This window comes from Falco biarmicus, chromosome 13 (genome assembly GCF_023638135.1).
Source record: "Falco biarmicus isolate bFalBia1 chromosome 13, bFalBia1.pri, whole genome shotgun sequence".
Lineage (NCBI taxonomy): Eukaryota > Metazoa > Chordata > Aves > Falconiformes > Falconidae > Falco > Falco biarmicus.
The window spans coordinates 17,823,205-17,967,383 of NC_079300.1; the positions used below are offsets into that span (position 1 = coordinate 17,823,205).

Genomic DNA, 144,179 nt, shown 5'->3' on the forward strand with positions numbered 1-144,179 from the left:
TTCTTTCCAACAAACAACGCTGATATTAAAAGTATATAAAACCATGCATCACTTTATAGCTACATCGCACAATTACAGGCCATCTGGTCTAACTAGAGATCTCACTTTAGTTCCATTTTGCTTTCTGTATTGACATTTGTTTATAGTTGAAGAAATGACTGTCTCGAGTATTCTGTTTGCTAAGAGGCTCTTAACTTCACGTAAAGTTGCCTTCCCTAATACAGATGCTACTTGGATAGCCTGGAAGTTGCACACAGGTTCCAATTACTAAATCTATTACATTCTGGAATAGAGATAACTACTTGCTGCCACACAAGGTGCTTGTTGACTAAATGAACCTTTGCCATGATGCAGCTGGAGGTACACAGCTAGAGTTTTATTGCCACTGATAAATAATCTCTGTGAACAATGATTTCATTCGATTAAAACTAAACCTTTTGTCTCTTTGTGCTCAGTGAAATTGGTGGGGTAAGGGTAAAAGGGACGGTGTCAAAGAAAATTTGGTCTTGAGATACAACTGAAAGCTTTTCCTTTTATACCCTCCTCAGTGCCAGCAGCCTTTCTTCAGTGTTGTCCAGGATACTTTAAATGATGCTCTTATAAGAACAGATTTCAAGCCATTACAAATACTCAGATTTCAGCCTTCTTCCATTAAAATTATCAAGTAGTTCTAACAGCAGTACTAAGTCAAAGAGGACAGGAAAGACAGGGCTGTAAGTACAATCACTGCAGAGTGGCCAGGGCACTCAGTACCCTTTCACAGATGGCATTTAATGCAACAGAGTTCACAATTTACTTTTATAGATTAGATTAAAACTTGCATGCACCTTATCTGCCTGAAAAAGAGGCAGGCAAGTGAGACGCCACAAAGCTGGCAAAGGAGGAAAAAGAGAGACAGCTAGAAGAAAAAAACAGCAGTCTCATATTACGTAATTTTCTTTTGCCACAAGAACTTAAGTGTCCCACAACCACAAGGTTATTTTCCTCCTACAACTTCACCCCTCATTTTCTATCCTAAACACACAATGACTTGGTCAATACACTTGCCCTGGGACCTGATCTTGCACACTTGCATATACATTCAAGTTTACTCACATAAGAAGCACCACTGTCTGCAGTAAAATAATCCATCAAACACGTAAATCTTTTAGGATCACTGGCTCTGTTTTGTTAAGGTGAAGCAGGATGTTAAAATAACTTTGTTCCTGAAAGTGTAACAAGGAACTTTACAGTGACAGGAAGAAAAGAATGAAGCATTTCCCGGAATCCTTAAAAGAAAATGAAATTTTTAAAATACACACTGAAAATGCTAACAGAAATAATCTTTGCTCTGCTTTACCATAGTGCAAACAGTTGTCCACATTCTGAAATAGAGAATTTTAGAAAATTAGAAAGAATCATTTCAAACACATTCTTCTCTGTCATACACTGTGCCAAACTGTGCATTATCAGACTTCGTGATGTGCTTCTTTGAATGATTCATGGACCACTTAACATTACAGTATCTCGCTGATACACATCCTGCTGGGATTTATTGACATTGTAACATTTCTAAAACTATATAACCTGATGTTATGCATGCGTCAAGTCATGAATTCACAGATCTCAGTATTGTAATACATGTTGAAAGACCCAGATTTGTAACACCTGGTATCACAGGGGATATACAATTCTAACACGACATTAAATCCTGGTCCTTCCTATACATAACCTCTTTCCATATGGGAACATGGATATCCTGAAAAATGAGTTATGCACAAGAAAACCTACAATCATTTCAGAGTACTGCTTTATGCCTTGGAGGAGGATTTGTGAAATGGCATTTCTATGAATTTGAGGTGTACCAATTCAGGATAAAAGTTTGACGCCACTAGCACCAACAGGTTTCTCACAGCTGTAGTAAGAGAGGTGGGGGACGGTGGTTTTCTGTGTTTGTTGTTGTTTTAGCACATACATAGTAAAGTTTTCTGTCTGAGTTTCTTAAATCTATTAGCCTAATATATTCTAAATATATTACAAATATATTAGACCACTCTGTGAGAGCTTTATACAGATGGGAGCAATGAGAAATACAATCACTGGATGTCAGCAGTAGAAGCATTCTCCTAAATCTGTGCCAGAACCACACGACTCTCCTCTCAACCTCCTCTGCTTTTCCCAGTCTTTCAGGATCATCCTTCTCAATAAAAGCCCAAGTCAGAATTCAGCTTATAATGTTTTGAACCAGAGACAGAAAGTCTCGCCTCAAAAGGCAGCCAATTATATGCTCATAATTCATGAACAGAATTATCCACTAATCCTAACTAACGCTGTTCTTCAAAATTTTCACTTGAAAATTAAGTATATAAAGCACTGGAAAAGCAAATTTAAAAGGAAAAAAAGGAACAATTATTTTTCTATGTAGAACAACACAATGTACTACCAATGTATTACTTAGCTGTGACTAAATCACTTAAGAGTATTTCAAACTACAGATTTTTAATTTTGGGACAAGCTATTAAGATTATAAATAAATACTAAAGCTATGTGTTGCATGACAGACCTGACTATAGAAGACATCGTATCTATTCGTTTTCCTCTTTTAAAACAGATGTGCAAATTCAATCCCAGTGTCTAGATAAAAGAAGTCTTTCAGTTCAGTAGAAGGTTTGCTCTACGAAAAATAGGAAATGAAGTATTAGCAGCCTCCAGGACTCCAAGGAATAGAGTAGTTTCAATTTCCACTTGAGTCAATGGAAATTATGGACAGACAGATGACAGTAAACAGCAGGCAGAATCAGTTTTGAAAGTTGTAGCCAACAACTACCACCTATTTTCTTACATAGAAAATCAGCACAGTGCATCTCATCAGTAACATATTTAAGCAGTAGCAAGTACTTGCAGAAATGTTTCCAAATAATTCAATTTAGGTTTTCATAAAATTGAAAAATAAAACACAAAAATTTACATGATAACCAATGAACGTTTGAAGACAGTGCCAACTTGCACATATTACCTTTCCATCATTGCAGCACTTAGTAGTATAATGCATTTTTGCAACTACTGAATTAAAATCTATGTTGCACTGAAATAAATGTCTTGTAAAAAGTCAGTTACAAATTGGTCTATTTGCAGCTTAATTTATCACCAAAATACAGAAAAATTATCAGGAAACCCGATAAAAATTTATAATTGATTGTAATAAAGAACCTGTATTTAATTATAAACACATTTTCTTTGCATATGGTAATACCACTTAAAAGTATACACTTAATAAATAAATGCTTTATTCAGTTAAATTGGTGCAATTCTTCACTCAGTTAAAATTAACTTTAAAAACAGTTTGAACCTGTCAGTCCTATTTCCTAGCGATATGCAGAGCCTTCTTTTACATTTTATGACAATTTGAACAGATGACAATCATACCATCCAAAAACTAACAGAAATTAAGAGAACAACAGACTGGCTAACTGATAAGATTCCAAGTTTGACATGGTATATGATCTGCACTGCCTAATTGAGAATATTACTTGAAAATTAAAAATCTTTCCTGAAAACTGTAGAACAAAGAGGAAATGTTAGTAGAAACAACAAGCAAATAGGAAGAAAACCAACAAATCATTGTATTCAAAATGGTAGTCAGTCATTTTCAAAAGGTGTTGCCTCTTCACTCTATTACTGCTTTTGGTATTACAGCATTTCTATCATTCTAAGTTTGTTAGAGATATATGGTTCTTCATCTTGATATATCTCAAATAAAACAAAAAAATCGTTTCCTTTGTCAGAGCAAAGGAAAATAACATAGTCTATACAGCTGGTGGTCCTACATAGCCTGTCAACGTCATATTACACTGATTGGTTCTCCTTAAAGAGATGCACTGAGTTTCTGAAAGTGTCAGAATATGGAAAGTTCTGAGTGCTTTCTACTCCTTTTGTTAATGATGTGGTATTTACAACAACAAACAAACTCCTGACTTAGCTTCACCTCCATTTGCATAACCCCCGGACTCTACTCTGTTAGGATCATTCAGTTCTTCAAACAGTCCTGTTTCAATAATTTCTTCCTGCCAGGCTATAGGGACAGCACCCGTCGCAAACTTTTTGAAGAACTTCTTATCTTTGTCGTCAAACTCAATTCCTCGTACTTCAGAGAAGTCAGCAATGTCTGCAACATCTTTGGCATAGACAACTGACGGATCTGGCACAAATGGAGGGTCAATAAGGTTTGCCTCTAGCCTGTGGAAATTGATTGTTTTGAAGAAATTATGTTTTCTTGGGTCATCATCTGCATTTCTGCAATAAAGCAAAGGTTTGTTTGTCAGTACAATGTTTTGCTCTCAGATTGATACAGGTGTGTCTGTGTTGCGTACATGACCATATTTTAAAGTAAGGAGATGACAGATAGCTAGATCTCATGCAACATAACTCTTTTTTTTTTTTTCCCCATAATCAAAGAATGCTGCATTGCACAATAGAAGCTGAGAAACAGAAAACATCCTGATCCCATTATTCATTACGCTGCCTCTCAGGGTAAATCAATCCGGGCAAGGTGCCATGCAAGAGCTGCAGTGCCGCTTCTGGCAGCGGGCTGAGATACCATAGCCAAAGATACACCTTAACCAGAACAGAAGACACAGCAGGATGGGGACGGGGAGTATCAGACTTACTCTCCGACAATGAAAGTCCAGTGGTTGGCTCTATATTAAAGAGGGTAAGAATGTCTAAAGTTCTAAGAAAGTCTCGAGTTTATTAAACTCTAGATTGCGGTACACTGGGTTAATACACCTAGGGACTGACTGAGGAACAAGAGTCTGAACGGGAAACTGGTGACACGACATTTCTTCTTGGGTTTATCTTAATTCAAAGCAGTTATGCATTTACTTCATAAAACTCAGTTATGTCACTCTAATAAACACTCCCAGTTTTAGTGAGTCTGTTCAAATTAACTCCTCTTATAAATGAACAAAGATTTTAAGCAAGAGATGCACAGATTATGACATTAGTAAAAGTATGTGTGCCACTGTCACAAACACAATCCTTTACTAATATTAAAACCCAATAATAAAATCCAGAAAGGTCTAAAATAATTGTAACTACGTATTTTAAGTACACATTATCAAAACCAACTGCAGACCTCAGGGAGAACTTTTGCTGTAAAAGAAACAGTGAATTGTTTCATTGCAGACCCATAGAGAGCCTCCTAGGATATTCTAATGATCAGAATAGTCCAAGCCTCAAACACATGCTCGTTAAAGCACAACCAAGGACCACTGCTTTTGAACTGCACCCCTAGCATCAAGGCATGCCAAGTTTGGGTTCCGAATTCTAGTGAAAGGAGGAACAGGGAGGATTACTGTGTTTTCTACACTTTGGTGAGGGTTGTTTTGTTTTTTAGATATATTTTTGGATGCACTGGTTTTGAAAATGGTAACACAGGAAAACCAAATTTGTCTGTTTCTTGGCCTCAGAAAACAGTACTTGCTAACATGTTCTTTTTTTCTTTTCCAACTTTCTTACATCATATACTGGGCAAAGGGCAAGTCCTTACGTATTTCTAAACCATATTCTACGAACCAAATGTAATGCAAACCTTTGACGAGTCTCTTTTATCTTTGCCAATCTGTAGAAGTACCATATAGAAGCAGATTTGTGTGACTATAGAAAAATCTTCATTTTTTAAGACCTTAAACCATCTATGTGGAACAGGCTCTTCCAGCTCACCCCTACTGACAGTTCCTCCAACACTGTCCTGCCATGCTTCCAGCCTGCCATGGTGCTATCTGGCACACCCAAGATGAAACTACCAGCTGCCCTTTTCAGCTCCCTTGTTAGAAAAATCTTCATTTTGCATCTCTGCTGCCTGTTCTTCTGAGCAGGTCGCCACCAGCCACTAACCACTGTACATCACCGTGACCAGGGTGCTAAATCACATCCTGAATAATGATAGATGCTGCCATTTGGGCATGGGCAATGAAAAAAATACATTTCCAATTGAAAAAAGCCATATGAATACAATTATGAGTGCACAGATTAAGCCAACAGGGATCATGACCTCTGCATATACATAATCTTGCAAAATCATCTCCTAACTTAACTAGTTAGTGATAACCAAGTACTTGAGCAGCCCTTGAGCCTGATGTGATTCATTTACATTCACTGCTAGTTTGAAGTACATTTGAGTTGCTGTTCAAATTAACTTGTGTTCCAGGATGCCAACAGTCCTACTGCACTCACAAAAATTTCACTTCATTTTGCTTTTCCTTTTTGTAATATAAACCAAAAAACACTAGAAGCTGGTGAAGGTCCAGAATGGATTGCTGCAGTGTTTCTTCTCCTCATGTATTTTCTGACATCACCAAAACCATAAAAAGTTTAAAGACATAAAGCTACAGGAACGCCATCTACTGGAACCAACTGAGGCATCTTCCAACTAGCTGGAGATGAACTTGAGCTCCTCCTGTGTGAACTGCACATTTACATAACCTAAATAGAAAGAGCAAAAGAAGTCATCTGAACTCTGTCAATTTTGTATTTCTCCATTTAAAAAATTAAAAAAAAAAAAATATCACTTTACAGATTTGGGATTTCAGATGTCAATCCCAAAAAGCTTGAGTTGAAAACAAGGGTTACATCCTTCCTGAGTTAGCCAGTGACATTGAGTCTTCAACAAAAGAGCATTTTAAAAGGGCAGGTGTACAAAGTAAAGGTGTCCTTGAGCAGCTTTAACTTATGCAACAGGCACTTATGTAGATAACCCAAGGTCTTGTTGTCCTTTGTAGAATTACAGCGCTAATCTTTACGTAAGGATGAGCTGTCCTGAATAGTATCGCCCTGTTTAAGACGTACATGTAGGCTTTTATTTTGTATTGTGCCCAGGCAAGGTACACATCCTATCATTCTCCTCTTCTAAGTATGGCATGTAAAGAGAAAGAATATCTTAAATAGCAGAAAATGAAAAATAATCTGTGCAATTACCTTTCTGTGTACATCTCTCCCATTGCTAAGAAATAATGTAACAGTAAGCAGACAGAATGATTGTAAATTATTCCCTTGGCAAAGGGAATGTGGTTACAGTAAAGTCAAGTCTGTTGCTGGTTTTGCTTCATACTTGCTGAATGAACCTGACCACTCAGAATATTTAAATTTCATTTTCCCCTACTCTGAATTTTGTTTATTTCACAAAATGCTGGAAGACTAAACATCTGCAAAGCATGATGTCTTGTAGATTAGAATGCTCTAAATGTTTGTTATTAAATTTGTTTTTAAAATAAGCTTTTTAAATGTATTAAAAATAATACAGATTTTGTATCAAACATACTCTATGCACTGTTGAAAATACCCTTTTTTTTTTCCTGCAGCCTTGCACAGTTGTTGGGAAAACTCATCAAGCACAAAGACTAGTTGTCTTCATTTAGCACTGGAATAATAAGAATATGTATATTAATGATGTATTACCTTTCACTGAGGTTAATTCTTTCAGGCAAATGTGTGACTAATATTTTGCAAAACTGTTCCGTGTTGTTATGAAATACAATTTTAGAAGACTATCTGTGCATTTTCATTTAATCCCTGTGTCTATTCCACCTTTAGATTGGAAAAGCACCTCATATGATATATGATACATCAATATGATTGTATTCATTGGTGATTCAAATCATAGTGTATTCTAAAGACAGGTACTATGTGTTTCCTATTCATTTTTTACATTTTAATTCTGTTTCTTTTATTTTGTCTATATTACATATATATATCCCCAATCTGCCTCATTAGAAATGCACTAAATGATTTTATATATACACACATATATCAGAGATATCACAAGTTAAATATTACAATATCTAGCTTTCCATTTTTCTTCTTATTGAACAGCTACTTGAAATTGCTAAGTCAGGGACACATCCGTCAGTCTTCGTCAACCCAAAGCCACCTCGTAAGTACCACAAAATGTTTTGCTTCATAAGAATTTGTGCCCAGTATTCTTTTCTTCCCTTTTCTCCCCCTGGAAGACCAGAACCTCTACAACATTTTGTTAAAGCACTTGAGTAAAACAGAGGGGTTAAGGTCTCTTCAGGAAGAAGCCAATGACGCAGCCTTGCAAGTTAGATATCTGCAGGGAAGAGAAGCCACATTGCAGATCTGGATTTTTGCCCACATCATTCCAGTAAGTGATACAGCCTAAGATTCTGCATTCAGTCTGCATTAGCATAGACACAGGTATCTGCTTGAACATCCTTTACCTTTAGGAAAGAAAATGCATGAGAAATGGGCTGCTCCTTTCTCCCAAAACTATATGGAGTCTAACCTCACACAACGCCAAGAAGGGAACTCCTGTGAGTAGTCTGGGGTGAGGATGGACAATCACAGTACTGCAACAAAATTCCTTATTTCTACATTATCTTCAAAACTTTCCACCTCTCTCTTCCTAGAAGTGAAAGGGAAAATTCAGTACTCTGTGGAAAGTGAAGATCTAACCTCATTTTGTGTAATATCTAAAATAATGATATTGTTTGCAGCTTTAACCTGGCTTTTGCTGCATTTGAGAAATAAGACATACCTGCTTCCTAAACGATTCTCTGGTTTCTTAGCCAAAAACAGTCGGCAAATATCTTTCGTTTCCTCTGTAAAGTTGGCATGTTCAAATTTCACCTCGTCTTCCAGAGTTCTTCTTTTAACCTCATCTTTACCGACCTTTTCTTTGAAATCCTTGAATGGCGTTCGCCCAGCAATCATCTCATAAATACTACACCCCATTGCAAACCAGTCCACAGGATAGCCGTACTCTTCGTCCTTCAGGATTTCCGGAGCCATGTAACCATTTGTCCCAGCCTATTGCAAACATACAGACAGATTTACTACAGAACGTCAGAAATGAAATGCATGCAATTTAACAGGCTTGTCTATAATTCTTCCAAAATATTAGTAATACAATTGATATATTCTGTGAAACTCCATACAATTGGTATTTTATCTAGAAACTGAGGTAAAACTTGGGTTTAGCACATGGACTGTATCTGTCTTTAAACAGCATAAGGGAAAAGTGTCTTAAATATGCTTTTCAAAGTTGAAATTTCTGTGCAATTTCTACCTAAAAGTGGTTTCTTTTTCAATTAATGTTTAGCTTGCTCTCTTCTTCCATATTTTCCCATTTTTTTTCCCCTGTTGAAGATAGTGTTAGCTTTGTCCTGGAAACACAACTAGCAATCATTTTGAAAAGATTTTTTAAAAAAGACAAAAATCAGACAAACAATCACCAATTCCCTCCCTGTTCAGTGGTTATAACTGGTTCAACACAGGGGTCTGCTGTCAACGAGAAAACTCAGCAAGCTGGGAGCTGAGCCACAAGAGAAGGGTCTTGCCCACAGTCCCTGTTGGTTTCTGGAAGGAAGTACTACCATCAAGCGCCAAGAAAAACTCTTAAAACCATTTTAAGAAAGTAAACTCACAAAAATTATAATTAGTAAATTCCACACATTCAGGTGAAAGAACGAGTTCTTACTTCCTAACTGAAAAAAGCTCTCTGAATAAAGACTACTACAATAGACAGCATAGCATCGTACAGTATACGGCGCTAATGGACGCTTCTCCAAGAGAAGAAGGGACCACTCAGAGAGAGGAATCCGCCTGCTTCCTTCCCAGGCCAGGCCTGGCCCGTTCCCCTTGGGGGACCGACTGCTCAGCGTTCAGAATAGCTCCTGCTGCCTCTCGCTCTCTCAGGAGCCGGTTCACCTGGGAGGGCAGCCTCTCCCTGCGCTTTCTGCTGCACTGCCGCACGCCTGAGGATGCGAGATGTCAACTGAAGCAGCATTCCCTCAGCTGACCCAACATTGCCTGCTGCATCTCATGCTGTATCTTTTATATATTTACCAGATTCAGCTAAGTGCTAACTACGTCAGAAGTTCCTTGAACCTCTTTTATATAGTCTCAAAATGCTGGGACTGATGTATTAGTAGTATTACAATGTAAAAAGAAAAAGCATGTTTGTACAAAATCCCACTAAAGGTTATTCAAGACGGTCATTACGACTGCTACCGGAACACAAGTCGGGACAGAGATTCACTCCAAAGCAAAACGGTTAGAAAAAGGTAACTAAAGCTAAAGCTCATTTGGGCAAATTATATTTGTAAGAACCACCGCTCAACAGATGAATTTTACTTTATGGGGTTTGGATAACCCCTCAAATTTTTGCAACTTTAGGCACATCTTTTTCTGAGTCAGCTCTCCTTATAAACTCATGCCACTACATACACTACTGTAAACAACGTGTGCAAGAGGGAATATCTTAGCATCCATTACAACATAAGCCTAATAGACAGAGAAAGAAATCCCGTTTATTTTCTCTCTTTGTAGTTTTTTGTTTGGGGTTTGGTTTTTTTTTTGGTGGTTTTGTTGGTTTTTTGTTTGGTTTTTTTTTTTTTTGTTTGTTTGTTTTTTTACTTTTAGGCAAAATCCTCCACTTGGTTGAAAAACATAAATGAAGCAGCCGACATCACTCCACAGGTAATTTGTACTGTTTGCATTGAATTTCTCTAAGTAAAAGTTAATGTTGACAGATACCCTGACAGTATTACATTTTTATACACAATTACTGCTCTATTCAGAAAGAGGGACAAGTGCACAAATACAGACCATAGAACCCAGATCCATCTGGCCTCAGAAGATATAAAACCTGGAAGGGAGAGTGAGAGTTGAGAGCAGTAAAGCAAGTCTGGTACAAAAGGCAGCACACAGAGCTCACTGCGGGTTAGTGATCACAGACACTAAACAGGCTTTTGGAATATTTTTTGTCTTTTTCTTTCTTTCTTCCTTCTGGGAAGCAATAAACATTCTTATTTTTAGTGAGATAAGGCTGGGGCACTAATGCCTTGAAGAACTGATGAGTCATATCATCATCAAAATGTACCCTGACAGCAGAGTACAGTCCTTCTGATAAGAATTACTTTGCTGCAACTTAGCATCATCATACAGGAACTTAATAAATCTGACATGGAAAAGTCAGAATTCTGTGATCATAAATGTGTTCCAAAGCAGCTTCTTTCAGACTGCATGACTTTCCTTCCACCTGTGTTCTTTCTTCCATAACTGTTTTTTCAAAAGAAATAGTTGCCAAGTAACTTCAGCCTCTTCCATGTGCATCTTCCACATAACCTTCAGTAAGTCACACCTGGTACCCATGTTTCTCAAGAACAGAGAAAGCAAGACCATAATCGCAGACCAAAAAGACTGCAGGACCACAACTTAACAGAAAATAGAGGAGGACTGACAACAGCTTCCCTTCAGACTGAAGTGAAAGACTCTGGATGGAGTTAATGCAAATAAGAACTTAACTTCAAAATTCTAAATCAGCAGCACTGAAATCTTTTGAGCTGTTATCAAGCTGTTCCAGCTCAATCTGAGAGAAGTCTAGAAACATATATTGTTCTTCTGATAGGCCAAACCATTCCAATTCAGAATTTCATGACAGACACTTTTCTCATGGAATTTCATCAAAACATGAATCTGATCTTAAAAGAAATCTCTCCCAATACTGAAGATTTCCTACGGTTCATAATGAACAACAGGCTGAGAAGCAGAAATGTAAAAACACCCAAGACTCAAAACAAGACTTAAACTTGACCATTTCATATCAGAAATAAACACAATTCACAAGTAGTCAGCAGTGATGTTTAAGGGTGAAGAAACACGAATGAGCACAGGGAAGAAACACATAAATCTCTGCAACCTTTAATAAAACAGGAATTTGAAGAAAGGGAGAAAAGAGTTTAAATTCTAGTCTCTTCAGCCTATTTCTACGTATGTGCAGCTTTGGCAAACTCATTTGGAAGGAAGACGTCAAGCCATAAGTGTTTGCTGTATTAGGGAACACAAAAAAAGGAATTATTCAGCCTCTGGTACTAGAAGAACATACATCTTTCAAATGAAGATTTAATTCTGTCTTTGGGGAGTAGATGGCATTACAGCAAAGCTAAAACCCATCATCCCTGCAGTAATCATTATGGGGAACAAGACGTCAAATATCAGATCATCTTGCAAGGAAAAGAGACCCTGTGGCAACATGAAAGGCAGCCTCAATGACTCAGGAGAGGTTTATTTAAGCAGGTAAAACAGAAGGTTAGTGAAGGGATTTTTAAACTGTACAACTCTCACTAGCCGTAGTGAGATTTGAGCTGCCAAAAAAATAGCGTATTAGGTGGGAAATGTATCCAGTGAGTCCCACAGCAGAAGTGAATCAGAATAATGAGTTAAGTTACTCTCAGCAGGCCAAGGAGTGAGTAAATACACCGTAAAATATAAAAAGGAAAAATAAAAGATAGAAAGCAAAGGAATTAAGATACCACAAAAAAAGATAAATGCATTATTTTTGAGATGGGGTCTGTTTTCCATGGGCTAGTATTGAATATTTAATTGTTAGAATTATCCAACCATGCCTCAGAATGGATACCTCCAAGTATGGGTTACTAGTATGTCTATCACAAAAAAAAAATAATAATTAAGTTTGTATGATTTTGTAGCTGTTTTCATTCAACACAAGTAAATTCAGAAGTTCTGTATTAACTGAAAATCACTTCTGCTTACTAGATCTTATTTTACATTAATAAATTTCACTCTTTTAATGGAAACAGGGCAAATAGAAAACCACACACACTCACGAAGTTTAATTCCATTGTTGTCAAGTCTACACTACTAGGACATGCATTGGGTTTTGACTGAGACTAAGACCAAGCACATGATTTTCTTTTTTTCTGTAGGGTTCCTGATAGGACCAAGAACCATTTGAACATGTATTGACTGCTCAAGTGATATTATAGATACAGATAAAGACATGGAATTACTCCTTCACTGACCTGGAAGCGTCTAATGGGACATCACAAAGGAGCCAAATAATGTTACATTCCTCTTCACAGAAGGCAGAAATCATATGCCACTGCAGAGGGACACAATTTTTTGAAGTGTAGTTAAGTGCAACACTAGCAATCTTTTGCCTGCTCTCCATCTAATACTGAGTTTTGCAATGATGTGCAGGATGCCTTACTTCAATATGCTGTTTGAAATATACAAAGTCATTAAATTTCAGTCAGTTAAATTTTAATTTACTTGCTTTTGAAAAGGGGCAACAGATCTACTTGTCCCTTAATGTCTCTATTTTGAGAACAACCCAAACCACAATTTTTCAATAATGCTCTAAAATGTAATGACCAAATGTTGTCCTTGGATGCATCAGGGAAGAAGTTCCGTAAAGTGGAATTGTTGGTTTGAGTGTGGTTTGACAGGACATAGTAGAACTGACTCATCTGGAAGGATACAAGCATTTCTTTTGTGAAATGTGATCCTGCATAAATTTTTAAAAGGTCATACAATTATAATCTTTCAATAATACAAGATGTGATCCTGAGAAGCACTAAGTGCGCTCAGTTCCCAGTACAGTCAACAGGTACTTGGCACACCACAGCTGCAAGCAGAGTGAGGCCCACAGTGTTACACCCATACATCCTATTCAGATGGCTGTCCCGAGGAGGGGGAAGTCCCTTGAACACTGCCATTATCCCAGCTTCTAGCAGATGCAGGGGAGAAAGAAACAGAAAACTCTGGAGCTTTCATCAGCACAGAAACAGACAAATGAGGAGAAACAGGATTTAGATCTCTCTACCTTTTCCCACAGATCTCTGCAAAACAAACTCAATTGATATCACAAACTAAACAGTAAAGCAAATCAGAATGTCTATCTTTTGTTTGCCATGGCACAAGAACTGTTGAACAGAGGAAAAAAAACAAGCTGAGTTTAGCTCCATCAGCTGTTTCCTGGGGCTCGGTTCTTCCTTCCTCCAAGGGGTGCCACTGCTTGCTTTGTTCTCTCGTCCAGCTGTTCCTCCGATCCTTCAGCAATGGCCTTAATAGACCCTGCAGGAATGCAGGAACAGACCACAGAAAACTCTTCTCTGCACACGAGCTAACGGGCCCTAGATGTAGAGAAGAACAACTGATCTGCCTCTGTCACTCACTTTACAATCTTCATTTTTCTCCCAAGAGCCACTGTGGAGCGTAATTTAAATGAGTCTCACAGAATTGCAGTTCCTCCACACTTTCTCACCACACGTTCATACTGTAACAAGAAGCCAGTGAATCATACGAACAAGCGACTCTCTTTTCAAAGACAAAATCAAATCTAATTAGGACAAAAGGCGCTCTTGATAAGGCTCCACAGAACAAAGACTTTTGGCATACTGTTAATGCTTCGCAAAGGGAAGGACCTTATGATGGGATGGCCCGTCATGTACTGATGGGCTACTGATTCAGAAGAACACAAAAAGGACTGTTCAAAGTACCCGTAAAAGATAATCAGAAAGACTGTACAGGAGCTTAGGAGCTACTGAATCCCACATGCTTACACAAAATTCAAGACCAAAGTTTTTTTCATTTTCACATAGGGACATAATTGTAACAGGAAAAGCTTTCTGCCTGAAAGAAGCCCATAAAACCACCAACACAAATAAAAGCACAAAAGGGAAAACACAAATTTCAGCTATATTAGAAAAAAAGAAACAAAATTGCCTCTGGTTTCAAAGTCACTAACTGGAATAGTAAAAACATCCACCATCAGTTTTTACTCCTTTAAGCTTGGCCATCAGTATTCACTGAAATCAAGGAAGTTGCAAAAATTGAACAGAAAGCCATTTCTGTGACAGTAAGGGCAGGCCGCCTCTGTGCTCACACTTAGGAAGAGAAATTGACACAGTTACAGCATGTTTTTCAGTTTAGATTCACACTATACAAAAATCCAAGGGACAAATGGTTTGAGGAAGGACAGACAGTCCAGTAACCAGGTACCAATTTTAACTTTGGACTCTGAAGCATCTCCCCGCTTTCCTCCTGTGTAACCATGCATAAAATCACTATCTTTACCTCAGATCCCTACTGGAAATAGAACTTGCTAACAACCCCACCTTGGTAAAGTGTCATCAGAAGAAGTATGCGTCCATAGACAATGAAGCAATCAGACATCATAGGAATGGAGCATACAGGACGAGCAGAACTCTTGGTACAGACTCATAACCACACAACTAGAAATCAGGGATTATCGGGGTTCTCCGGTCTTCCTGTAGTATGAATTTCCCTTTAATTCCCCTTTAAATTTCTCCTGACCGTTTCCCATCTATAATGTGGGAATAATAATACTTCGGAGATGTTTATGGTTATATTATTTAATGATCACAGAACATTCTATGAACATTACACCAAGGGAGAAAATCCTCCATCTACTTAGCTGTGTATATATTTTACGAAGCTCTTTATAATGAATGCAAACACAGTGTCATAGCACCATGTGCAGGTGGCTTTCTCACAAAGGGGACTTCAACGAGAAATCCGATGTTCAGTGCCAGTGCAACCGAAGGAACAGGACTGCAAGGTGCCCTGAGAAAGGTACGGGCCCTCCGGTGTAGGTGCTGCCCTGTAGGTTAAGCAGTGTGAATAACAAGGCCTGGATGGTTACTGTCTGTCACTGAAATCCACGTGATTTCAGGATTGTGACTAAGGTTGGAGCTACAGTTTTTACATGTAAATCCAGGGAGATGGGTACTGGCTGCATCAGACCAAGGGCCCATTATGGCCAGTTTACTGTCTGTAAATTGGCCAAAAAATGGATGCATAGCAAAAACTGTAAGAAGCCGGCGCGTACATTGATACTTCTCTAATACCTTCCCAGACTCCAACTGTTTGCAGTTCAAGAGCTTCCAGAGACAGAAATGGTTTCTCTGAACAAAGTTGTCTTCCATCAACTGTCTGCTCTCCCCCAAACCTAGAGAAGTTTTTAGGCCCTACAAGATCTTTTTCAAAAGGTTCCTGCAGCTTAACTACACGTTGTATTAAGATCCAATTCCACATATTTTAACTGAAACTACTCATCACAGTAAGTAGATTGTCCCATGTGGTCTCATAAGAACAGAAGTACTGCATTCCTTACCATCCCACAGTTTACAGTTCCTGCAATACCACTTCAAAGCTGTGAAATCAACAATTCAAAGAATTACATTGTCAGCCAAATGCTGCATTTCTTACTTAATAAAATAAAAACATCTTTGACAGTGCTGAACCAACAAGTACCTTATTAGATGATTTACCAAATAGGTAATTCCAAAATGTATGTTATTTTGTATGATAAATAACAAGCCTCAAAAGACGAAGGGACTAAACAGTAGTATTTAGCACTTAGCAATTTTTTTTGTTCGAACAGCTTAAGTAAGCTTTCTACCAGCTCTAGGAGCTTGATAAGGAATCCTACCTCTTGCTTTTTTTATACAGCATGCTATAGTGTTTGTTAATCGTCAGATTAAATTGAATAAAGAACAAAGTTAAAAGTCATGCAAAGAGACCTGATGCTCAAAGAGCGCCAATGTCTTTTCCCAGACAGAAAAATGTATTTCCTGGGTGGCATGCCCTGTGTAGGAAAAGTATGTCATGGGACACATTGCATTCTCATAATTTTAGATGACTACAGTATCCTTTCTGCCATCTCCAAAACTGCAGGAGGCAAAATGATCCCACAAAAATACTTTTTGCTCCCTTCACTCTCATGATCATGGCATTCACAGTGGGTAAATTGGATTCTGTAAAGTATGTTTCAGAGATTAAAAAAATCTTAAATACCTGTCATGATAACACACTTCCTAACAACTATGATTATCAAAATTTTTAAGAACAGAGGTCTAGTAGTAAAATATAATCTGTTTTACATACCATAATGCATAAGCAGAACGGTGGTTTTGAAACTGTAAAATAGCAGCAAGTCACTCTAATCCTGAGCAAATGAAGGGCTGTCATTTTTCAAAGTGCAAAGGAAGAACACATTTTTACAGAATATTATCCAATAAGAATGCCATGTGATAATGACCAAAGGTCAACTGCAGAATAGCTTGCTGAGTTATTTTTTATTTCACAAGTCTAAACCCTCCTCCAGCTTCTCAACCGCCTTGAAATTTAACTGCAAGTTTCAGGAACATCTAAATAGGTTTCCTTCTGTTTTCCTAAGAAATAGAATCTTACAATAAACAAACATACAGGAGGGCAAAAGGACATTTTGAGTAAGATTTTAACCAAAACATGTTTTTCTTATCAAAATATTATGATGTCCTTCAAATATATAAAACATAGCACAGGAAGACTGTGAAGAAGCTTGAAACCTCTGAAGATATGAATGCATTTTTATAAATACTACAAAAATATGTTTGTCTTCATTTTCACAGTTATTATGTCAATATTTAAGCTCTCTGGCTCGCATGCATCTGCACAAAAGCAATTCACTGTTTAGTTGCTTTGCACAAAAGCCATACCCTGCAAGGGCAGAAAGTTCTTCCCAAAATAAATAGCCAATACATACTGACTTGTGGAAAAAGAGAATTAAGTTCCCTGTATGTTGATATGTAGAGGATATGAGCGTACTAAGCAGAAGAACATGCTCACTTTTCTCACAACCATTCTCAGGAAATTAAGTAGTATTACTCTTTTGGATGAGGGCAGGAACATTTGACTCACATAGAAGCTGTAAGAGAAAAAGTTGCAGAGGCATCAAGAAAAATTATGATCTCCAAGTGGAGAAACTTGGGATGGAGACTCCTCATTCCTGTCACACGTAAAAAGAACTAGCTCCAGAATCAATCAAGTGGGTACGTAACTAGACGAAACATTTTGCCTATGCAAAAGCTGTCTTTGCAGGCTCTTAGTTTCTCCTTGTTGCCTATTTAACTCTACAAGATAAAGGGACTATCAACATTTAAAAGGGCATAATTTTAAGATATGATCTAGTTTATGCGTGGTATGATCAACACATCAGAACAGATGCTACAAGCACGTTTGTACAAAAAGTCATAATGCTGTTTCCTGAAGTCCTGAGTAATTATCACTGGAAAGGACTTGATTTGTTTCCAGTGCCATCAGTAAGAACTCTGCCCGGGTAAGTGTGCCTACACACATTTCTAGGTAGATTGCACAGGTGCATGTATGTATCATAAGACGACCCCATATCACCCATGTTTGTTTCATGGAGAAAAAATACACTCTAAGGACGTTTCAATTGCCATCTACTTTTGTTTCCAAGACTGTTATTATTCAGACTTGTGCATTTAACATTTTTTGGGGTGATTTCTCTATTCTAAAGCTAGCTAGCACTTCACAAAGACAAATCAGCACACCTTAGTGAAATTACAAGTTTTCTAAACTCCATAATTATTACTGTACCAATTACTTACAACTGCCTGTATGTGTTCAAAATAACATTCACACTGAAAGCCAGGTGTTTCTACTCACTGCTTCAGCAATTGAAAAGAAAGGGAGAAAACTAAGGCTGAGTATCCAACTCTTTCTAGATCTTTATAAAGAGCACTGTTTCTGAGAGTAGGGTATTTTTATTTATAATAGTTACAAACAATTGGTATAAAGCACACAAATATTTCTCAAAAGCAGCACATGTAATGATAATACCTAAAGGATACCACAACTACTTCTTCAATTACTTTATGTATTAAGTAATCAGCTGCAGCATGCTTTTTCTGCAGCATAAACACATTATTCTATAAGAAGGCAACATTAAAGTCACCCATCTAAAATTCAAAAAATCTTTCCATCCACAATGAAAATAATCTTTGGCTGGTAAACAGTACAGAAACAGTTTCATAGAAATCTTCAGTGAAAACTTGGAAGATGTCTAAAACAGGAACTCATTAACTAGCTTATCATTTCTGCCCTGTGATAACCTCATCACCTAACAAGATTTACAAAACGGATTTATGGATCGTCCAGCTGATGTATGGGTGATGTGCATTTATTCATACATGAGAGTTTAGGATTTTTTTGGTGCTTTGAAAGCAGAACAGATTTATCTTTAATAGCTTGGACACTAGGAGGAGTTTACAAAACTTTCAGAATGCATCTCAAGACTGTATTTTTAGCAATCTTTGATGAAATAAATCCACAGATAAATCCATATATTATATGCTGTTCAACTCTGTATAAATAACAATGAAAGTCATCACACGCTGTTTCTACTTCATAATATATAGCAAAAAAAAGACACAAATACAAGGCAGAAAGCTGCAGCTTTTTTTTGACTGTCTATGATGTATTAAGAGGCATTTTCATAGCAGCACAGCTACAGTCAAACACATGGAGACAAACATTTTTTAAGCAGCTAAGATCAGATGTCTACTCCACAGTTGTTTTCTTGGCTCCTCCTGATATATAAAGGAAGAGTTTTCTGTTTTATTTTGCTTATTCACAAGGAAGATCCACTTAACACCTGAAGAACTAGATTGATCATGAAAAGATCAGCACTCAGGAAGAAAAACCGAAATCATTGAGAAAGATTTTTAGACAGTTGTTGAAAAAAATCTTTAATTATTTTACTTTACCTTTAGCATCTATTTATTTCACACCTGCAGAAAACAATTTGAAAGAAAGCACTGTATTTTAAAAAAAGCACCATTCCGCTTCTTCATTTAAGAGTATGAGACTAAACCAGTATCTCCATACTCAGGATGAACAATCTCATAATAAAAGCAGTTTTACTGACTATAAGAATAGCTTTCACTGTAGAAATCTGTTCAGTGTGAGTAAACTGTTAAAACACAACCCAGAACACCGTATTACTTTTTCCCTCTGAAACAGTATTTCAGAAAAAAAGAAATTTCAACAGTTGCTGCTACTGATATATCTAAACTGAAAAACAAGGAATAAAATGGAAGATCAAACAACTCAAGCCCACAAACTTTCATTTGACAGCAGAAAAAATCCACCTTTTTTAATATATCAACTTACAGAAAGACCATAATAGATGCAATTTAAAAAATTATTTCTCTGCCTTGCATTTAACAAATTAACTATCTTAATTCTTCATAATACATGTAAGACCAGATGAAATAGGTGACCATTAAGTGTACCAGACAGCTAAACCATGGTTTCATCTGGTACTACAGATATTGGTTAATTACTTTCAGGCAGCAGAATGACTTATGAATATGATTAAAGCAAAATTAGGCATTATTCTGATAGTGCAATAGAACAATATTTTAAGTACGATATAGAAGAGCCAGGTCATAAAAGAGGATTACGAGGTTACAAAGGCTTTAAAGTCAGAACTACTGGAGATACAAAGTTGAACATACCACAACACCCACCAAAACAGAAGGATTCTTTGCAAATGGATAAATAAATTGAAATGGAAAGCTTTTATATTCTCCCTATAATTAGTGCCTGAAGATCGTAAGCCTTAAATTGTCAGTTCAGACCATCATCCAAAATCTAGAAACAGCTTTATGATGTTAGGCACTTCACTCAGATGCATGGTACAATAGAGATTTGGCCTCAAGGAATATATTTTCTGCTTTAGCTTATGAAATTGCCCTTATAAAACTGTGTCCACAAAATGCTGCAACTGATTAAATTTTATTTAATAGATCTGTCTTGGAGCCATACATCTTTTTGGGGTGAATAAACCTCAAACCTGTAAGAATATGTTTTCTCAAGGTTGGTTTTTGTTTTTTTTATTTAAAGCGGTAGCAGTTTGCTAGTCATACTCAAAATGCATGCTGTGATATAAAAATTCTGCTAATTTGAAGTCACAATGTTACTTTAATTAGTAAACAAAAATTAATTTAACAGCACCATTTTTATTTTATTACAGGAATTCATGCTGAAACTTAATTAAACACATTTTGTAAAGGTGTTTTTAGGTCTTCCTGTGTATGACATTACTATAAGTAACAGTAATATCGAGCTCTTACATGTTTTTTAGTAGTAGCCGTCAAATGACTCAAATAGGGTTAGTTTATAAAAACGCAAAATAATACCGGGAATTACTCTTCATTTACCTCCCTCATAGTTACAATACAGAAAATTAAAAAGAAAAAATAATTTTTCTTCCTTCTCCTATTTCCATTTCCTGTATGAATAAAACTGCCTCTAACAGAAATTCCTTCTAACACTACAATCACGTTGTATATTATTCATTGCAGTTTTTGCTCTAATCAAAGCACTCATACAATGGCAAATAGTGCTTCTAAAAACAGAGAACAACAGAAGAAAAATCATTATAATAACTTGATGACTGTTACAGCGAGTGAGGAACAACCGCCTTGCCCTCTGCTGCTTTGAGTTTCTACCCTAATACCAACAGAAGTGGTTACACATTTCTAAATACACTCTTCCATTTTGGGGTGGTTTTTTTTTCCTTCTGCCAAACCCCACATATTACAAGTAGGAAAAACCGCCCTTGGACAAAATTATTTTTTCTGATCATAGTAACTGTATGCACCTATAACTCTCAAAAGCACAATAAGGTTTATAGCTTTGGATTCACTGATCAAAATGTCATCTTCACAAACAAAACAACATTCCCATTTCATATAAAGTTCTATTTAAATATCTGCCTTAGCTTTCCAAGAAACTGTATTTTCACATCTAAAACACACTGCAGTCTCATTTTAAAGTTATTTCCTATCTAAAAATACAACACTTTCCATATTTTCTTTCGCTGAGAACTAAACCCACTCACAATAGAAATGTTTTAGATGGCCAGGAAAAAACGTAACCTTCAAACTACAAATTACTGTATTAAATAACATCAAAAGACATGTACTTCAAGCATGACACAAAAGGTTACTAGCAGGTCCCCTCTACTGTACTGCATTTCTACAAAGTAATTTGAAAGACTTGGGAAGTTTAACATAAGGCAGTTAGAGCTTTTTATAACGTTGCTTCCTTTTCTCCATACTCTTAGTGTATTTCAGACAAATTCACTCTCTATATACATCTTTAAGCTCCAGACACCTTGGGAAAACCACACTTTTTCCATAGTTAAGCTACCTGAATACATCTTTCTTGTGTAAACCTCATGACGTTATTACAAATTTGCATTAGTTTGTGATGACCACAAGCACAGCTGAAGTGCTGCAGTCTATTTCACACAGTAAAAAAACAGTTGGTAATCCATCTCTTTCTTCCTACACATGCACACAGGCATGTACATTTGCAAGCTGACATCAAGTCTGCTACTTTTTTCAGGAATTAATTTGTGGGGACAGGAATGTGGGCAACCGTTTATTATGCAGTACAACAAACACCTGCAGTAAAATCAGTAACATCACTTAAAGAGTGATCTGGAAGAAATTTGTAGTCTTCCAGGAGCAAAACCAGAATACAAAACGAGTCATACAGTTGACTGCTGCTCATTAAAAAAACCAAGTAATTGTTTAAACCCCCTGACTATGCACTATTACTCCTAGGCACAAGGCATCTCTGTTAACCTCTCTAAAATAATTGTTCATGAGTTTATCTTAAAGCAAAACAACTGGTCAAGTCGATTCTACTGTTTCTGTGTAAGAGAAGTTATTTTATGACATATAGCATCTAGAGTTCATTAACCAAATCTTCTTACCACCTGTCTCTTAAAATGAAGTGACCACATAAGGTCTTTAGCAAAGAGCAAATCCCCGGGAATTAAGTCTTGGACTCATCATGCATTAGAAATAGAACAGCTTCCCTTCCCACTGCCCATGTTCAATGAATTTGTACTCACCCGCTGAGTGATGCTTTTCCCTTCTTTGACTTCCACTGCCAGTCCAAGATCAGACAGTCTGCAATTACCGTTATCATCCAGGAGGACATTTTCGGGTTTCATGTCCCGGTACACAATCTTGATGGAATGGAGGTGCAGAATCCCACAGGTGATCTGAGCTGAGTAATAGATGACCCTGTTAATTTCCAAACCTCTTTCTCCCACATTGTAGATGTGATACTTCAGATCCCCTCCATTCATGAGGCTCATGACAAGACACAGATGGCTTTTGCTCTCATAGGCATAAGCTAGTGTAACTATGAAAGGGCTGTTGACCTTCTCCAGGATCTCTTTCTCCAGTAGTGCCATCTTCTCTCCACCTTTCTTTTTCAACCTTTTCTTATCCAGTTTCTTGCAGGCATACATCTTGCCAGTATTTTTCACCTGGATGGCACAAACCTAGGGAAGCAAGATGCATGAGGAAAGGTAATGAAGGAATTTTACACATACAGACTGGAATACCAAGGGCAGTAATAGGCAGAAACTGGGGAATCACAGATGCCTGTTAGTAGCCACTGCTGCAAATTTCGTAGCAGAGAATATTAGCAGAAAAAATAAGGAAAAAACAAGCGTATGATCTGTTCTGCTCTGGACCAGAATACGGTGGGCCTTACGCAAAGTTCTTGAGGATACCATTAGTAGACATGCATTAGCAAAAAAAATTTACAAGGACCCACTTCCTGACCATGACAGTAAGCGGCATACGCAGCTTTCATCTGTATAGCTAAACTCTCTTCCATCTCAAAAAAAGGAAGCCTTACTCATCTTTTGGGAACAAATCCTTATCTGTGCTATTCCCTAAACTGCACCTAAGAATTATCTGGGAGTGTGTGAGCTAACACAGGCTAAGATGGTGCCAAGGAGCAGACTAATAATTAACTACATGGACAGTTATGCAAGCTTTTGTAAAGCAGCCTGCATTTTTAATGGCATAGATACAGAACATAAAAATTCTGAGTAGCTCTTCACCAACAGGCATCTGGAGCCTGTTTCACAGTATGGGTAAGAAACCCAGCCACATTTCTGGCAAATGTACAATCTGAAGGACCAAGTCTTGCAAAACTTTTCTAAAGCCATTGCCAGGTTCCTCTTTACAAATCCACCTGCTGGTCTTGAAAGGGAAGGAACAACCCACACCCTTAAACGTACAGCTCTTACCTCTCCAAAGCCGCCTTTGCCCAGCACTCGGAACTCATAGAAGTATTTCTCAGTTACCGGCTGCTTCTCAAAAACTTTCCATTGGAGGAATTTGTCATAGAAGGGGCTGGTCTGGAAGTCTTGGAAGGGCTTGCCTTTAAGGAAGAGTTTGGTTTCCTCCTTGGCCAGCTGCATGACATTCTCGTAGTCGTTTGCAGTAGCTGCCTGGCATTTGTTGGCCAAGTCAGAGCTCATGAAAGCCAGGTAGTTTTTGGAACCTGCCTTAAGAAAATTGGTGACCATATTCTCCATGGTACTGCTCTTGACATTGTCCTCTGCCAATTCCCAGTTTGACACCTCATCCAGGAAGTCCCTAGCTACCAAATGTTCTGGCACTGTCTCTAAGAAGTCTCTGAAGAATTTCTTGCCAATGGGCTGCTGCTCACAGATGCTATCATAATCAACAACAAGGGACTGTCTAACCTCACTGCATTGTTCAATCTTGGGCAGCGAGAGGCTTTTACGTCTCTTTTGCATCTCCTTGGTGTCTCCATCTCCACTCTTCCTTGCCTGCAGATAGGCTGTGTTGGCAATGAGGTTGTCAAGGCCCCCCATGTCACACATCTTGGCAAGCTCTTGGGGTGGCAGAGCCTGGTTGAGGAAAAGGGAGTAACTGGTCCAAGTGCTATGGTGTAGGTGCTAGTGGTGTGTGTGTAGGCTTCTGCAAAACACCAGAGAGACTAACTGCTTTTGCATTAAATACCTCTCAAGGATTTTCACTAAGTACCTTTAGGTATATGCACCATTTGTGGAAAGTGACTGGTAAGAGGTTTCTCTGTAAGGAGCTTTGAGTTTGCTATGTATAGCTGAGGGATGACATGCTAGGCAGCCCTTCTCACCGGCAGCACCAAATGCATGCAGTTCAGCTGGTGTTTCAGAATGGGCCCTGGTAAACTTTAAATGCGCCGAGGTTGCCTCCATATGCACTGTCCCCAGCTGCTGAGAACACGCAGAGATTCCTGTCTGCAATACATGCACACTCTAAACTCAGGGGCACTCTGGCCACAGTTACTACAACAGCTTTGATTCTCCCTCACTTAACACAGAGAACACCAAGGTAGTAAGAATTAATTAAGTTAGAAGCTCTTTATAAAACCAGATGCTATCACAAATCTGCCGCACCTGAAACAGAAGTTGACAGCGACAAACATGAGACATTGAGCTTTAAATTACCACACAATTCATTATGTTGAGCATCCATCCTTCTAAAACTCAAGTTATACTCAGCATCAATGTATCTGAGCTCCACAGACACCCCATGCAAACTTTGATGCCTTATGTGGCTCTGTCTGAGCAGATTACATGCAGAGGCTAAGACCTGCTGCTGGGCTAAAAATAATGATCCCTATATACGAAACAACATGTAGTTCTGACTTCATCTCCTACCCAGAGATAAAGGAAAACCACTTCAAGTGACCGGCTAAATCCTGCCAAGACACTTCCATATGTTATTGTGGCCTCAGTTTATTTTTCCTACTGAGCTTTATAACAGTAAGTGGCAGGATGAAAAGGTGGGCACAGCGTATGGCTCAGGTGTCATCAACAAAGGGACAAAGCCGATTATAATTAAGTGAAGGCAAATTCCACCTGACTTGACTCCCTGGCTGCCTACCAGGAAGCCTGTGCCCCATGTTTTCCACAAAAGAATAAAAATCATGTGTGGCACTTACTAGGCTAAGCTCCCTTCTGTTGAGGTGTCATGTGATTTGGCTGCTAAAACTTTCTTTCAATATAAGGAAGGTATTACGGGAATGGGAAAAGTGGTTCCACAATTCTTCCAGTAGCAATGGGGTCAAGCTGTACTCTAAGGTCAAGGTCAAGTTTCCTTTTGTCTTTTTTCACTCTTAAAGCAAGCTGAAGAGCTGAATCACAAACAACAGGAGTAACAACAGGTACCTCAGACTTCCTACAATTAAGCGCTAAGCCCTTCTTGGCTGCTTTTTGTCACTCTACTACTATGTTGCATTTTGTTTTTACATGCATAATCCTGTCTGCACTGAACCCATTTGACATATAACTCATGCTTATACTCTACAAAATCACACTAAGACATGAATGTTTTTCTAGCTGTGATTGAGAGGGTCATCCATTGCAAATTACTACACGTACATGAGAACGCAGTGTATGCTAAAGCGGAGTATCTCAAAGTCTTACTTGGTACGTTTGCTAATTCTGCCAGGTGAATGCAAGCGTGGGGCAGGAGAAGGTTACATAAACTGCTAAATAACGCAGTCAGCACAGCAAGCAAAACTGAAAAAAGTCTAAGGAAGAAGAGTGGAATCCTGCCGGTGGCTTTCCTGAAAACGGTGCCCACAGCAACATTTTCCTATATCATCCTGGGTATAGAAAGGCAAAAAAGCAGGTAATAAAATCTTTGATTTCACATCCTAAAATTCAGCAGGGTCTTTCTTACATTTAGCAAGAATGCCACCACAGCTCAAAACAACTGCAATATGAACAGCTGTGAGTTGGGACCTAAGCGCGAACTCAAACTTACACCAGCTATTGATCTATTAACGTCTAAGCAAATCAAGAAAACACCTGATGTTTATGGTATCTGCTTAAGAAAGACACATCCACAGCTCCAAAGAAATCATTCTGCTCTGTTAATTAGAATCCTTCCCGATTTCTACGGAACATAAACTTTCTCTAAAGGAATATAACTTCATAAAAAGCAAAGTGAAACAATATGATCTTTGGACACATACTCATTACCCCAGTCTTCTGAGGGAAGACTCTAGCTAGATTTGCTGAATTATCCACATCTACCCATCATTTATTTAACAGTGGAGAAAAGCAGATCGGCATTATTGACTATTAGTTGATAATGGCTATTTAAGTTAGTGTTACCTCCTCATAAAACAGTACGTTTGGGTGAGAAACAAAACTGATTTATTTTGCATGTACAAGAGGTGAACAAATGGAGGACTAAAAATGGGTACTTATTAAGAATTATGCTAATGGAGTATCTGGGTATGATTTGGAACAGAAGAAAATCCTCTGGTGTAGAGCTCATAGAAATACTGGGACTTAGGCTTATATCTTCTAATTCACAGAGAAAATATGCGGGACTTAAAATTCATTACCTTCTATTCTAGGCAAACCTCTAATTACTGGTCAACAAGATACTTACACAAATAGATATATGCAGATATCAGCTACTTCAATTTCAACATTAACCTTCCTAATACCTCATCTATGTTAACACCTGTTTGAGTCAACACTTTGGAAAACTTGCACAAATGTGATTCTCAGCTACACTTGTCATGCATGTGACATGAACTGAAAGCAGGGTGCAAATCACTTTAGTACATTCCATATTCACCTACAAAGCAAAAGCAAAATGAAGAGAGAAGTGCTCTGATGGGACTAGATGGAATTAGGTTAGAAAGTGGAACCTGGGACCAAATTCTGGCAGAGAAAATAGACTGTGGATAAGATATAGTTTAACTTTGACAGCTAAAAATTGTTTCCACATCCAACCACATTTTCTTTTGCAATCATTTTAGAAAGAATCCCTTTACACAAACAGAACTACTCCACAACACGCAATGGGCACTCCATTACTACCATTAAAATTGAAAACAAATATAGAACTGGTTAAGACAGACATCATCTGGGATAACAACAACTGATGTGATAAACCATAACAATGACACAGAGGATTTTTTTTTATCTCACTGTATAATGAGACAAAAGCTATATTTAAAAAGCCCAAAACATATTAAAAACAAGATTACAAGTATTAAAAAAAAACAAAAAACCAAACACACAGTAAACTCTGCATGTATGCTTGATGACACTAAGACTGCCATTGGAACTACTTTATACAGTGAAGATAAACCTTTTAAAATATACTTAAACAGGATAGAAATACATCTGCTGAGAAACACATTAGTCTTAAAAATTCAAGGTAACTTTGAAGTAAACAATGATATGCACATAACATTGCCTCAATTTCACCCAGGTTTATTAACCATTTTATTAAGCCTGAATTTGTTACAAAGCAGTAATTCAACCTATTACATATATTAAAAAAAACCCACAGCATATGTTCAGATTAACAGTAATTACTATGGATATTTAGGGAAAAGACAGTGTCAGAGACAAGCACTTAAATATTCATAAGAAAAAAATCATGATTCATATAAAAAAAATTATATATCACCGTTTTCCACAAAAATAAAACAATGCTTTCTTTCACTTCCAAAACATTCTAACCAATAAAATGATGGTAAAGAAACTTCTATTAAGTGATTTTTCATTAAATCACAATTTAACAGTTTTCCCTAGAGCTAATCAGTACCAACTTTCCTCAGGATATTTAAATTATCAGTTTTGTTTGCTTTCTATATTTGTCAGCTAACCAATGAGATTGTTTATGTCTCTAGTTAACTAATACCAAACACGTGTCTTTGTACAAAAAGTCTCTGGATTAAAAATACACGTTTTCCCGGTCTTCAAGAAAAATATAAATAAAAAAGATATTAATGTGGTTAAATTTTAATACTATGGTTGCAGAAATAATGCATAGGATATAATACAGCAACAGACAGAGATACAACAAAACAAAATTTTCTACTGTCATAAAGAAAACCTAACAGAAATGTTTAGTAGAGTGTGATGGAAAAAGCACATGGCATATGCTTTACACACTACTCATTTTAGATCAAAAAACAGAACACTTACTAAGAAACTCACCACCTGTGTTTTTGCATACAATGTTACTTAAAATGAACAATTTCTTTATCCTGACAGTAACCTATTCAGGGTATCAGACTTACAGGTAAGGCTGCCCTTTCAAATTAAATAAACTATATTTAGGGTTTAATCTGCACCATCACATTTCTATGCTCTGATACAGTTAACACTCAAATCGTAACAGATAAATTTGTTAGTGTAGTTAGTCTCTTTTTTCAGTTGTGGAAATAATCTACAGTAAGACGGACCATTGCCTTCTCCTACAGCAAAGAGCATACAACAAAACCACACTGATCTTGTAGAAGATAAGCTAAGTAAATCATGCCGTGATTGACATTCCATTCTTCTGTATGAGCAAATGTCGTAAGACACACACTATTTCAACAAGTTCAACAGAAAAAAAATTTAAAAATTATCTTCCAGTGTTTTTATTTGCCTATTCTCTGGACTACCCAGTCCTGCTGGCAGAGGGGACAGCGATTATTCTGTTTCACCCACAAGGACATGCAGCAATTGTGGAACGAATGATTGCATTCTCCCCAAACCACTGAAAGAGAAGAAAGAACATGTTCCAGTCACACTCAGCTGCCCAACCAACACCTACAGCAAGGTCCAAACTATCATTCTCAGATGTTTATAACCACTGCAAGCTTTAGAGACAAAAGTGGGTCATCGTTGATTTATCCACTGAGATTGGATTATTATGGTCATTCTGATGACAGTCATATCATTAATCCTTGTACATACTTCCCATTACAGAAACAGAAAAGCATATATTCACACCTTCTTGTATAAAGCGACACAGTTTTGTGAATGTACAAACACATTTATCATTTCTGTCCAGGAAGTAAGTGCAACTATTTAAGTTCTTCACTTCACCTTCCCCAGTCCCAAAATACAACCAATGTACTACTATCACACAAAAGGCACATCACCAAATTACCATCTGAAATACAATGTTTAAACCTAAATATATGGTATCAAGGAGGCACATTTGACACAGTATATAGCTTCAAAACATGATCTTAGACCACAAGTTATTCATAGGCTATGCTTTTTTCAACACAACAAAAAGCGCTAGCTGTTACCCATCTACTCCTGAACAGTGTTATTTACTTTGCTTTCATTCCCTTACTAGTGCACACTTTCCTTTTTGGAATACAAGGGTGATGTAAATTAATGTGGTTTTTTTTCTCTCATTATCTTAAAACAGGACACTTAACAAGCCACTTAAGACACCTGGAACAAGAAATTCCTGTTCCAATTAAAACAATCATCAAAACCAAGAGTGGATTAAGTTTGAGACAAACTTCAAAACAAAAAGAACAAGGGCATGGAAAAGCTGGTTTAAAAGTTGTTAAAGGTTTAAAGCAAACTCTTTCAGTCAATTTTTACTATTTCAAATTTAAATATATCAGAATTAAGTTAAGATTTGCTTTTACGTACATTAGTAGGCAACTGAAAATATGTTTATGTTTAAACAGCATTATTGCAAACTCAAGTGATTCCACTTTTTCAAATGAAAAGTTAATAAACGAGCAATTGCTTCCATTATGTCTGAATTAAGAGTGGGAAAAATACCACTGTCTAACCCAGATACATTTATTTCAGAACAGAGGATTTTTATCGGTATTACCATTGTGTCATCTGGCATGCATCTTGGAAGGGGGGGAAAAAAAAAAAAGGCAGCCTTTTCCTACCCACTTCAAAAGTGTACATCATGTTCTCCTCAACTATGCTCAGAGTGAGAGAAACTTAAACCTCTTAGCTGCATATGTGTTAACTGCAAATTTGAAACTGTTTTGTTCTACAGGATGTCTGAAGGGGAAACTAATTTTATTAGTACTCAAAAATAAAGCATAAATTATTACTAATGTAAAAAGATGACCCAATGTAGAATGAAACACCAGTTGACTTTCGAACATTAATAAAAATCAGTGTTCCCTTAAGCTTTAAAATGCACCCTACTGAGAGAAGTTTCAACTGAAAAACAAGCGAATGAAATCACTACATACCAACACAATCTTCTTGTTTGTTTTCAGCTTGACATCTAAGACAGGCATCTAAAAGTAAACAAGAACAAGACCCAATTTGATTCTCAGGATTCCATCTTAAGAACAGGTTTGTCAGAGGAAAATATAAACTCTAAAACCAATTTGCAAAGGTAGAAATACCAAGTTTTGATGTCTAGTTCAGCCCTTAACATGAAATAACATCATCTAAATTTTAACACCGTGCACATGATAATAAAATATATATCTGAAAGAGATCAGAAGGACTATAAACTGTCCTACAAGTGTTGTTTACTTTCCATTGCTTTGGTATTTTCATAACTTCTCCTGAAAAAAAGCCTTCTCTATTTTGTAGATATTACAACCAGCAGATTTGTGCCAAGGCACTCAGGCATATTAAGACCAGAGCCAGCACAACGCCAAACCCTAATTACAGGACTTTGTTTTTCAGATGTCAGCATCTCCTTTTAAGGAAATCATTCACAACTTTGATTTTTTTAGGCTGTACATCTCTCGCCACAACACCCAGCCCCTTCTACTTTTTTATATAGTAGTTTTCCTTACTAAGTACCTGCATGTAATTTTCATGTGTCACATACAGATGTAAACATATTGGTCAATTTGATAATGTAAATTAATAAACATATTTATCATCTGTATGCACTCCAGTCTGTGGCTATAGGACTGGATGGCAGGTTCAGGACTTCCAAAGAGAAGTGACAACTTCCTGGCTTAGTACCACGCCACACACGTACAGTGGAAAAATGCCTTTTTTTCTTTGCCCCCACATGGGCTGCCGTAGACGTATGTGCAAATAGCATGCACAACAGTGTTCAACTATTATGGAAGCAAACACATCTTTATCTCCTCTAAAGAAAAGGTAATAGTTTAAACAAAAGTGACCCATGAGTAGGACCTGGCCTACATGTCACTAGTTGGACAATTATTTTCTAGAAAACAGAAACATAGTATGCTACAGGAATTTAGATTTGATTATTTTTGCCTTCTTTGCCGGATACGGCCAGTACTTGGATTCATCTGCCCAGACATTCCTCATTTTCTCAGGTAATAAAAGCCAAAAGAGGACAGAAACTGAAACAGTATCTTCCTCACTGAGATTGAAGTAAGACACGTCAATGAAGTTTCCTGTTGTCTGTTCCTATAATTTCTATCTCCGCACCACTTAAGGGCCAAGCTGCAGGGAAGATTCAGGCAAACTCTTCAGCTTGTATCATGGTACGTCAAAGTAAACTGATCCAGGATCACTCAACAGGCAGGGCAGTAAGCTGGGGCAGACCAGCAGCCACTCTTAAGGCAGCTTTCCTACCCCAGCCCTAGATTTGCAGTTACAGAGAAACAACACAAAGTGCCAAGGATAGAAATCACTGCGGCCATACCAAGGTAAGCGATCCCCACTCCTGCATCATAACCCTAAAGATGTCAGTCCGAGATGTTAAGCAAATTAAGTCAGTATGGCTGCAGTCCTGCCCTTCCCAGGCAACGTCTGCATTTCTGCTTCTTTCCCTTGTACCTCTGTGATCCTTGAAGACCACATTGGTTCAAGGAGTTAAACCAGTAGAAAATTAAGCCAGGTAACGCTTCCCTCCCTTGCAAAAATCAAGCAAACTTTCAACAAGTGCCAGTTTAAGTCTGGCACAGCCTCCCACCAAAGGTTACTGCCGACGCAGTGGCTCTACAGGAGCCAGAGCAGGTCTTGGCAGGGTCAACAAGAAATTGCTAAACTCAAGTCAGTAATGATCAAGTTTCACATTCTAACAACGTGGTTTGCTCTCAAAAAACAGTTACCAGATTCTTCTGCTAGTTTTAGATGAAAAGTACTCCCTGGGTCTAGTTATGAAAAATGAGAAGTTAACTTCTTTCTTTTATATACTTTTGTAAAAGCTCTGGGTAAGATTTTGTTCATTTAAGACTGGTTGTTGGTTTTTTTTTTTTATAGTGCCCTGTTAACAGGCTAGCCTGTGAACAGGGAAATATATTCTTAAAATTATGGCTTACATGGTAGATAAAGCCAATTTCATACTTCTAGGGTGGTGTCCATTCACCATATAAAAGCAGACAATCCTCAAAACATGCTTATGCAAATGGTGAATCTCCCACTGCTTCCGTCTGGGCTGCACGTCTTTTTCTTCTAGTACATCCCTTTACCTTTTCTGTTCCACAGAACATTCTCAGTAAAAACACGCCAGAGACGACAGCATCGTGTCTCCTTTCTGTTAAGCCAAAACCCGACTGGATTTGCAGTATCACGGTGCCTGGACCTACACAAGCAAGGTGCTGCGGCAGGAATCTTGGGTCATTTGTGCTGCCAGACTGTACCAAGCCCAACTGAGAGGTCTAATGCCTAGGGTGACTCAGCACAATAGTAAAAATTGGGTATAGGTACACAGTAGAGTTTAAGGAATTTTCAAAGACCCAAAACAAATATCACATTTGTAAAAGATATCAGAAAACAGTAATCACAGTACACGCTGAGGCTGCTTTCAATCTCCAGAGTTAAAACCCAGGTAAACTAACCCCTTTTCCATAGATTTTTAAGTACGTTCACGTGTGTTAAACTGCAACAGTAATTAGAAGGCTTGGACAAGTGTTAAGACACTCTGGATTAACCGATTTGGAAAAAGAATTTTTATATACGTCCACAACTGCTATAAAAAAACAACACAAAAAAACAAAAACACAAATAAAAAACTAAAAAACAGAATCAAGAGAACCCCTGACCCCCACAACAGCTGCAACACATCTAGCACTCGGGCCGGTTCAGCAGCAAGGCCCTGCTTGCGGAGCCTGCCAGCCGCCGAGAAACGGGCTCCACCAAGCAGCCGCCGCCGTTACCGGGGCCGCGGGGCCCGCTGCCCGCCTCCGGGCCCTGCCACAGGCCCGGCCGCCCGACGAGCGCCGCGGCCCTGGCCCCGGCGGGGGTGGCGCAGGGGGGCTGCCCGGGGCCGGCCAGGGGAGCCGCTCCCCCGGCAGGTGCGTGCAGCCCCACGGCCCAGGCCCAGGCTCGCCCAGGGCCGCAGGGCCCCCCTCCTCCTGCTCCTGAGGAGAAGGCGCGGAGAAGGAAGAGGCGGCGCGGCGGGGGCAGCCCCCTCCCGCCGGAAACCGCGTCTCCCTCCCCGCCCGCCGTGCGAGGGGAGGGCGCGGCGGCCACCTCCGGCCCGCGAGTCGCTGCAGCGCCGGCGCCCCCTGCCCTGCGGCGCGGGCGGCGGCCATGGCGGCCGGTGGCGGCCGGGGCCTGGCGGCCGGCGCTTACCCATGACCTGCACACGGCAAATGGCGCAGGTGTCGCACTCCACATCCCAGCTCCACATGGCCACCGCGTTCCACTTCTTCAGCGAGAACATCTTGTCGGGGGCGCCCGCCTTGGAGCCCGCGGAGCCCGTGTGCGAGTGGGGGGCGCCCGGCTCGTCCCCGTCCTCCACATCGGCCATGGCGGAGGGGCGGGGAGGCGGCGCCTGGCGGGGCGGCAGCGCCACCCGGCGCCGGCAGTAGGCCTGGCCCGGCCCCGCGGCAGGCCGCAGGGGGCGCGGGGAGCCGGCGGTGGGGCCCGCCCGCCGTCGCGGTACCTCATCGCTTCGGCAGTGAGGCGGCACACACGCCCCGGGGAAGGGGCCGCAGAGGGCGGCAGCCAGCCCCTGCCCCCCAGCTGCCACTGGGGGAGCAGCGGCCCCGCGCACGGCGGCACACCAGCAGCTCTGCCCGGGGCCCCGAGACCCGGGCCACCGGGTCAGCCGGCGGCGGCAGCCGGGCCGGGCCCCGCCGCTGCGCCACCCGCTGAGCCGCTCCCCCGGCCGCCCCCCGCCCCCCGGGCCGCCAGCAGCAGCGTTATCCACCGACGTGAACTTGGGACATTCCTCAGCGTTCAATCCCTGTTATTTTTGTTTTTCATTGTTCCTGTATTTCACTGTGTACACACCAGAAAAATGCCTCTTGAATTCCTCCTTCTGAAAATACCACAAATACCTTGCAGTCAAAGTTCTCAGTCTCCAGTATCTGAAAGCCAAGTCCTGTTAAGAGAGCAGTCATCCTTCATGGAAATGGTCAGTTAAATAGGGCAGCTTTGTCTGAGTGGGACAGTCTCCATTTATTTGGCAATTTATCAGCTTGAATTTGCAAGGAGACAAAAAAAAAAGTCAGCAGAAAATAGATGAGAGTTGTGAAGCACTAGGGAACTAAAAATTTGCTAAACGGCAATTTGTGAAGTGGCTGTATTAAAATATTTACCTATACAACTACATACATCTTAAAAAAATGGAGCTTCAATGTGTGGATAAGAACAAAGCTAATTAATGTACATCATTATATTAAAAAATAATAGAAACTTGCTTTTCTTATCTTTACCCCCCAAAAAGTATGCAAAATTGACTTTTCCAAGACAGTGCCCTGTCTCTTTAAGCCTAATTTAAGGTAAATTATTTTTAATTTTATTTTTTTAAATATTTTTATTTAGAAATATATTTTATTTGTAAATGTATAAAAACTTTAAATTATGTTGATGTTCATGTACAAATTAAACTTCAAAGAGACAATGTTCTATTTAAAGTTAGGACAAACAAATTAACTGAAGTAGTAAGAACGCAAGTTAGAAAGAGTCCACCTTTCTTTTCCTTTTCTCATGACTTACCAGTATTTCAGCTACACAAAAGCTCTCCTATCACACTGCCTAATTCATCAACTACATTCAGAGCACCCGATCGGGCCCAACAAACCATTTTCCTGCCAGCTTTAGATACATAAACATCACTTTTTTTGGTACATAGCCTAGGACATTTCTACGGAGGTATACCCCAAAACACGAACATATCCCATCAAATACCTTGAACAGGAAGGATCAACAAAAAGACGTTACAGACATGCAGGGACCATACTGGCTCACCTTAGCTTATCCACAAAGCAAAAAGCTGAAGGCAAAAGTCTCCTCTAGCCCTGAATCTGACCCTTGTGCATGCATACACACAACCTTTTAGTTTTTGATTAGTTCTTTGTGATTTATCAAGTCTCTGACCACACTGCAAAAGTCTCAGTATGTCCAGATTGGGTTTTGGTGGTTGGGCTGAACTTACACCATTAGCTTGCAAAGCCAGATGACACCAATCACATTTATATTGCTGGTTGAGGCAAGATCTGAAGTGTGAGCCAGCTCCCACCTGTACTGTAGAAAAATCAGTGGATTCTCTATTTATTAACCCACTATTAGAACCAGAGTACTTATTTTCACTGTTCTATACTAGTACCGGTCCAGTTCTGGATCTACGTCAGACTGTGATGCTAAGCTTTAAAAACTAGACTGAGTCACTGCTTACTCACTTGAAAAATTGTTTCTCCCACTACCATTTTAAAAAGATAGTATCTGTGCTCAGCAGAAATGCTGCTGACTTGAGGTCTCAAAATATTAACTTGTTTTGCCAACTCTCCTGCAGTAACAGTTGCTGCTGGTTGTCACAGCTGGGTTACATATGATTATAAAGGCACAGGAACAGTGATGTGTAAGAATATCATAAATAAGAGTACAGAGTAAAAAAAAAAAAAAAGAGGTATTTTAAAGGAAATGACAGGCAGAGACAGAAATTTCATTTCTTAATCCCCTTTTGCCATTCAAAATACCATTCCATCCAGAAATGTAGTTTTTCTTATAAAAGAAAACTATAATTTATCTCTGTGTAATTTAGCTCTTAGATGCTAACAACAAGAAAGGAATATGCACAAAAATAATGTGAATTTTAAAATTAATTGGGGAAAAAGCATTTTTGGATAACTTGAATGTTGTGATCCCTGATCAATCCAAGATTTTCTTACTGGAGAACTAGAGAATCTTTATTTGTAGCACTCTAAATAAAGTTCCTTACCTTCAGTTACGCTGATTATAAACAATGTTAAAACTCACGCTGGTTTGATGCTCCAAACAAACTTATTTTCTGCTTGCCTAGTATAGCAGGCAACAGAATTCAAGTTGCTGAGAAGGAAAGCAGCTCCAAGTCATCCTGTGGACTGTGTATCATCTCTGAACCAATTATTGTTAGCATAGCAAACGAGTACACAGTGCCACCATCCAGCTTTGAAAGTGCTATGGAGTAATACAAAGTGTGAAGACAAATAAAAACTTTTCATATGTAATCGCACTTTTAAAACCAGGGAAGATTTTGTGCAAGATTAAGAGTGCATTTATGTATTTTTAAAGCATTTTTTATGTTTAAACAGGACACCTAGTTGGTGCCAAATTGACATTCCTTATTGTCCTACTTTCAGCTGGGATAGAGTTAATTTTCTTAGTAGCTGGTACAGTGCTGTGTTTTGGATTTAGTATGAGAACAATGTTGATAACACACTGATGTTTTAGTTGTTGCTAAGTAATGCTTACTCTAAAATCAAGGACTTTTCAATTTCCCATGCTCTACCAGTGAGGAGGCACACAAGAATCTGGGAGGGAGCACAGCCAGGACAGCTGACCCAAAGTAGCCAAAGGGATATTCTGTACCATAGCATGTCAGGCTCTGTACATAAAAAGGGGGGAGTTGGCTGGGGGCCACTGATTGCTGCTCAGGGACTGGCTGGGTACTGGTCAGCAGATGGCAAGCAATTGTATCATGCATCACTTGTTTTTTGTTAGGTCCCATCCCCCCTGCGTGTGCCCACCACCCCCACCCCCCCGAGTTTTAATACCCTTTCTCTTCCTTTTTCCTTAGAATTGTTATTTTTATTCTATTTTACTTTATTTCATTTATTACATTATTTTTAGCTCAACCCATGAGTTTTATCTTTTCCTGATTCTCCTCCCCATCCCACCTGGGCAGGGGGAGTAAGCAGCTGCACGGTACTTCGTTGCCATCTGTGGTTAAACTCATGAAGGATGTTCTCTAAATACAGAGTATTAACGAGCAGTTCAGTGCAAATTTCTCCAGCTGCGAATCACAGCTTCACCTGAATGGACTAGACTGCCCTCACTAAGGGGAGAGGATGACTAAATCCTCCTGGAATTCCAACTCTCCACATTTCCCAGGACTGCTGACAGAGTAAATCACACATTGTGGCAATGGCTTACATGCTGTGCACCTTGGCCACAAAAATTTGGCCTTTGATACTGAAGTAAAAATAGTTCAATCATATCAATACTAAAGATCTTCTGTTTCTACATTAATCAACTATCTGTTCAGAAGGACCTATCATTTACTTGGTAACACTATTAAACAACATGTGAATAAAACCTTCTGTGCTTACCTCAAGCTGATACACACTTCTCTCAATCCACACTGTCCAATTCCGAAACTGGCACAAGCCCACCATGGAAAGAACAACTGCTATTTTCATGTCGCTGAATCTCTGGTTTAGCCAGAAGCAAGAGATGTATAAACTCAGAAAACCTACCATATGTAGCTGGTCTGATACTCAAGCTACTGCAATCATTATGGTAATATAGCAGCGTGTGATGGTAACATGGACTACAGCACACACACTAAAACCCCCTGATTACTCTGTCTCCCAGTCAGACACATTACAATAAAACAAAACTGAAATTAAAAGATTTAGATGCAAAATTGCTTGTTTTACCTAAGTATGTATCTTACCAATGGGCCCCTCTCAACAGGTTCTCAACAGCTGTCAGAGAAAATTTGAAAAGATCAGTGATACAAAGTTGAAGTAACTACTTTCTAGGCATAAATTTGTCATTAACCTTGAAAATTCAGTTATTCGTAACTCATCATAGTCTTTTCTCTCTCTCTTTTTTTTTTTTTAAGCCGTCATGGCACATCTGAATCTAAATTACTGGGACTAGGTATAATCCACAACAGTTTAAAATTAAAACTGTTTTCATAAAACTTGAAAAGAAAATGTATGCATAATTTTCCTTTGATAATACACTGTATTCTTATACCTTTTGCATGGATGTTTAAATTTTGAATATATCTGTTCCTGAAGTAAAAAAATTCTGAAATTCAAGCACATTTAATTTATGCCTCCAGAGATTAAAAAAAAGCCTGTTGTAGTAACTAAAAAAAACATTTACACAATTTGCCTTGTTACCTCCAATTTTTCTTAGCAGGGATTAGATGGAAACGATGCAATTCTCCTTTTCAGTTCTAAGAGCTCATAAGAGCAAACTATTACTATAATTAAGTTTGGGTGATGTCAAAATTTTGTTTGGTCAAAACTTTGTCAAAAGTTTGGGTGATGTCACACATTTGCTGTACACTTTGCAAATGCAAATTATAAAACACACATTTCAATAATTTAGCAATGATAATTTTAACCTGTAACTGTTCCTTGAACTTATTTGCTTCATGATGCTGTAAAGCAGTTTTTCCTGCACAGCTGGGAGGTGGGCAGCAAAACAAGGGGCTCAAGTATATAGGAACTGCTCTGGATGCCTGTGGATTGAAATAAGTCAGTAAAATATCAAACATGGTCATTAAAAAAATTACAATCCCTTCTTTTAGCCTCCCCTCCTCCTCTCCTCATGAAAGAGGCCATCAGGCATAACCAGCTCCTTTGCAAAGCATGTCAGTTCAAATGAGATGCAGTTCTGAATTTATTCCAAAAGACTGGGGTATTCTTTGACAGAAGAGAGAATGCTTATGTCAAACACTGTTTTCAGTATTTGGATGAAAAAGGCGTTTTGAAAACTAGGTTTTTCAAAAAAGAAAGAAGGTAACTTTTGATTTGGTATACCCTTGGCTTGCTTTGTCTTTCTACTCCTAAAAATAAAACCTGCATTTTTACAGTGCAATGCCAGAACTTACATTAGCAGTGTAAGTTGTAGAGCAAAGATGATACAGGTACCTTTAACTCTGTCCATATTGCTTTATAGAAAATCAAATCACAGTTTCCAAACGAATGACTATTTTATCACCTAAAGAGCTGTATAAAAAATTTCAAGCTGTTTTCGAGAAGTATTGTCCTGGCACTCTAGAACACGTGTCCCCTACAGCCACACAATGACATTAAGGAGGTCACATGTGGGAGAGTGGCATAAAGTATTACAGCTCTTTCAGTGAGCTTTCCCTATGTACTTTGACACTTTTTAACTGTAAATAAAAACCTAATTATTTCCGAATGGGCAGGGGAAGACTGCATTTGCTTATCTCATTCAGACTTTACTGAAAATGTTCCAATTTGAGTATCTAAATATAGGAACTTGAACCAAGCTCCTTTCAGCCCATCAAGTGATTGCTCAGCTAGGATTATAGCTTCTCAGCCAACTGCGTGCTATGGAATGGGAAAAAATCAAACTTGTTTGGCAACTGCAAATAGGGATGTATATAATAGTAGGTATCCAAATTTGGAATATTTTTTTATATTACACAATTTATAATAAATTAAATTTCTGCAATAGTTTCATAGTAAGGATGTAGTGTAATTCATCAAGGACTGACTCTGGATTCTGATTGCCTTCATGTCAAATAATATGCATTCAAAGCTCCAAGTATTTGACACCCAACTTACACCATTGCCATCAGAGTTTTCTTTTCACACTCCTAATCCCATTTCAAATAAATATACAGATTCATCTTCACCTTATAAAAACATCTTCATTCTCTATGTACCTTTTCAAACTCTGAATATTGCACAGACAGTGGTTTGGAAGCATGTGCAATGCCTTTCATAGATTTCCACAAATCTTTTGAAAATGGAGGTATCTGGAAATGACCTGACTTTTGTTCTTTTTTTCCTTTCTTCCTTCCTCTTACAATTTAAGAGATTTTTGTTGTTTTTTCCACAGCTTGCTTACTCTGAAACAGAATAGAATATTATTTTTACTAATAACAGAACTGTTATGGAAACGTCAATTTTATGATAATGCAAAGAACAGTTATGTAAGTACGTGTGTATCTTGGCCAGCTAATGCACGTGCAGGATTGTATTACCACACTTAACTGTTTGTTCTGTCAATAGACTTGAGTCTTAAGTACTGTGTCAATTCATCTGCCAAAGAAAAGAATTAAAGTATAGTTCTGTGCCAAAACTATACCTTAAACTCTACGTATACCTCTCTGCTGTTTTACCAGTATGAATATGCGAAACAGGGATATTAATGGCCAGGGCTACTAATACCATCGTGGTTATAGCAGAGACCTTGGCAAGGGCAGACAGTGGAGCTGCAATAAAGGAAGACAGCCCAGGAAATTAGCACTGTATCAGCACACTAGCTATCCCCCGTGACAAAACTACTCTAGTAGTTCTTAAGGTTTTACTGAAGCTGCCTGATGCAATTGCCAAAACAGAAAATAGACTTCAGTGTTACTATATACAGTTTCTGTGAAAGAAAAGCATGAAGCAGGCATCCAGAAACCAAAAGAGAAACCAAAATATGAATTTGGGAAACAATTGCATTTGTGGAATAAATTGCATACCACTTTTACACTGAGAGGATGCCACTGGAAGGGAGACTGGAAGGGGAGGTGGGGAATCACATAAATGTATTGCTACCCAGAGTAGCAAATGCAGTTTAACTAAATGTACATCCCTACCATATTCCCTATGTTGCCACATCGATATGTGATTTGGCATGAACTTGAAACTCCAGAAGTGAGTTCAAAGTCAGAAAAGTACCAGTAATTCAGATTCTTAAATGCATCGTGCATTAAGCGAAACAAATGGACCTCATGACACCTAATATATAGAAGGGAAATCCTTAAAGAGGCTTTAGAAAAAAACCCCACTATTGATCACTTTTGCATGGAAACCTCTCTGCTTTAATGGGCAAGCCCTGTCTCACAAGAGACTAAGTAGGTCCTGACTCTGCCGAGATGCTACAAGTCTAAACCCTTGGGACTTCTTCATTCCTCATACAACACCCCAGCTTACACACCATTCCTTCTGAAGCACAGATTTAAAGCCAGTGACACAAAAACCCCAGACTACTTTATCAAATTCTATACTAGGTTCTTGCTTGCCAGTTGTTCTACTCTGGAGTAAATCACAGCTATTACCATTGTCCCTGGACAGTGTGGATTTTCAAGTCAGAAGCTTGTCTCATATTCCATTTATTAATTTTTTAAAAATTAACTGTGAAGACAAAATTACGCGTATTTTAACTGAGATTAGCTGTTTAAGAATGAAACTGCATTCTGAACTGAAAACTGAAAACCAAGTTACATTGTTTTGTTGTTATGAGGCAGCATACCCCCCCCTTTTGAAATATTGACACTTCCTATAGATCCATGAGGTAGTGCAGTTTGCCTTAATATTTTTGACATCCCACCAATAAATACCTGGATTCTGCCTAGTATCATGATAGACCCCATAAGCCACTGTTAGCAAATTCTGCCCTCCAATCCAAAAAAGACCCCCACAACAATCCCCACAAAAACCCCAAACGTCCCCACACACCCTCCCCCAAAAACACCAGCAAAAGATGCCAAACAGAAACTTGTCTTATGGAAACTCCCTTTATCACATGTCTAAATCACTGGAAGGTATTGCATGTGTGAAATTTATCCTCTCATCATTCACACTTGCAGACATTATATCCTGTGTACCATATCACTCAACACATTTTTTGACTTTGACCCACCTTCCTACTTTTAGATTTTGGCTAAGGCAGTACGAGAATATACACATATATGATTTGAATACATACACAAATAATTAAAAAAGCCAAAAACCAAAGCCACGTGAATGTCGTACCATAACAGAATGGTGTGACAGGGGAATATTCTTGACAGGAATCTGAATCAACTGCTCAGGAAGAAGCTAGGAGAATTATTTTGGCTGTTACAGAAGTCATTGTATGTTTTGTGTTTAAAAAAATTAGATCTTTTATGGAACTCTTCCAGCAGTACTGGAACTCATCCTCGATTTTTTTCATTTGTACAGCTTGATACTTTATTTAAAATCTCACATCTAGGACTAGGATTATTTCTGTTTCAATTTTAAGATACTTGTAAAATCAATCAGGTAATCTGTAACACGTTTGGTCTAATTTATACTAGGGTAAATTAGCAAGATTAGGAGAAAAGGTGAGAGATGGAAAGGTACACGACTAAATACAATTTGTGAGGTAAGTTATAAGCTATACTGCATCATTATCAGATTGAGAAAAGGCTTGCACGATCCTCTCAGCTCACACTGTCACCCTCTGGAGCATGATTCTACATGATGAAAATGACCAAATATTAGACAATGCATTTTGCCTGCATCTGGCACCACTTAAATACTTTTTAGTTACAGAAACTACAGGGGGAGTGCTCCTTTCTCTTGGACTTCTTAAAATTTGCATTGCTATACAATACATAGCACCTTGACATCCCCCAGCATGGAAAAAAAAAAGTCTGAATTGTATATACTTGCCCTTTTTTCATTAAGTACTTTAAAGGTCTATGGATGAAAGATGCAAGATAAATTTCAGGTCTAAGCATTACTGTAGATAACTTTTTTTTTTTTTTTTGGGGGGGGGGGGGGGGAGTTTCCCTCTTACTATTTCTATCTCTGTCACCTCCTTTTTGCCATCTGATGAAGGCTTGTTTCTATATCACCTAGTAACAATGTCATGATGTCCAGGAAAAGCAAAGGCTGAGCAGACTAGGCTGAGCAGGCGGTGTTAAACCCTGTGGAGCTCCCACCCCTAAGCTTCTTAGCCGGCTACCAAAGTAACCCTTCAGGAGGCACAGTTCCTGCATGCTGATTGAGGAGGAAAACACTGTGCGAACACAAGCCTGGCTGGCTTTGAAGCCTTCTGTTGTTTTATATATATATATATACACATACATACACACACACACTCATCCCTCAAGACATCATCTTCTCTTTCTGCTCCCTGACACAGTGGAGTTTGTCACTGAAACACCAACCTGGAGTACAGCCTGGGCTATCTTGCATTTTCTGAGAAACCAGAGCCGAAATCTTCTGGAATCACTATTTCAGAGGCACCAGGTAAGAGATTTTTATCTATAAGTCTTGAATGCAAGCCATACAGTAGGTTTACTTTAGCTGTTCTATGATTCTTTCAGCTTTTTTCCCTGTGTAGGAAGAATGACCAAAAATACAGGATAAAAATGGGGAACAACATCACAACCCCTTAAAGCAAACTAAGTTGTCTGATTGGATTTTTTTAAAAAAAACAATCACACAACAGATGTTTCTAAAATGAGAACAAACATTATATCATTTTTTTTTGTTAAACTGTTAACTAGACTTTATATAAAACTGCCACAGCATTGGCAAAAGCAGTTATACCAAAAAAATTATGACCTCAGTTAAAAAGGCTTGGTCATACAACTTTATGGAACATTGTATTAAATAAGATTTATATATGCATCAGTTTTGTTATTTTCCGTAAACATTTATTTATGTAAAGAATATTTTAGAAGCAACTCAGCTTCTAAAGGTTGTCTAATAACTTTTATTTAAAAAAAATTCTTACAAAGCGTATGCATTTCCCGAACACTGCAGCCACTGTATTTTTTAAAACCTTATTCTGATTGTAGAGCAACTGATTATCAAATTTTTGTCCCTGATTTAGTGACTTTTAAAACTTCAATATTTTAAGTAATTTAGCTAAATTACAGTCATATTCCTGATCTGTATAGCTCTACTCTCAAACTCTGCATTTTTTTCTTTTCCAAACAGCTGCCTATGTTGCTCCTGAGATTCAGCAAAGTATTCCAGCAGCAGTCTCGTCACAACTGAACACTGTAACACTGATATAGTATCCTTACCGCTGTTAAAAGGATTTCTAGTTTATTTAAACTGCATAAATCATACAAACCTTGGTTACACATGCTTCTGTAACTACTTGTAAGAACCAAAATTAAATTGCATGTATTTGTCTATTCTACTGAATGTTGCTGTTATTTGTTAGTGTGAGCTGTTGCTTATTGGCCTCATTTTTATTCCACGTGCACGCTCTTTTAAAAACAATACTGAAACTGTCCTTGCCACATCTGAGTAAATGTGGCAAACTTTGTACTTTGAAATACATACAAATGAACAGAAATTAAAGATAATGCCTTGTAAACACTTAGTTTCCCATATATTATTCATTATGTTTATTGTATATATAGTCTATAAGACAATATGATAATAAGTATATATGCTCACCTATATATACATGCTGGAAGTATGCATTTCCTTGCCAGTTACCTGCCTGTATGATGGGGGACAATGATGTAGGGAACTGTGTGAGAAACCAGCAGTTTCTCTACATCTCACTGATTTTCAAGGAATCCAGAGTCCTAGGAAGAACCTTCTAGCTACCGAGGCCTTATGCACCTATGATTGCTAGCCTAGTCCAGAACCTGAAAGTGTCATCAGCACAGAAGATACAGATCTTAAATGGGAATGCCCTTTTCATGGTTTAGAGAAAACTCATCTTAATGGAACAGTTAGAGAAAGTAGCATATTAGCAGTGAAAAGAATAATCACTCCGCTATAATCATCACAGAATTGTTAAAGAAAATATTTCATGTCCACAGAAAAAATTCCTCCTATACTTCGCATTTCATCTTGAACTTCCTCTGCTTTCTGCAAATGTATGTAGTGACCACTCAGACTGGGCCTTAATACAGCTTACCTCTGAATTAATCAGAATTAATTCCATAATGGATGTAAGGCTGCACTGGAACTCCTAACAGGAGCTTCCATACCAGCAATTAAGGACAACAGGACAGCTCTCTGTACAAGGAAACAAAAATCTCAAGAGATTAAAAACACATTTGTAAAAAAGTATCTTACAAAAAAGGCCCATAAGCACTGGCCCATAAGCTCTCCCACTAAATCAAGGAGAGCAAGTAGCAAAAAAAGTGACCAGGTTACATAAAAAGCAAGATTGAGAAAAGTAAAGACAATTTTTTTTTTTTTTTTTTTAAGGTAATATATTTTAAATAGATCTGACAAATCACATAGCTGATACTGGTACACAGGATAGGTAATGAAAGACAAATCACTAAGCAAGAAAAAGATTAGTCACACAACACTAACATAGTATTAGATATGCTTCAATACATCAGACTAGTCGTTGCAAACATTTAAAAAAAACGTCAAATTACTAAAGCTTCTATGCACACTGTTTTGCTAGATGATTAACTATCACTTCTCTCTCCAAACACCAATCTTAGTTAGAATGCAACAATGCTGTAGGTGGCCACACGAGATCACTTAACTTAATTTTGGGGTTTTCTCCTGTCAACTAGATTAATCTCTTTATACCCAACTCCTGTACGTCAACCCCTACATTCAGTCTTCAGATAAATGCTACCATTTAAAAAAAGCCAGGCCTCACAACACAGCAAATCTCAAGTTTGTTGTAATTTATTTGTGAGTTATTCTCAAGCAATGTTACAAAACATTTTAATGTCTTGATAAGAAAATAAAATTTAAATAAAAATACATTCAACAATACATCATCATAATACAAATCAAAACTAATGATAATTTACAATCCTAACAGAACTATTACTGAATAACATCATCTTTCTAGACTAATCAAAATGAAGGCAAATTTATTAATTATCCTACTTGTACCTAATTAAATTCTAGAACATCTACTGCATTTTAAAACATTATAAAATGAAAAATCAAATCTTAATGGTCACAGATATTCAATGGCCTTTGTTTTTTTCCTAGATATTCCAGTACCAAAGCAAAAAAGTGCATATTTTTTAAAAAAATGTTGCAAGAGTATACATTTTTTATAAATTTGACTTTGAAAACAACAGAAAAATGGCTCCAAGGAACAGACACTTCGCCACAAGGTTAATCCATATACAGCAAAACCTAACTTTGACACTCAACCACATTCAACTTGGTTTAATGGCAACTTTTTATTAATGGCTATTAATCAGACCCAGTTTACCTTGGCAAAACATATTTTTTGGCATTACCATAGTCCCTCCCCCACCCCCAACTTCAACTGTTGGCAAACAGAAGTCCCTCAGAATACATCAAATGTGTAAAAAAGGAAAAGGCAAAAATGGTTGAGGTGATTCAATGATTGTGACATCGCAGATACTAGTATGGAATCACAAATATTCTGAAATTGTTTGTCTGCTATTAAAACCAAATAATTATTCTAAGACGTTACATTCACTCCAATAGAGATTTCAGTCCTGTCTTGCCAACTTGCTTCTGTTACAAAAAGCCTCCCTACAACAGTATAGTAAGTATATAGTAATTTAAACAGCTTACAGCTTCAAGCATTATGGATTTCTATTCAATTTGTAAGTTACATTCCTAATTAGTTTGGCCAAATCATGATTGTAAAAAACCAAAACAAACAAAACCCACCAGAACCAAAAAAACCCCGCACCCACAAAAAGCATCCAACAAAACAACGAAGACCTCATAGCAAATGCTTCAAAAATAAAAGTACCACATAAAGTTATTATTAAAAATAGTATTCCAAGGAGTACCATTGTATTTAATACTGATGAAGCAAAGTTGCCACAGTAATACCTTTGCTTCTTCCTGGTTATATACATTATGTTCTTTCAGCATAAACTTAACTTCTCAGATGAAGTGAGCAAAAATTAATCTTACTGAAGTCAAGAATGCCAGTTTAAAATTGTGTTAAGTGGCAAATACGAATCCATATAACTAAACATATAAAAATATTCACTGAAGCATTGCTTAAAGACAAAACAATGTTGATCATTCAACTGATCATAACAAGCAGATACTACAAAGTATCTAAAAATAATCTGGGATAGTCCAGATATCTAAAGTGCTTTGAGTGATTATAATAGAGATTATTTATTAGATTTGTAGTCAAAAGGTGAGCTGGACCTAGGTTTCTTTTTTTTTTTATAAAAAAAGAAAAAAATCATACATGGGATGATGTATATTAATCAGTACTTAACCACAATCTGTTCACATTTAAATTTTTCTATCTGTAGGCAAACTTATTTAAAAAGAATGTTGCTACCCTGCATTTCTTTTTAGATTAAGAAAAAATATGTACCTTAAAAAATCCTAAAGAAAATAGATAGTGGTCTAATGTCACTCCATATATTACTCACCCCAAATGTAAACAAGAGGTACAACATAAGTTCCCTGATCTCTTCTTTAGTACTTAAAAACATAACTAAAACTGCTATCTCCTGTCCAAATTAATTGCAGCATACTGCATGATTTCATAAGACTTCAGCTGTAGATAAATCAAGTCCTGACAACACCTAACACAAGGAAAAAAAAAGTCAAATTAATTGAGTGTGAAGCTTCAGATCTTTTCCATGTCATAGTATCTTGGGATTGCTATTTCAAGATCTGTATCAGCAGGGCAGGCACTCATAGTAAACTCATGCAAGTTTGCAGTGTATGTACTGAGAGATGTAATCCAACCAACAAATGCTGTGTGGATTTTCTTCCATTAAAAAGCTTATTTGTTTACAAAGTTCTTTCCAATAAGACAACAATGGCAAAACAACATTTAGATTTATTCACACCTGCTACTTCAAGAACCTTGTACTTCCAAGTTCTTTAGCAAAACGAGAATAAACCTTAAGACCAGATTTCCAAGTCTGTATTTTTCTATTAAATATTAAATAGATTGTCAACACAACTAGCATTTATGTTCATTCTTAAATACTTTGTAAAAATGCATATAACTAATTTTCAAAAAAACAATAAACATCCAGAAACAACATAGAAACCCAAAACATCCAGAACATTTCCAGTTTCTTTTTTCATCCAAGTGTGCCAGTTTGTTTGGGTTAGGAAACTTTTCCAACAATTGGATTTTCTCTGGAAAAAATAAAATATTGTATGTAAATATTTAAGGTTCACATTTGCTTTCTAGTTCTCATCACACAATTTTAATTTACTATGCAAAACTATTTTTTGCATAAGGACCCAAAACTTTAAAAATTCTTTTATTTTCCATTCTGCTAGTAACCTTGCAGTATAGATAGTGTATCTTACACACCGTACTTCAAATTTTTTGGGACTACTGTCAAGAAACATACTTAAGAACGCAAATATTTAATTGCATAAGGAAATAGCAAGATACATACAAAATAGAAGATTACACATATTCAGAGTACTTCCCCCTTCAGCTAGGTGTCACTAGTCTGTAACTCGCATTAAAAATTAAATTTAGGCTAAATTGTGCAGGTCATTTTGTGATGGGCCTAAAGTAAGATGTTTAACTAAGCAAAAAAATCTAAATGTTTACTACATGTAACAAATAGATTTGTCTATATTTCAAATGCTAACTAGAAGATCACCCATTTAATTTCTCCTGCATAAATCTTGCCATTTGCCAATTTGAGTTAAACACTAAACTAGGCAAACCAAATCAGGGTTTGAGAATTTTTTTTTTTCCCTGATCTATCAAGCCTTATTTATGCTAAGAAATCAGAAAACTTGCTAGTGGTGTTCCACAGGTATCAGCCAGTATTGAAAAGAACTAAGAATCTGCTCTGGAACAACAACGTACTCCAAGGAACAGGCTTTAACTTCACCGGAAAAGTATTTATCATTGAGTACGCAAGTGAATTACAAACAGTAAATACACTGCATGAAAGATGTTTCTGCGGTGTTTTATCCCGCATGATATTTGAATTACTTCTCAACTGAAATTTGAGATTTTGAAAAAAATTAGAAGGCAGACAGGCAGGGATAAATTTTGTGTGCACATCAGAAGTTAAGTTGCAAGGAAACGACAGTCATTGCACCCACTTATGGGAATCTCAACAGGAACACAGATGAATCCCACACCAGAGGAACTTGTATCTTCTAACTACTGGTAAAAGGCTTCATTGTTACAAACGATGTACGTTGTGTTCTCCATGTCTTTCTGTTGTCTAAATCCACCTTTAGCTTAATGATCTTCACCTCAACAAGCCTGGCCTTTTTCTGTGATTTATTTTTTAAAAATACACATTTATGTATGACAAAAGTACGTAGGATACTTACTCACTACCATATTTAGCACTAGATGATCTCTTCTTTCGGTACTTTTCATGCGATTCATTCAGCTTTTCTACTATATCTATTATCTGTTTCAGTGTATGAAAAGTTGCTACAGAATCTTCAATTGTGAAGTTAGAATAATCATCTGGTTCTTTCCGTGGACCTTGATACACTGCTATACTTCCGCAAGCCTCTACAAAAATTATCACAATTATCCCAATTAGAATTTCAGTAATTAACAAACAGATCTAACTCTTAGGTAAATGATGATTCTGAAATTCTGGAATGTGAAGTTACTCTAGGTTATCATAACATGGGTTAACACAAAAGCAGGAGACACTATCAGCTACGTGTATTTACAGTTCTGTGACTTATTCTCTGGAGGCTGTGTTCAGCATCTTGAGCATCCAGCCCTCTCCAGTTCACATGAACAGAAGATCAGTGCTTTCTTGCAACTCAACCATATTAAACAGAATCCACTCCATCCATACTCAGGAAAAGGACAACGACAGAAGAGCAACTGGCTACAGTTACTGTCTTGGTGTAGACTACTAAAGATAAATCATATATGCAAATTCAATTAGAAAAATGTGCATGCCTGATGTCTGCTGTAAAAAAATAAGTGAAGAATGTTTGATACCAGAGCACCAGAATGACAAAAATATATTCTGTGTCTCTATTCTCTATTATTTTCAGATTACTTGCTAAGACACCAAACTGATGTTATGGGCCTAAAGGATTAAAGCTGAAGAGTATCAAATAATAATGCAGAAGAATTATATTGAGTACCTTCCAACTTCTGTAGTTTAGACATGTTGATAGTGAAAAGTGAGTAAATTCTTTCTGTCTCTCTGTCTCCATCTATCTCAATTTGAGTATCAGCAGGAACGTCTCTAGAAGGTGAAAAAAGAGATGGTAGTCAATGGGAGTCATTCCTGAAAGGTTTGAAAACAAGTAAAAACTGATTCTGTTGCAGTGTACTTAGCAGCTTTTTAATGTCTATCATTCACAGACAGCTTCACAATTGCTACACAAAACAGCATCCATGACAAATGTTCTAAAGAAACAGGTATATACAGCTTTGAGGGCAGCGAGCACAGCAATACTAAATAGCGCTTTTAACCTTACTTTGATATTTTTGAAATATTTCTTCTCTGGACATACTGAATAATAAATTCCATTGGGAATTTTTATTAAATGACAGTTAAATACTTATTTTAAAATCTGCTATATTTGAAAGGTAACCAGAATAGAAGGAGAAGATATATTCCTAAACCAGAACAGTTAAAAAAAATCAGAAAAACAAAACCAAAAGTTATTTAGTGATGGGAATCTTTTGAACTGTTGAGAAACCTAACATAAGAATAAACTGAGCAACATGGAAGAAGTATATGTATTTTCAGAAAGTTATCTTGTAGGACTTATAATGAACTTTAGAGGAGTGAGATCTTTAGGCTGTAATTTACACAGCCTATCTAGAACAGGTTTAATTTATTTTTAAAAATATCAGAGCACTTGTTTTCAGAAATCAGCAGCTTAAAGAAAGGCATTAATGCATTACAAGAAGTTACTAATTTTCCTGACATATGTATAAAACTCAAATGATTTGTCATAATCTACATCCAAGATTATTTAGCTAATTTTCTTAGTACACTTTTAAAAGATGTGAGGCTAAAATAAAAACAGCAACTGTATAAAACAAAGCAGTGTAATTAAGGAAAGAGACCAACTTCCAGGCTGAGCCCTCTGCAGCAAGGTATTTCAATTATTTCATATAGATGACCTAGGCATGTCATATTTCTCCATTCAGCACAGCAAATGAATAAACTTAAGCTATTAAATCTATTGTTCTGCCTGGAAAGAAATCAACCATTCAGTATTTCCAGTTTACATGCTGAATCTGTTACCTTCTGCCTGACAAACAGATTTAGTAAAATCCAGTACTTTGGGCCTTATTAATAAGTCCTGTTTTTAGTAGCTTAACTTGCTAATGTTAAAAGACAAGAAAAGCCTTGCCTTTGATTTTCAAGTTCTATAGGGAATCATACATTATTTGTCCTACAAAACATATCTATTTTCATTTGAGAAGCAACTTACGCGGTGCAACGAGCACAGCCCACAGTGTTCTCTGTTGTAGCCTTGCAGCAAAGCCAGTTTCCATTCAGAAAAGCAGAAGGATGGTAAAAACTAAGCCTCTTCTGGTTGCATCTTGTTACCCGGCAAAGAGCTTCTATCCACTCACTAGCTTCTACACAGTTATTTGCTTGGATGTAGAGCGGTTTTTCTCCATGTAGTACTTGAAACATCTGTAGAAGGAACACAACGTTATTCTGTTTAGTTAAAAATTCCAGTTATTGAGCAATTTTGAATATGTCAAAATAGATTGTTGAATCGCCTGGACTTTGAAAAGCCAAATTAGGAGAAAGGAAGACTTCTGAAGACTATTCACCTCTTTCATTTTACTAGACAGCCCTATTTAGGAGGAAAAAAATCCCAGAAAACAAAAACAACTCCCTTGTTCCACCTACACCATTTCCTCGTCCAAAATAGAATCCTTTAAGAAATAGAACATGATGCATTTTCTGTTCTCTTCATTCACATATCTTTAACTGTTGACCTCAGACTTTATCCTTCATACCCTGAAAGTAACAGAAGATTCCCAGAAGACTCCCTTTAGCCATCGTCAGCCTAAGTAACAGCTGTATTTTTATCACTGCCTCAGAATTCTGCATTAAAAAACAACAGAAACACTGATGTGCTACCAGTCCAGAATGAGGCTGTAAGCAGACAACTGTCTCAGCTGATTAAGGTATTGTAGGAAGTTCTCATCAAGAGGATTAAATCTAAGTTTGATAATATTACATTTTTAGTAGAGTATAATATAATACATACTTCCAATACCTTACATAAAAGTGCTTTGTAATAAGGTCACAGTAGTAATTTGGAAATGGGGTCGGGGCAGAAGTCATATCCTCAGTCAGAAAAGTTGGTGCAGGCATCAAAATCTCCAGGTTAAGTTCCATGTTCAGACTACTTGAAAATACTGTATACAGCTTTTTATTCCTGATCCAAAGAAGATTTTTTGCTGAAGTGTTTAGTAATAGGGTTACAGTAACTCTATAAGCTAATTATAATCCTTTATTTAAATAACACATCAAGAATTACATATAAACTATCATTTGACTCACATTTTTCTTGTTGAAGGAGCTCTCATCAAGTTTCTCAACTGCAAGGATGTTTTTGATTGGAATAGTGAAAATTGGTTCTTTATCTAAAAAAATTGTCAACAGATGCGTGAATTGATTTTTAAGAAATTGTTTTATCACCTCATTGCACTGGTACTGTAGGTTAAGTTCTCAAAATGTGCATTTTTTTAATTGAGAAAATACATGAATCAGAAGTGTTTTGTAATCAGGGCAAAGGTAACTGTAACATATATACTTCAGTATATATGCATTTTAAAAAGTGCAAATCAGATGCAAATACTTAGAAAATACTGAGAAAATAAAATTAACTGTAAAATAAATAAACTCTACCTTGCTGTTTGTGGTAGGTGAATTCTCTAGTTGTTAAACAGAACCACCGCTTCTTGAAATTCTTTTTACCAATCCGAGTCCTTCCCTGAGCTCTTTTATACATTTCTCTGTAAAGACAAAATCAAATAACAGTACAACCATTAGTTTTCTGAAGAGCTTCCAAACCCGTTTATTGAGATAGCACATTATTCATCATGCAGCAGCATAAAAACCTACTTCGTTGTAGATTACAAAAAAAATAATCTACTAGTTGTTCAAAATAGATCCTCAGGATTTCCTCCCAATATGCTGATCATGTACAGCGTTCCATAAACAGGAAAGGAGTTTGAAAAATATACAATCTAGACTCTTGTTTGTGGCAGTAAATTTGGAGTGAGTACATACGTACTCAGACCTACAACTCCAAAGTTTCCCTAAAGGGAGTAAGGTGCATCCAACTACAAGATTCTCTCCTCCCTGCTACTTTCTATATGTGAATGTACTTGGCCTCATCTGGATCATAAACTGAACATAAATGAAATCATGTTGAACATGACTCAATACAAGGGTAGATAGAAACTGTATTCAGTACACTTTTAAGTGTTGATCCACTACAGTTGCCTCCTCCATTTCTGTTCTGTTCAGTATTTTAACAAGAGGTACATTTCTTCCTTGTTTGAAATTGGATGCTTGTTTCACAGAATTATCTTTATTTGCTATGAACCTGCTCAGATAAACACAAGTATTTTTCCCCCCATACATATTGTTTGAATTAATTCATCAGGTACTCTTGATCAACATAAAACAACAGTTCATTTCTTAAAGTGATTTTCACCTCTATTTTTGTAAAAGCATTTTATTATTTACTGTTAAGTATTCCAACTCCAGGGTAATTTGCTTCTAGTTCAAAGGCAGAAGATTTAGCTGGCTGGGCTTCAACAGCATGCAAGGGAATTCTAGATTGAATTAATACATTCTTTTTTAAACACACTTTCAGAATTCTGAATAAACCATCACAGAGCACACACTGAATTGTAACAGAAATGGAGGCAGGCTTTAATAAGTTTTAAGCTGCTTTTAAGTATCTTTTCCGAAGTACTTCAACGAGTTACAAAACTTTACAGCTGCGGGTTTAAACTAATTCTGCAAACTAAGAAAGCTTTATCACAAGTTACAGATACCGTAATTTCTACAGTATGACTAACATTTTACTGAGCATTAACGAGAAAACAGTGAAGACTGTTCCGTTTTGGACAACACAGATTCAAGATGTATTTACCCTTCTTTCAGATGTACTGGCTCACTCAGACCACTGGGCTCTTTGCTTTCAGTAGATGAAACATCATCTAGGAACTTAGGGAAAAATACACAGGGAATATATACCATTCAGAAACACAGAACAACCAAAAGCTATTTTGAAAATATACATGTATAGTTTTTCCTGGAACAGAACAGTTACTTTATGCAACAGATGAAATTAAAATATATTGGAAGGACTCGGAACACTGTAGCAAGGTATATCCATAAGCCACAGAAGATTTCTTTAATTAGTTCTGAAATTGCAGATTTAATGAAGTCTGTTTCAAAAAAATTACATTTTAAAAAAATACAGATTAGCTTAGTCCACTATGTATAACTTGTGTAGATTTTTTGTGAATATTTTTTTAAAAACACCTCAAGTGGACTACCATTTTTGTTTTTCTCTCTAGTAGAAAACTGAGCAACAACACAACCTTCTAATAATTAAGACTTATCAAATACACCAACCATAAAAGAAAAAATAATCTAGTTGAAACGTACCTTTTTAACAGATTCAGTAAATTTTTCTTCTTGAAATGTTTTGAAAAACTCACACATAAACGTCTCCTTGAAACTTGACTGCAAGAAAAGGTATATTAAAATAAATAAACTTTCAAAGAATGTTATCTATGAAATGAGTAAGAATTTTAGTAGCCTTACAAGTTTGCTTTTGGTCAAACTTCCCCAACTCCCCAAAGTCTGGATGGCTTTTGATATAAGAGTTAATGTTCTAGAAGTCTGTGCATCCTAAAATAAAGAAAAAAATTCAGAGGTTACTTTCTCCACGCACACACATTTTTAAGTAAAACTTTGATTTAAAAATTAAAGTGTCACAAAAATCACAATGTAGCAATAAATCTCACATTTTCATTCCTTTTCTTCATGTGAAGAGAAGAAATGTATATGCAGTTTTGTCCTCTATCTTTACTTGTGCTTTGTAAATATATTTTATAAGCTATTGCACAGTGTTTAGTATTTTACTCACTACCACTCGAATTTCGTACTAGTACTTAGAAAAATACTTTACCTGTAAAACATCTCAAACTCCTCAAATCCTGAAATTATTACTACACATCTAATGCTTTTGCACTATTCAAAACTTAACGCTTACCACTATGTACTACTGCTGGACAAATGGTAGACATTTTCATAATACAAACTGAACTTAAAACTTGGTCTTTAAGGTTTTTTCTTGATTTGTTTGCTACGTCACTGGTTGCATTGTACACAGTTATAAATACAGCCACAGAAAGGGGCCTTGCTGTTCCCGTTGAAACGTTTAACCCTCAAGTGATAAAATCCTGCAATCTTTTCACTGGACAAACTGGATAAGGTAAAAGGAATTAATCTAAGTAAGTACATTTGTTTCTTTTGAAAGCACAACAAATATTAAGTAGATTAAATAAGCTAACAAAGATACACTTCTGGAGCAGAAGATTTCATACAAATGTTACATGAAAATATTACAGGGTTTTTTTCTTCATATCCCTGTCTTTAAAGTTTGGGTTTTGTAATGAATATCTACTTGGCAATTTGAGAACAGAACATTAGGCAACCCGCTGCAACTAGCTGAGTCCAGAAATACACAGACCAAGTACTGGATAACTCTACATCCCTCATTTAAGACACAAATCAAAATACTTTTTAAGTAGTAAAAGTGACATCTGGATATTTAACTTCCACGGTGTAAAAAACAAACGCAGTTCAGGCATACGCCTTCCCAAGAACCCCATGTCACTGTCCAAAGCAAGCAGCACATTCCAAAAAAAAAAAAAAGGCAGAGTGTCTTTAATATCAATAGCTCTTTTACATCATCTGAGAACACCTCACCCTCCTAGAGACTGAAAAATCTGATGCTTAAAGAACTGCAAATGCCTTAGTTCCTCTGGTGAGGTATAAAATTGAAAACTCGACTTAAGAGACATTTAGTAATCTTATTTCCCAGTGACAGACCCACTGAAAGTAATTTACACCTTCCCAGATAAACAGATCTGACTGTCATGAATAAACCAGAACAAAGCTTCACGAAACTTACTGGATGGTGAGGTCGTAAATGAAAAGTATGAGGTGAGACTACGGCTACAGCAAAGAAACGAAGAAACACAAAGCTGCTCACTGCAGAATACTGCACATGAGGGTCATCTGCAGAGAAAAACCATGAAATGTAACATGCACTGAACTTAACAGGAAACAATGAAGACATAAAAATCCTCTGATGTTATCTTCTTAAGGAGACATGTATTTTAAAACAGAATAGAGAAACCAATGAAGTGCATGAAATGAGCAAGGTGACCGCAGTAAGAAGTGTTCTACTTATAATGGAGGGTTTCTTCCTCTGAAAATAAGTTGTTCTTGTAAAACTGGCTCATCAGCTCCACTATTAGGAATGATGAGAATATTGCATACATTTACATACAGAGTGTTGATTAGGTACAGCTGTATATACATTGACCCAAAAGAGAAAATACTCTAGCAGTTGCCTTGAAACACTAGGGCTATTGGGTTTATTTACCCATAAAGCTAAACACCGATCAACTCAAATACATTAATGCTGCACAACAAACTTAGTCAATACATATGAACAACCAACTCCAATTCTGAGTTGCATCATAAACCCATGTTGATACATAATTGTCATGAGGACTTTCTCATTTACTATTTTGCAGATATTTACAACTTTATACTGGGAAATATAATGCGATCACATTCTTATTCTGACTGACTACTTCAATCTGACCTGTCTGGGAAGTTAGCTATTCTGAAAGGACTGTCTAAATTAGATGACTTTATGGCATCAGTTCCAGTGACAAACATGGATCAGAGAAAGGTTCCAGATTATGAGAAGGATATTCTTCATTTATAGCCTATTAACACAACATTTCAGATTTTAACTGACTGTTGTATAAGAGTATTTCCGATCTACCACATTATTCCTATATTCAAACCATTCTGAAACAATTAAATTGTTCTAATATTGGTCATATTACAAATGTACTAAATATTTTACATTATCCACCCTCCTCAAAACTATCCATAAGTAGTAAAGTTATAGTAGTAAAGCTAACTTCACATATGTTACGAATGTGCTGGTAATAGTCAACAGTTGCAGTTCCTGTAGTTAAGATAAGTACTTATTTTCAAGACTACATCTTGCTCCTTTAAAAGCAATCAACAGATAAGCTCTTCCAAATTTTACATGTATATCAACTAAATCTCTTCTGTATTACTTGTGCTTTTCTTTTGTTGTCTCATACTTTTATTAGCAACTTCTTATTTGCTGCTATCTTGCAGTGTTTCTGACCTGCTACATTTTTTTATCAGAAAACACATAGCTCCTGCTGATTGACCATAGGGCTTTACTCTGGCTTACAGACTGGCAGAAAAAACAAATACCCGATTGTCAAGGTGAGAAGGTTCAGGGCACAGCTTTGGACAAGGCAAGAATTTTAACAATCCCCATAAGTTAACTGTAGAAGGCAAGTACCACTCTGAACACCATTTTCAGAAGATTTTAGAGAACACTTACGTGGAAATCGTTTGGCAGCCAGATGCCTCAAAGAATAAAAAACATCACACATTAGGGTAGGGCAACTTATACTTGACCGCACAATTTCACGGAATACTTTGTCTACATAATAGCGTAGATTTTCCTGCAATTATGAAAAAAGGTATTTTTTCAGACCATTAACATTTGCATTTATGTTTTTTTCTGAACATAAACGTAACAGTACAATTGCTTTTATCAGAACATTGCCTGACTATTCAATTATATATTTTAGTACAGTGCATATTTGAAAAGCCTAATAATATTTGACAACAACATGTTATAAGTAAGGAGCACTTCCGATGCACACCTAGTGAATTAATTCAGTTTGTTGCCGCAACTATTGCCTTAAATGTCATCCTCTTAACAGGCAGGCAGCAAGCAAAACTTCAATCAAAAGTGTTAAAGCAGTCCTAATTACGTCCTTCATTAGATGCGAAGTACAAAACATCAGGAATCACAACACCCAACAAATTGGTAAGGAAGACTAATCCTGTTCAGCTTGTCCTCCCTGTCACACTTTCCACTGGACTTTTCCTTTGATGCGTTCATAACCAGGGATAAGAAAATGCAAGTTCTGTGCTTACTCAAGAATCAGACAATTATACTGCTACCACTTATTTTCCACTATACAGAGTTGCTTTTTAAAATGTTTTTGTATCAGATTGTTAAAGTTTAAATTAGGAAAAACAAATTAGGAAACTCACCATATTAATGTCTACGTTATCCCCTTCTCGTAATTTAATGGGATCTATTTCACAGGGTTTAGGAGACTCGCATATCTGAAACAAACAAAACTACAGGAGTTCAATTTTTCGGACAGAAATCATGGAAATGCACCTATTTAAAACCAGATTCTGTCCTAGATATAGCAGTAAAAACTCAAAATAGGTTCTAACTATCCATAACAGCATGCAGTAGTCATAGTCACTTTTGTGTGTGACTTTTTATATGCAGCAATTACTTAAAGCATCATGCTGATAAATTCTGCGATGTGTTACAGGCTGGAGCAACTATCATTGACTGCTTATTTTCAAGCATCTGAAACAAAAATAACAAAAAGCAGCTCCTTCCACTGAACTTCATGAATTATTGCTCAGTTTAACTTTCCTCTAGAATTCCCCCACCCGACCGATCACTACCACAAAAGAAGCTGTAAGAAGAATGGCTATCAAAGAGACTGGATGCTCCAGCGGCTAACTGCCCTGAAAGAGTTTCAAGTAGGATATCCTACCTCATCAATAACCGGTTTCAAAGTAACCTTTAGGTAGTGCTTCCCCACTATTTTCATCATTTCATCTACACAGCGAGTTGCTAACGAGTTGCCTCTGAAGACTGTGTTTGCTTCTCTGTAAGAAAACAATTTATTTTATTTGAACAGGGGGAAAAAAAAAGAAGCTCAGTTACAGAACCCGATTAATACTTTATCTTGTCTTTAAATAACTATTTTTTTCACATGTTTCAGTGAGGAATTCCAGAACCTAGATACCCAGCTTACAAAAGCACTACTCAGGAACAGAAAGAGAATAAACAAGAATATTATTACAGCTATTACCAAAACGAGGAACATAAAACCATACGGAAAAGCCTAAGAAATTTTAGACAAAGGAAGTTATAATCCAGTGCTGAATGTGAGAAACAACAATTGGGGAAATTCCAAAATAATGAAACCTTGTAACTCACCAATATACAATTCTTCCTCCAGCAGTCTGGGTGAAAAAAAATATCTTAGAGCTACAATAAATAGCATGCTGCTACACTATATTGATAAACTCAGTTTGACCAAAACATATTTAATCTAGGGTTATGCTTTTAATTCATTATAGCTGTTGAAGAAAACTGAGAGCCAGCTATGCAAAGTAAACCTTTCTAATCAAAGAGATTTAGTTTAATCTTTCTTTGTTACAGTTCAATTATAATGGAAAGGAATGTGTGTACTAAAACACAGTTTAGAAAATTATTTTCCATGCGTCACCTCTTTCTACACAATTAAACTGTCTCAACTTATTTAAATCTCGAGTAGGTCAGCTTTGAAATGAACTACTCTGTGGTGACAAAATCCCTTCCACATCTCCACAGGACATGACTCGGCACCTCAGTGGCCACTACTCAGGTCTACTTCATTTTTCTCCTAACCACAGGGCTACAAATTCACAGGCCATAAGCTGCTACTTGGAAAAGCTCCTGTGCTTGCTACTTTCAAGGCATGCAGGAGGACACATACTTACAAGGCATCTTTGCAGTAAAAGAGTACCCCTCATTTAAGTCACATACTAAAGTAAACAGGCTAAGATTCTCAAGAATTTTAAAAACATTAAGTACCCATCTAATGACCAGTAAAATTTTAAGCGTGGCCAAATTATGACATTTTGAAACAAAAACTATGTTCTTAGACACAACTCTAGACTGCTAGCTTCTTATGTTTAGCTGTATACTAGCTATAAGAAAATTTATCAAATAGCACACAATTACTAACTGACTCCCAGCTTCAATATGATTTTAATGAATGTTTTTATGAACTAGCATTAAAAGATTAATGTATTTAGTCAGTTTTACATAATGAAAGAAATCAACATGTTCACTTATTAATATTGTATCATGAAGCCCTTCGAAACTCTTAGAGTAATTTTAAAAGGCATGACATCACTAAACATGAAATACATACTGTGTGTCCTTCAGATCTAGTTCTGCCACTGCAGCAACAAATGGAACTAGCTTATGGTGGTGTAGCAACAATCGTACAAGAGGCAGAACAGCATCATACTTGTCTCGACAAACTTCACTCAGTATGTAGGCAGCAGATGCAGAAATCGGCTGTAAGAAAGCAGAACATGAAATCATCAGCGAAGTAGTTAAATGTTCTACATGTATTTGGTAAAGGACAGATCAAATCTAACAAGACTACAGATACAGCTTCTTAGAAGAAAGTTTCAATATCTGCTGTATAATATGGCAACTGAAAGTTTCTGTTCTACAGAAATACTTAACTGAAAATTGCTACTATCTACTCTGTACTTGACATTTGAGAATCAAACTCAGCATCTACTCACGCTTCTCATTCTCCCTAAAGGGCTACACTATGGCTTCGTCACATATCCCAGGAAGAGGCAGTAAAGCAATTGCTGTACTATAGTGTCGTATATCTTTATAGGACTTCAGAAATTTAATCAGAGCACATTAAAACACAGTTCTCACACTTCTGTTGGTTGCCATTCTACAGCTGGAAATTCCAATTAAAAAAAAAACAACTGACAATATTATTTCATTTAAGTGACAAAGACAGCCGCTGACTGCCACTAGCTACACAGTCAGGTCTTCCCGACTTCCAGTGAAGTAGTATCTGAATATGGGCTAGGAAAAATTTTAGTCACAATCTGCTTCCTCTTCACTCTTCTTCTCCTGTGCCGGTACTTCACCAACACCGAAGAAAGGCTATAAAAGACCTAGGAATACAAAACCTGGTTACTAGAATCTGATTCCCATCTCAAGGTTACAGTAGCCATCTACAACACTTCCCTCTTTGTCACCATGTCCAGGTGAGAAATCCAGACACGTTGATTAACACACTGGGGAAGACAGAAGCAATTCAGAAGAAGCTGAATTAGAAATCAATTCTGAAGCAACTATTTTTGGTAAAGGTGATTATCTGCCCCTTCATGGCCAATAATGGATCAATGTCCCCTGAAAACCACTATACTCAGGGGGCCAATAGCAGCTGGGGCAACCAACGAGAAGAAAGTTTATCTCTTCCAGTCACACAGCACACTATCTCTGCTGGTTTTTCTAAAGTAAGAAGAAAATCTTGGTAGTTTGGAGCAGAAGTAAATGCTTTCTACAGGCTGCTCATCTGGCTGTGACAGAAGTAATTTGCACAATGGAACAACAAAAATTCTCTGAATTATGCATAATTCATACTGTTTTATACATAATTGCATAATTCACTAAGTTTTAATTTTAAAAGATATTTTCAACTGAAGTACCTGAACATCTGATGATTTTAGCAGCAAGTTTCTTAGGGAAGTGTAGTATTCAGATGGAAGCACACAGTCTTCAGTATAACAGATATTTAATCTAAGTGATCCCAAATCATCACTTTTAGAAGATTTGTTTCCATTTTCTCTTGGTTGAAGTAAGTACCTGAAAGCAACAGGGCAATTAAAAAGTTTTAAATGACATTTCTTTAACTTGACTAATTCTACAATAAAGTTAAGTATGGCATTTAATTACTTCAGTATTCAGAAACCGAGTCTGAAAACTGACAATAAAAGTCATATTAAAAAACTTGAGAGTAAAGTAAAAAAAGGAGCAGCATTTGATGCATCTTCAGCACATAATGAAACATGTATTTATTTCCTCATATCTTTCTGAACAGTGAAATAGGATATACTTCTTGTATCTCAACTGGGAGAGCGGAAAGTTAGAAATTATGTTCAACCTTCTCATTTTTCACCGAAGTTATATTTAGGGTGTTGGACGTTGCAGATGGAACAGCTAGCATTATCAATTCAAATGGTCTAGTCTGAAGCCAGTAAAACTATATAATCTTAACAGGCTGCATTCATGAGGAAAAAAAAAAAAAGATTAAATGAGAAAAAAAAAATGTGCTTTTTTCCTACTCTCAATACAAAATAGATTAAACAATTCAATGGCTTTTGCTGTAGTTCAACTGTATTCCAACAGGAGGCGCAGCCCTACAAAAATTTTAGAAGCTTTTAAGTAGTGTCACAGCATAGTTTCAACATTTGCCCAACAAATGAAATCATATTTTCAAATATTCTTTTACACGCATATATATTTTTACTTCTACAATCGGAAGATCAGACTTTTTTTTTTAATTATCAGATGCATTGCCCAGGCTGGCGTGCTAATATATAGTAAAACTGATTTACAAGACCCTCTGCTTAACAGCATGACTCTTCTGTTTATTTTCCCAATATTTAATACTAGTGATACTCTTTTACCTGCTGTACTTCAGCTGTATTCAAAAACATTTTCTGTAAATTAGTAACGGTATAAAAAAAATTAGTTATTTCTTATCACAGAACTGTCTTTGATAAGCAGATCATAATTGGATATGAAGATGTTCAATACAAGGTATGCCTACGAAGTGTATTAGCAGACACAAATCTGTCTATCGGTGCTTCAAGTGAACTAGACAGGAGTCAGGTCAATTCAAAAAGCTCTATGAACACAATACACTGGTAATGAGTCCACGTTAATCTACCCTTTCTCTTTGAAGCTGTTAACAGAGGCATGTTGTTATATTGACATGGTCATATAGCTTTTGATCAGTTCACAGCACTGGCAGAGCAAGCCTGTGCCTGCAATGCACCATGTAAAAGAAAACTGACATAAACATTTCTTATGTTTAGGATCACATTCAAACACTAAGACTAAGAATCAGAGTTCAGCTTAAAACACTTCCAAGCACCTGGAGCCTGAGGTAGTGAGTATGTGGCACGCAGCCATAATGGCTCCTGGCCAAGACCTGTGTTCCATTTAGTTCCTATTTACCCACTTCCTTCCTGTGTGTTTTCTACATGGGTATGTGAAATATTTGTTCATTCTTTTCTCTGTACTGAAAGGTTCACTAAAAGCAGAACATTCTACACACTTTGAGGCATTCGAATCTGTTGTACTCATCACTTTCTGCCGCTAAGCATCTGGGACAGAAAAGGAGCTAGGGACTGGCTCCTGCTTGCAAGAACTTCAGAATGGAGGTTGCTGTTACACTTCAAGCAGAGGTCAGTCTTTCCTGAAGTTGGAAGAGTAAGGTATGAAGGGACTTCTAAACTTCTGTGCCTGCTCCCCTGAAATAACATTGGGCTGGTTTCAGAGGATACTTTCTGAAACTCCCTGGGGCGGGGGGGGGGGCAGGCCGTATTTAATGATTACTTTTAAATAAACTCTTCACCAGTCATTCTGGAAGTCTGACTTAGGAATTTAATTACAAGTGGTGCAATTCTGAGGAGTTCCAGGTTTACCTGTTAGGCTGAAAAGCATACACAGATCACTATAACCCAGCAAGCTGGCTTTAAGAGTCACAGTCAGTCTTCCTTCACTCCCTGCGCTTCCCCCTTGCACACATGAACTATTCCGTGTGAGTGGGCAGACTGGGGGAAGAAAAGAGCTAAACGTACCCTCTGGCAAGGTTAATTTATTGAGCAGGGAAACTTTATAGAAAGACATTTTACCTAGACTAGAACAGGAAGACATATTTTAACAGATAGACTAAAACATATCTTTTGCAAGAGAAGATCTGCAAGATAGAAGCAAATTCACTGAGCCACCATTCTCACCATGCTTGAAATGATTCATTTCTTAACACCTTCACAGGAACTTTAATTTCTCCTAGAAAGATGTCTTGTACCAGGTTTCCATTATTCCATAGGTCAACCCTGAAAATAAGAGAATTGCTTATTTTTCTTTCCTCCCAGAGAGAAATAAAAATCTTCAAGTTAACAATAACTGCCTTACAGCACTAATCCACATGCATGCAGGCAGAAAATGTTAGAAATCTCACTCCATTCTAATTAAATCAAGAAGAATAAAACAAGTGGCTTATTAACCCATAAAGAACAGATAAAGAAACGAACAGTGAAAGTTAGACTTGCAGACCTTGCATCAGTAAATAAAAGTGCTATTGGCAACATATGTATTCTGAGCAGTCTCCACCCACAGAACTGTGCACATTTCCTCTCAGGTAATTCAACTGACCTTTTAAACCAATATATTTACATATACCTATCTAATTGCTAGAATTTGGCACACACTGCAATGTCACACCAACACATGCGCTTGTTTTTCAAAACAGCAGCTCATATGCTTACAACCTCAAAAGGGATCACAGACTCTAGACATGCACCTTGGTTTTTTTCTCTTACTTCTTACCTCTGACATTTCTGACAGACAGCAGTTGTTAAGAAGAACAAAAAAAAATAAAATACTAGATTTGTTGGGGCATGACTATTTTCCTAAATATACACACAATTCTAATTTAGATATTCCTATAACAGTTATTTAAACTTACCACTACATTATTTTTCTTATGCCTATTAAGAAACACACGCTAGCCTTCAAGAGTTTTTGTCTTTCTATTATTAATATTGTGCCCAAACTAATATATATTGATGTGAGGTCCTCTTATCTCTTCATTCACAGGCACAGGAAACAAGTTTAAGCTGCTAGATACACTCTACCACTATTTACTTAAAAGAAAGTCTCATCTTCAGTAAGAAACACACTAAAGATTTGAGTCATTTTATATGTTAGAAGGATCTTTTCTACGAGTCTTATCAGTAGTTCTCTAGAGTTACACTAAAATAAAACTTTTTTTATTGCCTTGATCATAAACTGTTATGGTTTATTCATGATAAAATAAAATTACATTCTAGCCTACATCACTTACCTGACTTCCAGTTTCTCAATATCTTCTTCTTCCACCTGAAACTGGGACTTCTTGGTGTAACTGCTGGACCTGGTTACCTGCAAATAAATTAACACACTTTTTACTGCTGTATTATGGATGTCAAAAGACAAAGAAAACCCTGCCTCTTTAGTACTGATAAATAATTACTATTCCTTTTAAAAGGGAAAATGTTCAGATCACCAAACTGCCCTTTGACAGAAAGCAGGTGAAAAATGGGTCAAGAAGGGTTCGTGGTGGAGCCCGATGAGGGCTAGCTAGTATCTAAGGGAATTACAGTGTAGATCTATTACAAAAAAAACACCAAAAAACAAGAAGTATGACATGAAAGTGACAAGAATTTATTTGGTTTCAGCATGAGCCCCAAGAAAACATTAAAGTTAGTTCTGAGATATTTAAGGAAACAAGAAGTCCACTCTTCTTTCGCTAATTATACCACAATTATAACCTCTTATTTAAATTTTCCTCATTTCTTGACTGACTGCATTCTCAGTTTAACTCCAATAAATCATAACTCAAAGTTACCAGAGCAGTTTGGATCACATTTTTTATCCTAGTATCTTTATTTCCTAAGAAACTACACTCAGTATCTTGAGCAGGTCAACTGAAACTCATGCCATATGTTGATACTCTAAACGTAAGTATAGAACAGTTTCTCACTGAAGTCCCGCAACAGGACCAGGGTCTGTATAAACACAGAAAATTATAATACACTTGAGACACATGTAATAGACTAATTCCAGCTCTCAGCTGAACAGTATAGTATGCTTACTTGCAAATAACAGATGAAAATTCAAACTTGTAATATGGTTATTGTAGGGTAACTCATGCAGAACTGAAATAAAATCCTAAATAACGAAAGAAGTTAACTTTTTAAAATAATAATATTAGCCTTTACTGGGTATTATCACTACATTGTTTTATTAAAGAAATAAGCTGGGGAGTGGGGTGGGTGGCTGTTAGCTCAATGTTCAGGAAAATATTTAAATCTAATTCCATAGGGTATGTTACAATTCCCTCAGAACTCCTGATGGCAACAGATGCTATATAAAATGATTTAAGATAACAAATTACCTTCACATACATGCTTGTGAAGGAGAATGCTATTGTCTGGCCGCCCCCATTAATCTAAGTACATCATTCACTTACATTTGAGAGGCTAGTAAAAGCTCTTCAATTTGCTTGAAAAGAGCTTTCTATGTTAGGTACTGCTATGCAGCTTGCTTAAAAATATTTGAAGGGTTGCATAAAATAGATTAACAGGCAGAATACTACACAAAAAGTTACCTCGAAATAAAATTTTTCGTTAAACTGCGGATTGCTTGTTTTCTTCTTTACTTTGGTCTTCTTTTGGTCATTCCTGTTCCAATGTGGTAAAATTTTTACCATAGACAACTTAAAACACACAATTATAAAGACATTCTATTGTCAAGAAGGACCCATGCATTTAAGTTAAAACATTTTTTGTCATTTTAGAGACCAATTTGAGCAATCAAGAAAATTTTCAAATAAAATAAGTTCATCTTCACAAAATGGTTTGACGAGTTAAAATTCCAAGGTAGTCACGCATCTGTCCAGCTCAAAGTTTCTACTTCATTTCACAAACGAGTATAACTTACTCATATCAAGTAAAACTTATCAACAATTTCTAAAGCATTTCAAAAGTAAGTCTGTGACAATTTCTTTACCACTGCTTGCAATTTACAAGCAGAGTTTTCCTCACCTTGTTCAACTTTTCCCACCCTCTTTTGTTGGGCAAGTACCCACTACTTTGTTATAGACAGAGGCTTACACCAAGCCACTGAATATTTTCTTTGGAAACAATCGCTGCTACTACTAGATGCTAAACAGCATAGGGTCAAACAAAACAATTGCTCCCCACTCCCTTGTGTTTTATATAGATAATTTGTTTTTATTTTTATAAATTTTTCCCATTTTATAAAAGAATACAGTCTTATTTAGTTAATTACGGGCTATAGAAACACTTTCTAAAAGAAACAAACATAAGACATGGGGGGAAAAGAGATGAGGGAGAAGAAAAAGTGTCCTAGACATCAACTAACTGTTTTTCAGGCACTGGCCATATAAATATTCCAGTCATGGCACATGAGCCACACGCATAAGATCGGAAAGTCTTAACCAGGAACTTCGGTCAGATTTGCACATATATTCCCATAATAACAGGGCTGATATTTTGTCAGACCAACATTCACCCAGTTCCATCTGTATTACAGATCTGAAACAGAAATTATATCTCAATTTACCTTCTTTGGCAATCAGCACCATGACTTCTAGATATAATGGCCAAATCCCCCTAGTCCTCTTCAAAAATTCCAACCCATCAAAACAAAACAAAAAACACCCACCAGAAAGTGCAACACAAACCTAAAAAAATGTGATCATGTATTACCAAGAATGAAAAAATGCCCCATTCACTCAGAGCTTACTCAGGGACAATAATTCTGAGGTCTTTAAAACATGCAAGTTTGCTAGAAGACATTCTGGTACTATGCTCACAGTGACAATTCTTCAGTACCAGAGAAAGCAGACGGGCTTCGGTTTGTTGTTGCAAAAAATAAACAACTGAAACCTAGCTTGCTTTAGACGCTGTTGGGCAGGACCCTGCAGACAGTGAATGTGTGGCATATAGAGTTTTTCCTAAATGAAAAATCCCAACATTTACTCGGGATTACTGATCCAAAAAATGAGGTATTTAAACTGTGTGGACTTTGAATGTAGCATCCTGAAGGTGCTGGCACTAGAATGGTTTCACCAGAGCCTCTACCCTCTTGCTTCCTCCCAACTGCTGAATATTTAGTGTAATGAAGCTTATGCATTAATAAAAACATGGAACAGAGGAAGGCGAGTGAGCAATTGACTGTATCATCCCATGTGGGAATTTTACAAAAATGAACAGGAAGTGCAGTGCAGGTATCAAGAGTCCAGCACAAAACCTGAGAACAAAAAAAGAACTGAGTGACAAGTGGTTCTTGACTAGTGCAGGTCGTTCAGACAGACCAAACACCTTCACAGTCTTGAAAGTATGTTAAGGAAGGGGAGAGTACAGGAACAATGAAAGATACGATGTGCGCAGAAAGCATTTTAAGATTATTCTAAAGATTTTGCTTAAAACCTATGACTGACTTTTCCAGTTTAAGATCACAGTATTTTGAATTAATTAATTTCATACTAAAATGTTACCTGGAAGGCCCCACAAGAGACACTGTTGCATAAGGATCACAATTCTGTCCATTTATAAGAGGCAACCCATGGCATTCCTTTATGCTACGAAGAAAAGACAATCAGTAGATCAGTGAAGCAATTATCTTTGGCTTTAAAAAAAAATAACCCCCAAACCATCCTTTCTTTTTTAAAAGTTTCTTTAAGTCCTGCTGTATTACACACTGATATATATATTGATCCAACATAGTATATGTACATGAACTAGATCATAACTACAGATCTCTGGATGGTATACAAGGTAGTAGTCAAGCATACAGCCAGACCTGGGGGGCTCAGCGAGAACAAAATTCTTGGAAGTGCTTCAATAAAAGATATTCCAGTATCACACACACACAGTAAAATCTTATTTTGTAAGAGCAGAATGACCTGCCATGTTACGATAAACTGCAGACTTCATTAACTTATAAATTTGATTTCTCAAGGCCCACAAAAAGCTATTTGGCCTCATCCACATGGCAGCAACTACATTTGGAAGGCGTTAAAATGGGCTCAAATATTTTGTTTTGGCTAAACTACATTCTGAGTTGAGTAGGCTGAGAAATGCAAAGTCATATCCTGAAATATTATTTAAAATAAGCATCCAAACCTCTTAGCATATAGTCCTAGCATCAGTTTACCTTGGAAGTTGTGTTTAAAGTTTATTTTCAAACTTCTTTTTTCACAACAGTGCACAATCAGGGTTAAACAGCCCTTTTAAAAATACTGTTTTCTTCCATAATTCCTACAGTAAGTTGTAAGGTGGTGTTTAACAGGTATATAGGCACACTGTTCACCAATCCTGATGCAAAAGGGACAGGCTGGTTAGGAAATAATGATCATGGGGGCAGGCACGTTTTCTGGACCTTTTCCGAATCTTTCTGAATCACTGCTGCAGCAACACTACTAGGAACAGAGCTGGCTCAGCAAGCTGACTAACCTTCAGACGCTGCCCACATATGAGCATTAACTAGAAATACATAAAAGTAAAGCAAAACAGTTTGTAAATTTACAGCACGAACTAAACTTTCTAGCAAAATTATGCTCTGATGTGGCTATGCACACTGTAGTATTTATTAATTCCAGAAACATTCAGCAGATTACAAATTTTCATAAGACACAAATGAGATTCAAATCTTATATTCCCGTTCTTTAAAATAATCTACTTTTAAATAACCTATCACAGGAATTTAACTAAATTAATGCACGTAAGTTTTCGTTGCTATAATTAGGCAGTTTGAATAAAATCCAAAACCTCCATAACTTAAGGAGAAAATACACTTTTCTGCTCTAAGTTCACATAAATAATCAAGTAAATGTTCTAATACTATAATGTGGAATATTAGGTTGCACAGATTGTGTCACATAGCAGCAACAGTAGCTACACACTGTTGTTAAGCAAATGCTTTCTGTACAGTAGAAAAAAAATGTTAAAGAATAACAGGAGTTGCAAACTCAAACACAAGCAGGAAAACAACAGACAGTAACACTCCTGTGCTGCTCAGAACTCCACCCTCCTTGGAGTATGCTCAATTATAAACCAGATGGTATTTCCCCCCCGAAAAGTCCCTTTGTCTTAGCCAGTTCAGGGAACATTTAGTGCTGAACCACTGCACAATCATTTGTTATTTTTCTTCCCGTTTTCAAACACGTGGCCTTCAGCATTTCAATAATTTTTGAATCACAATGAGCTTTACAGTGATTTCAAACCCACCCTTTAAATGGGTCCTTGAAACATTCAGTTGTTTCATAAGCATTAATTGATTCCTCCTCCAACACACACGTGACAGAGTGGTGACAAAATTAAACTGTCTAGACTTTTCAGTCATTCTGGGGTATCTGACTTGAGACAGCTAGAATCTGATTCTGTCAGAGTATCAGGCATTTTGTAGCACTTAACAGTGTCTTTGCAGCTCCGAGGTTTTTGGTGTCAGGTGTGACTTGAGTGTACCTGTAGGTTAGCCTCAGCTTGAATCTCATAGAAAATTTGTAGCACATGGATCCAGTTAAACTTATCTGCATATAATTCAACTATTCTGCAAAGAACAACACAATTCCTCTTCCTACAGCCTGTATCAAGCTCACCAAGCTCCTGGATTTCTCCAGCAAACAGATCCAAGTCCTACAGAAAGTAGTTCCTCTCCATATATACAAAGTTTCTCACCCCTTTCCTGATCACTGTATGAATAACCTGCATACTTGACATAACAATCCTTCAGGAAAATGTATATTACCACCACAACAAAAACTCATCACAATGCCCTAGTTCTGGTTACAGAAACAGCTTGTTCTGGCCTCCCCCATCTTTTCCCAGCTTGACCAAAAGGTACACAAACCAAAAGGAAGGCTTGTTTGTGATTTCCTTAAAGTTGAAAAACATTTTACTGACAACTAAACAGCCCTGCAGGAGCACTAGAATCTCTGGATTCATCAGACATATCTGTCACTTCAAGCTTATTTCATGCACCACTCGGCCTCCCTGTGTAGGCAGCTCCAGAATTCCCTTTTCATCTCCTGCCCAAGTCCCCGTCCTGTTGTCAGCACGTAAGGTGTACCTAGCTCAGCCAGCCTACCCTGTTCCAACATCTCAAAAAAGCAAACAATACACCAGAGTGCCCCTGACCATCAACTCCTGAAAGTCCCAAATCTTTCCTTTTCAGACCCAGACGACTCAAGAATTTGTTCCAAATTTATCTCACCTCCTCCCTTTCCATCTCTCACTCTAAGCTTGCCAGTCATAACTATTCCTTAACTCTCCAGTTACTGCCTGGAGTCTGCTTTAGACATTATTTGGCAGCACAGATGAATCAACTGAACTGCACCAAAATGGTGGATCCTCCTCCTCCTCTTACGCTCCTGCCTTGCATCTATCACCTATGGTGATTCTATTTGTAACCTTACAGAAAACTATTTAGGTTTTGAGCCAGTTTTCAGTCAGTTTGGCAACCTGCACTAGCCTAGTCAGGCAGATCACCTCACAAGCTCCAAAGGCCATGCAAGGCAAGTAGCCATTAAGGGCAGGAAGCCATTAAATCAACTCAGTGCTATCAAACTGGATTGTTACTCCCCAGGGACTGAATACCCAAGACTGAATTACTGCAGGCAGTTTTAAGGTACTAAACAAATAGTCTCTAGTAAACACATTCAAAATGTTTTGAAGATGTTTGAATTGGCTCCATTAGAGTTGACTTCACGGAAGTGGAAAAGCGCAACCCCAACAAGTTTACCTGCTAGCAAGTCTCACAGGAATACTTCCCTTTCCCTAAGGATCAGGCAAAGTGCTAGGACTGCAGCCTTCTACAACAGGAAAAAACAAACACTGGCCACCAACACTTTGACCAGTCAAAAAACCCAGAAAACAACACTAAGCATATATTCATATTAATTTGGGTTGTCAAAATAGATTTCCACCATATGGTAAACATTTCAACTTTGACATCTGGTTTCACCTCTCTAGGCTAGCACGAGTAATTTTCATTAAAAAGGCATAAATAAATAGAGTTTGAAGCTGGCGGGAACTTAAAAGCCTTTTATTTCACATTTTAAACTACTACATCTTTACATAAAGTCTAAGCAGTAGATGTACAGTGTAAGAGATCTTTCAGTTTACATTAACTCTTGTTTCACATCTGTAGTTTGTTCTGCAAGAGGAGTTTCACACAGGAAATATGAGCCTTTCAGATACAACTGGCACATATTCAGTTAATAAGATGGGAATAAATCCTTAAAAAGATATAGCCCACAATAAACCCCCTCAATGACTGAGGGACTCTACCGCCACAATTCAAATCAACTGAATGTCCTCCAAGTGCAGAAACTAAATAAACAGCCGCAGCCATCAGGATTGGTACACTTCATAAAAATTACGTTCTTTGGAACTACTTCATACAAGCAGATAAAGTATCAACAGGACAGTAACAAACTGTCAGGTCAATCTAAGACAGTACAGTGTATAATTTATATAGAAAAGAGGGGAAAAAAGCAAAATCTAGCTGTAATAAGCCACTTCTGTACTTTCAAGTATTCACATTCTAAATACGTAAAAGTGTTTACTTCAGAGATGAAGTCATGTTAAATACAGAGAAGGCAAGTACTACCACCCAGTAGCCTAATTTGGCAAGAAACCATTCAAGTATCTGTTTCATCAGCAGCAAACATGCAAACAACGGTCACGCAAACTTGTTTTTACAGACTCCCAGAAAAAAGAACTGCAACCATGTATTTTTGAAATGTGCTATTATACATGCCATTGTGGGTTTTTTTAAAAAAAAAACAAAAACAAACAAAAAAAAAGAGCCCACATTGAGTCAGCAGTTAATCTATTGCATTATCTTTTTCCCCTCCTCATTCACACATGTTCATTTCAGAACAGGAAACAGCTAGTACTGAAGACAAAACAAAATTTTAATTCAGAAATGGTCTGTGAGCATATCTGCATGAAATGTAACAGCACGTTTCTAATTAATGCAAAAATCAGGGCTTAGCCCACTGTAAGTGATCTCCAAGATAGCCCTTCACCAAAGGAAGCTTAACTTTACGCTTGTATTTCAAAAAAGGTGTAAGGGCTTCATTGATATAAGAGAAGCAATTACAAGCCTTAATTTTACTTTCTCCAGGGAAAAAAAAAATTTACTATCATGTTTTTACAACTCTATAAAAACTGAAAGCCCTAGCTGGCTTCAGAAAGTCCCACCTTAAGACAATTAGCCACCACCCCCCACCACCCCCACCCCCCCCATCAAATAACACCAGATCAGTCAGTTGTGGTGTATCTTGTACATGACCATGTTTTGTTGACTTGAGCAAAAGAAGGAAACCTCCAGTTTTTTAAAAAGTGAGGGTTGGTTTGGGGTTTTTGGGGGTTTTTTTTGTTGGTTTTTTTTTTACTGTTGTCCAAAGCTTTGCTGATACAAAGTTTGCAATATATTACTATTTATCCTTCACCAAGCTCACTTCCCTTGCATAAGCTTGGGGAACACAGCCCTAATAACATTGAAATAAATAAAAATTATTAAAAACAAATCCAGAAGGGGACGAGCAGGGGAATAGAGGACAAAAAGAAACACTCCTGGTTTCATTATACAACAACTGACTGTCCTGTTGTCACATGCAACAACACTTCTCCTTCTAAAAAAAAAAATAATTAAAAAAAATCCTGTGTTCTTTTCCCAACAACTTCTTGTTTGGAAAAGTTGGTTTTACTATGTGTACCCGCATGAGAAATGACGCCTTCCTCTCTCCCACATCAGCTGTAAGAGGCTAACACCATCATCAGCTCTCTATCGTCCCAACCCTTAACTTACAAAAATTGCTTCCTATTGGATTTGCCTTCAGTTTTCAAATCAATCCTCATCATAAAACCTATTTAGAAGACTAGCAAAAAAAATGCTTCTACAACCATGTCTACAAAACCAAAATAATATGAATCCATCCCCTAGTCAAGTCTAATCCTATTGCTTTGGTTCAGCCACAAACAAAAAGGTAACGGGGGACTCCAGATAATGCTCAGAATCACAGCCCTTGAACTACTTGCTGTTGTGTGCCTAACATTATTTTTAATCTTGTGTTGTGGACATTATAGCTATTATTTTTCATCTTTGTAGAACTTATGCACAGAATGCAACACAAGGATCTAGAATTCTCTTACTCTACAAAAAATTTAACTGGCAAAAGTTTAGAAGCTTCCCTGTCTCGTTACTTTGAGACACCATTAATTTGGGCATGAAGCAAACTACAGCTCGTTATCGTAGCCTGTATTTTAAGAATTAATTTTTCCACACTTTTTTCCTTTAGCCAGCACTTTCAGTTTTGGTTCAAGAGGCAGGGACAGAAATGTACATATATGCCCACTCTTTGTCTTTTTTTACTCAATCACAGCTCTGCTACTTCCTATTTTTCAGCTTTGTTAGAGGAGTTACTAATAATACGATGACTGCTCAGGGCCTGGCGACTGATAAAACACAGCAGTAAGTGCATCACTTGCTAATCGTCCTTAGAAATTTACAAAAAAAGACTTTCAAAGTTTACATTTCTATTAATTTTCTATTTATTAATTATCTATTAATTTCTATTTACATTTTCTATTAAAGGACCTCACATAAATTTTCTATAAGTTCCTCATGATTTAAGATCAAAGGGGTCTCAAAAATGCCCTTACATCCATTTCTGTAATTATCCAGTGAGATTTCCCAGTTCTTATACTCACATGTACATCCAGAAATATATTTAACCAATTAATATAGGTCTATCAGCATGTGTGATAAAATACTACTAAACATTTTTAGTTTAAGGAACTCCAGTGCATTTCATAATCTCAGATGAAGACCAAAGCATTGATGTAATACGGCAGTGTTTAACACACAAAGCTCGCCCACATGTCAGTGAGTGGGTAAGTACAGCAACCACGCGAGAACCCTGGCTTCCTTTTGATCATTTATCTCCGTCACAGAGATCCTAAGAGAGCGCACAGTGAGTAAACCACTTCCTACTCAAAACTGCCATCTGCAACAGTTAACTTTCTAAAGCAACCTTTCTTCATCATATGAAAAATCCGAACACGTTTTAAAAATAAAAAAAAAATTAACTCACACTAAAGTGCATGGATATATAAAGTATTTTAAAAAATGACATGTATCAGAAAGTTAAGGTGGAAATAAAAAACCAAGTCATAAAGTTCCAGCCAGCTTTTGGCGGTGAATAGTCCACAGGGAAAAAGCTATTCTAGTTCTGCCTTGCACTGCAGGAGGAATGGAAAAGTAAGAGCAGCCAGACCCCCAATTAACCAAGCTGCCATCCACTATACCAACAGCAACACATTCAGAATTATCTTTAAGTTATAAATATACATTGATGTACAGCAAGTTTTCCTATCTTACCTGAACTATCAACCTACAATAGCCACTAAACCATTACCGGTTTCACTGGCTTAGTTCTATCACAGAACTAGCTTCCCTTTTCATATCAAGTAACAAAAAAGCAAAGAGATTATTTTACCAGGTCTTGTTCCAACTAAACTACTCACCGTGGTTAGATAGCCGACTAAGAATGTATTATAAACTTCATAATGAAAATCACATTAGCAAAATCGACAGATTGTAATGGTCTCCCCCTCCTCCCTGAGGCTGAGCTGAACATGAAGTCGCCAAGACAAACGGAAGACCACACACCATTTCCTCCCCTCAGTTTCACAATACAACCCATTCTTTCATGCTAAATTCTCAGAGAAGTTAAAAATCAACCCAAACAGCACAAAAAACCCTCACTCAAATATGTTCATGAACAACGCTGAAAAGCAAAACAAAGACTTACTACCCTTTGAGGTTTTAATCTTAATTTTCTCTTAGTCTTTATAACCCCCTTGTCTGTACCCTTTTCTTCACGTTTCCTATCCCATAACCCATTAAGAGACAAGCGCAGAAAAATCTTTACTTCTTTCTGAAGCACTACAATTAAAAAACTGCAGTAAGGCTGGCTTGTTCTCCTGAAACTTACTCATGTTGAGAATGTAAAGTCACAAGAGAATGCCATCAATCTCACTGAGTGAGTCTCTGCAAGTCACTGGTTTCTACTGGTCTCTTCAATGAAAGCAAACAGTCTCCCAGAGACAGGTAACATGAAAGGCTGTTGGGCTTCTTCCAAAGGATAGGATTAGTTTCTAGGAAGACCCATATCTTCTAGTATGTCCTTATCAGACAAACTTTTTGAGAGAGTCAAAACATTTTTGTGTATCTCTTTTTGCATTAGCTTCTTCTCAATTTCTGGCCTTAAATGCATTGCTTAGTAAGGAATAAAAAGAAACATAACTACCAATACATACTGAACTTTGGTCTTCTGTGACTAATGCATGTAACCTGTACGCTCAGACTCCCAAAGCCATCACATAGGGATATTATTAAACACAGCTCTAAGAGCAACAACACAACGGTACAAACTGGTTAGTATCTTCCAACATGCCTCATGCTGTGCTTTTTCCTTAACATTGGTGAAATTTGTTGGGTTTTAATTAACATATAGTAAACACTTACTCTTTCTATGAGGCTATTTGACATACTGTAATGTCTTTATACTTTGGAGTCAAAACTGTCTCGGTAATAAAAATTCATTAAGTTGCTGCTAAGAAGTTTTACTGAAATGTGGCAGTTATGCTGCTTCAGAACAGCAACCCCTGAACTTTGTTTTTCTATAAACAGTCCTTATCATGGTTAACCATGAGAAAGTAATTCTGAAGCAAAACTAGAAGTGGATTTTCATATACCAAACCAAAATATTATTACTGAAAAAGTTTCACACCATTTCCAACACCCACCAGCAACTCAATTCTGTCAGTCTCAGCAGTACTGCAAGTTTGTGGCTGTCAGGCTGCAGTGAGCTTTCCTAGGTTCCTCACCAGACCCAACTCAAATGGAATTACAAGACACTGAACTAATGATACCAGATAGCCATGCTGAGTCCTAATAAAAGTGACTGCTTTGGGAGCAGAGATAAGCAGTTGTGAAAAACTTCTGCAGAGTTCCCCAAGCCATACCCTCAGCAAGGCAGGCCCCAAGGAAAGTCATATAAAACCAAAAAATATTATTGGTACCAGGATGTGCAGACATTTCGTATTGAGAGACAAATTACTTAATGGTCTAACAAACAACTAAGTATTCAAGGATTCAAGGATTAATGTAATTTCTTACTGTACTACTAGTTGCTGGCACACAGACCCATTATCTGTTATCAGTTCGTTCAGTTTTAATTCAAGGTGAACTTTTCCCTGGAAAAAAGAAAAAAAAAAGAGAAAAAAACATTTTTAAAAGCCTTTACTTTAGAAGTAGCAATTAGAACAACAATATAGTTTAAAATTAGAAGCTATTTAAGGTAATTCCAATATATCCACTTCAACCAAATATCTAAAGCACGTATCTTGCAATTACAGTAGGATGAATGCATTTGAACTTCCAGAAAAAATGTTAAGAGAGAACCATGATCCTCAACTGCAGACAGCACATGAATTGGTTAAGTCTCCACAGATTTAACACACACATAAAAAATATTCTTTTCAGAATGAGGAAGTACCAAGAGCAAAAGTCCCTCTCAGCATTTTTGTCCTAAGCATGGGACAAAACCTTGAAGAAACAGACAATGAATTTATGAGCATTTCAGGAGAAAGTTCTAAAATTACCTGGGACTCTGAAGGCAGTTTGGCATATTTAGAGAAGTAGAATAGTATGCAGTAGCCTAACCAGCAACATTTAATATCCCACTGTGAAATCCTGTCCATCACACCACACTGAAGATGACTTAGCAATATATTATGCATCCCAGTACAGCTTTCAACTACCTCACGAGTGTCTGCCCGTATACTGTTGGAACAGTAAACACAACCTGAAAAGGTGGCAATATCTGCCAAACCGGGCTTCCTCCTTGTCTTTTTCTGACATGGTAAGATGTGTTAAGAAAAAAAATCCATAAATGATGGCAAAGTGTGGATTAACTTCAGAACCCAGCAAGAGCCAACCTACTTAACTCTCACAATAAAAGGCTCCAGAAGCTCCAAACCATGACATGCAACTTTCTTGGGAGGACCAAAATTTGGTACAACCACCTCACTCCAAACATCTAGTGCCTAAACAACACTGCTACTCCTTTCAATGCCTGACTATTCATGCTGGCTTTCGCCTCTAAGATATCCACGCACTGACAGTGTCTTGCCTCTAAACCACGTTCTTAGTATTCTTGGAATCTGTCCATTTGAAAAATGGAACATCAGATGACACTGGTTTGTCCACAGTTATGATTCTTTGGGAAGGGACCTGGAAGAGAATTTTTAAGTGTGGCAAAGCAAGCAAGCTGCAATCTGAACTGCAGTTTTGCTGTACAATACTAAAATGGAAGTTAAACCCTTAGCTGACCTTGCACACATTTCTACAGCACTTATGTTTTGACATAAAACTGAAATGTTTTTATTGTAAATCCCCTGGGGCAAGGGCTGTGTTTCTCTCTCTGTACGTCACATGGGAGGAGAAATGAAGTTCTTCTATAAGGAAGTTTTAAATGTAACTACTTCGGGATGCCTGCCAAGTGTTTTGCTAACTTACCACATGGATTGAAACGCAGGTACATTAAGAAAATATTTGTCAAGCAGAGAAACTCAATTACATAAATAGATTTACAGGATAAAAACAGAATACTGAGAAGCAAGCCCAGAGCCTTACAAGGCAGTTTTTGAGTGACAAATGAAACAACCATCTTAGTAATATCTATTTGTAATAGCTCACTTAACTAGTTGTAGGAGGCAGATCTTGTGAATGGCCTAAACATCTTCCTTTTGCTTTAAAAAAAAATCCGAAAACCAAACATACATCATGTGTTCAACACTGATCAGTAGGAGTAAAACAACAAATCTACTGCTCCTGGGAACTATCTGTAGATGTAGTTTGTTCAAAACTCAGCATCATGATGGCTACAGTAACATGACTCTAAGAAAGTACTTCCCTGGCATGTATGGAGAGTTTTGGGTACATTTTTGTTGTTTTGTTTGTTGAGAGCAGTGCAATGGTTGCCTGAAGTGGCTGATCCACAGATCTATATCAGAGCTTTTGACATTATGTGCAACCAGGTTTTAAATGCGGTTTTAGAGATTGGTTTTAGTTCAAAACATGAAGAGAAATCAGCCATTCTTATAGAATAAGCAAGCAACACACTTCATATGAACAGACTTTTCATCTGTAGATCTCAGGTTTGTTCAAAGGCAGGTAGGTACCATTTTAACCAATTTACAAATGGATTAACAATTTTCAGGTAACTGAATAGAGGAAGATGGAGCGGTTGATCACATGGTGAAGATTCACATAGTAACAGAGGAGCCAAAACAAGAGCATCCAAATCGCCAACCTAAACTTCTGAACTACAGAAACAATTTAGTTAGTTTTGTTTTTAAGAACGGGTCTGCATTTTAACACTGTATAACTCACAGCTCCAATATTTTAATCTTTTCCACACAATGAAATGTTACAAGTATTTATAATAAATGCAAGTTTTCTAGTTTAGTAAAGCTCTTAAGTGGAAACTGGGCTTGCAACTGTCTTATAAATACTTATGCCAACAGGTGCTCATATACTGTGCTCACCAGAATCACACTACTAATTGTACCACAAAGTTACTTTTGACAGTTTTCTTCATAAAAACTTCTCTCCTTTAAATTCGAGTATTCTTTCATCTGAAGCATAGCCTACACTTGAGGAAGGTATTGAGGGTGGTGGTGGGGTTTAAACAGAGCTAGAAATGCTAACAGCTATTTTCCAGCTCCTCTCCCAACATCAGAAACTCTAGATTAAAGTATTTCTCTTGAACTCTGCCCTCTTCCTTCCACTTCCCCTAACTCAATGCAACAAATGTTGCAACTGAACTATTGGATTTGTAAGAATCATCTTTATGCAATACACACGATGTTAACATCTAAGTAGAAGGAAAAAAAACCTAAGCCAAAGTTAGAGAACTTTAACCAAAACACCAAAATAACCCAGGTTATCCACTCAGAACCATCTTTGGTAAACTGAAGTCCTTGCAGCATATGGAAAGTAAAACTCTGCAATACTCCCCAAATTTACAAAATATTCCCACCACCTGAATTGTTAATTGCGTGCTTACTACAAAGAAAGTCTCTACATAACAGATACAGGTTCTATCAGCATCCATCAGCTTTTTTCCAGCTTTCCCATTCTACATTAGAGCAAACATGCATCATATTTCTGAAGTGTACTACGTCTTACTGCCTACCAGACTGAGCTCATATCACTATGGGATGGCCAACAGTTCCATGGTATATGCATTCAATTCCAAAAATGCTGTGAGGTTTACTTTACCTAGACCTTTCTTCTTTCCTAGGGTTGGAGATCTGAGCCACTAAGAATCTACAAGGTGGCTTGAGGCTCCATCTCCATTGTTTTCTGAATTTGTACACTCTACATGAATATCTGGAAAATCTATTAGGAGTACATTATTTCAATGATAAATCCTATCAATTTTAAGAAAGGGAACAGTGAGTGTTAAAGTTACTGTCAAAAACCTTGTGTGTAAAAGTTTTTGACTTTATCAATGTATTTCACAAGCATAGATCAGGACACTACAAAATGTTTCTTGCTACAAATAACAAAGATCAAGGACACATTTAACAATATCACCTTGTTTCAAACCACGTAAGTGAAGATTTAAGAAGAAAGAAAAAGGGGGGAGGCAAGCAATCCTAACAATTTTACTAGCATGCTGAGGCTATCTGTATTCTAGAAAATGTGAAGATTTTTCTACATAAATGTAACAAGTTCGCACCAGCTGCAGTTAAACATGGTCTGTTCCACTCAACTCTTCAAATGCTACTTTATATATATTTGCTTAGTATTCCCACATTCCTGTACGCTTTTCAAGAACTACAGGAGAAAGGGAAAAGTTTTAAGAAACAAAATTATTATCCATTCATAATATTGTAACCAGCAGCAAAACAAAAAACCCAGCTAAGATCTAAACATAAAGCAAATGCTTTCCAAAAACCAAAGTTTTGGGGTTTGGTTTGGTTTTTTTGGTTGTTGTTGTTTTGTTGTTTGTTTTGGTTTTTTTTAAACACACTGTCAATGGCTGGGGAGAGGCCACTCTCCTCCCATATACACTTGAAAGAAAATATCCATCACCCTTCTTTCATTCACATTAACTCAAGCACACGCTGCTTTTACTCTGCCTAACTTTTAATCACCTCCACTTCAGGTTACCTGTTTGTAGAGAGCCATAGAATCAGAACCAAAAATGACTGGTCTACAGCTTCTGTATGAGAAGTGGATTGTGACCCTAGAGAAGTCCTAAATTTATTAAAGTAAGGTGGTTTTAAAAAAATGACTTTTCTGTTTATTTCCCCACTGCCCCAGTTCAGTTTTGGTTTGTAGGAACTGGCAAGTATAATTCTTGGTAATTCCACAAAAGACAAAAATGTTACATTTAATGGACTTTTAAGGCCCTCTAGGAACTAACAAATTTACTGATGAACTCAAATGTCTTCCAGTAATACTTTAATTTGTCCTACAAAGGTAGAGCTGAGAATTTCCCCTACAGGCTGTAAGAACTGATGAATTGTAAAGAAAAAAATAAATATATATAAGATATGCTTATTAGTAAAGACAATGACAGTTAGTGCCAAAGCACTTATGACTTTGTATGGATTTTGTACATCTACAAGCTGTATACCACAATACACAATATGCACCTCCACCGCTAATGTACCTGGATATACAGGTTGCTCATTATACCAAAGTTAGCCTGTATGAAAAATAGATGACTAGTACAAAGAAACTACCATTTTCTTGAAACAAATGAAGACTTAAGAAAAAAAAATCCACCTCGAAAAAACCCCAACCATGCAAACTGCAACATGTCCCACATATAGCCAAGGATTGCAAAATACTTCTAAGCCATTTTATTGCCTTGTATCCATTGTAAGTTCTAGAAACCACTCACACTGAGGGAACTAGAGGAAAAAAAATGTCAACCACATGTACAGTGTCACACAGAAGAGCATATCCGAGAGCAATTTTTTCCCAAAAAAAACCATTACCCAGCTTTATAAACCTTTGTGCACTTTTTCTGCACATATACCATGTGAAAGCCTGCTATTTTCAGCCATGTCCCAACAAGAACCTTTGGAATCTCCTAGGAATACATTTCAGTATGGTATGCCACATCCAAACCAACAAGATTACAGCCAAATCTGGCAGAGGGGAACTGGTCTCAGTTCTGCTATTCAAGTTTCATGGAAAAAGGACACAGGACAGAGGAGAAACCTACCCAAACGCCCTAACTCAAGCAAAGATTAACATGAGGAGCACACACCTTAGCAGAAAAGGTCATCCTTTAAAAGAAGCATCATGCAACAGAGTGTTTTATAGATGTCCCAGCCATGGAAAAGTATCAGTAAGAGCTTACAGTCCACTGTGAGCTACAAAGCCATGGAAATTAAAAACTTTTCATTACCAATATGTAAGGAATTGTTTAATGCTATTAATGGAACATTTTAATTGAATTTTCATACTTACTCGGGTAGTATCATGACAAAAATTAATCTTTTATTCAATACATTTTTATGACAGAGAAAAAAAATATGTAGCAAGCATGACAGTATTTAAGTCAAAGCAGAAACTGCATTTCAGTTTCTATCTGGAAAGGACTTAGATGTGATTAGATGAAAGAATCAGAAGAATGAGACAACTTGCAGATAGACTAGAGATGATCTGTGGGTCCTTTGCAACTGAACTATTCTATTATATTCCATCCTAACTGAATGAGGACCGATTTCCAACAGATACAGAGAAAGTGGTATTCAGATGTTTTGAAAATCTGTCTTCATGTAAAGCAACCACAGGTCCTCCTATATAACCAACAGCTGCAGGCTAAACTTACAGCTCATAGATGATTAATCCTGGAACATACTGTGACTTTTTTTGGGAATTCTGTGCACATTCACCTCTTGTAAAAATATACAGGATTCTCCCTACCCAGAGGGATTTCCAGGTTACTAGAAAAACACAAACACTGCCAAGTCCAAGAATTTTGCCCTCAGGCAAATCTGAAAAAAACTATTAAAACCTAATAAATTGTTTATCACAGTAACAAGGCTAAGAGATTCTCAAGAAGACTGTTCTGTTTTTTCTCAAACCAAAAAAAGATTTGCTAGAACTTCTACAGCCACCTCATCTTTATGTATTACTATAACAATCCTGTCAGAAGAACTTGAACCACAGTCCAAAATACAACTCTGAAGTGCAAGTTCTTTGATACTGAATGCAGAAAGTATTTCAAAATAAGATAAATGAGCACAGCACAAGTACCTCTAGTTTTGGAGACTTGAACCATTTCATGCCATATAATCAGTTCTCTCAGATATACCAAAACCGACTCAAAAAAATAAAAATTATTCAGTAGTTTCCTAAATCATTCACCTCTCAAGTACATAGCTCCCCTTGCAAAGATTTTAGACACTAAACCACCGTTAAGGTATTTCTGAAACAGTTGCTTTAAGTCTTCTGCTAGTTTTAAGTATCATCAGAAACAATACAGCTAGTTTAGAGGCATAGAATATGCATTATTCTCTAATCAAGCTGAAAGACTCAGCTGTCTCACAAGACTTAGACAACGCTAACCTCCATCTGCTACAGTTCAGTGTAAACTTCTACTATTACACACACTTATCTATATTTAATTTAAAAATGCAAATTTGCTATTTAATAGTTACCTGAACCTCTGAATTAGAATCGACAGGTTGAAGCATAAACCAGTTCTCTTTTCCTGTGTAGTTGCATAAATCTTCTTTTTTGATTGACACCTTTCCTGGGGGAGGGGGCAGGGAGAAATAAGCATAAATATAACTTTCATCTGAATAGGACAAATATTTAAATAGATTTGAAGTTTGATTTTTGTTTAAACTTTTATGATGCTATATGAAAAGCTTATGGAAACAAAGCACATTAAGCATGAGTAAAGCAGAAAAATAGTTCATATAAAGCCAAATTAAGTTAATGACAATGTGTTAACTTGGATATCCTAAAAACAAGATTAGGTAAAATAAAGAACACACTTGTGGTTGGAAATAACATAATAAAGATTTGAGAGAACAGTGATGGTGTTGAAGAAGGTTTAAATAGGGAACTGAAGGTAGGTGCCTTTTACTCGTCTCACTGCTGTTTGGAAAGTTGCTGTTATACCAAATTATCTGGCGTCCTGGTGCAAATTATTTCCTTCCTCAATTCTAGTCATGTGAAGGCTTCTTCCACAGCAGGCTGACTGTTAGAGCTTTACAACAACTATATCCAAGTAGCAGCTACAATAGAGCCATTATTAATGGGGGGTGGGGGGGGGTGCACGGGAAATCCACTTCCTGTAATTTTTCACCTAAGCTACATAAATTGCTACAAAATGCTTTACAAGTAACAGGTTGCACCGAGACAAAAATGTAATCTATACTGTCAAGAATTATTCCACCGTTGCAGTTACTGTGGAATTATTCCACAAAATTCTTGACAGACCTACAGGTAGTAACAATTATTCAAATATTCCAGTAGAACAGAAGCAGAGAAAAATCAAACAGAAATTAAAAAAATGTACGAAGATTATAATTATAAGACTATAAAATGTCCTATTAGTCTAAAAAATAAACACATTTTAGTATAATAGAATAAAGCAAGGAAACAAAATCCTGCTTCTCAGAATTTAAAGGAACATTTAGTTTAAGTGCACTGTATACTGCATTTTGAAAAACGCATCACTGTAATAACTGTATCCTCAATATTACAGAGAAGGATACTGGAAATAACCAAATGTTATGCCAGATGTAGACAGTAACCCAGAACTTACCTATACGCAGATCTTTTTGTAACACACTTTTATCATAAATGTAGAAGGACAGCCACTGGAATGTTCTGGGAATCTCAAAGTAAAACTCTTCCCCAAAATAAGGGCTGAAAAGAAAGACTGACAGTTAAGACAGAAAAATGCTTTATGTAATTTTTATGTAAGACAAACATTGAAATACTACATTTTTACTGCAGTCCCAGGTCGTGGCCTTTAGCATTACACTTGTCTATCATCAAAGCCATCCACAACCATTTCATTACAGGAACATACAACAACACTGCAAGTTAAAACTTCATGAGAATGCCTTGCATATGTTCAAAAAAAGGAAAAAAAAATATCAGAGTACACACACAGGAAGTGCTGTCTCCTCTACAATTTCAACTCTATTTTTCTGTTTTGAAATTTTCCTAGCTGATTCTCTAACCACCCCATATGACTTCCTGAGACACAAGTTTTATGGTTTTCTTTTTTCATTCAGTACAAGATTAAATTATATTAAAATACAATTTATTAATTACTTCACTAACTGATATTTGTTTAGCTAACTTCCATGTCAAATTTGATGCTCAAAGATTCAGACCTGTAGAAAGAAACCGTAAGTATTAGCAACTATAAAACAGAACAGTGAGAGAAATGTTAACGTCAAATATGCACATTATCCCACATACTGAAATGGCCTCCACATTTCTCCATCTCATCAAGTCCAATATAATGTTTACAGTTCACCCTACTTAACCGCCATTGGCACAGCCCACCATGTAAAAAAAGACTCCGGGCTCCTCTGTGTTAGACATGGTTCACACAATGTGTTGGTTGGTATCTTCACTCAAGGAACTTTATACTTTCATTAAACTTAATGAGTACTTACTGATGCAATCATAGCCGGTAGTCAGAAGGCTGGATTTCAAAAGACGGAACAAAACCACAGCATTATGTGTGTCGCTGCAAGTTGTAAATTCTGAAAATCAAGTGTATCCACCAAGAAAACCTCCATGCTATTTTGTAACTACTGGATTCTTAAAGACTTAAAATACTTTCAATTACAATGTATTAACGTCACCAGGGAAAAGTGTTTAGCTTCATGAAACTGATTCTAGCCTCTACTTCTTTCTACAGACAAACTACCAAACTCAGAAACAAAGCAGGGGGTGTTTCTGAGAGGTGCCTGTGTGCATCCCAGTTAAGTACCTGACACTCTATGGTCACAATACTTTATCAAACTAACACAAATATGCTTATATTTGGAACAATCAGTTCATACCACTACCTACCTAAAAAGATACCAGGAAGAATAGGGTGTCATCCCCTACCCTCTTCCCTCCAAAATAATTACAAAAAAACCACCAAATGCTGAAGGATCAATAGCTCTTTAAATAAGCTAAAAAGTGAAAGATCTGATGGCTAACTTAAAAAGTGGGAAAGAACAGAGGTGAAAAATCTGGTGTTCCAAATTTCTAGAATTGATTTTTAAAAACAAGAGCTTTAACTGCAGGAACCCATTGAGTAACTTCACCAGTGAAAATGTTCCTTTCGTTCAAACACAGACCTTGTACCACAGGCTTCAAAGTAGACAAATCAGTATTAGCCTCTGCACGACACCGAGAAATAATACAAGAATTCTCATTTGAAAAATTTGCTTGTGGGTTTTCAGCTCCCCACTTTTTAAATTTTTTTTTTTCCCTAATTTCAAAGCCAACAAATCTGGCTTTGATTTTGAGGGCTAGGTCCTTCTTGTCAGCACCACTGCTAAAGGTATAAATTCATGAGAACTACCTTTAGCAGCAATGCAGCCCTAAGCTGCCTAAATGTCCTTACTACCGTAGGTGCTGCTCATTTTAATTGGACTGACACAGTAACTCAGACCAAAAAAAGATGAAACACAGGCTTATTTTAAACTTAGGTCAATTCAGTGATATGGTTCCCATGACAGCTATACATACAATAGTTGCACCAGTACAAAAGAGATATTACAGCAGAAAGAGCTAACAGTGGGCGAACAAGCTGGCACTGGTATCGAGGGAAAGTCTGTTAACTCAGCTTCAGTTGGACATCTTAAGAGGAGCACTAGACTACAACATACATCAACCACTGTGTGCCACTAAGTGTTAAGTCCCTATTCTTGCTGAATCTATAGTACTCCATGCATCCAGTCATAATCAGACAATTAGCCTGGGATGGAATCTATTAGCACAGACTTCCAAAAACCTATTTGGCAGCCATATCCTACAGCTAAAGAAAGGAAACTTCACAGGTATATCCCACTACCTCAAAAGAATAATCAGCCACCAACAGTCATTATTTAGACCTCAACATTACTGAAGTCTCAGATTTGGCAAGAGCAAGCAGGTCAATAGTATGAGCATAAATAGAAGGTGCTGTTTTATTCCTGTTGATACATTTTTCCTCACCTAGGTTAACACCACTGCCTTATGAATTAATAAATGCTTATTCTTTAGCAAATTATGAGGCACAGAGAAAATCTAAGGCAAATACAAAGGATTATTAACAAAATTCTTAAATTCTTAGGTGGACACAGAACTGGCTGAAGGGGTATAATATGTTATAGCAAAGAGGAATAATTAAAATTGAGAACTTACTCAACCTGTTCTTCAAGGATTCAGTCAGTTTAGTACTTTCATTTGTGACTTTGATGCAAGAACTTTAAAGACTGTGATGGATACAAAATTAGAAGATCGTGCTAATTCAAGGGAAGACCAGACTGCCATACAGGAAGAACTGGATTACAGTAATACAGAAGATGTAATTTAAGTATGTGACATACTCCTTTGCTCTTCCCTTCTTTGTTACATTAAACTGGCAGTTCTATGATGGAAACTGACCAATGCCCCTAGATCTGTCATTTGATAAAAGCAACAGTTACATCAACAAAAGTATTATTTTTTGCTATAACCTTACATTCAAAAAAAGTTCTATTTGAAAAAAGAAACTTCATTTAAATTTAAAAAAATGCAGCATACACATGCCACAACCCCTCCCTTCCCCAATTCCTCATATTTGACCATAGATACTTGAGGAAGCTGATAGATGTTCTTTAAACTTTCCAAGGGAAAAAAAATTTCTTTCTTCAGAACCCACAGAAATCCCACACCATGTCAGGAACTATTTCCTGAGTCATTAGTCAAAATACCCTTCTTTCACTTCAGCATTAATTCATGTTTTACTAACTTTGAGAATCATTTGCTTTACATCTGCACTCAAACAACAGTCCCAGTGCTAGTGGAAGCCCAAATCTATTGCCACATTTTAGAAATACATTTCTTCATTAGTTTTCAGTCACTGTAGTCAAAGATCATTTTAATTCTAGTGATAATTACTTCCTTTAACAAGTGGATACTTGTAAATGTAAAATACTATTTACATTACAGCTAGTGTATGTTTGCAACCCAGAATACAATGACAAAATCAGACTGTGAATTACATTTGTAAGAAACAGCAAGCAAATAATTTAAAAAAAAAAAACAATTAAATTTGAAGTTGTATTTATGTTAGAATTATACTGTACTACACCTTACTGGAAAGCAATTTATAAAGCTTCCAGACTAACAAGAGATCAGAGCTTTCATCTTCCCTTCCAGTCCTCTAGGTTAGCACAGTATTCTAGTGTAACACAGTAATAAGCAGCAAGATGGTATAATTAAGTTTCCGGAACAAGTGTCAGCATTTGTAACTGCATACACACTAGTAATCAAGTGTAAGCATCCAATTCTGGTTGCTGCTAATAGAGGACGACTTACTACATTTCATCAGTTTGTATGGAATCCTACTCATGCTGTCAATCTGACTTCACACAGCCGTAATTCAGAAGATTAAGAGTTTCCTATACAGTCGGAGACATAAAGGCACCTATGGGCAAAGAGTGATTCAGAACACTGATTTTTAACGCCTAATAAAATGTTTTCAACTTAGAAAGATTTATTTCCTATCACCTGAAAAATTCTCAATTCAAGGGGAGGTTTGTGTTACTCAAGGACACGCCCCACCCCAATATCAGTTTTGTTATAGCACGATTTTTCTTCCTTTTCTCTGTAAAGTACTAGTGGCATTGTTTTCATTTAATCAAGTTTCAGGTAAAACTTCAGTACCATTTGAAAAAATTTTGATGGACTTCAGGAAATTCATTTTATCAAACATTCTACTATTCAATTAATATTTCTTTTATTATCAGGTGAATTAAGTATAAAAATTTAACTATTCTTAAACAGAACATAGTCATAATGTCTGCATAAAGATTAAATGTAACAGGTCTTGTTTCTAAGCATAGTAGGAACTTTTAGGGTTTCAGTTATTAACATGTCCAAAAACAGACAGTAAAATCTTTCCTTTTAAAATATATGCTGCGTTCCCTTATACCCATCAAATTACTGTCTATTTGAAGGGGAAATTTTAAGTTTCTGCTTTATCATAATATTCTTCCCTGAAGGATTACTGAGTTGAGTCTGTTTCGGTAATGCATCTCAACTGCAGTCAGTTAAATTCTGAAAAATTCCTGGCTCTGACTACAGCAGTTACAGATCAGGAGTATGGGCAAAATATTTGTTCCTGATTGCATGTATGCAGTATTTGCTTTTCATGCAGAAGCATAAGAGAGCTTTAAAACAAGGTTTTGAGAAAGTTAAATTCCCTGTTTATATCTGCCATATGAGCAGCATACTGTTCCTCACCTGGATACATCTAAAGAGACAGCTCAAAAAACACATACTAGCAATAAAACTGGAAACAACAAGATTTAAGAAAACTTTCAGGAGCTTGAACAAGCTTTCTGAGTTTTCAGAGAAATGTTTAACATCTCCTCCAGCTAACTGAAACTGTCACTGATATTCTGAACAATGCAGCTGCAAGGATGCCTCGGTATGGGTTATCAAGTGAACTCTATAAGAGTTTTGAGACATCAAAGCACCTAAGACTCCTGCAGCTATGTTATCATGACTTTTTTGATTGTTTTTAATGCTCTGACACAGTAGCAGAATCTACAGCTAAGTGTCACTCCAGGATGGCTGCAAGCCATTCTCTGTGAGTACTGGTTCTAGTTCCCAAAACAAGAATTTCAGAAGAGAATGAGGCCTGTTCAGGGGGACAACCCACAGCACACAAAGCTCTTACACATGGAAAAGTTCCGGTTCTCTCATTCTGGATACAGGTTTTGCAAAACAGACACTCAAAGCAGAATTCTACCAGTACAGACCAATTGCATGTCAGAAGTAGAAAATGACATGGAGAGCAAGCATCAAGCAGATTTCTTTCCCTTGATAACAACCTGGCAAGGAAAAGAATGTTATGCTGCCCAATGGAACAGAATAAAGTAATAGTGAAATATGTTTTAGCATGCTCTGTTTTAAAAGCACCGTATTACTCACAAGACTCAATGTTGTCTTCTTTCAACTACTCTCACAATTTACACATTGCTGTAATGCTTCTGAGCAGTTGCCACAAGCCAGCTCTCATTTTAAAGAGGTACAAGCAAAAGCACGTGCACATTGATACATATCTTGTTTTTATTCTGAACTGAGGCAGTCTTGCTTATCATCTCTATTTAAAAATTAAGCTTACCTTAAAGATTTTTCAACTACCTGTGTACGAAAAACTTCTTCTTGGTCCAAGTTTATGGTACAGAAAAAGTCTCTCATTTTGTTGGGTACTAAGTGTTTGGCATCATCTGTGAACAAAAAAATGACTGTAAATACTAAGGTTGAAAAACCCACAAAACATTAGGCACAAGAATTTTACATTTTAATCTGCGTCCAAAATTTACTTTTCCATTCAGTTTGCATGCATTTACATACTCATTTTCAATTCCTAAGATCCAACAGTGTACAGGAATTGCCACATCCAGCTTCACCCAGAATGCGAGTCGATGGGAAGAGGACAGCACCCTGACTCACCACACCACTTCCTGCAGCACCTGCACTTTCCCTTGAGAGGTCTCACCTCGGGCTTGACCCTGGGCAGCCTGCTAAATCTGAGCAGCTTACAGCCTGAGTTGATACAGCATTAGGTCATAAGATCAAGACACGATCTGGTTGAGCTCATTTGGTATTTTCTCCACAAATATTATGGCTAAATGAAACTGATCAGTATGAACTTACCCATCAAATCTTTATTTAATTTTCCACTATGAACAGCTGATTTTGACTGATGTATTTTCAAAGGTTCAGCTGTGAGTACTGTTCATTTTTTCCTAACTGTCTGGTCTAGTAGAAAGGGGAAAAAAACCTACTGACTAAACGCAACATGGCTAAGAACAAGTAGAAAAGGAAGTTTCTGATGAGACAGGATGATTGACACCACAGGAATACCAAGATTTGCTGGGTATTCTGTCTAGGCTACTGCAGTAACACACACTGGACATCAGGCAGCCCTTTTTGGAAATGGGTACTTTTAAGTAGCTACAGCTAAAATCAGTTCCCAATGCTCAAATTGGAAAACTCTTCCAAAACCTGAGTGCAACAGACCTGTATTTATTTATAGCAACACTATCCTTTAGCTTTAACAGTTATTTCCTCCTGGATGTTTCCTTCCCCTCTGAATGTCTTTGAAGACAACAAACAGACCCTTTTCACCTTTTATTCTGCTGAAAGAAACAAGACAAGCTTTACTCTAGTGTGAGAGGCTCTGAATCAGCAAGTAGCTTCTGTCCCTGTTCCAATTTAATTATCTTCAACACAGGCAACCAGAATTGTATTCTGCATTAGGTCTTACCCAGGACCTTTTACAGCAGCCTTCATCCTCACCTGCTACCAGAAATACCTCTCCCAATAAAATGTGGAATCAACATTATCTAGACTTCATATAAAAAATTTTAAAAAGTAATAGGATGAAAACTACATGAAAGTATTGAGTTTTAATTATTTATCACGTCTGAATAACATATCACCTCCACTTGCGAAGACCACAGCTTGAAATCAGATTTGAAGTGTCATACATATATTTATTTTTTAAAACTGCAGATATGAAGCACGGTGGAGTAACCTTTATGGTCTATACTGTTAAAGACTTAAAATCAGAATTTTTTTTTTTCTCTCCCTGCACTTTTGTGTGTGTGTGTGTGTGCGTGCGTTAAATAGACTATAACAGTCTTGGAAGTTAAAAGAATTCAGGCCCAGCATTGGAAAGGCTACCACAACTGTATCTGAGCAGCAAACATGCCATTTTAACAGAGACTGAACTTCGTGTGTGATGTTTTCCAAGTCAGGGATATGTATACTGATAGAAAGCGTGAACAGACACTTAACTAACTTCCGCAGTTACAGCTTGTGCTCTCAGAAGCATCAATGAGCTTTTCATCAACTTGGGTGTGGGAGAGGAGGAAGTACACATATTATTTTTAAACACCACAGTTAATGTTGACTGATTGAGAGACATGAACAGAACCAGTTTTTAATGCCACTAGACTCCAAAAAGAGACTAAACTCAAAATCATCCTTAAGAACAACTAAGGAAAACATCAATGACTGAACCTTAAAGAAAAAAGCAACTATTTTATTAAAACATATGAAAGAAAATACTAAAATAAATTCATGAGGCTAGCAATATCCAGAGCTTCTGATACCATATTTTGTAATTAATAAGCATGAACTTTGTGTCAATTGACCTGATAAGATTTTTTTTGTTAATACTCTAGCTTCACCATGCTATTTTTGCATAAAAAATACTTAATCAGCACTGTAAATGTAACGTACAGTGGACTTTTAAAAGAAGTTACATTTATTATAATTTCATGTTTTCTTAAAAGTAAAATTTAAGTATTTCTACGTAATTCACAACTGTTATGTCTACTGTACTGCAGCCTTTCATTAAATACTAACTTTCTATCCAAGGGAATGTAAGAAATAGAAATTTTGAGTGAGATAACCTTTATTTTGTAGCCCAAGTTTAGCTTTAAGGCACAGGCAAGTATATTGAGGTTTTTTTGGAGGCAAGGGGGATGATTCTCAGTTCCGAGTTAAAAATAACCTCGGAGTACTTGTCAGGTGAAGTACAGAGCGTGAGATTTCACATCTTTTCAAACACCTCTTTATATGTGTGATTGTGGGAGATTTTTTGGCCATATAGTGGTCCAGCTCCTCCAAGAAGCTTATTTTCTTTAAGGGGGAGGGGTGGTGTGTGTGGTGGGGTAGGGCAGTGAGAGCACAAGTCTTTGATTGATTCCATTAAGTCTTACTTTTTTCCTCAAAAACCGAAGGCTATAACGATTACATAAAACTCAGGTATGAACAACACCACCGGGTATCTGCTTCAATGTTAAGATTTTAAGTGCATTCATCAAGTGCGCAGCTCTGAGTTCTGAAGACTGCACATCTTTCACTGTTCAAAGGACGCATAGGAAAAAACTTAAGAAGTCACAGAAGCATACTGAAGAAATGTACACCAGTGTCCTCCAAGGATTTGTTGAGAAAGTGTAGGTAGCACGAATGGTTAGTCAGAAACATCAAGAAAAATCATTCTGGGGAGAAGAGAGAAATTAAACCAATTCTAGATTTAACTGGGGAACTGCCTTTCAAGCCTCTTCACAGAGGCTGTCATTAAAACTACACAGTACAATACTTAAACTTGCAGTTCAAATGGTGAAGCGTGCATGTGATTAAACAGCAGCAATAACACACTTTTTTATTTTGTATTGACCACATGAATTTACCAGTTTTAGTCAATGGACTAACATGAACCAGAAATTATTTTCACAAGACACATTTTTGTAGCCTAATTCAATACGGAAGCCATGAAATGCATCACTAAAATAATAAACATCAGCCTTTTTATCTTGAAAAGATGAAAGTTCACAATTGCTATTAGTTACTTGACTTTTAAATTAACTGACTTTATTGCCACTTAGCTACTTTGGGAAAACAGCAAGAAGTAATACTATTTTGTTTTTTTTTAAAAAAAAAAACACTTTGAATTTTAAAATATTTAGAAAATATTATTTAGGATCTCTATATAAATACCTAGTAAAACCTCACTTCAAAGTATGATTAGCTCAAACCTAAACAAAAGCGAAAAGCTGCAATGCTAATAAAGACTCAAAGCAACAGGAAATCAGGTGTACAACACTTAAAAATTCACTCTTCACATTAATGTTATGAGCAATGGAGCAACCTACCGAATTCAAAAGTTCTGTCAAACTCCCTTGCCTGCACATCATTTGTTAAATTTAGACACTACCTGCAAACATCAAGTTACAGCTCGTTCACTGTTAACAGTGCATCAGAAACTAAGCAAAAGCAGGAGGTGGGATAGATAAATGCTATTCACACCATCCTCTGTCTAGTTAAAGTGTGCAATTAGCATACATCCTCTGACAGGGACCTGGAACAAAGAAATTTTTAGAAGACACTTATGCACACAACTGCAAAGTATGCGCTTCATAGAACTAAACATATTATATAGCAACAATTAAATACACTCCAGGAGTGCAGCAGAATCCAAGACAACCACACAGTGTTAACAACTAAGTGCAAGAAGTTTGAAAAATAATGCATCCTGAATTTTGTCAAATAAGCTCTGGGAGACGACAGAGACATTTTCCAAGTGCTCCACTAAGACAGATTTCAGTAAACACACCAAAATCAAAGCAACTAAAATCACTTATGACCTAAAAAGGTACTACTATATGTCATAAAATGAAAACAGAAGCTAGTTATACAGCTTAAAACACTACGCTATGATATGCCTAAAATGACATGATATCCATGCACCTTTGTAAAGTGCTTTTGTCATCACTATGACACATGAAAGAGCCACCAATATAAAAGAGTTGTCACAAAGCTTAAAAGATATTCAGCGGATTTCTGATGGAAACCTGCTGAAGTGTAATACCACATTTTCAAACACCATTACAGGGTCTTGAACTGGTAAGACCAGTTCATCTTGCCTCTTAACTTGAAAACCGGAGGCAGGAAACTGAAAACGTTGGTATACTAACAAAACAGAGAATACCAGGAACTGCAAATGTGGTCCTACTCTGTTTTTTCACTGCTAGTATGTAATAGTTACTTAAGCCACCTTTAAGTATGTGCCTCAATTCTAAGTCTGTCGTGATGATTTGTATAACATCACTAACTTTAGATTTTACCATCTACTTGTGTATTGTAAAACAATACAACTAACAGTGCAGATGGTGTTTTCTAGACATGAAGAATGACACAGAACTGACATTACCTCATTACAACTACCATGCTCCCTCACGCAACACAAAATGAGTCAGTGTCAAGTCTTGTAGTAGTTTAAATGCCAACAAAGCTTAGGCACAGAAGAAATGTAACGTGTTTCTTAGGCGTGGAATACAAGGCCTTGTTACAGAACATGAACTTTCCAAAATGAGGTCTGCTACTGCTAATCCCTCCAGATCAAGAGGAATTACATTATTACATTTGTTTATTATTGTTCCTTCAGAGGGGTTTCCCCGAAAACCCATCAGTAACATACTAGCAAGCAAAAATAAAACAATATTTGCTGTGCAAAGAAGCCAAAAGAGCATCTAGGGATTAGAGGGTTCGCTAACTCCCACAGCGCATGTAACTCATACCTGGGTTTTTTTGTTTGTTTTGGTTTTGTTTGTTTTACACAGTGGTTTTGTTTGTTTGTTTTACACCCCTGTTTTATTTGAAGAAACAAGCAGGTTTCAAGACACATCCTTTATTACAGCTATTACTTCCACTAATTTTCCAAATGGTCTCCTACAGTTCTTACAGGTCCACCTTTGACAATCAGCTTTTTATGTATTCCCTAGGAAGCAGGTCATAGTCATCAGCTTACTGTCACTTTTGCCAAGTAATTGAACATCCAAAGATAGGATACAACTGCAGGCTCAATCCAGAACATCTAAATAGGACGATAAAACTAGTTTCAACATAAGTCTCAAGACATTTTGATTTTTGTATTTAATGCCTAATGGAAAACTTTTGTCAGGTTCAAGTATTAAAAACCATAAAACTCCTTGAATGCTGTGGTTGTCCAGTGTTGAGAAAAACCTTATGAACAAAGTAGAGGAAGCAGAATGGTGTCAATAAGTCAGCTTCAGTAACTAATGTCTTAGCTCTAAAACTAACGGTATTCTTTTTTAAGGACAAGCTGACGTGTTATTCCTGTGATAATTGCTAACAACGTAAGTGCGTGTTCAGCCTCGTCTACCCAACAGGCAATCACTATCGCTAACACACTGGAGCGACAGTACCTCCAGCTACACTTCATGCAGTTTCCTATTTTGGTGACCTAGTCTTCTATTTACTCAAGACGTATCCAGGTCTACGCTGCATGATCATATTTAAGTAAACACGACTCCATCCCTCCACCAAACCTAAGCCCTCAAAAGATTTTCACAACCGTTTCTCCATCCCGCCACCACGTGCAACTCAACTTCTCTCCCTCCATTCTCAAAGAAGCCGATCAACTGCGTGAGAAAGGAAATAAACGGGTTGCATCTGAATTGTATGAATGTGTTTTGATACCCCTCCAGGAAGCCGCCGCGCATCCTGTTTCTCCCACTCGCTTTGAAGCCCTCCCGAGCCCCACCGCACTCTGCCTTCCTTCCCGGCCCCTCCTCCCCAGCTCATCCTCTGGTTTCCCACGTTACCGAATACAGAGGTATTTTTAGTCAGCACTTCCTAACGACCAAAATAAAGTCACCGGCCTCACTCCCTGCCTCCCCCTCACTCGCACACACGCTACACACAAAGAAACAGAACATTAATGACCGTTTCCAGAACGGCCCTCTACCACCGACTTCCTGCACACCAATAATTTCGCAATTGCTGCCTGACAAACAGACTGCGATGCCCGAGGGCCGGGGGGGGGAACGGGACACACACGCATTTCTGCTCGCCCGCTGACTCAAGGAAACCCTCGGAGCAACGGCCGCTGCCCGGCGGCCCCGCGCAGCCCCCGGCCCCGCCAACACGTGCTGCCCGCGCCCGCCACAAAGCCCCTTCCCGGCGCCGCCGCAGCGCGGCCCGCGCCCCCACGGGGCTCTGCCGGCCCGGCCCGCGGGGGCACCGCCGTGAGAAGCTGCTGCTGCCGCCTCAGCCCCGCCGCTCCGCCTCAGCGGCCGCCGCGCCAGCGCCCGCCCGCCCCGGGGAAGGAAAGGGAGCGGCGGCGGCCCGTGCCGCGGAGCCGGGACAGGAGCGGGCACCTGAGCGCGGCGGACCCGGCCCGGTCGCCCAGTTCGGCCCAGCCCCCACCGCGGCCCGCTGCGCCGCACTTACAGATCTTCCCTCGGAGGTTCTGCAGCACCCGCACCTCGTCGCCGCCGTCCCCGGCCGCCATCGCCGCCGCCTGCGCAGTGCAGCGCGCCGCGGGGGGAAGGGAGCGGCCCGGCCCCGCCACACGCCCGCCAGCCACCCCGCGCCACCGCTCCGCCCTCGCTGGCCGCCGCCCTCGGGGGGCACCACAGACCAAAGCGGGGCGGGGGGCGGCGGGGCGCATGCGCGCTGGGGCCGCCTCCCAGCAGGCCCTTGCACGGCGGGCCCGCCCCTGTGCGGCGGCCGGCAGCGGCAGGCCCGGCCCGGCGGGCCCGGGGCCAGGGGGTCGCGGAGTTCCGCCTGCGCCCCGCGGGTGCCCGGTGGCCTCGGCCGCAGCTCGCCCTGAGTGCGCTGTGCATCTGTGTGCCTCTTACGGGGGCCGCGGGGCTCTGGCTGCCAGGCGCGTTAAACGCCGCTGTTGGCCACGTTCAGACTCCTCGCGTTACAGGGCTGAAGCGAGTGACGAGGCCGGTTGCTTTGATCCCCGGTGTGCCGAACCCCGTCCCTGTGAAAAGCACGCGATGGCTTCTGGTGAATGCTCTCTGCTGTCGCTTGTTGCCGTTTGCCTGTGGGGCCACATAAGAGGTGCCATAAAACGAGCAGGAGATGGCCAGGAGATGGCCGAGTTCCCGGCGCGGCCTGAAGCAGCAGGTGTAGTGCTGCCTGCCAGCCCCAGGGAGCCATGCCCGCCTCGCTGCAGAGAAGGTGCTGGCGCAGCAGCAGCCCTGCCCGCCTGCAGCACGAATCCAAGCACCTTTGCACCATGGTTCACACCAGTACTTCTTGAAGATACACATCCTAACGCGAAACTCTCTGGGGTCGTGCTTACACCCAGAGGTCACCCCAGCCCTGCATGGGTGGTGGGTGTCTGTCTTAGGCCTGTGGAATGTACCCTGCCATGTGGTGTGCCCACCGCCTGCTCCGGGCGCCCCGGCCTCCAGACAGTCTGGTGGAAGCCTTCAGCGACTGACATATCCTAAAACTGAGGTGGTTCAGCGGGCTAGAGCAGTTGTAGAAGGCAGTAAAGGACTAGAATTCTTCACTTTATGCCTAGAAAGCCCTCGTCTTCTGATAAAGCGAAGGGAAGCTTGGAAAGATTCAGGCCAGCATCTGTCATCTGTCTTGTAACTGAAGTCCTCCCCTGTGGTACTCTGACCATTTTTTATTTCTGCACAAATCTTGCCATTATTATTATAATACGGCATCAAGCCATACAATCTGACAGACAGACACCGCTGTGCCTCATTCCTTGGTGGCTCTCCCTGCATCCAGCTTCTCCCCTGCTGCTCCTTCGACAGCGTGAGGCTCCTTCCTCATCCCCATGCTCCACATCGTGGTTGGGGGAGGACAGGTATACGTGTTTAAAGGGGGTGGTGCAGAGTAAGCTGCTTCATCACACAGTAACGGGTGCGTTTGTATGCATGCAAACCCCAAATCTGCACAAAGACACGTGTTTGCATAAGATGAATTTTAACCTGTTAGGAATGAGAGATTCCTCTACAGTACGAATTGAGGATTTGATTATCTGCAGTTGGCTGTCTAGGTTGGCTGCCCTGTCTGACCAGTAGTGGCTGGTGAACCAAGGCTAACCCAGGCAGAGATGTGTGCTTAAATCATGGGTTGCAACACTGTAAAAGTTAGATCATGTGACTAGTTCTTCCATACTCTCAAAAGTTATGATTATAGTTGGAGTTTACTGTTTAACTTAGCATCAACTTCCTTCGAAGCATAGACCTCCCATTGACATCAAGGCAACTTTTGAGTTTTACTGTTGTCCGATTCCTAACACTCCATTTTTTTAAAACAACTTCCTTATTTTAATCTAACATACTATATTCAGAACAATTGCATAATATTAATTTTTCGCCTCTCTTAAAGTTACATTTTAGGAGCACCCGTGTGACAAGTAGGTCTGTTCAGCAAAGGGCACAATTAAGACAACACTAATGTGCTAAATTACAAACTTAGGGGAAAGATTTCTTCGTTTTACAATGAGGATGTGAGAGGATCTTTGCTCTTGTGAGATAACCTTTTATGTCAGCCAAGGTGTGGAATTGTCAGTGATAATTGCTATATTAAGGAATTTCAGAACAAATAGAAGTGAAGATGATAAACTCTGGGATGATATTTTAATTAGCATCTGAAATATAGACAGATCTATTTGTTATGTGTAGTAAACATTTAGATTTTTTTGCTTAGTTAAACATCTTTCTTTAGGCCCATCCCAAAATGACCTGCACAATTTAGCCTAAATTTAATTTTTAATGCGAGTTACAGACTAGTGACACCTAGCTGAAGGGGGAAGTACTCTGAATATGTGTAATCTTCTATTTTGTATGTATCTTGCTATTTCCTTATGCAATTAAATGTTTGCATTCTTAAGTATGTTTCTTGACAGTAGTCCCAAAAAATTTGAAGTAAGGTGTGTAAAATACGCTATCTATACTGCAAGGTTACTAGCAGAATAGAAAATAAAAGAATTTTTAAAGTTTCAAGTCCTCATGAAAACACGTTTAAGATGTTTGAAGTTATTAAATGCAGTTCACCTGCTTTCCAAGTCCTTTAAAATACTGAGCAGGCAGAGTCTGTTCACCTCAGCATTGCATTCACCCTTGATAGTACAATGCCAGGAGATACCATCACTTCCCTTGAGCTGTGGCGTGTTCTTGATTCACTGTTTTGACCTTAACGAAGGGAACATTTGGTAACAGTGTTGCTTAATCTTCTAACGAAGTAATTATTAGAAGATACGTATCTGTGGATCTTACAGATTATGTAAGTATTAATGTAACTTAAAAAATGGAGAGACTTACAGAAAAATAGGAAGATGTTATTTTAATTAAGCAAAAACAGAGTTATAATCACTCTTTCTAAAAATAAAATTAGACTCTTTATCAATCCTTAACATCTGCATTTAATATTTTTTTCTGAACAAAAATACAGATGTGATTATGTAGCAAATTACAGTCTTTGACAACGTATAGTATTTACCTTCTCTTACACTTACTTTAATTCTAATTTGGTCATTAATACTTGACTCATTACTGCAACGTGTTACTTGTAGTAAAAGTGCCACAATTGAACTATAAACATGACATTGCCATCTTAAAACTGCTTTGCTATAAACTGTAAAGAATATACAGAGTTACAAAGTCATTGTGTTTTTATCAAAATATACAAACCCCCCCAAACCTAACACAAGCTATCAATATTTTTCTTATGAACTATACAGTTATATAAAATACTTGTAAAATTATCTTTATATTTATAAATATTCTACCTTATTTGCTTTGGTCTATAATTATCATCATACAAGTCCACTTATAAGATATCTTTGTGTACTTTCTTTGAAACATCATTGTACTTTCCTGCTTATTCCTCTGTTAACCTTACTTAAATGGAACCAAAGCTGCCATGAAACCAAAATTTCTCAAGGGGTTCATAGCATTCACCAATGATAGAATAAGTAAGTGGACTATATTATTACTTCAATCAATACTGCATTAACATTTCAATTGTATTTTTATTGTACCCAAGCTATAGTTTCTTTTAAAATATTCAAGACGAAGTAAGTAAACAAACTGTGTACCATATATGCCCATAGAATGAAGTTGAGGATCACTGACCTTTGTCCTGACTTGATTTTTTTAACGCTTCACAGAGATGAACAAACATGACTAATTGGAAATGCAGAGACAGTACAACAGAGCCCTATGATATAAATTTCAACTTGTAGACATACCACCTCTTTTGACTTTTTAAAGATCGCTTAATCTCAGTTAAAATTAATCATATTCTCACAAAATAAGTGTAGTATTTTGGCGATGTCTTTCAGAAGCCTATTCTCCCGAATCTTAGCTAACTGTGAAGCCATAAGGCTCACCGTAACCCTTCAGCGTGGCAGGATGAGGGAGGCAGAAAGGCCAACACTCCTTCCTCCAGCAACCTGTTCCAGGCACCTCTCTGCTATGGGCCCACTATGCTGGGCACATACGCACTACGCTGCGACACAGCTTGCCTGGGTCTAGACGCTGGCATGGTTAGGGGGATCACTCATGAAGGGCCATATGAAGGTTAGATGTGTTTAAGGCATGGGAATGACGGGGAACCCCCAAAACCGGCCCTACCCCTGTTTATACATAGGGATTGCCTCAGGGATACATACGGAAGCAACAATCTGAGTATTTACTTACTCCCCAAAATCAAAGTATTTATAGGGAGTTGCTCTGTCATTTGCTGTCCAGGGATTATTCCAGGATGAGGAGGAAGACTACCTAATAATCTCCTCTTCTTCTTCTAAGAAGAATTGTATTTCTAAAAGACAGGATTTGCAGACCCAGCAGGAAGTGGACATTTATATACAGGATTTCTTTAAGCTAGGATGTTTGCTGAAAAACATTTTTTTTTAGACAAATGCACCTGAATAGCTCTACCAGGCCATTGACATTGGGATTTATGCAGTTTGGAAGACTGGCTACTGTGAGTTCCACTGAATCTTTATTAAATGTCTCAGAGATACCATAAATCTGGAATACTTTCCACACAAGCACTCAGACTTAACGGTTATTATGGTAACTACAAAACTGAACATGGAAAGGAAAGAGGGGTTTAAACTCCTGAATATGTTTTGTAAATGTTGAGTTACAGAAAAGCACACCAGAACTCAACTGTACTTCAGCATACCCAAGTTCATGAAACATTTCCCATCTTCACTTTTGAATACACTAGATTACACTTTGTTTATAAACACATTATTTTTTGTGAAAGAATGCAATATATGGTTTCTGCAGCAAATATTCCTTCTACAGAGTACACTGCGAACCTACATATTTATTTTGCCTAGAACAATTCTGACTCAAAAACAGCACTATAAAATAGTTCAGTGACTAGTTTCCTGTAATGCTAAGTAGAAGGGTTTGGGTTGGTCATATTATTTTTTTTCTTTCTCCCTCTCAGTATGTTAGAAGTCTATTGTGGCAAAAGTATTTTGGGTCTTTCAATAAAGTTTGTATTATTGCAAATACTAGTTTTCTTGTTATTTTTCCTTTTTTTTTTTTGTTTTGTTTTGTTTTGCATATATTGACACATGTTTAGGTGAAGACAGTTGATCTCAGCAAATGATACTAATTTCAGTGGAGACATTTCCCCATTCAATGCATCTGTATTTTCTCCAACATATAGTTTTGGATTTTTCTTCTTTTACACAACTGTCACTCACAGTATAACTTCTGGAGTTACATTTTGTATATTTTTTACTTCACTTCCTTCTGAGCCAAGGAAATGTGGATTTTCCAAAAGTTTAGTGCTTTCACTGCAAAACTGTTCTTTTCTGTCTTGTGAACCAGGACTTTTGAATAGATGTTTCTTCTGGTGCATTCCCAGAGCTGCTGCTGTCTTGCAAATTTTGGGGCATTGAAAGCAAGCGTATCCTTTTCCATTGTGCTCACGTACATGCCTTTGCTCGTGGTTCCTTTTGGTAGAAAGATACAAGAAGCTCTGAAAGCAGAACTGACAGTGGTAGCGTTTTTCTCCAGTATGAATTCTTTCATGTATTTTGAGCGTTTCATTTAAAGTGAATGCCTTATTACAGTACTGGCAGACAAAGTCTTTAACACCCAGGTGAATACGTTCATGTTTCTGTAGATTTCCAGGAACTGAAAAACATTTACCACAGGTTTTGCAAGTGTAGGGCTTTTCCCCAGTGTGACACCTCATATGCATTTTTAAAGTGGATGGACTTTGAAATTGTTTTTGGCATAATTCACAAATGTAAGGCTTTGAAGTTGCTACATGCCAGTGTACATGTTCTTGAATTTCTGCAGTGGAAGACTGATCTCTTTCACAGAGCTCACAATGAAGACTGGGCATTTCTGCATTCTCTTCTTGACCAATCACTTTTTCCTCAGGGGTATTTCTGAGCGCATATTCTCGACTGCATGTGTTGTGGCTTTCCATAATGGTGTTCTTGCTTCCATGCTTTTTCCTCCATTTGGTCTTTTTCATTTTTCTTAGCTGTTTGGATTTCTTTTTTGGTTTGTAATTATAATAGGGTCTCCAGGGTTTATCACTGGAGTCCTGGTCACTTACATCATCGCACATTTCTGTCAGTTCCAGGCATTCTGAACTATAGAGCCTAGATGGGCTTCTTTCTTTTACCTCCATTTCTGATTCCTCAATTAGATTGTCCTGTTTGGACTCATGTTTAGATTTTCGCCCCCTTTTACAAAACAGCTTAGATCCCAATATGTGTCTTTTTACAATAGCCTCATTACCAATTTTTACAGTTATTTGACAAAGAGGTGCAACATTGCTATCAGTAGATGTTCCAGGTAAGGCAGGCTTTGCAATGTATGTTTCAGTTTTACTCGATTCTTGGACGGTATTTGTTGTTTTGCTAGATGAACCTCCAGATCCTGTGACATGCTGCATATCCTCAGTTGCTTCTGCTCTGTTGTACAGCAGTGTTTTCTTTTTCTCTTTAACAGGTTTTGACTTTGTAATGCACTTTCCGTTATTATCTGACCCGTATTTACAATCATCACTTACAGACTGACTAGGTAGATTATTTGAAGATTCTGTCTTATTGTTTTCTACAGAAGTGACTGTTTTACCGTGCATTATTACCGATGAAACTCTGCTACTGTGCATTATAACAGAGGGTGCAGAACTGCTGTAACTGATGACAGAGGTTGAATTTTCATTCACATTCGATAAAGACGCAACTGAGGAATCACACTCCTGAGAACCAGAGTCATTTGCAGCAGTAGAAACTCTTTTTTCAGCTGTAAAAAAGTCTCTTTGCAGGTCAGAATTTAAGATACCTACTCCCCAAGAGGAAGAATTCTGAGTATTTGTGGAAGATGCTGTATCGTTACATGCAGATGTATCCAAGGCTAGAGTTCTGTCATTTGCTATTATATTACGTTGAAAATTCAGTGGTGGTAGCTCAGAGCTAAGAGAACTCTGAACGAAACAGTTAGTAGAAGCAGTTTCATTAACCTGGCTACCTGTTTGAACACTTTCGTATGAAGAATTTCGGTAGGACTTATAAGGTAGTCGCCTGCATTTCATAGGTAAAAGTCGATAAAGTTTGTATGGGTACATACTTGGTTTTAAGCCTCCATTGGCTGTTTTTTTATTTACTGAGAGACGATGGTCAATTGCATGGAAAGACTTCTGATGATTTTTTAGTATATAGTAAGTCATAAAAGTCTCCAGACAGAAAATGCACTGATACCGTCTTTCTCCAGTGTGCCAGATCTCATGTCTGGTGCGATACTCAGCTAATGCAAATACTTTATTGCAGTAGTGACAAGGATACGTTCTTCTCCATGAATGCACATTTGCATGTCTTCGAAGGCTAGATAATGTTACATAACTACGCTTGCAAACGATACAAGTGTATAGTATCTGCCCATCAACGACTTTAACCAAATGATCTGTTTCTGGTAAAGTGCAGTTTGCATTAGAATAATCAGTGATGCTGTTTTCAGACAACAGAGGCTCTGCGTTTGTGTATGAACTTCCATTCCTTCCTTCTGTAGCAGTATAGTTATCTGCAAAATTTTGTTCATTTCCATTGTGAACCGATAAGCTACTTGGTCTCACACAGACCTGTTCATGACTTTCCAGTATATTTAGATTTGCAAATTGTTTGCTGCAGTATTTACATATGAAAGTTTCCTGACGCTCTGAATGGAGCTGGAGATGAGTACTAAGTAACGCCCTGTCACTGAATGATTTTGCACAACAGTTACAGTTGTAAACAGGTGGAACAACAGTTGCCACAGATCCAGAGGCATTAGCAGAACTGTTGTCCTCTTCTCTGGATAAATGCAAGTCTCCTGCTTTATTTTGAGGTTTTGGAAAAGAAGTATTTGCCTGATCAGTAACTGCTTCATGTGGGGCTTCTGTAGTGGTCGCTGTAGAGGCTGGTACTTTTGCTATAGCCAAACCAGTACTCTGGGGCTTAAAGGCTGTTTTAGGAGTATTACTTACTTGTTTTCCTGGGTGAATGAGTGGTGTGGCTTGAAGATTTTCATAGTGGTCTTCAGCCATCTTGTATGAAGGGCTGCTGTCCTGTTCAAGAAAAGGTGTTCCTTGGAAAGTATCTCCCCCAGAAGAAACAGCATAGGAGTGTTCAGCCAGCGTACTGGCTGGCTCAGCATCTTTGCAAACCTCACTTCTGTCAAGGCTGATGCTGGGAGCTTGTATTGTCTCAGACACCTTTTTAAAGCTCGCCCTCAAATCAAGTGGAGAAAATAAACTGTTTTCAGTTTCAAAAATCGAGAATGCATTTGTAATTCGTGGTCCATTTGTCACAGCGGAGTCTTCATGTCTCTTTTCATGTTTTTCCTCTTTGACAGTCCCTTTTTCATTAATACAGTATGCATAGGGGCAGGGGGAACTTGAAAAATTAATATCTGTAAGATCTTCTAGAAATGATATTCCCAGTTTTTTCCCTGCTGCTGCAAGGTCCGTTACAGTCTCCTGCCTCTTAACAACTACTGTGGAACTGTAGATGTAATTCAGTATTTCTGTAAACACTTCAGCTTTGAGATCATCTAACTCCAGTACATGGCCTGAAATACAAATAGTACGACTCCAAAAAATGTTTTTGAAGTAAAGACTTGAAGCTGCCAGCACATTACTGTGGGCTTTAAATTTGGTATCTTCCACAATTATGGTGACATCACATAAAATACCCCGAATGCGCTGTTCATTTAAAATGGAAAGTACAGTGTCACTGTGGAAGTCGTCTTTGAGATCCTTTGAATGGGACATGACTGTCATCTATAAGAAGAAAAAAGAAAAGGAATGTAAATATATTTAGAAGGCATTTTTCACCCAGTTCAGTAACAGATCAGTTTTAGTTCTATATTTATTTTATATATATCCTTAATTTATTAACTTTCAATTTTTAAGAATGAGTACAATTTTGTCCTAGTATTTCAATTGAAGTCATCTTGGGTTAAGTTGTGCCAACAATGCTGAAGGTAATCTATGTACGTACAAATCAAGGATGCAGGAACACCTGTAGCTCCTCAGCAGGAGGCAGAGGATCTTCTCTGTCCCCACGTGGGTCTGTCACCCACCCTGTGTCTTTCCTTGGGGATCGCAGCCGCCAGCTTTCTGTTGTGCCAGTGGGTGCATCTGCTCAGGTTCACACTGAATGATTCACAGAACCCTTGAGGGAATTCCCCCAGCCTGTGGTTGAGGTATTTGGTAGACAAGATGGGGAAGGCTGAATTGCTGTGGTTCTGTGGATATTGAGGACTTTGTTTTCAGGGGCGGTTTGTCAGACAACGACTTCACAACACAACTGCATTTGATCCCCTTATTAAGCTGATAGCTAAAACAGGATCAGAGATCCCATGCAATAAACTTCCAGTTACAGGATAAGGCATTATAAACAAATTAATGCAAAATAAACGCAAATTTGTAAACAATAGCATAGTACATCTAACACGGTTTACGTTAACAGAATGTTACTTTTTAAGTAGTGATTACATTTTATTTAAGAGTTTACACTTTAAAATGACTGAAAATTTGTAACTGAATTTAAAAATTCAATGCATAAAACGAGTAATAGAATGGGTTTTCTTCAGCTATGGTTTAGATTTAACATGTTTGCAGTTTGTAATATGATAGTGTGTTCTTAATTTCTACCAAATAATAAGACATAATTGCAATAGTAAGTAACATTAAATAACTGCCAATTTATAATAATGAGGTTTAATGCTAACAAAAATGTTTAGATGAGACAGGCTGTTACTGTATTAATATATTGGTTTTATTTAATTGCATTAAAAGATGCAAAATATGAAAGTGGATTGAAAAAATGGATTAATTCGACAGTATGTACCTGGAGAAAATCTCCAACTTAACCAGGTGATTTTTTTCTTTTTGTTCAAATTCCTATCTGTACCATATAATGACGTCTGTTTCTTTTTTTTTTTTCCATCTCTGAGCAGTGTTTTCAACTACTACTGCCCATTTCTGATTTCAAGTCATGAAGAAATAGTTGTCCTACTGGCACTTACCAATCACACCACTGTAAAAGAAAAACCTGCATATTTATTAAAGACCTTTTTCTTTCAACTTGTGGAATCAAAATGCTTATTAAAGAAAATTACCAGCCACAGATATTTTGTAAGATAGATTAAAATAGTACCACACTGTAGCACTACAAGTTAGTGATACCTCCTAAACATTCCATCTACTGCTCCAAACAAACATTAATGTTGAAAATTTTTATAATGACCTTTACCCTCAAATAGTTTACATTAAAAATGCCAATATATTTATTAAGAGGGGTTTGATCCAAATGGTGAAATAAAGGTTTGACCCATATTCAGCAAACAGAAATAGCTGTTTAGAACACAGTGGCTTTCTCACCTGAGCTATTCAGAATCCTTTCTTGAAAACGGGGTCTTTATCACAACCTAAGTAATATGGGACATACACCCTTGCTCTAGCTTATCTAGTTACACTTTGGATGCTTCATCAAAAATCCAGCAGCTACTTCACTGCAAATCAATTTATAAAAATAAAAATAACGTTACTGTGAAGATAAACACAAAGTACTATGAAAAAGATCATAAATCTGGTACATTATAGATGAAATTTGGAAATAAAATTTGTACCTTGCAGCATGGCCACTGTTTCTATGAGGAAGGTATTGTCTATGCAAAAGGCCAAAGCCTCTAATACTAATACAGTTTAATGGCTGAGCATTTTCAATGCACAGAATTCAGAAAACACAAAATTGTGATTCACAAAAAATACCTCTGATGCTTATATATGCCACAGATGTCAAGAAATTAATTCATCAGTATAACTGTGACAGAAATGTAGGCATGTATTTAATTTTTTATTATCTGGTCACTCACTGCAGCTGTAAATTTGGATGCATTGTTTTGTGCCTTTAAATCTTAAAATCATAGTTTAATCATGTGGTTATTTATTACACTTATTCAGCTTAAAATAAGAGATACTTATTCATTTAGAATGATAACCTGAAATTCACAATAGTAAGGTATGGTTATCTGCTCTGGTTCGGTATCTGAAACCCCATATATAATTGTAGATAGTATTCTTTCATTAGAAGACTTGATATGCTACAAACTGACAAGAACACTTTTCTTCAAGCAAGCAGCCACTAGCCCATAATTGATTCTTTTTTCTCATTGACAATGTCTGAGATTGCATCTGACTTGCTCATGTGATACGGTATTAGAAACCAACTGTTAGACATCAAAAACATTTCACAACAGGAGCTATTGATGGAGTTATTTCCCGAGTATAGGAAATAAATTATGTCAACTACCTCCCAGTGAACTGCCCCATAGGAACTTGCCTGTGTTTTTTCTGTTTGGTTTTGTTCTGTTTATTGGAGACAGCTGGTTTTAGTTCACAGGCCCATCATCTGACATACTGTTTGCTAAATGTATCAGACTGCTACTTCTACACTAAGAGGCATTTATAAGCAAGGCCCACAAACCCAAGTGTTTTTAGTAGTAGTCTTTTTATTTAACTAGTTATTTCAAAATTTATCCTCCTAAGGAGAAAAGTGAGTATTTTCAATTTCTACTTGCATGTATGTAGACTGCCAGTTTTTGTAGTCCTGGGTATTTTGGTATGTTAGCAGAACACTAAATTGGTTCCTTGTGTAAAGACAGAGGAAACTATAATTTGCTATTTGGACTTTTTTTTTTTTTCCTGTCAGCTAAACCCTCTGCTATATATCTCATTGGAAAGTTATACAGAAAAATTCCCGAACAAATTGATTTTCAGAGTTAACACACTTTGCTTCTTTGTCTCAGCCTATGCATTCCTCAAATAGTCCATTTACTCATGTGTGTAATCAATTCTCTACTGCCTTTTATTTTAGCTGTCTTGCTTCTTGCATTTGTGAAAAACATGTCTTGAATGCTATAAAATCAGAATGCTCTACCTAGCACATACATACATGGCTTATCAGAATGCTCTACCTAGCACATACCTACATGGAATATTTTAGGAATATTTTACATTCCATTTGCAGTTTCATTTACTGTCCATTTGCAAAAGGAAAACCTGCTCTTCCAAGGGAGCTCTACTGAGACCGATACACAGAGATCAAACTTTGATGTATTAATGTATTAGTAGCATTATTAAAAATTTTCAATTAAAAACACTGGAAAGTCCATTTGGAATGTTACTATTTTTCTGTATGATTTTCATTATAGAATTATGGAAGAAATTCTAGTATTATTTATAAATGTTGCCCAAAACATATGTAAATACCATTTGACCTACTGAAGGTCAACAAAACTCTTCAGCCTACTAAACCATCCTTTTTGACACAAATATGTGTACTAATTTGACTATATTGATCTCTATCCATACATAAATAATTTCTTAGGAATATGAGTAGGTAGTATAACTTAATAGTCTTAACAGGCTTTGTTGCCCCCATAGATAAATATAACTTCTGAACAGCAGAATTTCTGATTGGGAGTTACTATTTGCAGATTTCCTGCAAAAACTGTAACAGACTTAACCAGCTACTAAAAGTTGTTAAATCACTTTGAGAAATAAGATTTAAATATTCATCTGAAACTTAAGTGTAGGTTAATTAAACTATAATGTTACCTTTTCTGACATCAACAGAATAGCGCCTCAACAGTTGCAAGTGAAAAAAAGTAATATTAAAAGTTAATGGAAAGATCAGAGATCGATACATCCTAACACAAGTTTGACTACTTACGCCTCACAGGTGACACTGCTAATGATAAGTATTATAGCAATCAGCTCTACGTGGACACTGCAGAGGGAAGAAGCTACTGTTAATTTTTACATTAATATTACTTTGAAGTAAGCAAAGAGATCACATTTTAATGTTAATATTACTTTGAAGTAAGCAAAGAGATCACAACAAGTTTTACTGGCCGATGAATACCAAATATAATAAACACAACTTTTTTTTTTTTACTACCAGAAAGAACTGTTGCAACCTAGGAATACCGTTTTTAACTTTTGCTAAAATTTTGAAATCCACTGTCAGACAAGTGTTCCCCATTACACATGAGAACAGACTCTTTCATTCCACTTGGGTTGCCTAAATTTGAAAGACAAGCTAGTGGCATAAACAAAAAAAAACCCCAAACCCACACACATCAGGGACAATTGCTAGTCGCCAGGCAAAATAAAAAACAGCTAGATACTTGATAAACTGTAGAACAGTTCTCCCTCTGTTTTCTTATTCCACGCATTTCTACCGCAATTTTAAAGATGCGTATGTTTCCTGGTACTTACCAACATGACACTATGGAAACATGTTTCACTCCATAATTTTCTTATATTGTTTCATTCTGGTCCGTTAACATACTTTGAAGGCTACCCCTGTTTTGGTTTTGGCCTGTTTCCGTGACTGAGAAGGAACATTCATCTGTATCTAACTCCCCTGAAGGACACTGATCTGTTCTAAAGCAGAAACAGAGCTAGGCGTCGCAAACACACAAAACAAAACCCAAACAAAACCAAGAACACGCATACCTTGCTGCCTCCAGCTCTACTATCCTGATCCTTGGCCACCTGGAAGCCTACTGCCTGATCATCACCTTTATGATAGTGGCTCAGTTTTTCACGGAATCACTTCACCAGTCCCACCTGTGCAGTATGGCCACGCGCAGCTGCCTCGACCAGGGTCCCCCTTCAGTCTCCTTGCAACCTCAGGCACACAGGGAAGTTTTAATGATGTCTAATGATGTTTAGTAGCTTGCAGTAGCATGTAGGTTAGTGCTCCAGTCTACATAACTACACGTTATTTCTACAAGCACATTTGTATTTTTTTCTCTTTTAGACTCCTGCTGCTTGTGTCCTTCCCTGTTAATGCAGATTTGTTATAGCCTTCATAGGTGTTTAAGACTTCAAATACTTTCAGCCTCACACCGTTTCCTCTAACTTTTCATCTGGACAGCTGGAGGGGGCCGGGATTTGGCGCAAGGATGGGATGTTTGCATTAGCAGGTCTCTGAGGGCGGCGGACGAAGCTGCCTGTCAGCCTTGTAATACTTCCCCCCCCCCCCCCCTCCGTTAGCATCCCTAACTCTTCCTCTCCCTTCCTACCTTACGCCTCCTACGATCCTTTCCCATCGCATGGAAAACAACTTTAAAACCGTAGCAGCGCTCAGAGTAGGCTTATGCTTTTTATTAAGCTGTGTTTCTCGTCTGGAAAACCAGAGCGAGTCCTGTCTCTCTGTCACAGGGCACTCTAGCTGGTCTGGCCCTAAAAATAATTCTAATCCCCCCCAACAAACCAACCAACCAACCAACCCACCCACCCAAATGCCCATTCCTCGCTGGATGTCCGATTCTGATACCCCAAATTTCAGCCTTTGGCCTCCACCCGCTGTGGGAGCGCCGGCTGTGGGTACTGCTGCCGGGCCGCAGGAGCGGGAGAGGCGCGGGAGGGCAGCGGGAACGGGAGGGCAGCGGCAGCAGGAGCGGGAGGGCCGCGGCAGCGGGACGGCAGCCGCCGGGCCGCGGGAGCGGGAGGGCCGCGGGAGCGGGAGGGCGCCGCCGCCCTTCGCCCACACGGGGGGGCTGGACGCGCGCGCTGGCAGCCCCGTCCCCTCCCCGCAGCCCCGGGCGGCACGCAGCTGTTGCGGCTGCAGGCAAGGCGGGCGGCGGCTGCCGCAGAGCCCCAACGCGAGCGCCCCGTAATCCCGCATAAAATCTAAGCTCCCCATGCGGCACGTTAGCGACAGCACGCCCGTCTGTCTGAGCACGGGGCTGCGCCAGACATCAAAGGCATGGCACCCCGTCAGCTGCCGATAACCCCTCGAAGACGCTTCCTGTTTATGGGTGAAACCCGTGCGCTGGGCGAGAGCGAGCCTGCAACCGAGGCAGCCATGCCCGCCACCCTGCAAAATGACTTCTCGGCAGTAACACAAACGCTTACGCAACGTTACGCTCGCACGTAGAACAACTCACTGGTCTTGAGCTACCTGGCGGTTTAAACCATGCCTGTGGCGTTCTCGCTAGCAGGGAGGCGGCCGGCGGCAGCAGTTCAGCGGGACGGCGCGCTGGGGACGCGGGCGGACGTGACAGGTGCCATCTTCCCGGCGGCGCGCGGCCCGCGGGACCCGGCAGCCCCGCGGCAGCGCGCGGCCCGCTGACGGCGGGCGGACGGCGCGGCCGCCATTTTGCCTCGGTAATCCCTCGCAGCCGGATTTGCCCGTGGCTTGTCAGGGGCAGGCCGATTCCGGCGCCCCGGCTTCCCTGCTTCGTTTACGAAGTGCTACGTTATTCTCCGTGTGTTTATTTTATAGCAAATGCTTTGCGCTTAATTAACCCAGCCAGCTGGGATATTTAGCGTATCGGCCAAGCTGTTTACATGCAAGGACTGTAAATTTAGGAAGATGAGGAAATCCCGCGTTCCCCTATATCCAGCCCCTTGCTCCATGGCCATCGATGCCGTTTTGGCCAAACCGTTTAGAATTCCTCTTAAGCCTAACAAAGGATTCTGACTGCCTTACTCTCTCCTTCAAAGCCCTTCTCACCAGAAGAAAGGGAAAGCATTTAGAAATAGCTCTGCATAACTTCTGCAACTTCCCAATAAAAGGGAGAGATTATACTTCCTTGGGGGGGGGGAAGTCCAAACTAAATTAATTTGGTTGCTGAAGTATACCCACATTTACCTTACTTTCCTTATCTAATTAGATTAGTTATCTTTTTTTTTTAAGCATATATAGAAACACAATTGTGAGGATATTTATTTTAAGCACTAGTCTTAGTCTCGAATTTTGATTTCTTCAGATTATTCACTGCCTCAGGAAACAAGTGCAGCAATACCATTAGTGCTTATGAAGCACTAACAAATGCTTACCTAGATAAAGAAGTAGCTCGATTTCATGTAGCCAGACGCTCCAATATATTTGGTAGTCTTCCTACATATTCTCTCCCTCCCTCCCTCTGCCTCTTACTAAGTAGTCAGCAAAACCTGTTTTCCCAGTACTTGGAATCATGAAGCTTAGAGAAAACCTGATCTTTGAGACAGGTAGAAAACATTGTTAGAAAAATGGACAATTTGCTTTTCTCATAAAGCTTGCTTGAAAATAATAATTTTGCCCGAGGCTAACCTGTGTTTATGTTTAACAAGCTATTGTGTATAACATTTTACTGGGCCGTTAACTATGTTTTCAAATCTTAAGCCTATGCATTAGAACCACTGAGTAGCAGGGACTGATTCATTTTAGACAAAAATAAAAAAATCCAGAAATGAACTATTTCATCATGGTCACCCCTGTATGGGCCTGGAAGTTAGAACTTTGCTGGAGCCCCTTCATGATAAATAATGCTTATCCTCTGAGGGAACGGTTTGATTTCAATATAAGATAGACAACCTGTTACAAGGAGGGCAGGTCTTTTTTTCCAACATTCTGTCTTGGAACTGTCGTATGCTTTCTTGGTCGTTTAAAAGATACGGGAAGAAATCTGTTCTTGTCAGGTAATTGTCATCATTTCAGTGGCTCTTCTTTCACCATTTTACACAATCCGTATAAAAAGATCATCTTGGAAATACTGAACAGCTCAGTGGAGAGCTTAATTACTGCTTCTATATCACTGGAATTATAAATTAAGTTCACATACTGAAGCAATTATTATCTTTTTAGCTTAGGGCTCCCTGCTACCAAAACATGGTTTCTTTCATCTCATGGCAAACTGAGCTGTTCTTATCAGTAGCTGTTTACCAACATCTATGGGAGATGGAACAAACAGTTGAAGAACACAGCAGTATTGATTGCAAAAGCAAAGCGCATGCCAAAGTTTTCACAACCTTCTTTTTTATCCCAGCCTACATAACTGAGAAGCAAAGTTTCATACTCACATGTAGGTTACTTTTAATCTTGGACTTTGTCTATTGCTGATTTACTTTTGTTTCTTTATTACTATTTTAGGTGCATATATACTTATTAATATGTATTAATGAAGATGTCTGACACAGGTGCCATAGGAAATATTTGTGACAAATGTGTTGTCAGTAACAATACAGTAGTAGGAATTAAATTAAACCTGTTGTAATCCTTTAAAAGAAAGAAACGCGCTACTGAACAATAAATAAAGCCTATTTTTAGATAATGTGAAAAAAATTTAAAGAACAGTAGGTTATGAATTCCCCCTAAATCTTAATTAAAACTGATTATTTTAAATTGTTTTGAAAATCAGAGGCATAACCATCATTTGTATAGAGGATACCCCCAATTTAGAGACATTTATTTATTTGTACTTGGCCATTTGAGGCTCTGGCAGTCTACTACATTGTCTATAGATATTACAATTTGGAGAAAATGGACTCTTTCTTTCTTCCTCTTTTTTTTTTTTTTTTAATTGATAGGGTGTTTTCTAAAGCAACTTCAGCTCATCCACTGAAAAAAGAATCACCTTTTCTGTGACTAGTACTGTAATTGAAGGTACTAATTTCCATATATATATATATACACACACACACACACACACACACAGAGTCCCATCAGCTCCTTGTGTATTAAAAATATTCTTCAGAGTAAGAAATTCTTCATAAGGCCACCTTGGCTGCACCCAAGATTGTACATTCTTATTATAACGTTCTGTGTAAAACTGACTGCATGCAAAGAAAATGGAGGATCTGGTGCTGCAGTCCCACCTATGTGAACAGACTACGCTGATATTTGTGGGCAGTCGGACAAGTGTTATCTGCATCTGCAGTCCTGATTTCAGGGTATAAGCCACAATACAAATTACATACATTAAAAATAGCAATCTTCTGTGTAGCTAGTGTATGTGTATCAATTCCCATTAAATATATAAATGATTGCATGTAACATCACACAAATATTATGTAATTTTTAAATAGAAGTCCAAGTCGTTTATATTTCTTACATGGTAAAATTACAAATATAGATAAATTTGTCAGCAAACTTTTACTTTTTTAAAATGTATAAAACAGTTCTGAGGTTACTGAAATGGTAGTGTTTAGTTGCTTTGCTGAAGTCTGATAATCTCACTTCTGCAACTCATGGCATGTGGTTTTCTTTCCTTAAGGGTATTTCAAACTGCCTAGGGAAAAAAAAATGTTCCAATGTTCCTCTCTAGTCAAGCAGTTTCAGTTTTTAAACAACAGCAGGAAACAACATATATAGCATTACCAGCTCTTGCAAATTCCTCATGAGTGACAGCATTTTGGCCAGGGCTTGACTGGTTTCCTTCTCAGTGCCTAGAGCCTGCCAGCCTATCCATGACAAAAACACTTGGATGGCCTTTCTTCTTCATTGCTCTCACTGCCGAGGTCAAAGCAGACAGTGATGCTGCTGAGGTGGAAAACACAGCTCCTCTTCACCCCTAAGGCAGACCAGCACTGCACTCAGAAGTGGGTACAAGAAGGACCCAGAAGCCCAAAGAGGCTTCACTCTCTTCTCTCTTACGTGAGCAAGGGAAAGAATTCCTTTGTGCAACCTGGCTTGAGCATCAAATGGAGGGAGAGGAAGGGAGGAGCACAGTTATGGAGACCTGCAGCTGCCTGCACCTGCAAGTCTGGCTGAGAGGAGAGGAGCCTGGCAGAACTCAAATCTGGCTCTCAAACTGTGCGAGTGGTGCATGTGCACCAAAGAAACTCTTTCTGTAAGATACTGCCTTCCTCCAGTTTAGGCGTGGCCTAGTCTGAGTTCCATTAACACTAACAGAACATATACAACCAATTTTTAAAGGTATAACTATACCTTTGTCTCTCCACCAGTCTAAAAAAGAAAATGAAGCAACAATAACTTGACATAAATCTAAATTCTTCTTTCGCACAAAATGTAAACGCCTATTGTACTGCTACAAAGAATCAGCTGACTTTACATCTTGCTACCTCTGAACAATCTCAGTATTATTTTCCATTTAAGTCTTTCATTTTTTTAATGTGCTGCTGACAAGCCACTTTCTAGCCTCCTACACTTCTGGGACATAGCACAGTCCTTAGCTAGCACAGATCAATTGCAATCATGAAGCTGTGTTTACAGACAGAGTGACAACAACAGACATTTTTTCTGTTGTTGACTTGTCAAATGTAGTAATTTATATATTTGAGAAGTAGCAAGTTAAACAATTTTTGTTCATTTTGGACAATTACTGTGTGGTAGTCTGTTGCCCATTTAGTTATGAAAAAGACAAAATAAAAGGAGTCAAACTCAGCCTTTCATTTTCCAGTTTTCAGAGGAAACATCCTTTAAATATCTGAACCAACATGCACAAGAGGAGCAGCCAAGCTGCGTGCTCAGGGGCCACTGTTATTCTCAGTCAGGCATGCTGGGGGCCCGGTCAATGCAGCCATTCTTGTCCTTTACTACAGCTGATGTAGCAAATAAAAAAAAAGTTAGAGGTAAACCCCTTCGCCTGGAAACACCTGACGTAGTTGGTCTGCTCTATGGCTGGGCATAGCCATTTTGAAAGCTAAAATTGGTCTTCAAGCTGTTAGCTGGCCACCACTGATCTCCAATATTCCTTAAAATATTGCAATATATATTTATGGTTTTGCTGTTATATTGGTCAACTTTAGCATGCCAAAACCAATGCGCAAGTGATAGCTATTACTGTGAACCATCACTTTAGTGTGGCCATTTATTACAATAACTTATTAGACACTCAGTAACTTTGGCTGTATGCTCTTAAATATTCTTACGCTTTATTTTGTGCTGATGTAAGTGTCCCAGCCCAAGCCCTACTCCTCCTCTTCCATCCTGCTGCACATTTCCAACTTAAAAGCTATAGCAGGGCCTCTGCTTATGCAATGGAGGAGGAGGAGGACTCTGGCAGAAGCAGGTATCAGCTGGCAGTAAAAAGAAAATCTTGATGGCTCCAGCTCTGGTTTGTGCTGCATGCTCTGCTACCAATGTGAATTGCCCCAGGCGCAAATCCTAGCCTGACAGTGAGTTCAGCTTAGATGGGGAGCAAAAAATAATAATGAAATAATAATAACAGTAATAATAATGGTTGACTTGCATCTCCCCAGTTTCTCAAACCCTTATCTCCTCAAAAGTCTTAATAGTATTGTAGCAGATGATGGTATACAGCAGCATTGTTTATGGTTCAGGATCATGAAAAGATTCATGTGATAGTGTTCAAACTATCTGGAATTAATACTAGATTCTGGTACACTTGACTCTTGAGAGTTATGGAAATGTTTAACATTGGCAAGATAATCATTACTTGCTAAACCTCATTATTAATGTATGAAGCCTTCTCTCTTATTGCACACTCCAAAAAAGTCAATGGGAATCTTTTCATTGATTTCAAGGGATTTTTAATTAGGCTACTGGTCACATAAACAACTTCTCAGATTACCCCAACTAAATTTAAGATCAGAAATTGCAGATTTCCATTTCTCCTGTCTTTTAATGACCAGCATTTTAGACTTATTCTTAAAGACATATCATCTTGGTACAACAGTTAACCTGAAGGGTTGTATACACTTTTCATTTGATGTAGAAAGGAATACTTTAAGAAGAAAGGCCAAAAATATCCTGTATGTAAACTTGCTGAAGACAGTAAACAGATTTGTTAAAACTGATCTTATATACTTGAGCTTCTTTTAAATACAGATTATAAGCCAAAATAGTACTATACAGATATTTACACAGGAAGCGTGAGTAGTGCCTAAATGCTACATCCACATCATATTCTCAAAGTCATGAACAACTGCCATTTTGACTACTTCTACAGCTCCCACGCACACACCCCTTTTCCTGTTGTTGACTGTTAGAAGATGACACTTGGTCGTACCTCCTTGCCTGGATACACTGGATAGAATGAGAGTGCTACAAGCAACACCAGTTTCATTTTTATTTAGTGGCTTTAGTTTGTCGCTGTGTAAAACAGCATAATCATACTTGCTTCTGAATACTAGTACAAGATTCAAATTTAGAACACCTGAGCATTTCCAAAAGACACCGTAAACATTCCACCCATATTTTGCTGTCTTAAGGCAGTGCTATTAAGTATTCAGAATCCTGGAAAAAGGTTTCAATATTGCAGACCAAGCCTACCATGCCAATTTTGTCCAGTTACTGCAAGTGCAATTTAAAGCGCAGTAAAAAAAAAGAAAAAAACCCAAACCACAAGAGATATTTCCATTGAAAACATGAGGTTCTTAGGTTAAAACCTTGGAGTATTAAGAATCCACATTGGGCTATGCCGAGAAATCTTTTTATATGGTGATTTTTAAGATGCATGCATTATTGTGAGCACATGATATGTAAATGCATTGGGCGGCTTAATAAGCATTCACTGACACACATCTGCAGCTTTGCTAATGTACCTTTTATTCGTATGTGGTTACCAAGGAAACAGGTTATGGCCCAGTATTCTACCTAAAATACACCGAGTAAACGTTCTATGACAATTTACTTGAAATAGGGACAACTTAGGTTTTGTAGTGCATTGCTTCTTAAGTCCAGGTAACCTGAATTTAATTTTAACATTCCGCTGAATACTTTAATCTACCAATGGCATCTTATTGTCTCTGAAAATCTATTACCTTTTCCTACATCACGCAACATAGTGTGTTAAAAGTAAACTTAAGTACAGAAAACATTTTGAGATATTCTAGGAATTGAAGAGGGATTTTTAGTTTCAGTTTTGTTTTGTTTTTTACATTTGATTCCTTATCTTACATTCTGCCTGGTAGCCTTAATTACTTATTTCGACTTAGAGATACCACAGCATTAGTGACTGTGATGCAACAAACTGTTTCCTACAGAAATTTGTGCGAATAGTGCCACTGAAATCAATGCAAGTACTCCCTTTTTATAATGCAAATTATACGCTATGATACAACCACGTTCAAAATTAATTAATCAGGTTTTCACTGATTCTTTCCTTCAATAACATACATATCTCAAATCTAAAGCACAGATACCAGACATTTTTAGCCATGATGATTATTGCACATTCACAGTAAGAAAAAAGGAAATTGGTAATATTTGAAAAAAGCAATGCAAAACGTGAAACTTTTATTTTGAAATATCCTGATTATTTATCACAGTACTATACTTGAATTTACAGACTGCTTTTTTGCCGTTCGCAATGCAAGAGGTTTTTTGCTACCCCTGATTACAATCATAGATAAAGGCAGAGATTGGATGAACTATGCTTAATCAAAACAACAATGTTAGAAATGGGCATTGGCACTAAGGGAGTTCCTTTACCTTTACTGTATGGCACAGATTTGTAACGAACACTAGTGACTGGGATCCAGAGTTAACATTCTGGCAAGCTCAGGGGGGTTTGCTTGCCTGCCAATATGTACGGTTTGTACAGATCACTGAAGGCTATAACAACCTGTTTCAAAGACCTATTCTGCCTGATTTTGTTTGTCCAACCTCTATGGCAATAAAAACCCAGTGGGAGCTGGAAAAATCCAACAATATTGACATGAGAATAGAGCAATGCAGCACCATAACAAGAACAACTCTTAAATTACTATTAAAAAGGTAGAACTAAAAAAAAGGTTAACTGAAAAGTAGTGCAGTGGCTTTAAAGTGTTAAATATTTTAGCACTGTTTCTATGTGAGTTTTAAAGAGATTTCAGCTTGCTATAATCACCCCATAAACTTACCCACCTAAAATCAGGTTGTCCTTCTGTTAGAGCCTTTTAAAAGTGGTATCGACAGGTATTTTCGGCAAAACCATCTCAGTAATTTTGTGAACTCTGTGGCTACTGTGTATCAGCCTGCAAAGGGGAAAATCCAAATTTAATGACTAAATTATTAGACAAGTACTGTTTTCCATACACATCGTATAATTCATCAGATTTTTTCCCAGACTGCTATAGGACTCCAAATCTACTTCTGGGAGGCTTACAACACACCAGCAATAAACCAGTATGGTTAACCGAACTGTTGAATACTGCTTCTGCCTGCATTGTTTTATTATGGTTTAGCCTGTGTAGTGCAAACTGGACATGATATTTCATAATACATCCTAGACAGAAATGTAAGGATGTTTTCAGGTTTAAAATAATTTTTCATTGGGGTCACTGGAAAAATTAAACTAAAAACAACCCTTGGCTCTACTTCCCTTCCCTCATCTCAACTATATCCAAATTATTCCTCAAATATTTACCTAATAAGACATCAGATAGCAGAACCTTCACAGCTTCTTCAGTCTCGTCCTGAGTTTCACAAGGTAAACTCAGTGGAAAACAAGTGTATTTTAAGATTAGCTTCACAGTTTGCCAGTTTAGAAAACAAATATGGTACAGGGAGAAACAATCATCATTACTAGTCAACTCCCTTGACTCCACCTAAACTGCTGAAACCAATTACAAGTTATTCTTTATCTTAAAAGCCTCCATGTGTTTTTGTAGTCTTTCAAAAGGCCTTTTCTTTTTCCTTTTTTCATTTTGCCACTTTTCTTTTGGTTTCTTTTGTCACAAATATTATCACAGTATCAGTGGTAGTGACTCTTGTTCTCTGGAATACATTTCCTGTATCTCTCTGCTTAAATGATATTCATCGTTGTCAAACATCCTGATTTTATGTTATTATGTATCAAACATCCTAATAAGGTTATCATGTAAGAGTGTAAAAAATATTCAGAATAGGCCTTTGTTTTAAAGATATTAAACAAAATTAAATTGTTCCATAGACCAACTGCAAAATCTTATGGATAAAGCCTTATGACTCAGCTGATTGGCATTTATATAGCAGCAATTAAGAATACATAGATCCATCTTCCATTTGCAAATACACTATATACTTTTATAAATACCAGTATACAGGATCCATTTCTTTGGCTTTAAAAGGTAAGAAAGTGAGCTATTTTTTTTTGTTTTAACTGAGTATTTTTTTAGTATATATTGATTTGAATAAGTATTCTATAGCTCACATCTGTGCATAAAAAAGGCCAAAATGAAATAAAATTGGTGTTACTTAAAATACCAATAAAGTTGTATTCACAAATGATTGTGAAATACTATGGTGAATGGGAAGCTTAAACATCACATTTAAAGGAATCCGGTGGTAAAAAGATCGTATCAAAGCTAAAGAACTCCCACATTTGTTAATACTAGAATTCAAATGTAATATTATACATAATAAAGCCCTTTTAAAACATAATAAAGCAATTCACGTGAGAAAGTACAATAGGCACTAGATGCCCCAAAAGGTCTCTACTACCAGAGTCTGTCTAATGGTCTGACAAATGTTATCTGAACACAGGTAGTTTCACACTGAGAGAGCTGCAGTTTCAAATCAAAATGAAATTTAGAGGCAGAAGAAACCATATTCAGAAAGGTCATGGAAAAGTAGGATGCTGTCTGAATGAATGATTTTTAGTTTGATTTCACTTTTACTGATGCTTTGTGTGGATCTTCTGTTAGGTAAAAATGGAATTTGCATGTATGAAAGAACACATTTCTGTTATAAAAGGGAGGACTCGGTATCAAAAATCAGACTTCTGTTATAAAACTGATTAAAAAAAAAAAACAAACCCCCAAGCTCCCCTAACAATAACATTTGCAGGCTGTGCTGGAGGTGTGAAAAACTGCACCTGCTCCTGTGTGCCCCCATTAGCCCCCTTAGCCAAGGGGAATAAAACGGATGAAGTTTACACGAGATTTCTTGTGGTACCTCTGGCTATGACATTCTGACACTCTGCATTAGCTACATAGAACTACCGTTAAAACACATTAAAACCCACGTATCATAGTAAAACTGGAAACAGTTTGCTAATTACTCGACTCCTCCTTAATAAATAAATCAGTTTCTTTAGCTAGAAGAAATTACTGTTCACAGGCTGCCAGTCAGTTTTTCCAGACTCATGAAAGCACTTGAGTTCAGTCATATTAATTACAAGAGGACTTGCACCCCCTAACAAAAGAGAAAATTTGCAAATGGATTTAAAACAACCATAGCAAAGCATGCTCATGTAACGCAGCTCCACTCTTTTTTTTTTTTAATGCCTTGAGTGGGTACATTTGAACACAAAGGCGTAATAAAAACAGTTTATCGCTAAGTGCCCCATTTTTTCTAAAGATAAATAGCAGCAGCAATAAATAGATTGCTTCTACATAGTGTTTGCTCAGCAACTTCCTTTAAAAATAACCACAGAAGAAATAAACAAAGAAATGCAATTTCGATAGCTGCATGTAATGGCGCACTCCATATTAACATTTCAGACAGGAAAATAATCAGAAGCAAGCTACTGGAGATAAATCAAATTAGAAAAAAATGCAAACATTAATATGTCACTTGAGAGATGCTGTTTATTACGTTTTCAGTTCTGCTTCTTTAGGTGGAACAGGGGAATACTGCACTGCATCAAATTAATCTCATAATTATGAATCAAATGGTTGTATTATCATTATTAAGCATAGGCCTATCAAGACAGATGACACGTCATATTCCTGAACAGTTATACTCTGTTTATTTGGTATGCACTGAACTGACATATTTAGAAATAAATGAGAATTAGTTTGATGTTACTGACAGTGTCAAGGCTATTATTGATAATTGGCTGTGCTTCTAAATACCTCCTCTGCATTAATTTTCAGTGCTGGATCCTCATCCACACGAAATATACTTAGTCATTTTAAATTCAAGGACATGAAAGGAAAATGGCTACCCTGCTGCAAAAGTCTCATTGCAGTAGTGAGAATTTCTCGAGTCGTGTACAAAGGAGTTTCAGAAGGAGATACACTACGTTATAAGCTCAGTGGAGACATTTAGTAATATCTGACTCTGTGTAAGCAGTTACTTGTGGTACACGTAAGATTTGACTTTATTGATGCTGTTAAAAATGTTAGCTAAAGAGAGAAATAAGGAATTAGAGTACTTAAATTTTATAGAATCTGTAAGGTTTGCAAATTGCCGCAGACCACAAGTGAGCTTCTTTTGTAAAGGCTTGTTTAAGATCTGACAGAAGTTCTTTTCCAGTATGCTTAAACACAGTTCCTTACCTGACCTTCAGCATGGGTCCGCTATTTAAAGAAAGGTTTATTAGCATTACTGTGGCTGAATTCAGCAAAGGTGAAAGAAGGTTTAAAAATACTTCTGATTCTCTGCATTTCTCAGCTGCTAAATATTTCAGTGATACTTTTATACTGTGATAATGTAACTACCACTTTATATACACACAGTACAAACCTTGACCTACGTGCAAGACTAGGCTAAATTAAAAAAAGAACCCGGGGTATGTTTCTGGAAACAACCAGTGCTAAACAGGGATAAAACAGTTTTTTGTTGTGTACAGCTTTGTAAACATGGCATCGTTTAAGAAATGATAGCCGCATGGAAACATAAAATGAGATCAGATTCTAGTTTAGAACTGAAAGGAAACAACTGCAGAATTTCCATTTGCACTGTGATATTGCTATTAAAGAGAATAACATCTTTCTACATCTCTACCAGTGCACCTTTTAAAAGGATTTGGTTGCCAAGGAAACTGGTTCTGGCCCAGTATTAATCTGAAACAAATATATTACAAAAGTTGGTGTAAGTAATACAATACTCATAATTCTTTTCATTCTTAATACTCAAATTCAGGGTTTTGTACCTAATGCTGTTAAGTTTTTATTTCATAACCTTTTTTGTGTGAAGTAAAACACACTCCAGTGAAATGATACTCAATTTAAGCTGGTAGGGCCATCTATAGCAATCTCTCTCTTTAAAGTCCTTCTACCTCAAAATAAAAAGAAATACTGCAGGTTTATGTTTGTAGCTAATACTGAAAATACAAGCCTTAAAGCATATTAATCTTTATTTAAGATTTCGCACAAAACGCAAACCCGCTTACTACAGAATTTAAGTATTTTTCATTTTTCTTATCTACCTCAATTTTTATTTTTGCATTTTAACTGCAAGCTTAGTAATGCTTGTAGTCAGCTTTAAAATGTAATTGAATCAATAGGGTTTTCAAAAATTCTTTTGTTGCATAAGCGTTGCCACGCCCTTAGTACATATGATTATTTTAACAGACATGATTGCTCTACTTTCACATCAGATTTTTAAAAAACAGATAAGAAAAATTGTCTTGCCAATATGTGAAACCGACAACTTAATATTAGGTTGCTTCCATGAACAGTTGAATACATTTTTCAAACTGAATGCTACATTCCAAAGCCCATTTCATGTTCTTGCAACACTGACCAAGAAATCAGTAAAACATGCAAATCTCAACCTACCTGCATGTACCACTTAGAGCAGTGTTAGCATGGCAATGCACCCAGCCATTTTTATGTAAAGCGATGGAGATAAGTTCTATTCTTGGTCTTCTTGATAATATTTTAGAAGCAGTTGTCAAAAATCAGATGGGAAGCAGCTTGAATAGACCGTGATCAGGAGAACCGAGTTTATCAATAGGGAAAGCAGGAGTGGGGAAAAAAAAAACGTCCTCATCCAAGGTTTTCCGAAACTGCAACACAAGGTAGTTGTTTTTTTTTTCTCCTCCTCAGAGGGTTCAAAGCTTGAAGCTGACCACTGCAAAGGCCACTTGTCACATTTACTGAAAATCAGCCTATTGATATCACAGCTGAAAATATAAACTCGACAACCAAAGCCCATTGCACAACGTGGACTGCGTAAGAGTTAAAAATAGATTCGACGTGCCTCCTACCTGCATAATAAATATGTAAGTTTCAAGTGCTTTAATTCGATATTCACATTAATTAACAATACAATATACATTATTTAAACTACAGTAAACGCAAGAAGAAAAAGGGTGACACCATCTGGAAGCACAGTTTGCTTTTTTTTTTCCCCCCCCTTTCCAAGGGCTAATAATGTAGTTTGAATGTGATGACAAGCTAACAGCTCACCACATTGCAAATGAAAAAAGAATTCTTAAGGTGATGCTCAAATATCTAAGCCTGTAATGAAGCACAAACCAGTCTTCACTACTGCATGACATGGCACACAGACCATTTACATACTCACATTTGAGATACTAGGCACAGTATAATGAATTCAATACACAGCATGCACACAGCACAAGCAACGTTAATCCTGCCTGCCATTTTAAGCTTGCAGGAGTAAGATACATACTGCAGCACAGCTCTGGTAAGGGAGGAGGCAAGGGACAGCTCACCTTAAATGCAGTATCTGATTAATGTTGTAAGTGACATTGCGTATCAGCTACAGAGTCTTGGTTCAACTGGGTGGGAGGGAACAAAGAAAATTGTCATCAACTGGTGATGCAAGATGAGCTCCCGTCACTAACACTGTTAGCAAACTCCAAATTCTACAATGATACAGTAGTAGCATTTCAAACTCTTATCAAAATCTGCCTGTGCAATGGCTGAGTCCGCCTGCCGAGGAAACAAAACAATCTTCTTGCTTATTGGAGAAACGCTGGGTTGACTACAGTAACATCCTCTTGATGCAGAAAGATTTCACGTCGCACGTATTAAATCCTGGATGCATTTGCTGTGCTTCCCTAATTTTTAAGTCTCAGAATCAAAAAACAAAATAAAAAGAAAATGATATCAAAAATAGCATAACTAAAGGTCTAATGTTCATACAAAGAAAACATTTCTTTTTCTTTCCTTTCTGGTTTCTCTCTTTTACAGTCCATCAAAATCCTGAGCAGTATTGACAAACCACACGAGCACAGGGTCTGACTGCATGATCAGCTGTCTGTGTCTACGCTACACCCTGTTAACCACAAGCAGTGTTAGAGCTAAATATATCTGCAATGCAGAAACAGTAGGTGCTATGTGGTATACAATTCTGATTAATTATAAGATACTTTTCTATCCTCAGATATAATAAATAGAAGAAAATTTGGTGCTGATCTCTGTCGAGCACAGTATCTGTCAGACTTACAGAACATAAAAGCTATCCTAAGTATACTGACCTAGATAGCACTAAGAAGACTTAAGCAGCGTACAAGCATACTCACTGTCAAAGCAAGGAAAACGAAACAATGATTGTCTAATCAAACTGAAAGCAACAACTCACTACCACAGTATGAATTCCAAAATGCTACATACTGTATATGCACATCTCATGTTATTGGAAGATGCAAAGCTCCTTTGTTTTTTTTTCTCGGAGGCTTTTCTTAGCTACGGTTGCACAATGACATTCTGACATCATGGAGGTCAATGCAGATACTAAAGTGCTGTCATCGTTAAGAAAAAAATCATTTTGAAATATTAAACCACAGCTGCAAAAATAATAATAATAATTAAAAATTTCACATCACCTACTTAACATCTTTCTGTTACCTTCTGAGATTAATAGCATGCACATTGTTCAGCCGCATACATTAAATTGGTATCACCCTCTGCTGAGACTGCAAGAGTAATTGGGGGAATTAAATTTTTATAAATGGTAAAAAAGGCTTATTTTCTGGAAAACTTCAAAAGGCAATAAAATATTTTGCATATATAATGAAAAATATACAGAGAAAAAAGCATTAAAAACTGCTAATCTGATCTTTTTAAAAATGCCTAATAAGCAAAACTGATTTTATTTTCGTTGTCACTGTGTCTCCAAAGGGAGAATGAAAGAACTATGCCACAGTTTAGTATAACCTGAATTACCTTCCCAGAAGGCTAAAACATCAGGTGAGGTAAAACAAACCGTAAGATCTACCTGTTTAGAGAGCAGGATCCCACACGCTCTTTCAGTCACTTCTCACAGCTTCCTATCTCTCTACCTGAAAATACCGCAAGCTGATACCCAACTCATGAATAGAATTCAGAAAATTAACCTGTTAGCTCTGAAAATATTTCAATGAAAGATTTCTTTAGGTAAATACTGTTTACCATATCTATAAGTGAATAGGTTTCTGGTCAACTGCTGAAATAAATAGATCCTTGTGAGGCCAGATTTGTACAGAGAAGCGCTATCTTTCATTCAACCTGTCAATACAACTGAGAAAGAAAGCAGCCAAATTTTCAGCCACATATTCTTTCTCCAGGAACCTGTGTACCCTATGATTTTTTTTCTAAAAGAGCACCTGTTTTTAAAAGTGAAAACTAATGCCAAGTATTGTGTTAAATCAGAAAATGTTGCACAGCAACAGCTAGACTGCTGTATGTACGTATTCACTTAATCTGAAAAACAGACCAATCAAATTTTGCTTTTTTGCCTCTTCTTCCTTTTTTAATGATTAAATAGGTATCTATTTTTTGTAAAAATTGAGGTTTTTATTTGGGAAGTTATTTGGCATTTTGTTCCCTTTCGTTCTTAAAGGCTGGGAATGAGATGATCCTAACAAGTCAGTGCTTTAAAATATTCAGAATCCCCTTCCATAAATAGCACATCTGTCACACAGAAAGGGATCCCAGCCAGCAGAAAGGCAGACCAGACCAGCAAAAACAACTGCTACTGCAATACACGATTACAAAATAAGTTAGAATTTTAGCAACGCTGTATTTGGATTTTTTTGGTTTGTTTTGAGCTTTTAAAACTAAGAGCTGTCTGATTATAAACACGCCACCGTATATCAACTTTACATCAAGAATGTTAAATGCAGATTAATTGGGAGGGATTTTTAACATTCATCTCTTAGGCAAATGTATATATCAAGATACTAATGCCCTGTTTAAAACCATGGCAAAGCTCCTACAGATTTCAAGAAATAGCAGTCTGTTAGGTTTATGAGGAAGCATGATACTACAATTTCAGAGCCAAAGGTTTCTTTAAAGACAATGATTTTCAGCAAAAGACAGATTTCAGCAGAGGCTCGCAACAAATGTATCTGTTCCTGCATTCTTGAGGTCAGCATTCTCATTTTCCAAGGGAAGTACTATTCTGGGAGAGACACAGCAAGGTGTTTGGGGTTTAGGAAATACTAAAAGCCTGCTGGCAGTGAACACAGTAGAGGAATAAACACCTCGCAGTGAACAGGGGAGTAAGCTTGCCTAAATCTTCATGCATACCTCCTGCTTTAATGGGCCATTTTCAGTGCTTAGTTATAATTTTCCAGGCATAGAGTTGCGAGGATTTTACTTCAGACTCGACGTAATTTCAGTTCAGAAAACAGATTCTAAGCCCTTCTACAGCTGCACGACACGTGGCACGGTAAGAAAATTTTTTAAAAATGCCCTTGTAGGTTGCACAAAGTAGGCCCAAATTTTCATGGTAGAGATGTATTCCTATCATATGTTATTTCTCAGTCAGAAACTTGGGGTTTAAGCTGTAATCTGATTTGAACCAAAACTGTTGTAGGCCCCAGGCAGTGGCTCTCTTGATTCTTGACTTCAGAATTCCTGCCCCTGCTGGGTCAGGACTATCTCAGCCCATGAGCTTGTGTCAGTTCTTTATTCAATCAGCTTAAAGTGAGGCTATTTCAGGTATCCTCTCTGGATCTCACAGGCCATTTGTGCTCTAACCTTTCCCACTTTCAAGCTTCCTACTTGTAAACATGCTTCCTCTTCCTCTATTTATCACCACTCGAGGGCAACATCTAATCTCTCCTCCACATACTATAGCTTATCAAAACTGGTGAGGAATGAGGAATCCCGGCGTCACTTTGTATTGCAGCCTCCACCTTGTGGTATATGGTTTCTTTAGAGGCAAAGTCCTAGTCCTCCAAACGGATCATTTGAAGAGCAGAAGCAAAGGGTGATAGGGTGTGGAAAGAAAGATTCACATAAAGGCCCTAAAACTGTACTGCTGAAAATATTGCCATGTCATCCTAAGAAGGAAATACACGGGGGCAGTCTGGTAGACTGGGAACTCTGCCAACGACTGGCCTTGTAGCAGTAAATATCTGGAAGAGGACTAGCAGACTTTGAGAACAAAGTGCAAACACTTTCAGTTTTATATGCATCAGCTCACTTCCGTCTTTATTCAGCGCAGGCCCAAGCTAGACCAAGTGAATAAATTGACCCTCTAGCTATAGAGGACACACTGGATGTGGGAGATATGCTTAATAATATGTAAATGAATGAACAGACATACGTACACTTGGGTTCATTCCCACCTCGGTACGTAGTGGTTTGAGGTTTTTTAATTGTTTGTCAAATAAACAAGCAACGTACAGAAAACAAAGGATAGAATCAATCCCAGCCCTCAAGAAACTGTAGTCAACTGTTCTGTGATACCACCCCTGCAAAGCAATGACAAGGGGACATGAAGCACAGCTGGGAATCCAGGGTGGGTGTTTCCAAAAGTGCATACCAGAATCGGCTACAGCCTTTCAACAAACCTGCTCTTGGAATGACTGTTTCAGCCTCTGAATTTAGCTGCATCAATTATATTTGTCTGTTCATTCCACATGTGCCATTGCAAAAAAAACATATTGTTGATGAATATTCAGTTTAAAATTAGGTTTTTTGGAAAAGAAAGAACACACCCTTGATCATGAACTAAATTCTCTGACTTAACACTCACATACAGGAAAGCATCTGAATACCCAGACATTCAGGCTAGCAATGAATTTGCCTGTCAGACGCCTTCTATCCAAAATCCTACTGCTTACTAAAAGACTTAGAAGATACTTTTTGCAGTATGGAAGCCTCAACAAGTTGTTGTTGGGCTGTAGAAAACAAGGTGGAGGGAAAGGAGGAAATGGACTGATGATAGAACCTAAACAGCTTGCCTTTCTAGACCCAAAGTACTTTCATACCTAACCCAGCTAACATGCCCTGGACTTCCATTTGTGTACACATGTAGCTCAAGTTGCCCCAAGGAGACAGACTAAATCAGCTGAGGGCTGATAGTTTCCCTAAGCTTTGCCACAATTCCTTCTGTGTCTCTGTGTGGCTAAACAAATTCTTCCATTATTTGCTGAGACATAAAACCATTGTTCTTAGTTATTCCTATACATGATTTACACGCCTTCATTCTTAATTGCCACACTCACATAAACAGGCCATCAAAAATCATATTTAAGTGGCCTGAGATGCAAGTTCAAACTCCTGCTGTTCCTGCTAGATGGGGATGCTTTTCAGCGCTACTGAATTAAAAGCGGAGCAGCTTTTAAAGGCCATTCCTGTAATAAAAGGCAAATACCAGTATTCTACAAAATACACAGCATTGTATCAGCGTTATGAATCAGCATTATGGAAAAGCATGGGCTTACCTAAACTGATCACAGACAAGTCATGTATTAAGATATATTGAGGTGCTGTACGTGCTTTTTTCTGTGAAATACTTCTAACAGCCACTTACAGTCTAGTATTCTATAAACTATAAAATCTTTAACGATTAGAACACCTGGGATTCACTGTAAACAAATGGCAAAGAGAATTTCTTTAAGAACTGTAAATCTATCCATAGAATCTGAAGACACTGATGCCTTTATAGATATTTGCACTCACCTTTACAGGTTGTATTTCCGTATTTTCTGTGTAACATGACACTCAAATTAGTTAGCAATAGCAAGTGGCTTTGTCTTGCTTTTTCTCTGAATAGTGCTTTAATTACTGATGAGCATGGTCTCTCCCTCTAATTGTACCTCCTAAGGCCCTATTTGCTTTCTAACTGCTGCCAGACACTATGCTAAAGGTTTCAAGTTTCTGTATCCTATCACTCCTGGCTAATTTATGTGATTAGTGAATTTAGGTATTGTATTTTTACTCCCTTACCCATTTTAGTTTTCTCTGTGCTAAATGGCACAATTTCCTTGACACCCATATCTACATTTTTCCTGTGCTTCCCTTGTGTTGATCAGCACTTCCATGTTCACATCACCTGTTTCTTTTCCTCCCGTTTTAAGGGGCAGACTTTTTATTTAGAGAGTAACAGACCCAAAGATTAGATATGGAAAGAGGCTTCGCTTAGTCTTATAAAACCCTGGCGAGAGGTACAGACGTTTTAGCCAAATGATTCTCATTAATACTAGACAGTAGACAGTAGACAGGAGGGCAATAAGAATTAGATTGAAAAAAAGGAAGTTTCTCAGAACAGTCAACATAAAATCTATTCATTGCAAAAGCAATTTCAGCCATTTTACATCTTCAAATCAGCAGAAAATTTCCTTTTATAAACTCCTGATTAAAATAACTTTTGAAACCTATGACTTTAAGCAGGTTCAGTTTTGTGGACATGGCCGCTCTCAATTATTGATTTTTTTTCCACAAAGTTTGAGTAGGGACTGTTCAGCTATTTTGAAGAACAGACAGAGTGAAAATAACACACATTTCTTGTTACTTAAAATAGTAAGGAATTTATTTTGAATAATAAAAGTACCAGAACAAGCAGGGGTGGGAAGCTGAAGTATGTCAGCAGAAGAGGTAATATTTTGGAAGTTCCAAGAAAACTGTTTAGCATTTGATAAAATCAAATGTTACATACTAGGACAGGGAAATCTCACTTCCTAAAAGCCATGTGTATAGATGACTGTCTCACAGCTCCAAACAGTCTAACAAATGTAAAACCAAAGCAACAAAAATTCCCTTTCAAGCTTGCTTGCTCAAGCTCAGCTTGAGTGTAGGCTGCTCTTTGAGGCCAGCAGATCTGCTCAAACCATTTCTCCCAACCAGTCCAGCTGTGACGCTTGTTCCTTTGCTGTTCATCTGCTCCTGACAAGTAGGAGGGGAGTTTTAAGCCTTCGTCTTCCGACTGTTAACCTGGCATATGTAACCAAAACCCATTAACTATGAACCCCAGACCACTGATCTTTTCCTTCAATGGTATAGATTGAGATTTGTCTACTACCACTCTCTTACACTGCCGTCATTTCCACGGTTAAGGACTATTTATATTCCCAAAGAGAGAGGTACCTCATATTAAGAAAGCTGTTCTACAGATCGCAGCTCTCTAAAGTCTGAACCCGTTCAGCCAGGACTGAGGTCAATGTAAATGAGGCCCTCTTTAAAGAGCTTTCAGTTCTAGATCACTTTTGAAATCACATCATTTCTCTTCGCACAAACCCTGCAGCTCTTCCACGTTTCAGAACTGAAACTGTTCTGATGGTATGAACGAGTCAAGAAAAGAAATGGACACACTAACAGAAAGTTATATCCCATTAAGTCCTTAATGTCAGGGAATTTTTAGGACTAAAGCTAGTGAGCAATGGTAGTGCTTTAAGAGTTGTACAGTTGTACAAAAGGCTCTATTAACAATAATAATACACTTTTACAGCATGTTTTATCCAACAATCTCAGAGATCATTACAAACATTAATTGAGCCTAACTATAGCCTGTGACAAATTAGCATTATTATGTTAATTTTATGGATGGAAAGAGAAAAAGACAGAGAGAGGTTAAGTGAACAGTTCTGTTCAGGAACAGAACTCAGAACCATGTGCACAAGTGGGTTATCCAAACGAAGAAGAATTGTTGTTAGACAAGTGGAAGTGGGATGTCAGATATGAACATTATGAAAGGCTTCCAAAACCATGATATAACTACTCTGAGGAAATGCTCACCAGATAAGGAAATAGCATTGCTGTGGACTAACAGCAGGCTAAGTTTCTTTCATTTGTTCTTTTTTGTAGTTCTCACTGGACCTTTGCAGGATGGGTTGTAAGCACCAAGAACTTCTTACTGGTTGTGTTGCTTTACTCAGGTGCCAGTCTAAAAGTGGAGGGTATTTTAAATCATGGTCATTAGGCCTGAATCAATCATCTGTCTTAATCATGTTATTTATGACATTAAAGAAGCAGACATCGTGGCTGCATCCAAGCAGATTCCCCGGATCCCAGACAGACCTGGTGTGATCACAGTAAACCCCCTACCTTGGTGATCTTTCAGCCAGACTTCCACAAACACTTGTGGCTGAAGCTGTGTCAGTCACTCTTCTTGATATAGGGTACTTGTTCCTGCCCCAAGTAAAATCCATGCCTTGTTTTCTTCAAAAGCCACCTTCATTACTTTGGTTTGTTCTGGTTCACTGCCTTGCTGCACACACAACTGCTGGCACAAGGAAGAGGGGTGGGAACAAGTACCTGTGGTTGGGCAAGAAGCAGGAATGCTTCTTTTGGGAAGCAGCTCCTGGAAGAACTAACATCATCTTCATTGTTACTTCCACCTCTTAACACAGTCTTGTAATTAGTTTAGACTGGTAGGAGCCAGTCAGAGACCACACTGCTACCAGTGCCAGGTCCTTGTCAGGGAGAAGTGTCACAAGTGAGTGGTTTACGCCACTTAAAGAATCACCATCAACAGTATTAGCAAAATAGCTTCAATATGAATTTGTGGGAGTATGACTTCACAAACTCTGATGCCAAGGTTCACTCTATTACTTACTACATAGATTAATCACACAAAGAAGAATCAAAATTAAGCTGCAATGATTTGCACAGAGACTAAAGGCATAACAGGGTAAGAGAGACCCTTCCGTCAAGTCACAAGGCTCAGAGTGGAGCCCCTTGCTTGCTAAACGCTGCGTAGAGTTTAGGTGCAGCCAAATCCAGTCCTACTCTCAGACTTGGCCAACACTTTAGATCTGAAGGATGTCTACAGTTTATCCACAGTTTAAGGCTGATCATGGGATTTTAGCAGCAAAAATTAGTCGATGACTAATTTATCCTGTACAAATGGATCAATAGGACTTAATACAATCACAACAGTAACTGAATTATGGACCTGAGATGGTCACATTCATTCTACACTTGTTATGTGGTACCTAAATCAATTCCCACACACATGCACAAAGACACAGATCTATATATGCATATAGACATATAAAGGCATACCTGTTAAAAGAGCCTCCCTTGTGTTCAGTGAAACATTCACATCTGATGCCTTGGCATTTCTCAATGGGCAACGGGCTGAGCCTCGAGGAGTGTGGGTGTCAGTCCAGGCTCCGGTGCCAGCTTTCCAGGAGTGATGCTCCTCCAAACTTGGCAACCTGGGGAGGCTGCGAGCTGTGGGAGGCATCCTGCTCCGAGGGAGATGCTGCTCACAGCAGAGCTCACAAGGGCTTCACTTAGGACTGTTGTTTATAGGATCGGGGATGACTGGCTTTAGTCAACAGTGAATTTCCATCCTGGCCACAATCCCAGTCAGTAATTACTGGAATTTTCAGAATTCCAGTGCCAGTGGTACCATACCACTCAGGTTCAGATAAGGAGTGTTCCAAGGCTGTCAGGGGATGTTATGATTCAGATAAGGGATGTTTCTGGTACCGTCGGTGCCGTTCCCCACCTCAGCCACACAGGAGCTGCTGGTACAGTCAAGGGATGCTCAGCTGCCCAGCTCATTGCACAGAGGCCAAGGCCCAGCGGGGATTCCTGAGGTCGTGGAGTGGCCCAGGGGAGGTGGCGAGATGCATCACCACAGGCAGCCAGGGCTGGCTGCTCCACAGGGGACAGGGAGATCTGTCACAACATGCAGAGAAGTCTCGCCAGGCACCTATTGGCCTAAAATAAGGGAGCAGCGCAGGCTCGGGGTAGCAGCCAGGGTCAAAGCAGGTCATCAGGCCAGTTCACAGCAATGAGGCAGATCCAAGGTCAGGCTGAGAAGTCAGTCTGCAGGTCAGGGTCAGGCACAGCCCTGTCACTGCCAGGCAGGTCTGTGGTGCCCAAGCAGGGCTGGGATCCAGCTAGGAGGCCAGTCTACCAGCCAGGATGAGGCCCAGCCTTACGATCACCGGGCAGAACCATAGCAACAGGAGAGCCAGTTCAGGCTGGGAGGTCAGTCCACAGGTCTGACAGTTCACAACCACCCAGGTCTTATAGGCAGGCACAGGTATAGCTGTAGCAGGAGTATGTACACCTGAGCCTAAATACAGCTCCTGGGCCCATGGTCAGAGGGCGGGGGAAGGCCGTAGGTGAGACCAGTAAAGGCTTATTAGTGCCTCCTGGGTCCTTGCAGTCCTTACTCTTTCCCGTGTCCTGTGCCTCCCACCCTCCTTATGCTAGCTTTAGTGCTTGTGAAGCCACATGTTGAGTCAGACCAGCTTGCTTCAACCAAAAATTCACCTTCTTTTGCTGAGGTTATTTCTGGTTATATTAGTGAGCTTATCCATCTCACCACACTGCTGTATGGACACTAGAACCAGGGCTATGGAGGCAGCTGGAGCATGTGGCTTGGCATTGAGAAGCAGTGGATGGTGGCAGATGTGGTGGCTATGTGGTCAGAGCAGGGTCTATGCCACTTCTGAAACTACACCCAGAGTTTTCTGGAATAGCTCGGATATGGATTTTCATACTGCAATTACCTCCTAACTTCAGAGCAGGTATATTGCAAGTGTCACTGCTCACAGGCATCATTATAGAATAGATTCTATAAATTAAGTTTATGTTTCAATTTATGTAGTCTGCTGGATGATCTACAGGCAGCTGGACTAGATGACTGTTGTAGGTCCCTTCCAACTGGAACATGCTATGCTATTGTACAGACACAGCTGCAGATGTACTTACATTTGCCTAAAAATGCTAGAGGACACTCATTGTCTCAAAGAGCATAGTCTGGAGAAGAAACATTAAAGGAGAACCAGGCACGAGGAAGAAGAAAGGGAAAAGGAAACAATGTTTCGGTTTTTTTTTTAAATCAGAGCTTGGTTTTTCTTTCCACACCCTGTGTAATAATCCAGCAATGGAATGCAAATTAACATTCATGTTTTTTTACACAATAGCCTTTGTGTTCCAAACCACACTGACAAAGCAGAACAATCCAAGCAAAACATGCTCACAAAATCTTTTGCCAACAATGTGCTAACCAGTTTGGTTGGAAACATCTAACGCTGCGAATGAATCTGTTTTGTAAAATCATTTAAGTTCAACTTCTCTTTACTCAGTGAGAATCTATTTCCTTCTTTCTCAAGCTGAATTTCAATCTGTTACATCACTGCAAATTCAGTGAAGTCAATATGGTCCTACTATAAGTGCTACTGAAGCTCTAGGTCTAGGAAGCCAGGCTGAACATATACCTGTATGGGCGTAACTTGATTGCCAGGATCTCTGTTATCAATGAAAAATGCACTGAAAAAACACACTGCTTTGCTGTCAAAGACCTCACTGCTCACTGTGCTTGTGAATGCAGAGCATGAGATGTATCACCAAAACCTATCACCTTTTGATTTGAAGACACAGAAAGAATACTCATGATATACATGATGCCAGCTTTGTTTCAGAGTTGAAACACTAAAAAGTAAATATATATATAAAAACATGCTTTTCCCTGAAATATCTATAATTTGGAAGACCAATTCCATGACTGCAGTTACTGCCAGCAAATGTCAGCTCCTGCGGAAAACATATTTGCTGGTCTATTAAACTGCTGTCTAGCCTCCACCCTATTTAGACCCAAGGACTGTTTTCAATCAGCATCTAAATCTCCTAAGTTAGCTCTGCATGTGGGCAAAACCACTCTGAGCGCACTTCCTGGCACTACTGTTAAAAACCTCTACAGGACAGTAGAGTATTTGTAGTGAAGGCAAGCTCAAAGGTGCACTCCAAGGTGTTTCCAGCTACATTCTCCAAAAGGGTAACCCATCGACAGACTGGGTTCTGGATCACTCTGACATCTTCTGTATAAATCAGCAGAAGATATCCTCTCCATTACAATGGAGAAGATGTGAATATCATAGGCAGCAATAACTACCATAACCCGCTGAAGGGAAAAGGATCAGAACGAGGACAATCGGTCACAGCCTGTTCTTCCTACGTGGTCTATAGCTGTCAGCCATGTCGAGCCTGCAGTCGCTCACCGCGGGAAAGCGGGATGGCTGCTTCCGCTCTCTGAGCTTCTCTGCTGCTATAAAATGGACAGACGTCCAGACAGATGCAGGGGAAGAGCAGGGATAAAATAGCAGAAGCATAAAACCACCACAAAGCAAAAGCAGAAATTTCAGAGCTCTCATATGGGATAAAGGGAAAGTCAGAAATTAGTTACATCCCTCATTAGCTTTCGCCTGCTTGACAAAAATTCCACTGGCATTACCCCTTACTTTCATTAGGAGAAGCTCTATCGGAAAAAAGGATTTGATGCTCCTGGAATGTTTAGCATCTTGTTAAATTTAACTTGCCAAGCATATTTTTTGAAAGGGTCTGTGGCTGCCTTAGATTGTGGTCTATAATCACCTTACTAATGATTAAATAGGCAAAAAATCTGACATTACCTAAACATTTATCAACTGGGATTTAATTTAACTGTAAACTCTGCCTTTAAAAGATACTGAAATTACTACGGTTATAACAGCCACCATAAATCTGCACTGGTGACTGATCTTAAGACCATCTGTCCCTATGGCTATAACCCCAAAGAAACCATAGAAAGGGAAAACTGAGAACTGCTTCATGGTATTTAGGACATAAAAGACTCTTTGCCAGGGCAACAAGCGCTTGTGAACGTGACACTCTGAAGAGAGACCCCCTCCATTACTCTACTTGTGTTACCAAAATTCTGTAGAGATGAGAGTTTCCACCACTATTCAGGTTTCAATCTGTGGTTATACTAAATCTGGTACTTTATTTGCAATGCAGTTAAGTGATACTCAGAACAGAGTGCTTCATACTGTATTACTCCAGTCTTCAGACAGCACTTTTTTCCATCTATCGGCTTGGACTTTCCCCACCTCCCTGCAGCAGGACTCTTCTCACCTTCTCTTTCCTCTCCTGTCTTAACACTGTGCATAACAGGATGAAACAATAAAACCAGCAGGATTTCAGTTTACTCACGGTAAAAAAGAACACAAGTAATTAAACCCCACATCTTTGTTGTTTTATTTTCTAGTATTTATCCGACAAGATTTTTAACTTCCATTGCTAATATAGACCTATGGTATCATAATATAGTTTGTTTTCATCTTTTCCCATAGCATTCCAGTGATGCTGAAATGTGTACCTCTCTGGAAGACACGGTTAATAGGTATGAATGTATGCTTCAGAGTTCCCATGTTGTTTCTGACATCCTGTGACGTTTCCTTCACTGAACTCCAGGTTTAAACAAGCACTCGGGAAAGTGCAGACCCACGGGAGTCTGAAGGCTCCACAGAGCAGCGCAGCCCATGGCCCCGTGGGGTGGCTGTGCCAGAGCACTAGTGAGCGGCACCAGGCTGCACTAGCCTCCAAGCAGGGCTCAGCTTACACACTCATCTCAGGCCATTTCCCCGCCCCCACCCCCCACCCCCCCAAGTCATTATCTGGATAGCATTTTCTCTTTTTACGCTACACTGAGGCAGGAAACTTGTTTCCTCATCATACCTTAAATTCAGGGCTCATCCCAAGTGGCCAAGTAGAGCTCATTATCAGCTGGCTTTAGTTTTCAGTTCTTACGCAAATTGTGCCGTACTTATGATGATATTAAGCTGAAATAAATGCCAAGCTGAAAACAGTTTATCTGCTGCCTGATCAACGGAAGAAATTGGCAAGAGGTTGGGCTCCTACTTCCTTTTTTTTTTTTTTTTTTGTACTTTAGGTTTCTGTGGAGAACCTCATTGGTTCATCTAAACTCACTGCTAAATAAGCAGCTGTCGTCTTCTCTTTTTCATCTGCTTGTTAGATCTGCAAAAGAAAGATCACATACACAAGGCCACTGCTTTCAGATTTAAATGTCACAAGTTAAGCTTATAAATATGTAGTGAATCCTGCAGTAATGCAGCAGTTACTGAAATTTTAGCCTGAAGTACAGCATAACTTTTTTTTCCTCTTCCCAGCATAATGGGATAGGATTCTGGAATCCTATTTTTAGGAGGAATATTAGCTTTTATTTTAAAATTTGTTTAAGTAATTTTAGTTTCACAGGTGTATATCAAAGGTAAAAGCAAGCATACCCTAAAAGGTTAAACGTTAAAAGGCAAGTGAACACCAGATCCACTTTCTTTTAGCTTTATAGTCATTTGAAAGCTGACAATTCATTTTCAGGTGTACGTGCTCATAAATGGGTCTCTAGTGGTTGGCAATGCCAGAAAAATTTTCAACAAAAAATAAGTCTAGTTTTTCAAATTTCTATGTCTAGATAACATCTCTAACAATAAAACCCCCAAAATTTTACTAGCTTTACCTTACTCCACAAGGCAATCTCTATACTTTTCAGGGGATACAGTCAATGTGCAGAAGCAAGAGGTAAAAAATAGGCATGTCCTTCCCTCAAGTACAGCAGCTTCAGAGGTCCTGCAAGAACAATGTATCAGACTTGTTAAATCAACTAATTGCTTTAAAACAGTAAATAAATAAAAAGGATGCATATTCCTTATTGTTAAATATTTCAGAATTCAACAGTAAACGGGACAAATTCACAAAAAAGATAGTTGATTAAAATCTTAAAATATTTAATTCTTCTAAATATAATGACTAAAGACAAAATAGTGTACATATTGTCAAATATTAAAAACAATTCTGATATTTGATTCTGGAAGTTGATTTTGCATTTGGAAAGGCTGCGATCCCAGCTTTCTTAATTGCTTTTATTTTCCTGTCTAACAATAGTTACCAGCAGCTGGATTCCACTGTATTCTCTATAATCATCACTCTCACTATAGCCCAGTGAAAGCAGGCTTTTAGTTCTTTCAAAATAATCCCGGGTTTAGATCTCCTTTAGCAAACCTGTAGTATTTTCACACGCCAACTGATACTCGGTCTTCTGCTTGATCTTGTTTCACAGTAAGCTTCATATAGTGTGGCCATAATATTGAGGATATTCAAATTGTTCTAGTCAAACATTTTGTGACTTCCTTTAAGTTCCAGCCAGTGCCATAAAAATACTTTGTGCAGGAGTATCCAAGTCTTTCTTTGTTTTACAGTGCTGATGATTGTACTTTCTTAGAAGGTAGAAGAGCTACAGTTTTACACCTAGGATCAGTCACCTAACTCAGTAAATAGCTACTATGTGATTACTGTTAGCCATGTGCTAAGTGCACCAAGCCCTTGCCTGTTGAATAGCTCGGTTTGCAGCTTTTTCTCTCACTAACCATAAACCACGGGTTGAAGGCATAGTGCAAACAGCAAAACAGGAAAGTCTGATAAATGTAGAATAGTATTATCAAGGTGTCTTCCAACAGCTGTTATCAGAAGTAGCAAAAGATGTAAACTCATTTGCAGTCCATGAATAATGATAGTTTTTCTGGCCTTTTTGTTTGAGCTATTTAAATGGCCAGCCTGTTTACCTTCTCTGCAGAAGAGGCAACAGCTAATTACAACAATGATTACAAGAACTACAATTGAAATAATTCCAGCTGTTCTGACAGAAGTAGCTCCAAGCACAGTTGGCCAAGGAGGTTCTGTTTGAAAATATCTTCTGGTCTTTCTTTTATGCCTTCTATTAGTAACAGGGAAATAGCTTTAACATTTGTTACAATCCAAGCACAAATGATGACTTGCTGTGCACCAGCGGCCAACATCACAAAGGCCAGCACACACAGTAAGCCACTAGTTAAGTGCCATCAAAGTAAAAGCTCTTTGCTGCAGCACTGTTAAATCTAGCTGGCTGCAACAAGGCTTTTACCACCCCATACCAGGTTAGCACTGTCTGTGCCATTTCTTTATCCTCACCAGGCCAATGCACACTGCTCCCCAACCAACCACCTCTCGCACCGTCAGTGCTATTTAACTACTTAGGGGGAACAAGCTACAGCTGCACATCGTTCACCTCAATCAACCCACCGGCCCTGAAGCAAGCCCACAACTGCATATTATCAATGTTAATTAACCCACTGCCTTCATTCTTCTACAGTTCTTCTACCACTTGCTCCTTGTACTCCAAAGATTATCCTGATTGCAAATTATGGAGTTCTCACATCAAGTACTTGAGCTGTATAACAGCACCGAGAGCACAGAAGAGGGAACAACCCAGGAGATGATAGTGTAGGAGGAAATACTGAATTTCTTTCTTCCTTTGAAAGCATTTTGAAACTATCTTTGGTATTAGGAACCTAGTAACAAAAATGAAATCAACTGTATGGAGGGGTGTTTTTTACTATTTTTTCAATATGTAGTGGTACTGAGCATTTTCCTTTTGATGAATTACTGAGCATGGTTCATGATCTTTAAAGCCATCTCCCAGGTCCTGTAAAAAAAAACAAAAAACCCACACAACAAAAACCCCAAAGGTATCATAATTTGTACAGTGAGCTTGATTCCCCACAACCACAGTCACAATTAACAGCTATTCACAGTAAGAGAGCTTTTCTGCACACATTTGTTAGCGGATTTTACTGTAAGCTTTACACGTAATATATTGGTTTTCATGGTTGGAAGAATATCACACCAGGACCTGTAAAGCACATCCTTAACTGTCTCCTTTTGATGGCCATTTAGCAGAAAGATGAATATAGAGAGTATGGAAATTAAAAGTACCCTAATCATAAAAAGCACCATTTTTGATAGCTAAATTGGTTCATTTGACGCTATTTCACAAGGCAAAGCAAGGAACAAAGAGAATAAGCTCCTCACTGAGCTTTTTTGATGGTCCCTCAATTGGCAGATGGGTAGTGAAGGGAAATAAACTTGCAACACAATAACCAAAATGGCTAAAGTATTTCAGCCACCAAAACCATGACTCTAGAATGTTTCACCAGTACAAGATTTACTAGAAAAATAAGGTACATTCATGATAGTACCTATCTGGCACTTAGAATGACATAATCTGCTCTGAGTATTTGCTTTCAAATATCCAAATAGATGACAGTTCTGAACAGTATTTGAGATAAAACTTTAGTCAGCAGGATATTATTTTCCATTTAAAGACAAGTTGGCTTTGCCAATTGTCACTAGCAATTGGCTTTACTTACCAAGTGAAAAAAGCCCCACATATTACAAATACATAAATATAAATGTTACATGCACAAAGTCTTTGAAACTATTCTGTTGTAAGCGTGCATCCTCCACTGAAGTTTAGCTGTCTCAGTGTCCTCTATTTCTGATATTTCAGTGCCTCCCCAACCTCTAATATTTTCTTAATTAATTTTATTTAAATGCAGTCTCTTTTAAATGCAATCTTAAATGCTGGGTTTCCTTGAGATAACTTGGACTTTATTTTGTGGCTTTTTCAAGCATCTTTAATAGGTGCTCCATACATTTAACCAAAGTATGCATTACTGAAAGGCTGAGTACTTGAAAACAGTGACAATCTCAAAAAAAGATAGTTCAGATGGAAGGAGGATACTGTAAATTATCTAAGTAGTCTCAGCTTTTTCCGTGTGACCATCAGTTAAGAAAGTATGTGCGTACACAAAGACTACAGTTTAAGCATTTCCAAAGCAGTTAGGTAATTTCAGAGCATAAGTCCTGTTTTCAAAAGCCATGCAATGACTTTGATGCAGTCTTTCATTTTTTTCATGGCTCGTTGTTGCTCAACTGCTAGCCACAGGCTTGCTACAGACCAGCAGGTTTCCACACCAATACGGCTGCTTCTGAGATCACAGCGGCCTAATTTTTACTACAACAAAGACCAGGCTGTGGTTGGCTGTTAGGTAACAGTAAGCCCTACAGTCTCTGACTTGACCAAACTGTATAGCTAGATTTTACGTAATTCACCTACAATTACCTTCTTCAAGAATACTTCTGCATACAGACAGCGTATGGATGGGGCATAGCCAGCATCTCCTTACCGAGTCTGCTTGGTTCAAGGAAGTGACACAGTCTCCACAGATAGATGCAGCATTTGAGCACGGGGAGAAGGGACAAACATGCTTTAAAACAATCTACACGTGCTGCAAAAACTTTTTAGGAAAACACAGAGTGTAGGAAGTTTATTTTGAGGAACGTATCAGACAGACTTTGCATGTGTACTTGCTTTTTACAAAAAGAGAAAACATTAACATTTTTTCTTTTATTAAGCAAAAGGGAAAGCAGTGGCCAGTGATTCCTGCTTCCCTCAGAGGGAGCAGAGCCATGCCTTCCTGTTAGCCTGTTAAGACCAATGCATCACTTCAGAGTTATGGCTCCAAAGCTTCAAACGACTCCACACCGGCCACCTCCTGTTCTTGCTGGGGCTCTGGGCAGTTGTACGGCTTCAGTTCAACAGTGTCAATACTGGCATCTGGAGCTATTTTTAAAATGCCCTGCATTGTCACAAATCAGCCTTCTGGGCTCCTAGTATAATCTGTTTAGCAAGTGGAGCGTTTAGCTACTTCAGCCGTAACTATATATAAATACATCTATACACACAGTAGGCACTCTGTCTTCCATTTATTGCATAGAAGGATGAACTCATTGAAAGTATGCATTACATAAGCAGAAAACTGCTATTGTTTTTGCTAGAATATGCAGAATAGACACACTAAAATTAAACCACCATCTCCTGTGGTTGCCAGGGGCCCTAGAAAGTCAACTTTATATGTGCATAAATAACTGTCGTGGTTCAGCCCCAGCCAGCAACTAAGCCCCACACAGCCACTTCCTCGCTTCCCCCCAGTGGGATGGGGGAGAGAATCAGAAGGGTAAAAGGGAGAAAACTTCCACATGCTACATGTTCTTATACTACCCATATGGCCATAGAGTATTTTCACCTATCATAAATATGTCACTCTTTGCAAAAGTGGGGTGGTTTTTTTTTTGTTGTTTAAAAAATGCAAGATTAAATGCACGATCTGGGATGGCAGAGCCTTTGACACAGCATATCAGAGTTTCCCTGGGATTTTAACTGGAAACTGGAGAGTTGAGGCACTGGGATGGAAAGAAGATTTTGTTTGCATCTGTCACAAAGGAAATCACTGTCTATGGCTCTTATTTAGATCGGACTGGCTTTACACTAGTGGGACTATATTAGCTTAATCATAATTACGTGAGGGTAAAGAAATACTGAAACAAAGCTCCACAGGTTTCACTTGTCCCACTGAGGAAAGAGGATTTTTGAGATGCTGAAGTTTTAAGCCACCTTTGAACTGTCCTCATTTAGTAGACTATTCAACTACCAAAACTAACCCAAGAGCAGCATTAGGATCATCCTGGCAGACACTGAGAAACAGATTAATTTAGCAGTTTCTCTAACATTTCACAGGCTTCACCACAACAGTTCCGGAACATCTTGTAAGGTCTAGGTAGCATATCACTCAGCGCCACACTGATACCTTTCTAAGATATTCTAGGAATATTTCTCTTTTTCTAGGAAATTTTCTGTAGCCCTCTGCCATAGTTGAAGGCGTTTCCTGGTATAGAATAAAAGTCTTCATCTTGCAGATTTTCCAATATTACAAAAGCTTAAAAAGCATTAACACTGAATTTGATAGGAAATGAAACATGTTTGTGCATCAGCAATGTTTATACATGAAGCTAAAGCTTCATTTTAAAAGCATCATAGATTTCATTTGGAGTTTTTAATTAGATTATCTATAGAAGTAAAGCTCTTCCATTTTTGGGACTTAAGCAAAATAATAAAACCATGATACATGTTAGTTGTATTATTCCAGGCACCACTAATGGGC

The 144,179-nt window shown here is 38.1% G+C and overlaps 4 protein-coding genes and 1 long non-coding RNA gene across 18 annotated transcripts; all 5 read right to left on the reverse strand.

Moving 5' to 3' along the window:
* Positions 1 to 1,465: 1,465 nt before the first annotated feature.
* On the reverse strand, positions 1,466 to 27,577 carry GRK7 (G protein-coupled receptor kinase 7). The gene is made up of 4 exons (XM_056358573.1): positions 23,738 to 27,577; positions 22,541 to 22,978; positions 8,534 to 8,805; positions 1,466 to 4,272 (listed from the first exon to the last, which is right to left on the reverse strand). Exons 1-4 carry the CDS (start codon positions 24,338 to 24,340, stop codon positions 3,930 to 3,932), a joined length of 1,656 nt encoding a protein of 551 aa, XP_056214548.1. The 5' UTR covers positions 24,341 to 27,577; the 3' UTR covers positions 1,466 to 3,929.
* Positions 27,578 to 27,729: 152 nt separating this feature from the next.
* Positions 27,730 to 34,168, reverse strand: RNF7 (ring finger protein 7). 2 transcript variants are annotated; one of them, XM_056358574.1, is made up of 3 exons: positions 33,761 to 33,983; positions 30,493 to 30,540; positions 27,730 to 29,024 (listed from the first exon to the last, which is right to left on the reverse strand). In XM_056358574.1, exons 1-3 carry the CDS (start codon positions 33,936 to 33,938, stop codon positions 28,906 to 28,908), a joined length of 345 nt encoding a protein of 114 aa, XP_056214549.1. In that variant the 5' UTR covers positions 33,939 to 33,983; the 3' UTR covers positions 27,730 to 28,905. The 2 variants fall into 2 exon arrangements, with proteins under 2 accessions (XP_056214549.1, XP_056214550.1); XM_056358575.1 differs by having other exon boundaries at positions 28,968 to 29,024; positions 33,768 to 34,168.
* Positions 34,169 to 38,023: 3,855 nt separating this feature from the next.
* On the reverse strand, positions 38,024 to 43,416 carry LOC130158130 (uncharacterized). The gene is made up of 2 exons (XR_008825178.1): positions 43,293 to 43,416; positions 38,024 to 40,232 (listed from the first exon to the last, which is right to left on the reverse strand). It is a non-coding gene; the product is annotated as an uncharacterized LOC130158130 (long non-coding RNA).
* A 2,318-nt stretch (positions 43,417 to 45,734) lies between these two features.
* On the reverse strand, positions 45,735 to 97,125 carry RASA2 (RAS p21 protein activator 2). 3 transcript variants are annotated; one of them, XM_056358570.1, is made up of 24 exons: positions 96,940 to 97,123; positions 90,293 to 90,398; positions 84,725 to 84,828; positions 83,607 to 83,701; positions 77,032 to 77,108; positions 68,336 to 68,419; positions 66,422 to 66,494; positions 65,117 to 65,193; positions 64,008 to 64,106; positions 61,689 to 61,845; positions 60,374 to 60,522; positions 58,943 to 59,057; positions 58,416 to 58,505; positions 57,691 to 57,814; positions 56,200 to 56,306; positions 54,825 to 54,911; positions 54,666 to 54,743; positions 54,145 to 54,218; positions 52,887 to 52,993; positions 52,539 to 52,621; positions 51,448 to 51,656; positions 50,140 to 50,243; positions 49,354 to 49,543; positions 45,735 to 48,180 (listed from the first exon to the last, which is right to left on the reverse strand). In XM_056358570.1, exons 1-24 carry the CDS (start codon positions 96,998 to 97,000, stop codon positions 48,150 to 48,152), a joined length of 2,481 nt encoding a protein of 826 aa, XP_056214545.1. In that variant the 5' UTR covers positions 97,001 to 97,123; the 3' UTR covers positions 45,735 to 48,149. The 3 variants fall into 3 exon arrangements, with proteins under 3 accessions (XP_056214545.1, XP_056214546.1, XP_056214547.1); XM_056358571.1 differs by having other exon boundaries at positions 58,416 to 58,490; positions 96,940 to 97,122; XM_056358572.1 differs by lacking the exon at positions 49,354 to 49,543 and having other exon boundaries at positions 96,940 to 97,125.
* Positions 97,126 to 102,002: 4,877 nt separating this feature from the next.
* On the reverse strand, positions 102,003 to 125,551 carry ZBTB38 (zinc finger and BTB domain containing 38). Of its 11 annotated transcripts, none has more exons than XM_056358562.1 (4): positions 124,162 to 124,297; positions 119,600 to 119,709; positions 109,727 to 109,783; positions 102,003 to 105,768 (listed from the first exon to the last, which is right to left on the reverse strand). In XM_056358562.1, exon 4 carries the CDS (start codon positions 105,766 to 105,768, stop codon positions 102,190 to 102,192), a length of 3,579 nt encoding a protein of 1,192 aa, XP_056214537.1. In that variant the 5' UTR covers positions 109,727 to 109,783; positions 119,600 to 119,709; positions 124,162 to 124,297; the 3' UTR covers positions 102,003 to 102,189. The 11 variants fall into 11 exon arrangements, with proteins under 11 accessions (XP_056214537.1, XP_056214535.1, XP_056214538.1 ...); XM_056358560.1 differs by lacking the exons at positions 119,600 to 119,709; positions 124,162 to 124,297 and adding exons at positions 105,989 to 106,235; positions 111,968 to 112,107; XM_056358563.1 differs by lacking the exons at positions 109,727 to 109,783; positions 124,162 to 124,297 and adding an exon at positions 125,064 to 125,551.
* Between the last annotated feature and the right edge of the window lie 18,628 nt (positions 125,552 to 144,179).

Excerpts from the sequence above, each read along its gene's own strand:
- GRK7 (XM_056358573.1), bottom strand. The coding sequence starts at position 24,340 with ATGTGTGACATGGGGGGCCTTGACAACCTCATTGCCAACACAGCCTAT. Across the intron at positions 8,806-22,540 it reads GGAAAAGCATCACTCAGCGG|GCTGGGACAAATGGTTACAT; the intron begins GTGAGTACAAAT and ends TGTTTGCAATAG. Across the intron at positions 4,273-8,533 it reads GAGAATCGTTTAGGAAGCAG|AAATGCAGATGATGACCCAA; the intron begins GTATGTCTTATT and ends GCTTTATTGCAG.
- RNF7 (XM_056358574.1), bottom strand. The coding sequence starts at position 33,938 with ATGGCCGATGTGGAGGACGGGGACGAGCCGGGCGCCCCCCACTCGCAC. Across the intron at positions 30,541-33,760 it reads TTGCCGTGTGCAGGTCATGG|ATGCCTGTCTTAGATGTCAA; the intron begins GTAAGCGCCGGC and ends GTTTACTTTTAG. Across the intron at positions 29,025-30,492 it reads CAAACAAGAAGATTGTGTTG|TGGTTTGGGGAGAATGCAAT; the intron begins GTATGTAGTGAT and ends CTTCTCTTTCAG.
- RASA2 (XM_056358570.1), bottom strand. The coding sequence starts at position 97,000 with ATGGCGGCCGGGGACGGCGGCGACGAGGTGCGGGTGCTGCAGAACCTC. Across the intron at positions 64,107-65,116 it reads ATTGAGAAACTGGAAGTCAG|GGTTGACCTATGGAATAATG; the intron begins GTAAGTGATGTA and ends TCTTATTTTCAG. Across the intron at positions 51,657-52,538 it reads GCTCCTTCAACAAGAAAAAT|ATGTTTCAAGTACTACATGG; the intron begins GTGAGTCAAATG and ends TTCCTTCTACAG.
- ZBTB38 (XM_056358563.1), bottom strand. The coding sequence starts at position 105,768 with ATGACAGTCATGTCCCATTCAAAGGATCTCAAAGACGACTTCCACAGT.